General features: G+C 36.7%; 1 protein-coding gene, 1 long non-coding RNA gene and 1 pseudogene across 2 annotated transcripts; 2 read left to right on the forward strand and 1 right to left on the reverse strand.

The window, feature by feature from the left end:
- The first annotated feature begins 5,791 nt into the window (after positions 1 to 5,791).
- On the forward strand, positions 5,792 to 18,804 carry LOC127543511 (uncharacterized). The gene is made up of 3 exons (XR_007949246.1): positions 5,792 to 5,883; positions 17,206 to 17,341; positions 18,411 to 18,804. It is a non-coding gene; the product is annotated as an uncharacterized LOC127543511 (long non-coding RNA).
- Positions 18,805 to 52,149: 33,345 nt separating this feature from the next.
- On the reverse strand, positions 52,150 to 84,814 carry LIPG (lipase G, endothelial type). Its single transcript, XM_051969637.1, has 10 exons — positions 84,481 to 84,814; positions 82,261 to 82,454; positions 77,649 to 77,828; positions 75,024 to 75,135; positions 65,846 to 66,067; positions 64,890 to 65,132; positions 61,394 to 61,514; positions 58,294 to 58,512; positions 56,426 to 56,530; positions 52,150 to 54,338 (listed from the first exon to the last, which is right to left on the reverse strand). Exons 1-10 carry the CDS (start codon positions 84,575 to 84,577, stop codon positions 54,317 to 54,319), a joined length of 1,515 nt encoding a protein of 504 aa, XP_051825597.1. The 5' UTR covers positions 84,578 to 84,814; the 3' UTR covers positions 52,150 to 54,316.
- Positions 67,166 to 68,120, forward strand: LOC127543509 (60S ribosomal protein L17-like; annotated as a pseudogene).
- Positions 84,815 to 144,179: the final 59,365 nt, after the last annotated feature.

A 144,179-nucleotide genomic window follows, 5' to 3' on the forward strand; every position in this document is an offset into this window, starting at 1 on the left:
AATAGTGTTGCTAGACTGTTAGATTGTTAGATAATCAACAATTTCTCATGATGTCACTGTGGACATCATTAGATGCCAATACAGTTAGGAGGATTCGTAACTAGCTATGATGACTTACTTTTCTACACCAGTTTAAGAACATTAAATTCATAACAACAAATTTGTGCAATAGGTTATACAGGAATTGTAATAGTTTATAGATAAGGAAACTAAGACAATGTTGTAAAGAATCCAGGTCTCAAACCCAGGGAAGAACCAGGTTCAAATTGTGGCTCCAGCAAATACTTTTACTATGTTGCCATTGGCAAATCAGTGAAACATCTGAATCTCAGTTTTCCCTTCTGTAAAAAAGGGAAATAATATTTTCACTAAGGACCTCAACGGAGTTTTGAAAAGAAATAACTTTGCAAATGTTAACACTCTATAAATATGTTTTAATTATTAGCGATTGAATCCAATGCAGGAAAATAGCATTTTTCCCAATACACACAGTATCCAGTGGAGTAACTGTCCCCAAAGAGTATCAATTAATGGATCAATGTTAACTTAGAGAGGCTCAAGGGCCATGACATGGGATTCTGTCCTTAGCCCTATCCTTTTGAACATTTTATGATTTGTATAAAATATCAAAGCTGTTCTTATTGAATTTACAGATGAATTGAAATGGGGAAAGTTGAAAATAAGGTAAATGATCAAGAGTTAAAAAGTTAGTCAGCACACGTATACTTAGTTTGTATTTAATTTATACCTTAATATATTTAACATGTATTGGTCATCCTGCCATCTAGGGGAGGGGGTGAGGGGAAGGAGGGGAAAAATTGAAACAAAAGGTTTGGCAATTGTCAATGCTGTAAAATTACCCATGCATATAACTTGTAAATAAATAGCTATTAAATTTTTTTTTAAAGTTAGTCAGCATTATTGAAATGAAATTTAAGAGGGATTAATTTAGTCTCACCCTCCAATAATCAGGTGAACAAGTAGAGTGTGAGAATAGGAAATGCCTATATTAACAACAGTTCCTAGAGGAAAAAACTGCAATTTTTCAGAAAGTTAAACAAGAACCCCAGTGTGGTTTAAAGCTGCTTTGTTAAGAAATGTCCTGATAAAATGAAGTAATAATCCCACTGCATTCAATTATGGGTTCCACATTTTGAGAGGGAGATCTAATTAATTTTATTCAATTCACTTTAATTAAGATCATATTATATGCAAAACATTGTACTACATCCTTAATCATCCCCTCTTTTTAACTTCAGTGTCTCTTTTTCTCTTTCTTTACTGATTCTAAAAGTACCTGTCCTTCATCCTTAATAAAAATCTTTATTAGATCCTTCTTGAAAAAAAGTCAATCCTTGGATTTCTTTTTAGTTTGATTATAAGATTAGACTCCCTTCTTTAGAAAACTCAAGCCTGAAGCTAAACTAGACAAGATAGTCTCTTAAGTCTAGGTTACCTATAGATTTAGTGATTAGATAGATTGAGATAGATACTAAATTCTATCATTTAGTAGGTGATAATCTAGAATAAAATAAATTAATATTAAACAATAGCAATTAACATTAATTAATTGAATAATAACAGAAGAAGAAAATAATCACAAGATTATAAAGTTTTTCAAAAGGCTAAATTTCCCTTTCCAAAAGAAAGGGGTAGGTATTTGATCAGAGTTCAAGTTCCCCTTTCTGGCAGCTGAAGAAAGGTTAGCTATAAAGTAAACTCTTTCCCCCCCCCCCCCCACCCTTTAACTAAAGTCTAAATTGAGTCATGGATTTTGCTATAGGGATGGGGGTGAGATATGACTGCTAACCACTGACTGACCACAAGTTCCTTGTTCCCAGTATAGGTTATTGTTTTTTTTCTGGTTAAAAAAGGTACCACCTGGAGGAAACAATAACTAGTACAGGATCAAAATAGTCTAGGAGAAGCTAACTAGTCAGGTGACCTGCTTTGTCCAATTGAATTATGTTCAAAATAAGTTTCTATAATTTTCCCAATTCCTCTTTTCTTGTTATAAAAAATCATCTCTGTAAATTACTCCTTGTCTCTGACTTCTGAGAAGTCAGACTGAGAAATCAGTCACCAAATACCTGATTTGGTATGCAAATACTAGCTTTGCAAATTAAATCATAGATAACTGGTAACTTCGTCCTTGATTTCTTTTCTATTTTAGATAACTAATTTTAACATTCCATGAAAACTGAATGTAACTCAACACATGATATATTCACTTTTTTTTTCTTTTTCTTCTTTTTTTATTACTCATGGTTTTTCCCTTTTGTTATGATTTTTCTCTCCCAACATGGTTCATAAATGTGTATTTTAAAAAATTAATGTACATGTATACTCAGAAAAAAAATTCTAACATTCCATCCCTCAAATTAATCTCTTCCATCTCTCCTCCATTTCTCACTCCTAAAAAATAGTTGTTTACACTCATAATCTCCACTTCCTCTCCTCTCACTTGCTCCTCAACTCTTTATATTCTGAATTCAAGCCTCCTCACTTCAAAGTTACTAACAATCACTTATTCTTATTCTCATTCTTCTTAATTCCTCCGCTGTATTTGACACTGTCAGCAACTCTTTCTTCCTTGGTAATTCTTTCTCCTCTGTGCTTTTCCTAATAAGTCTCAATTTTGGGCCTCCTTAGTCTCTTTTGCTGAATCATCATCTATACTATTTTCCTAACCATGAGGATACTCTAAGATACTCTCTCTCTCTCTCTCTCTCTCTCTCTCTCTCTCTCTCTCTCTCTCTCTCTCTCTCTTTCTGTCTGTCTTTAAATAGATAGATAGATAGATCAATCCCCACCCACCCAGGGATCTTTTCAACTTTTTTTGGTTCAATTATCTATATGAATGACTCACAGATTTGTATATCCAGCTTAAATCTCTCTACTGAGTTCTGGTCTCACATCAACAATTGCTTGTTGGACATTTCCAACAGGATGTCCTAGAGACATCCTAAATTCAACAAGTCCAAAACAAAATTCATATTTTCTATTCCAAGCTTACCCCTTTACAAAAAGTTCTTATTTTTGGTCCAGGATACCACCATCCTTTCAGTCCTTTAGGTTCATAATCTTAGTGAAATTCTCATCTTCTCACTCTCCTTCACTCCATATATTCAATCAATTGGCAAATTTTGCTGCCATTACCATTACAACATTTCTCATTTAAGCCTTTCCTCTATTCACATAAAGGAATATGTTTCATGTTTCATGTTTCAGGCCCTCATCCCCTCTCATTGAGACCTCTCCTAATTGGTCTTTCAAGTCTCCCTTCATTCCAATCCCTCATCCATGCATCTGGCAAAGTGATTTTCCTTAAATGCAAACTTGACCATGGCTCTGCTCTCCTCTATCCATTCCTTTTGCTCCCTCTTGCTTTTAGGATAAATTCCTTTGTCTTGTATTTAAAGTCCTTCACAAGCTGGACCCAAATTATCTTCCGAGTATCATTATTCATAACTTCCCTCCACACATTCTATGGTCCAGCTAAATTGATTTTCTTTCTGTTCTTCACACATTACACTACAACTGTGCCTTTGCATTGACTGTCCCCTGTGCCTAGAATGCAATCTCTCCCCACTTGCACTTCATAAAATCCCTTACTTACTTCAAGACACAACTTTCACATCTACAGGAAGCCTTTCCTGATCTATCAAATTGTTAGTGCCCTCCCTCCCTCCCTATCTTTTATCTAACTACCTTATTCTGAGTTTGTCTTCATTTTTTTTGCCTCTCCTGATAAAATACAAGTTCCTTAAAAATATGCTTTACATATAGTATGATCTTTGAGCTAAAAGCTTAAAATTTTTCTTTCCTTCTTTGTATCTATATCCCCAGCATCTAGCACAGTACCTAGCACATTTGCTGAATTATTTCAGCCATATTCCATTCTTCATGACATCATTATAGGTTTTCTTGGCAGAGATGCTGGAGTGGTTTGCCATTTCTTTCTCCAGCTCATTTTATAGATGAGGAAACTGAGGCAAATAAAAAAAGTCACTTAATGTGATTTGTCATGGGTCACATGGCTAGTAAGTTTATGAGGCTAGTTTTGAATCCAGGAAGATTAATCATCTTGACTCCAGGCCTAATACTCTATCCATTGCACCATGTAATCTAACATGTCTAACATTTTAAAATGTCTACAAGTTTGATTACTTAACAAACTAAAGTGTATGCAAAGCAAAGAAGGATAATCAATATGGTGAAGAGTTTCAAAATCATGTCATATAAAAATAAATTGAAGGACATAAAAAGGGAAATTTAAAGGAGTCAAGATAGCTAGATTCAAGTCTTTCAACTATTAGTGTTACAAATAGCACAATACAATAAAAAGCTCCCTAGAATGGAAGTCGGAAGATTTAAATTGAAATCCTGGCCCTCATATTTATCCCTGTGTGTCTATGTACAAATCATTTTTTATCTTTCACCCTTAATTCTCTAATCTGTAAAAAGGAATATTAGGTTACATGCCCTCTAAGGCTCAATATAGTTCTAAATCTGTGATACCATGATCTTCTTTAAAAAAAAAAAATGCAATGTACTAAAAAGGTCTAGAAAAAAGCAAATGTGTGATTTTTCATACTGGAAGTGTTATCTTCAAACTATAGATGTGTCAGTTTGATTTTAATCCCTAGCAAAATTCTATAATGCATCATTAAAGGGATGTTTTATGAGCATTTAGATAAGGAAGCTGTGGTCACTAAAAACAAGTATGGATGTATCAAAATAAGTGATTTTAAACAAATCTTATTTCCTTTTTTAAAAATGAATTGCTAAGATGGCCAATATGAAAATGTTTTAAAAGCACATGTATGTGACTGCACATGGGTGGTCTATATCAAATTGCTTGTCCTTAGGAAGAGAGGAGGGAAGAACAGAATTTTGAATTCAAAAAGTTTTTAAATGTCAAAAATTTTGTTTGCATAAAATTGAGAAAAAATAAAATTACAATTAAATTTTTAAAAAGAGAGTAGGAAAGTGTAGACCTAATATATCTGGATTTCGAATTGACAGTATCACATTACTTCTTTGAATAAATGGAGAGTTGTAGAATAGATGTCAACACAGTGAGATCATTTTGAAGTTGTTTGACCTAAAGCGTGGTGATTAATGAGCTCAAGCTACAGGAAATGCTCTAATGATGAGCAAAAGAGTATTGTGACCCATTTTTGTTCAACTTATCAATTATTTTGATGTGTGTATGAATAGAAACAAAGAGATAATTAACCACTTGGATGATAGATCTAATTCCAATCTCAGCAGTCTACAAAAATGATCTAAATCTAATTAATTAAGTTTAATGGAGTAAGGGGGAGGGCAGGTAATTGGAAAAGCACATGATCAACTGAGTTCTCCAGTCCTGTTATTGAAAGTAAAAGCCAATGGCAGCTAAATGGTACAGCGAATAGAGTACCACTCCCTGAAGTCAGGAGGACCTTGAATTTAAATTTGGCCTCAAGCACTTAATACTTACTAGATGTGTAATCCTAGGCAAGTCACCTAACTCCACCTAACACCTAATGCCTAACCTGGCTAAAGAAATAAAAGAAGGTAAAGACCACAGATTTTTGTCACAAGGAGGCATTTCCCACATGTAGCATTTAAAAAACATCCTTTGGGATGACACAGCAACTACTAATTGATCCCTATGTGTCTCTAAGGAGTTGGGTTGAAGATGCCTGGTGACCAAGTGAGGAGGAGCCTCTACTTTGTGATGTCAAAGAAGAGTGAGTGGACACAGCTTTCCCCCAAGCAGAAACACCACACCCAGTGATGAGCCCAGGAGAGGCACCTGCCCAGAATGGAACAAGCCCAGCAGAGGTGCCATGCCCAGGGAGGAGTAGGTGCAAGATCCAGTAGCATCAGGAGGTATGTTTCCTTCTGGGCATATTCCTGTCTGATCCCTATGCATGCTGACTCTCCCCATTCATAATGGAGATGTTGTAGAAAAGTATGACTTATTTTTATAAGGCAGAGGAGAACTGGAAGATTCTAGTTCAAATCTTATTATTATAATTCATTAAATACACATTCTTTTTTTGATATTTTTTGGTATTTATAGAATCTTCAAAAATATTTTATATAGCTACTAAGGAATCTTCAAAAATATTTTATATAGCTACTAAGGAAAATGATTTATATCATATTGTTACATTTAATTTTTTCTGTAGGGTCATCTTGTATGAGTTGACTAGTTATCAATTTGTTCTCTTTGAGGTAAGTAATTGTAAAAGTTTCTTTTAGAAGCAGTTCTTTTGTTTTTTTAATTTATTTGTTTATTATAGCTTTTTATTTACAAGATCTACGTATGGATAATTTTTCAGCATTGACAATTGCAAAACCTTTTGTTCCAATTTTTCCCCTTCTTCCCTCCACCCTCTCTCCTAGATGGTAGGTTGACCAATACATGTTAAATATGTTAAAGTATAAGTTAAATATAATATATGTATATATGTCCAAACAGTTATTTTGCTGTACAAAAAGAATTGGACTTTGAAAAAGTGTACAATTAGCCTGTGAAGGAAATAAAAAATGCAAGTGGACAAAAAATAGAGGGATTGGGAATTCTATGTAGTGGTTCATAGTCATCTCCCAGAGTTCTTTCACTGGGTGTAGCTGGTTCAGTTCATTATTGCTCTATTGGAACTGATTTGGTTCATCTCATTGCTGAAGATGGCCACATCCATCAGAATTGATCATCATATAGTATTGTTGTTGAAGTATATAATGATCTCCTGGTCCTGCTCATTTCACTTAGCATTAGTTCATGTAAGTCTCGCCAGTCCTTTCTGTATTCATCCTGCTGGTCATTTCTTACAGAACAATAATATTCCATAACGTTCATATACCACAATTTACTCAACCATTCTCCAATTGATGGGCATCCATTCACTCTCCAGCTTCTAGCCACTACAAACAGGGCTGCCACAAACACTTTGGCACATATAGGTCCCTTTTCCTTCTTTAGTATCTCTTTGGGGTATAAGCCCATAGAAACACTGCTGGATCAAAGGATATGCACAGTTTGATAACTTTTTGAGCATAGTTCCAAATTGCTCTCCAGAATGGCTGGATGTGTTCACAATTGTACCAACAATGTATCAGTGTTCCACTTTTCCCACATCTCCTCCAACATTCCTCATTATCTTTCCTTGTCATTCTAGCCAATCTGACAGGTGTGTAGTGATGTCTCAGAGTTGTCTTAATTTGCATTTCTCTAATTAATAATGACTTGGAGCATCTTTTCATATGGCTAGAAATAGTTTCAATTTCTTCATCTGAGAATTGTCTGTTCATACCCTTTGACCATTTGTCAATTGGAGAATGGCTTGATTTTTTATAAATTAGAGTCAATTCTCTATATATTTTGGAAATGAGGCCTTTATCAGAACTTTTAACTGTAAAAATGTTTTCCCAGTTTATTGTTTCCCTTCAATCTTGTCTGCATTAGTTTTGTTTGTAGAAAAACTTTTCAATTTGATATAATTAAAATTTCTATTTTGTGATCAATGATGATCTCTAGTTCTTCTTTGGTCATAAATCCCTTCCTCTTCCACAGGTCTGAGAGGTAAACTATCCTATGTTCTTCTTTTATTTATTATCTTATTCTTTATGCCTAGGTCATGAACCCATTTTGACTTTATCTTGGTGTATGGTGTTAAGTGTGAGTCAATGCCTAGTTTCTGCCATACTAATTTCCAATTTTCCCAGCAATTTTTGTTAAATAGTGAGTTCTTATCCCAAAAGCTGGGGTCTTTGGGCTTGTCAAACACTAGATTATTAAAGTTATTGACTATTTTGTCCTTTGAACCTAACCTGTTCCACTGACCAACTAGTCTTATTTCTTAGCCAATACCAAATGGTTTTGGTAACCACTGCTTTATAATATAACTTAAGATCTAGTGCAGCTAGGCCACCTTTATTTGATTTTTTTTTTCATTAATCCCCTTGAAATTCTTGATCTTTTTAAATACACATTCTTTGAACTAACTCGCTCTCTGCCTAACAAGAGAAAATGTAATGGAGACTTACAAGGTATTATGTTAAATAGATGAGAATCCAAAGAGTACTTTGAACTCAGGGTAGGATTCTGAGGAATCCTACATGGGAAAAGTGGGCAGCAGAAATTCCATATTGATAAGGAAAAAATTTTAAGTACTCCCTGGGGTTTAAAATATGACATTTATAATGATGGCATGGAGTTAGACAACAAACAGTTAACATGAATGAGATCTAGAGGTCTGAGTTTTCTGTAAATCACAATAATAAAGTCACAATGTCTTTATATGACAGTTTAAAATATTAGTGGCATTTTAGGCATTTAGGTTCATTTTAAAATAATAATAATAAAACATAACATCTACAATGAGAAGTGATCTTTCCCAGACTATCAGAGTATTTTGTTCAGTTTTGGCAACGACATTGGAAGGGCATTGTCCAGTACAAAAACCTCCAGAGGAAGGAGATAGGGATGAAGAAGAAAATGAAGATTTTGCAATATAGGATTCAGTAGAAGAAACCAGGGACGTTTATCTTAGAGGAAAGGAAGACTTTTTTTTGGATGGCAAAGTTCAAATATTGGAAAGACAGCTATATTGAAAAGAAATTACATTTATACTTTCATGGCCTCAGAGGGAAGAATTAAGGACAATGGGCATAAGTTAAATAAAGATAGATTTAGATTTAATAAAAGGGAAAGCTTCATATAAAAAATCAATTCTGTTCAAAAATAAAAGAGTAGTTCAGAAAGTTGGGACTACTACATCAACAGATGTCTTCTGTCTTTGTTGGGGGTTTTTAGAGGGGGAGAAGAGACAATTAGGGATAAGGGACTTGCCCAGGGTCACACAGATAGTATCTCAAACTGGATTTGAATCCAAGTCCTCCTATCTCCAAGGCTGACATTCTTTCCACTTTGCCACTTAGTTGCCCCTTAAAAGGCCTCCTGAAGAAAAGTAATTACTTCTCAGGGATGTTAGATAGAGGATTACTATTCAAGTAAAAGTTGGATGATATGACTGAGGTTCCCATCATAAGTGAGATTTTGTAATTTGATCCTCAGACTTTCTAGAGTCTGTATACCTTCAGTAAAAATATGGAAGAGACAGACTTTATTTTGGGGGTCCTGCTCCTACCTTGGCACTTACTGTTGCTTCAGCAATCTCTGACTGCTCAGAGCTTCCTCCCTTTGCCCAACCATAAGGTCTGCCTTCTTGGTAATGATTTCTGATCCCAAACATTCTATCAAGGCAACCCTATCCTATTTCTTATTCTTTCTAATTTTGTTAGGTGGCAGTACTAATCTGGCAAGCTAATCCATTTGTTGTTCAATCACTTCAGTCATGTCTGACTCTTTGTGAACCCATTTGTGATTTGCTGCAGATACTGGAGTAGTTTGCCATTTTCTTTTACAGAGGAGAAAACTGAGGCAAGCAGGATTATGTGCCTTGCCTAGGGACACACAATAAGTGTCTAAGGTTAGATCTGAACTCAGGAACATGAGTTTTCCTAACTCCAGGACCAGCATTCTATCCACTGCACCATCTAGTTGCCCATAAGTGCCAGATTCTGTGCTAAATGACAGGGATTCAAAGAAGATGGAGAAAACCATTGTTGCCCTCAAAAAATGCACAATCTATTAAGAGTGATAACATATAATTTCCTAAACTCCTCTATGGATTTATGTGCCAGTCAATGGCATGCTCAGGCATATTCCTTTAATGGATTCTTCCAGACTCCTATTGCTCTCCCAAATCTATTTCATTTTTAGCACTCCTGGTTCCTATTTTACCTCTTCATGTTGTCTGTAATCTCTACTCCTAAACAGACCTACCTTTTGACAAAGGGGGGGAGGGGGAGTAATAATATACAAATGATTATGAATCTATAAAATATATCATATGCAAATCAAAACATCACTGTGATATCAATGATTCTCTTCAAAAATGAAGGACCAACAACAACAACAATAATAGTGTAAATGAAAGGGAATCTCAGAAGGAAGGTACTATCAGTTAGAAATAAAGGAAAGGAATGTGAAGGGGAATGCAAAGGGGGATACCAGAAAAGACTTCCTGGCAAGTAGGTTCAAATCTTACCTTCTGATACTTATGACTTATGGTGGTTCTTCCATTCTCCAGAGATGGGTCTCCTAAACTGTATAACATATTTTTGAGAAATGACACTCCAATTTGTAGCATTTGCTAATATCTCAGGTATAAATATTCTCACTAAAATTTTAAGAATCAACTCTCACTTGTTCAGATGGCCCCTTCACATCTCTGCTTGAGTCTCAGTTTCCTCATTTGTTAAATAAGGGGGTTGACCTTCATATTCTCTGAGGTTTTTTCTCACTCTAGATCTATGGTCCTTTAATGCTAGCTTGAGAAACTCAGAAGCTTTCCCAAATGTATGTTTGATAGAAAGATGATGGAGTTGGATTTACATGTGAATTCTACCAAACACTTAAAGAACAATTAACTCTAATGCTATATAAACTATTTGAAAAAATAGGGATTGAAGGAATCCTACCAAATTCCTTTTATGACACAGACATGGTACTGATACCTAAACCAGGTAAGTTGAAAACAGAGAAAGAAAATTATAACCCAATCTCCCTAATGAATATTGATGCTAAAATCTTAAATAAAATATTAGCAAAAAGATTACAGAAAATCATCCCCAGGATAATACACTATGGCTAATTAGGATTTATACCAGGAATGCAGGGCTGGTTCAATATTAGGAAAACTATTAGCATAATTGACTATATCATTAACCAAATTAACAAAAACCATATGATCATCTCAATAGATGTAGAAAAAGCACTCAATAAAATTCAACATCCATTCCTAATAAAAACACTTGAGAGTATAGGAATAAATGGACTTTTACTTAAAATAGTCAGGAGAATATATTTAAAACCATCAGTAAGCATCATATGCAATGGGGGAAAACTGGAACCTTTCCCAGTAAGATCAGGAGTGAAACAAGGTTGCCCATTATCACCATTATTATTCAATATTGTATTAGAAACCCTAGCCTTGGCAATAAGAGTCGAGAAAGAGATTAGAGGAATTAGAGTAAGTTATGAGGAAACCAAACTATCACTCTTTGCAGATGATATGATGGTATACTTAGAGAATCCCAGAGATTCTACTAAAAAGCTATTAGAAATAATGTATAACTTTAGCAAAGTTGCAGGATACAAAATAAATTTCCATAAATCCTCAGCATTTTTATACATCACCAACAAAATCCAACAGCAAGATATACAAAGAGAAGTTCCATTCAAAATAACTGTTGATAGCATAAAATATTTGAGAATCCATCTATCAAAGGAAAGTCAGGAATTATATGAGTGAAATGACACAACACTTTCTACACAAATAAAGTCAGACTTAAATAATTGGAAAAATATTAAGTGCTCCTGGATAGGCCAAGTGAACATAATAAAGATGACAATACTGCCTAAACTAATCTATTTATTTAGTGCTATACCAATAAGACTCTCAAGAAACTATTTTAATGACCTAGAAAAAATAACAACAAAATTCATATGGAAGAACAAAAGGTCAAGAATTTCAAGGGAATTAATGAAAAAGAAAAATCAAATGATGGTGGCCTAGCTATACCTGATCTAAAACTATATTATAAAGCAGCAGTCACCGAAAACCATTTGGTATTGGCTAAGAAATCAGTGAAATAGGTTAGGCTCACAAGACAAAATAGTCAATAACTATAGCAATCTAGTGTTTGACAAACCCAAAGATCCCAGCTTTTGGGATAAGAATTCATTATTTGACAAAAACTGCTGGGAAAACTAGAAATTAGTATGGCAGAAATTAGGCATGGACCCACACTTAACACCATATACCAAGATAAGATCAAAATGGGTCCATGATTTAGGCATAAAGAACGAGATCATAAATAAATTAGAGAAACATAGGATAGTTTACCTCTCAGACTTGTGGAGGAGGAAGAAATTTGTGACCAAAGAAAAACTAGAGATCATCATTGATCACAAAATAGAAAATTTTGATTTACATCAAATTTAAAAGCCTTTATACAAACAAAACTAATGAAAACAAAATTAGAAGGAAAGCAACAAACTGGGAAAACATTTTCACAGTTAAAGGTTCTGATAAAGGCCTAATTTCCAAAAATATAGAGAGAATTGACTCTAATTTATAAGAAATCAAGCCATTCTCCAATTGAGAAATGGTCAAAGGATATGAACAGACAATTTTCAGATGATGAAATTAAAACTATTTCCACTCATATGAAAGAGTGTTCCAAATCATTATCGATCAGAGAAATGCAAATTAAGACTACTCTGAGATACCACTACACACTTGTCCCATTGCCTAAGATGACAGGAAAAAATAATAATGAATGTTGGAGGGGATGCGGAAAAACTGGGACATAGATGCATTGTTGATGGAGTTGTGAATGAATCCAACCATTCTGTAAAGCAATCTGGAATTATGCCTCAAAAGTTGTCAAACTGTGCATACCCTTTGATCCAGCAATGCTACTACTGGGCTTATACCCCAAAGAGATACTAAAGAAGGGAAAGGGACCTGTATGTGCCAAAATGTTTGTGGCAGCCCTGTTGGTAGTGACTAGAAACTGGAAAATGAATGCCCATCAGTTGGAGAATGGTTGGGTAAATTGTGATATATCAATGTTATGGAATATTATTGTTCTGTAAGAAATGACCAGCAGGATGAATACAGAGAGGCTTGGAAAAACTTACATGAACTGATGCTAAATGGAATGAGCAGAACCTGGAGATGATTATATATTTCAACAACGATACTGTATGAGGATGTATTCTGATGGACGTGGATGTCTTCGACAAAGAGAAGATCTGATTCAGTTCCAGTTGATCAATGATGGACAGAAGCAGCTATACCCAAAGAAAGAACACTGGAAAATGAATGTAAACTGTTTGCATTTTTTATTTTTCTTCCCAGGTTATCTTTACCTTCTGAATCCAATTCTTCCTGTGCAACAAGAGAACTGTTCGGTTCTACACACATATATTGTATATAGGATATACTGTGACGTATTTAACATGTATAGGACTGCTTGCCATCTGGGGGAGGGGGTGGAGGGAGGGAAGGGAAAAGTCAGAACAGAAGTGAATGCAAGGGATAATGTTGTGAAAAAATCACCCAGGCATATGTTCTGTCAATAAAAAGTTACAATTAAAAAAAAAAAAAGAAAAGAAAAGTGATTGAGTGCCCTGACCTAACAAATTGATCGTTTCTTCAAGGGCCACATGCTCCTGATGTCCTAAACCCCTGTTGCGGGGATTGCAACATATTTTGTCCTCTTGGAGACCAGCAGATGAATTATTTTTGAAAGGAGGACATTGTCCCCAGGAGCCCTGGTTGCAAGTTACACTGAGTGCTTTCTGCTCTCCAGTATTTTATTCCAGGCTGATAAAATCAAAGAGAAGGAGGTGACCTAGTGTCAAAGGATATACATTAGAAGTGGGAAATATATATATGAGAAAAGAACCAATCTACCCACTAACTTCCAGAAGGGTTAGGAAGGGGCATTAACTGATTGTACATGTATAACCTGTAGGAGATTGTTTGCTATCTTGGGGAAGGGAGAGGAAAGAGACAGAGGGAGAAAAAAAAATGGAATTCAAAATCTCACAAAAATGAATGTTGAAAACTATTTCTACATGTTAATTGGAAAAACAAAATATTATTTTACTTAAAAGGGGGCATAATAATATGTAAAAAGATGTCCAGAGCTGGCTTTTAAAAAATACCAGAGCAATATACTTTTATTCAGAAAACTGACTTTCTTAATCACTGTCCAGCCACCAGCACCACAAAATTTGGTGGGTACAAATCATAGTAGTCAAGTCAATATTTAGAATTTAGAGATGGAATGCCACAGGTACTATCTGTTCCAAATCCCTCACTTTACAGAACAGAGTACTGTGCCCAGCTCCACTGCCCAAAACAGGTGAGAGTGAACTGCCATTTGGATGCTGCCCCGGTCAGGCACTACCCAATTTCTATTAAACAAGAACTAGTAATGTTCTATTCCAATGGTTCTTCAAAATTTTGTGTTGTGGATTTCTCTGGCAGCCTAGTAAAGTCTATGAACCTCCCCTCAGAATAGAACCTCCTCTCAAATATAAAACAAGAAATATGATGTCTGACAGGAGATGGTGGTCTACATGTGCTCTAATCCCATCTCCCTATGATACTATAATAAGGGAGGAGCTGAAGACTCACCAGTCTCATCTTCTCCTTGATTACATACTAATCAACATACTTTTGTCCTCTTATAGAAGATTGTTTACTCCTGTTTATAAAAAGCAGATTGCAGTTAGAATCAAGTCACCAATATCCAACTACTTACTGCTCTGGTGTGCTAATAAACTCCTTGATCTTCTTTCCTGGTGTTGTCTTATTGACTGAGGAGAGGCCTGGAAAGGAATTTTCTCTTAATACTATAACTTCATATTATCCACCTTCAAATAGTTTTCATTACAATAATTCAGGGCACCTACATGGTGCAATGAATAGAATACTTAATCTGGAATCAGGTCTCAGACACTTACTAACTTTGTGACTCTGGGCAAGTCACTTAACCCTTTTTGTCTCAATTTCTACATCTATAAAATGAGCTGGAGAAGGAAATGGCAAACCACTCCAGTATTTTTTGCCAAGAAAACTCTAAATGAAGTTACAAAGAGTCGGATCTCTTATCTCACTACCTCATAAGCTATTCAAAGCTTCTCTTCTTTACCCATACCTTCCATAATTCCTCCATTACTCTTATTTACTGAGAAAATTGAAGATATTCACCATGGGCTCCCTTTTCTCCCATTTTCCTCATCTCAAAACACCTTGATATCATTTTCAATTTCTCTTTGTTTCTCTACTCCCCCCTTCCCCAGTCTTCTACCATGAGTGAGTTCTTATAACCAAGACCAAGCCTTCTGAGAGGAGAAAATGAGGCTGACAACTTTGCATAGCTCTGCCTCACTTAAATCCTGATGTCACTAGTCCTCTTTGAGAATGAAGGACAAATGACAACAACCCTTCTATATGTGCCTTTGGTTCCATCCTTTCCCATCTTCTCCATCAGATTGCCTCCTCAATCATTTCCTCTCTAAAATTTCAAGTTCTCTTTATCTATTGATTCCTTCCTTATTGCCTTCAAATATACCCAAATCCTAAAAAAATTAAAACAAAACCTTCACTAGACCTTTCCATCTTCTCAAATCCCATACCTTTTCTCTCTTTTCAAATCAAGTACCTAGGGAAAAAACTGAATAAACTCATTGCCTTCCCTTCTCATCTTTTCACTCTCTCCTTAATTCTAGGAAACTTCACTTTCAACCTTTGAGAATCCAATAGTTGAGTGATAAATCAACTGAAACTGTTCTCTCCCCAAATGTCAGTGGTTTCTTCATTGACAGGCCTGATGGGCCTCTCATCCTTCATAATCTCTTTATTATATTTGATACTGTTAACTACTTTCTCTTCCAAGATACTCTGTCTTCTCTAGGTTTTCATATAATTAATCTGGACTCAGGCCCTCATCACTTGTTGCTTAGACCATCACAGTCACTCTGACTCAGATCCTCTTCTCATTCCAGTCCATTCTGCTGCCAAAGCAATTTTTCTTTAAACAGTCTTGATCATATCAACCCATTACTCAATAAATTTCAATGTATCTGTATCCCAAACAGATCATGAAAAAAGGGGTAAAACCCACATGTACAAAAATATTTGTACCAGCCCTTTTTGTTGTGTCAAGGAAATGGAAATTGAGTGAATGCCCATCAGTTGGAGAATGACTGAATAAACTGTGGTATATAAATGTAATGGAATATTATTATGCTATAAGAAATAATAAGCAGACTGATTTCAGAAAAGCCTGGAAAGACTCACATTAACTGATGCTGAGTAAAATGAACAGAACCAAGAGAACATTGTACAGAGCAACAAGAAGATTATGTAATGGTCAACTGTGATGAACTTGGTTCTTCTCAACAGTGAAGTGATTCAAGACAATTCCAATAGACTTGGGATGGAAAATGCATTCCCATCCAGAGAGAAAAAGGTATGAAGGCTAAATGTAGATCGAAGTATAGTATTTTCACCTTTTTTGTTTACTTTCTTGATTTTTCTCTCTCATGGATTTTTTTTTCCTTTTAATTGGATTTTTCTTGCATGACATGGCAAACATGGAAATATGTTTAAAAAGATTGCACATATTTAATCTATATCATATTGCTTGTTGTTTTGGGAAGAGGGGAAGTAAGAGAGGGAAGGAGAAAAATTTGGAACACAAAGTCTTATAAAAATGAATGTTGAATGTTGAAAATTATCTTTTCATGTATTTGGAAAAGTAAAATACTATTGAGGAAAAAAAATAAACTCCAGGGGCTTCCTATTGCCTCTGGCATAAAATTTAAGCTTTTCTGTTTAACTTAAAGTTAAACACACTACTTGGCCCCAATCTATCTTTCTAGTCTCATTGTAAATCCTTCCCTTCTCACACCCTCTATTCCTTATACACAGCGTCTTTGCCTTTCCACTAGTCATTTCCCTTGCCTAGAGTACATCCTCTTGGAATCTCTTTCTTGAAGTTGAAGCTCAAGCAACACTTCTCCATGAAGCTTTTCTTGATCACCCTCCCTAAAATATCGTATGTTTATTTTGTTTATTCTCTATATGTGTTTATGTGTGTACAAATAAATCAGTTTTTTGTATTTATATTTTCAACAACTACTGTCTGGTATTTTATAAATGCCTATTGGAGGATCAATAGACTCATAGGTCAATTGTATGAAACTAAGTCCCAGAGATGTCTTTCTGAGGCTTTTTTTGATTTTTGTTTCAGGGTTTTTTTTTTTAATCTATGGAATATTAGGGTTAAGGTTCAATAAGCCAATGAGTGAGGAAAAGGGAAATTTTCTTGTCTCCACCAAATTCAGAGCTAACAAGTTTGCATTTTCATACTCTACCAGGCATGTGATTTCCCATAGCCAAAGGTAAGGGTTCCTCTAATTCCATCAAAGAAAACTTCTTCACATCACTTAAAGAGGTAACAAAGTGAAAACCTTTCTTTGTATTTCATTTAAGATATTTAAGCCTTGTTACTTTTCTCACCAGCCTGTTTTTTCCTGTGATTATATCAACTCAGGCAATATTAATTAATCCAGAGCATCCTGATCAAATTCTCCTATTCCACAAAATTTACACAAAGACAGCAACTAGAGAAGAAGACAACAAATGGCTGTTGTTCATCCTTCATTCTCAAAGAGAACCAATAACATCTGGTAGGTGATGTCTTGATTTGTAAATCCAAGTAATACAGAGCTGTGAAAATTATTAGATTCACTTTCTCTTCCAGAGTTAGAGAGAGTCCAGCAGTAAGACATGGGTCAGGGCAACTGGAGATGGCTTCAGAAGCAGTTGGAGACTTTGGCCTTTTTAAGCTAAAATCTCTCCCAGGTCTCAGTTTGACCGAGGCAATATCCATTCAGTGATTTAAGTCTAGGTAAGAATTTAGGCAAAAAATGGCCTAATTTGACCTCCCAAAAGAATCAGACTGAGAGGGGGAAGATCCTCAGACTTTCCCCACATATGGCTAAAACATTAATCAATCAACATGCTTAATAAAGCCACTACTATATGCTAGATACTATGCTAGGCACAGGGGTTACAAATCCCAAGTGAGACAGCCCTTGCCCTGGAGAAGTTTGCATTCTACCATTTTAATTATAAAAAGTGCAAAAGCCTAAAAATATCCTAAAATACTGCTACTTCTGTTGTCTTTAGCTTTTGTTGTTCAGTCATGTCTTACTCTTTTCCTTTCTATCCTTCACTATCTCTCAAAGTCTGTTTCTGTTTCAGTGACACTATCCATCTCATCCTCTGCTACTTCCCCCTTTGCCTTCAATCTTTCCCAGCCTCAAGTCTTTTCCAATCAATCACATCTTCTCATTGTATGACCAAAGTATTTAAGTTTCAGCTTCATTATTTAATCTTCCAGTGAATAGCCTGAATTAATTTCTTTAAGTCTTGACCAATTTGATCTCCTTGTGATCCAACACACCCTCGAATATCCTCCAGCACCACAATTTGAAAGCATTAATTGAGCTTTCCTCATAGTTAAACTTTCACAGCAATACTGTGCTATTGGAAAAACTATAACTTAAACTATACAGGCCTTTGCTGGCAAGGTGGTCTCTGCTTTTTAGTATATTGTCCAGATTTCCCATAGCTTTTCTTCTAAGGAGCAAATATCTTTTAACTTCATGGCTGCAATTGCCATCTGTAATGATCTCTGAACCCAAGAATATAAAATATGACACTCTTTGCATTTCTTCCTCCTCTATTTGCCAGGAAGTGACTGGACCAGTTGCCTTTAGACAGACTGCTAATTCTAAAGAGGGAGCCAGCCAGAGGTGCCAGGCCAAAGGCTACACACATAAATCTGACTGCCCTGCTGAATGTATCCCCAGTGAGAGTTGTTTCAGAACGGAAACGGACTTGGAAATTCAGCTAAGTCGATACCTTCATTTTTATAGAGGAGGAAACTGAAGCCTAAAAAGGCTAAGTCTTACAATAAGCAGAAGAGCAAGAATTTTAACTGAGACCCTCTCATTCTAAATCTGGCAGTCTTCTGACTATACCACACAGTCTTTGGTTCTTCCAGTGTGGCGGGCCATGATGGGAAAGCATAGCCATATTCACTTCTCAGCAGTAATGGCAGCTGGGAAGGCTGCCCAGGGGGGTAAAAGATTTATATTGGTAATAAAGTGTGTACCTAATTGGTCTCCCATCTCTAGCAGAATTCAGCCAGCCTCCCCTGTGCTATCTGGAGCACCAGGTAAGCCTGTGGCTGGCTGATTTTTCTCTGGCTGCCTTATCTAGCGATCTCAACCAAGCTTTTGCAATCCCTTGTACAATGCCTCTTTGCTGTTTTCTGAGCCAGAGCAGGATAGCAGAATGGCAGGATTAATCAGTCTCTAGGCACTCAGCCAGGGTCCAGCCACTACTTGCTTTTAAGGCACGAGGATGGCTGGGCACTAAGTCTAAAATGCTACTCATTGCCACTCTCATGTATTTTTTTTGTCCCTGGGGACAGCATGGGCCAGAGCAGTGAAAGGCCACCGTGGACTCCAGCAGCCTTGCATAATCCTGGAGAAAGACTTTGGAGCCAAAGCTAAGTAATTTCAATTCCTGGGTTACTTTCCCTGCTCTTCTTATTAAACCTTGAATGATCCTGCCAGCACATTAACCCTGCCAGGTATTCATATTCTGTCTGTCCTTCAAGACCCAGATTAAATCCTGATTCTTTCACTAAGAATGTTAAAGCCTGAACATTAAATCCCCAGTGAAATCTTCATTCCTAAAATAGTCTAATATATAATATGGGCTTTACAATCTACAAACATCCAGCCACTCACATGTTAATCCAAGAATAATGACTGACACTGAGGGAAGAAAAAAATAGGCTAATTAACTGTCTATTTACTAAGGGGAAAAAACATTTCCACAGGCTGATGGTTATTTATAAAGCTGAACCAAGATCTATCTTTATATTGCCCTTTCTATTTCAAGGGGAATCTTAAGCAACCAAATATGTGATAATCCACTGGCACCAAAAATGCTAGATCCATTCATATGTATATACAGTTCAGAGGAGAAGAATTGGTCATGGTATTTTTGATCCCTTATTTATTAAGGGAAACTCAGGAGAATTACATTCCTTTAAGGACTCCCCATGCTCTTGGACTCTCCAGTATTGGGAAATGAAAGAGGAAGTTCTATACATAATTTTACTCCATAAGAGGTCAGTGAAGAAGCAGAAAGTCGATGTAACCACTCAAGATACTGCCCATCAGAATGCTATTGAAATACCATTAAGTGGAATTTCACTTATGGAAGCTTACAGAGACCCACAGCTAAATAACCAGTTTTGAAAAAACTACATTACCATTCAATCTGACCCATGATTCAAGAAATCAGAACTGGTTTGATGAGGTCATGATCTTGAGCTGAAATTTCCATATGGAGTAGTTAACTATGCTTTGTACCAAGTGAAATGAGCAGAACCAGAAGAAATTTATATTGTAACTACATGTTGTAAAGAAAACAAGTTTGAAAGACCTAAGACATCTGATCAACATAATGCTAACCACTACTCCAGTACAATGATGATAAAGTATGCTTCCTCCTACTAGAGAAAGAAGCAGAAGATTCTGTAGACAGACTGAAATTCTCTTTATGTTTGGACAATGTATGGATTTATTTTGCTTGACTAGGTTTATCTGTTGAAGTGGTGGTGGTGGATGATTTTCTTGTTGTTATTATCACTTGGGGATAATATTTGGGAAGGAAAAGGAATTAGCAATAGTGATGGTTAAAAAAAAAAAGAAAAAATTTTAAGGTTTATTTTAACATATATGTATGTAAATATACATATGTGTGTATATATATTTTAATTGCAGAAAATTATAGAAGAGAAACACACTGAAGGATGTTTAGGAGACACCGACAAGCAGAATAGCTTTGAAACTTACATGTTGAATTCATTCTATGCTTTAAAAAATATATTTAAGATACATAGAATAAATAATACATAAAAGATCTTGTGTTTTCATATACAAGCAATCTTCTTTCTTCTATTTTTCTGTTTTGTAGGAAATGGTCATATTTATTAATGACTGTCAATTACAGAATAACAAAAAAATACAAGTTCAATTTTTTTCAAAAGCATAAACTATTCTCTGTACCAAGACAAAAGGTAGACCCCACTAATCCTGACCTCTCACAAACACCCATCTTTGGCCAGTCAAGCAGCATATCACTGGACAAAATGTAGCCCAGCACAGTGTTAGACTTGTTCAGGAAGACTTGAATTCAAATTCTTCCTCTCACATCTCCTAGTTATGTGGCTCTGCAAAAGCCATTTTCTTCTCTAAGCTTCAATTTTCTCATCAGTAAAATTAGGATAATACGATCTATCTCACAGGATCATTGCAAGATTCCACTTAAATCATGTATGTAGAGCAAACTGAAAATTTCCAACTACTATATAAGTGCACTATATAAAGTTATTATAAAGTATTGGAGGTTTTTTTTTCCATCTCATTCCTCTTAACTTTTTCAGTGGAATGCACATAAAAGTGGTCTTGGAACAAGTTAATAACTTATTATTTATTCTTTTATATTTAAATGACTACTTTTGTAATTGAATTAAAATATTGAAACAATACGCGTGCAACAAAGTAACTCAGTGCATAGAACACCAAGCCTGGAGTCAAGAAGACCTACGTTAAAATCTAGTTTCAGATACTCATTAACTGTGTGATCCTGGGAAAGTCATTTAACCCCGTCTACCTCAGTTTCCTCATCTATAAAATGAACTGAAGAAGGAAATGTCAAAGTACTCCAGTATCTTTGATAAGAAAATCATAAATAGGGTTATGAAGAGTAAAACATGACTGAACAACAAATTGAGACAAAATTTCATCTTCTGAATTTCATCACTGAAAATATATTTGGGACAAATCCTGTATCTGGAGTAATGATGGAGATGATATATATTTTGTACTGTTCTGATGTGATTTTTTTCCCCTTCATCTAGGTCTCTATATTCTCAGAGCTTTTCATTCTGCATAAGTTGCTGATTATGAATATTTGGTATGGTGACACCTATTAAAACCATTGCTCTAAAGTTTTTTAATGAATCAGTGATACATCAGGGTGATTCTGTGTAGCAGTTTTGTTTTTGATATTGATCCAATTCTCATAGTTTATTAGTTAACTACTTCAGAATATTTTGAGGTATGAATTTGTGACATGGGGATTTTTCACCAAGGGATTCATGAACGATAGTGAAGTTCTAATATACAATTCTAGATCATATATTACTACATATTCTAGAGGTGCTAAATTTTTTACAGCCTGCAGGGTGTTTTGTTGGAGTTCTTGTTCTTCTTTAAAATAATATAAGAATGGTTCTCTCTGGGGGAGAGCAGGTTTCTCAGGGAGATTTTCTGGAGGCAGCCTTAGTTTCAGTTGAATGTAATAATCACCCAAAACGCAGCCAGCTGGTAAAAATGCAAACGTTTATTTTCTCCTTCCAAAATAGCCCACTTAGTTGAGAAGCCTATCTCTCTGCTTGGTTCCAAGAGCCCTCTCCAAATGTCTCCAAATCCAAATCCTCCAGCCATCCAAGTGGAAAATGGAATGAATCTCTCTTGCCTCTGAGAGAGGGCTTCTGGCTCTCAATTTTCCAGAGTGCTCCTCTCCGACCCCAGTCAATGTTCCGAAGTAAAACTCCTCACTCAGAGAGGGCTTCTGGATGAATTCACCTGACGCTCCCCTCTCAATCTAAATTCAGTTGAACTCCCCACTCCTAGCTTCTTCACCCTGAAAAACTTCCTTGACTGGCCCATTGACGCTCTATTTATGCTCCTTTGAGAGAGGGATTGTGGGATGAGAGAGAGAGGGATTATAAATTTCTCCCATAGTGCTCTCTGGCCCTAAGAGCTTCAAGGAAGGTGTGAATTCACAAAGTTACACAGTTAACTTTGTGAATCTCCAATACTTGTGAATTCCAATGAGTAAAGGTGTAAACACAAGCATTGTATCAATTACTTCTACTTAGTACCTTGTTTCAGGTTCTGGCCCAAAACATCTCAACTCTAATGACTTAACAATTTGTAAAGATTCCAACAGTGTTTTATAAATTTCTGTGTTTTTTTTAATGTTGTTCATTTTTCTGTCATATCTGGCTCTTTATGGATCCATTTATGATTTTCTTGGCAAAGATACTAGACCAGTTTACCATTTCCTTCTCTTGCTCAATTTACAGATGAGGAAACTGAGGCAAACAAGCTTAAGTTATTTGCCCAGAGTCATATAGCTTATAAGTGTCTGAAGTCAGATTTGAACTCATAATAATGAGTCTTACTGATTCCAAACAACTAGCTGTCTCCAACAGTTTCTGCCAGTTTAATTGCGAGGATCAATAAGTCAAGATCACTTAAGAATAACTCATTTTTAGTGGCAATGAATTAGTTATAAACTTCCATTGGAAATTACTACATTTCAATAGTCAAATATGCATGAATGAATCATGATGCTTCTTTGTCAACATATTGTGTGTTGAGTTTATATGGATATTATAGGGGAAAGTATTCATCCATAAAGAATATAGAAAATTCCAGCTTTTAAAAATTAATCTGTTTTACTATTTTGGTCCACTTATTTGGATTTGCAATGTCAAACTCAAAAAGAGTTTTTCAAAATTTCAATGGAAATATGCTCATTTCTACTTCAAAATCACTTGAGATATCAGTATTTTTGTCACTATTTTGTTATTAGGCATGATTTCTCCAACATCTTTTTTAAATCTAGAGAATTAATAAAACAATTTTTAAAAAGCCTTAATTTGTAGTGTTGCCAATTTCTAAGTATTCATATTGAAAATTAAACAATTAACTCTTTGGAGCTTGTAGGAATTGGCTCCAACAAACCCCTGCATCAATGTGAAGAATGGAAACATATAGGGAGTTTATGACCAGAATCCACAATGGAACAGTCCATGTGTAAGGTACAAGTGTGGCCAGAGCATACATGTAGAGCAACTACCCGAGTGCTGATGCTGCAGAACTCCTCAGATCATCGCCTTGCTCCTACTTCCCTTGTACCATTATAAAGAGACTTCTAGAGTTTATCACATGCCATTCCTCTGGATGTGTTGTCTTCACTAGATCCTCCTTCACTGGATATGGTGATTCTTCCAGGTACCTGATTATGAAATTTCTCTCTGCTTCCAGCTATTTGTCTCAACTAAAGTCTTTTGCTATTGTACTAGCAATATATTCTTCATGAGAGTAGTGAACCCTACCATGCTTTCTTAGCTTTGATCCATGAGGATTTCAGCCCTTCCCCTTCATTTGGTTATATATAGGGTCATCATAACAGAAATGGTGCATCTTATCTAAAAGACTTTTCCAGCCTGAGAAGACTTACATGAAATGATTCTGAGTGAAGTGAGCAGAACCAAAAGAACATCATACCCAATAACAACAAGATTATGTGATGATCAACGAGGATGGACTTGGCTTTTCTCAACAATGAGGTGAGTGGAGGCAATCCCAATAGACTTGGTTTGGAAAAAGAGAAATATGGAGACTGGATGTGGATCAAAGCATACTATTTTCACTGTTTTGTTTACTTATTTGTTTCTCGTGGTTTTTTTCCTTTTTGGTCTGATTTTTCTTGCGCAACATGACAAATAGGGAATTATGTTTAAAAGAATTGCACATATTTAACCTATATCAGATTGCTTACTGACTTAGAGAAGAGGGAAAAAAGGAAAAGAGGAAGAAAAATTTGGAACACAAAATCTTACAAAAATGAATGTTGAAAACTATATGTATACTTAGAAAAGTAAAATATTATTGAAGATTTTAAAAATAACAAAATAAAAGGTTTTTCCTCTCCAGTCAGAGATTCTTTGCCACAGGTACCAAACACTTTAGAGCAGAGACACTTCAACAACTATCTGGTATCCTCACCTCTCTATCCTCAGGGCTTGGACAGAGTCTCTATAAGAGACTTATCTAAATTTAGAGTGGACATTCCATATGCCAACCTAAATTATACCTAATCACTGTAGGTGATACTTTCCTAACAATGTGCCTGAGGATCTCCTGTTTTCAACATTTCTAAACTTTTTCCATTCTCTTTCAGAAGATTCAAAAGAGACAAACCAGCACAGGAGATTCTTATCTTCTCCCCCATTAGCCACATTCTTAGCATTTCATATGTAAATGAGGCTACTGAAACCTTTTATAAAGCCTTTTGCCAACTTTGGACTTCATACCAATGTAATAGGGGTTTGACACCTCTCTAGACCACCTACAATGTCATTATTTACACAGAAAACATTGGGGACCTATTTCTGTGAGACTGGAGGATAAGACCATATGTGGTCATTCTGTGCTAACCTAACATGTGATTAAGAGCAACTTTTTCCATTGAAGTACATAATCTGAAAGGTTAGCAGCTTTCCTCTTCAGATCTAAGGGGGAAAGAGTTCTTCACTCACAGTTAGGACACCATGAAATAAGGAGAAAGGGAAGAAGGCTGCCTCCTCCCCTCCTCCTTTAGAGCATATGGGTCTTGATCTTTCCTTTCATCATTTTTCTTTGCAAGTTCAAGAAGAGGAATATTTATCCCAGGAGTTCAAGCTATGAGGATTCAGGAGTCTCAGAATTCAGATAAGACATTGTAGCTAGCCCAGCAGCTCAAGGAAGCTAACTCAGTGGAATTTTGTACTTGAAATTGGTAGGACTAATGCTATATAGAAAGAGGGTTCTGGCAACCATTGTACATCTTTACTTACTCTGGCCACATATATAACTTATCCATGTACTATTCTACAGTGGGTCCTGGTCATAAATTCCCTACGTGTTTCCATTTTTCCCCAGATGATATATGCATGTACTGAGGGAGTATGTTGAAGAGTGGTAATGCTCCTGAAGTGATGAGGAAAATGTATATTTATTCTTGCTAAATTATTGCATATCCTTGTAAGAGCTATCCCGATGTTAAGTGGCTAAATAGAATCAAGGTGTTAGTCACTAGGCCGCCCCAAAACAAGAGGGAGCACAATTGGTGATTTGAGCCAGTGTCAGAAGACAGAGACAACTCAACCCTCCCTTTCAAGAAAACTGGGTGAGAGGGAGTTTTAAGTGTAATGGGCTTGGCTCTCAGGAAGTAGAACTAGAGAAGCTACCTTACTCTAGTTTCCTTAATCCTGATTTTGTCTGAAGTATCCTATTTTTTTGCTGCAAAATTCAGCTAACTACAAATATTGTTAGAAAAGTTAACCCCCTTTTGTCTTTCCTGAGACTTGGAATCAGAATAGAGAAAACAAATGTTCAGGAAAAAGATATCAATGGGACAACTATACAAAGTTAGGCATCCATAAATAATATTCCCTTGAATCAGACCTTTTGTTCATTCTGCTCTGGACGCTATCTCTGATAGAGTCCTTCAGGGATAGTTCCTCAGAAAGGCTACAGCTTCCTAATGTTCCCAACTGCTTTTAATAATCATTATGGCTCTGGCGTTTGCTAATTCATCTCTATCTATATTGAATATATTTATATTTGCAGACTAGGTCTACCTTTTGGGTTAATGAAATTTACCCACTGCTATATAAAGTAAGACTACCTTCTATTTGCCCTAAATCTTTTTTAAGCTACAAGGAAAGGCCCTTTGTTCTCATATGTGAGAAATATATTAATATCCACACCTCTGTCATGATTGATTAGACTTCAGTCTTACCCCTTTCCTCCATCTTTGTCCATCTTTTCCAAATTGATTTGCACCCACTCTCCATTTCTTACTGTTCTATGGAATATCAAACACATTATCAGGTTCAATTGATTTTTGTCCTAATTCTGCTGTGCTACAGAAAAGCAGCTTCCACTCCTTCAAAAATTCATTTGTAATGAGGTGAGAGAATAAAAAGCAGGTTCCCTAGTCTGCTAAAGTAGATCCCATGGATTGCCCAGACTATGCCCTGTTCTCTTCCAAGAAAACATGTGACTCATCACTCAAGGGCTTTGGATGACACAGTAAATTCAAGTTGATCCCTGATCCCTCACCCTATGATAAAAGAAGGCAAGGAAGAGATAAATCATAAAGGACTGGCCACTAAGTGAGGAAGAGGCTCTTACATTGGACCTCAAAGGAAAGAATCTCAGACCTTTCTCTCCTACCTGCCAATTGTGTCAAGATTCTTCAAACTTTTTCCCAATGAGGAGTGAGGAGAGATTACTCTTCCCCCACCCATCAGCATAGCTGCTATGGACACAAAACAAAAGGTATGTGTCCTTCTTCAATAATCCTGTGCTCAGATCTTCAGCTACCTCTTCTGTTTTGTATCTTTTCTGAGGATAAGTGTCCAAGCTTAATTCTGAAATGAATGTTCCCAGCCTTAGAACCAACCTTGTGAGTTTGAAAGGTTAGAAACTCCTGGGTCTTCAATTGGTATTGGCTATACTTTGGAAATGCAACTACTCCAGTATTTTTTTTTAAATAACCTAGGATAAGAGGAGCAGTCTAACTTTTGGCTTGACTTTCCAGAAGACATGGACCTGGAGGGATCTGTTTGGATAATGCAAAGCAAAGGTGAAGGTGAAGTACTGATCTAATATTGTCACAAAATGCTTTATGTTTTCATGTTTTATTTCCAAGGACGGTATAATATTAGTTGTAAGTTATTCTCATTTAAGTTTTTTGTCAGTTCCTAACCTATTTAACATGTATAGCACTGCTTGCCATCTGGGGGAGGGGATTAAGGGAGGAAAGGGAAAAATCAGAACAGAAGTGAGTGCAAGGGATAATGCTGTAAAAAATTACCCTGGCATGGGTTCTGTCAATAAAAAGTTATTTTAAAAAATAAAAATTAAATAAAAAATAAAAGTTTTTGTCAGTTCACACTTATCTCTTATGTTAAGCATTTCTTTTGTATGGAGGAAATAAATAGCTGCCCTATACCTTACTTCCAGTGTACATTGAGTATCTTTCTATTCTTATTTTAAGAATATTCTATATGAGTCAAACCAAAACGTAACATCATTTTTTCCATGAAGGCTGTGCAGTGAGGAATAAATAGCCAGAGACAACAAAAATAAGGAGTCTAATATCTCTCTTTAGAAACCAGATTCTCTCAAGGCTGAATCTACTCTACATGTTTAGATCTAGAGCTAAGGGAGACTCCTTACTAAAAAGGAGAAGTTAAGTGTCACAGTCACCCTGAGCCCAGCAACAAGTTATATAATTTGTTATACTTTATTGCAAAAGATGGCTCACTGGGTAGATATGGGAGCAGAGAGAGAGAGATATAAGAAATAAAGATAATATTTCAAAATTAATTTTAAAAATGGTTTAAAGAAATAAAGAATAACAATTTTTTAAAGTTTGTGTATATCAGTGCATCATTTGGTCTATCTGTTATTCCTTTCTGTCACTGTGCAATCAATTTACCTCCTCTGCTAATGGTAAATGTTCTAATGTAGTATCTTATAATAATCCTTGCCTATAAGTCTTTACAGGTAAAGGCTTCAGCCTAGTTTCATATGAAATCTATATTTCCATTATATTTTCCCAATGAAATCTTTATTCTTCAGAGATTGTGACATTCCATGATCCACAGTCATGTGGTATAAGCAGGATAATGCTGATGTTCAAAAGATGTACTTTGGCAGTAAGGAGCAAATGCATTGCCCAGAATACTCAGCACTTTCTATTCAATTCTAGGCACAGCAGATTGTCTTTCTGCAAGTCTTTCCAATATGTAAGTAATGATGACTAGTAATTCAATGGGCTGCTCATTCAATGAAAGTCACAACATAAGCAATATGCATTCTAAGTGTTCTTATTGTTTCCTGCATACATTATTGGCCATGACTTACATCAAGGATGTTCTATAGTATTCTGGGATTCAGTGCAATCAACACAATGGCATTCACAAGCATTAGCATCTAGATAACATCATCTATAGGAATTTCCTTTTCATTTGGACTCTGGGAAGGACATCCTCTAGAAGCAGAGAACATCTTTAACAAGCAGACAGTTCTCTGTTTTGTGCCTCACTTACCAAAGATAAGCAGAGGAAGGATGAACAAAGTAATTTCAGTGGTTGCATCAATTAATGAGCTTTCTATGATCTCAAAATGTTCATGAAAAAGTACCTTGTTGAAAAAGAGTTTATAAGGCTGTATTTGCTTTATTGAGTCAAATGTTTTTGTTTTTGTTGGTGAGGGAAGGGCTATATTTGTTTGTCTTTGTGCCAAAGTCAGTTTTTAAATTTGAAAATGTTTATTGTTTAAAAAAAAGGAAAGCCTGTGAAAATATCCCATTTCTATCTCATATTTTCTTTGATGTACATGTAAACTATTCTCATAAAGATTTTATAGTGGTAAGAAAATAGACATAAGAGTCCATAGTTTATGGGGAGAAGGGGAGACACTAAATCTTTTCCATAATCTTTTCTAGTCTTGTGGAATGTTCTCTTTTTTGAGATATCTTAAGTTAACTCTTTGATGCCTTTAAAATGGTTACCTCAAGCATATGTTTCCTTTGTTCTATATTTAGTTAAATCTGACCCTTTTCCTGTCATCATTTTTAGTGCCTTTTCTATTCCAAAAATAAAATATTAGGTGCTGATGTAATAGAATCCAAATTTGGGGCTCCAATCATAATCATAATCATATATATGGCATAGCATTTCAGTGTTTGCAAATCACTTTCCATAATGATACTCACAAAGCAGGAGATAGATGTTATTATTTTCCTCATTTAAAAAAAAATGAGGCTGAGGGGGCTTAATGCCTGCTAGTGGTCACACAACTAGTAAGTGTCTGAATCAGGATTTGAACACACATCTTCTTGATTCCAAGTCCAGTATTCTATCTACTATACCATACTAACATTTAAAACAACAATAGATAACTAGAGAAATGTAGTGTGCTTTCTAGAGCCCCCACACTGGGGTGCCAAAATATACCATCCGGACTAGCTCTCTGGGGGATCTCAGGACCAGCCTGAGTCCTTGGTCTTAGTGAAGGAGTGCAGGAAAGCCATTAGGAGGATGGCAAAGATGGAATCCCTTTATTTCAAGTCCTCTCAGCTCCTAAATACCTTAATACAATCACCACAGCACACTGCCCAGGTGCTAACTATAAGCACCCTGCTATTAATATGTAAATTCCTCTTACTGTAAGTATCCCTTGCTTCAAGTAGAACACAGGTGGTCACACCTTCCCTGACTTCTCAGGAAGGGTGAGAGCACCAAAAGGGGGAGGTCATGCCCTTCCTGACTTCTCAGAAAAAGTGAGAGCACAAAAGGGGGTGGTCACACCCTCCCTGACTTCTCAGGAAAGGTAAAAGCCCTTAGAGGAGATGGGGAGCCAAACCAGACATTGTCAACAGGTTCCTTCCGGGCTGAAGGGTCTTCTACCTCACCCAGAGTTCTCCCACTATCTCTGGGCCTCTACACAGAAATGATAGCAGACCTGTAACAATTCACATCAATTTGCTTTCTTCCTTTAAGTTTCATCTATTGGTTCTCTTGAGATTGTTTAGTTAGACCTCAAATTAACTTTCTACAGATTCATTTTCTCTTCTGTTTGATGAGGAAATATTACTCAGAAGTTTCTGTTATCTTATGCTTTGGAAGCAGAGCATAATGTTTTGTAAATGAATAAAATGAGCAAAACTAGCAGAACTAAAAGAACATTGCATACAGTAGAAATATTTTTTGAAAAATAACTGTGAATAAGTTATTCTGCAAACTATTAATACTCAAATCAACTACAAAAGAACTATATGTGTGTGGATGTGTATTGCCAAACGGTAGCCTTCTCTAGTGTAAAAGGAGGGAAACAATTTGAAATTTAAAATGCAACCAAAGAATTAAATTAAAATTTTAAAAACATGATAGTACAATTCTTGGGGGAAAAGACCCCTAGCACTGAAAGTCAAAGAAATGTGGGGACTCAGAGTTCATATACTACTATAAATGCTTAAAAGAATCAGTAAGAATGTGAGTATTTTGCATAAATTGTGGATACAGTCCTTTGAAGTTTAAAAAATGCCCTTGAAATTATTTTAATATTTTTTTATTTTTCCAACTATATGCAAACATAGTTTTCAACTTTCACCTTTACAAAACCTTGTGTTCCAAATTTTTCTCCCTTCTCTGTTTCTTCCCTTCTCCCCACCTCTCCTAGATAGCAAACAATCCAATATAGGTTAAACATGTACAATTCTTCCATATTCATCATGCTGCACATGAAAAATCAGCTCAAAGGGGGAAAAAAACACAAGGAAGGAAAAAAGACAAGCAAACAACAGACAAACAACAACAAAAACAACAACATGAAAATAGTATGCTTCAATTCACATTCAGTCTCCATAGTTCTTTTTCTCCGTGCAAATGGCTCTTTCCATGATAAATCTATTATAATTGCTTTGAATCACCTCATTATTGAGAAGAGCCAAGTCCATCACAGTTGATCATCACATAATCTTGTTGCTGTATACAACAGTCTCTGGTTCTACTCATTTCACTTAGTATCAGTTCATATAAATCTTTCCAAGCTTTTCTGAAATCAGCAGGCTCATCTTTTCTTATAGAACAATAATATTCTTGAAAGTATTTTTAAAGGGATATTTAGTGAGTATCTCAAGAAGGAAGCAGTGATTGCAAAGAATTATCATGATCTCCTCAAGAACAGATGATGTATATTTTTTAAAGAAAAATTCTGACAATCCCAATTAGAAGGAAGGTTATGTATTTAATAGGAAAATGGGAAAGTAACAGCATGGGGTTGTTTTCAGTGGCTTGTTATGAAAGCCATTCTATGAAAATGTCATCTAGTTTTTCATTATATACCTTTAATAATATAGTACAGAGAATAAATTCCAGAATGAGTGATCAATAACTTGAATGTAGTAAGTGCTTAGTAAATGCTTTCTTACTTAATTTGGATTCAGGAGCATATTGCTTTGAATTGTACATCTGAATCTTAGTTTCTTCATCTGTAAGTTAGAGGATTGGACTTCATAACCTGTAACATTTCTTCCAACTATAAATCTATGACCAGAATTGAAATTATATACTCTTTGTTGCATTGCTGTAATTGTTTTTATTATTTTTTAAATAGAGGTGATTGTTCAAATAAACATTTAGATAATTGTCTCAAAAAAAAAAAAAAACAACCCAGATGATGTCAGACTAGCCTCATTTTATTTTTAATCTAGTAGATTATAGAAATGATAGGTACATACGCTTCATCAATTTTTAGCAAAGCATGCATAAAATCTCTTGTGCTCTTGTGGAAAAGAGAAGGAGAGGTGTAGTTCTGACAATAGAATAATTAGGTGGGTTCAGAACCAGTTGAATGGACCAATACAAAACATTTTCATCGGTACTTTGATACCTACTTAGAAAGTATTCTCTAAGGGATATCCCCAGGAGTCAGTGTCCAAATGAGTTGTTTATTATTTTTATCAGTCCTCTGAATAAAGGAATAGATGAAATAATGATCAATTTGCACATAACCCCACATGAGGAGACTTAATAGTCTGGATGACAAATTCAAGATCTAAAGAGATAGCCAAATATATCAGGCTAGAATATTGAGCCATGTCTAATGAGCTAAAATATATAAGGGAAAAATATAAAGTTTTACATTTAGATTTTCAAAATCCACTTCCCAAGTACAAGATGAGGGGAGATATGTCTAGACAGAATTAATCTGAAAAAGATCTGGGGTTTTTAATGGACTAAATTCTTAGCCAGTAGTGTCACATGCCATACAAAAAAAGCTAATACAATTGTAAACTGCAATAAAAGAGGCAAAGAATTCAGAAAAAAGATGAGTGTCCCCCCCCCATCAGAATATATCTTGATATTTGGTTTGAGTCTGGGGCTTCGTATTTTAGGGAAAAGATTGACAAGAAGGAAAGCAGTCAGAAAAAGGGGATGAGGATGATGAGACCATATGAACATCAGTAGAAGAAACTGTGTATAAACATGTTAGCTGTCTTCTAAATTTGAGGGTTGTCCTGTGCAAGAGACAATAAGTTATAAAATCTATCCCTAGGCCCAGAGTCAACATCTTCATAGAACCTGTTGGAACTTAATCTCCACTAGGACAGCCTTCAAGAGCACAAGGTTATCTTAACATCATCTTCAGTGCCACAATGTGACCTTGAAGTCAGAATTCAATAATGGATTTCTACAGCTTCACAGTAGACTTTTTTAGAGACAATAAAACCTGTCCCCAGATCTTTTTCAAACTAACTACTATCTAGCCATGTTTCCCCTCACTGTATACTTGGGAAGATTTTAAAAATCTAAATGTAAAAGTCTGTTCCCCTATTATGTTTTATCTTGTTAAATTTGATTCAATATTCTTGCCTGATTTATTTGGATGTCTCTTTAGATCTTGATTTTGTCATTCAGTGTGTTATAAAAGAGGAAATCCCTACACATGCAGTTTAAATAATGGACACAAGTTCTTTAAAAGGGTAAAAGAAACATTCTTCCATCTCCTTTTCCTTCCTTCCTTTTGAAACCTATGCCTTAGAGTGAAAGTAGAGTTTTTGGAACAAGGAAGAGAGATGTCTTGCCTCTGTCCCTCAGTTCATAACAAGATGATGTTTGCCTCAAGCAAACTACTTTCAGCTCTTAGAATCTCAATCTCCTCATCTGTAAAACAGAGGTAATAAAACTTGTCCTCCCTACCACATAGGGCTTTTGTAAGAATTAAATTAGATAATGTCTATAAAAGTACTTTACAGACCATAAAGCCCCATGTAATGAGTTGTTATTGCTGTTGTTTTTAACTTATTTACAGATAAGGTTCACTCTGCTAGTACACATGCAATATGCTGGAGTCAAACCACCTACTCATACATAAAAAAGAAAATCAGTCTGATGAATCAGACTTATGTTATGAGGATTTATTTCCATGACTAGCAAACCCCAAACTTTATTTTCTTCTCTCTTTTCTCTTTCTTCTTTTTCTGTTCTACATTTCCATGCCTGGCTTCCAGAATCCACTTCTATTCCTCTCAGTCCCAATAGGAAACAATCAAGAAAAATAAGTCTTACTATTTTTATAAGGGGTGAAATGCAATTATATTGATATGCCCATTTTATAGATGGGAAAATGGAGATGAAATAACCAACTTCTATTCTAGGGTTCTATGTGCTATATTGGATTTCCTTCTCATTCTTACTTTTTTTCTTCATTCACATTGCTATCTTGACCTAGCATGCCTCCTTTTACCCTAAACTATCAGCTAATCCAAATTCTGCTCATTGTTCAAAGCCTAACTCAAGTTACACCTCTTTTATGAAGTCTTCTCCAACCATTCCAGCTTTTACTAGTGTTCATCACTGATGTGTCTGTCTCTCACAATCCCCTCCTGTGGTAAATCATTCAAAAATGGTTGATGTTTCCATTGATGAGGATCAAAGGATTTTAAGCCAAAAGAAAATTTGGCAATTTTATTGAACCCTTTCAAAAGAGAAAACTAAGATCTGGGAAGCTAAATGAATTTCCTAAGATCACATAGATACCACAAAATAGAGTCAAGGTTCCAAGCAAGATACTTTATTTCCAAATTCAGGGTTCTTTCTACAATTGTGAACACCCTAAATGTCACATGCTTTAGAGATGGAGGGGAGGGGACCTTATAGGTCATCTAGAACATCCTCCTCATTCTATTTCATATGCTTCCCTTGTTTCCTCTACCTTCCTAGAAATCAAAAGGGGAGGAGACAAGGGTACCAGATCCTGAAGGGGCTTGAAGTTTCCTACATTGCTGTCACACTGGAATGATACTGACCACTCAGGAAACAAAAGGACATATGTCTCATTCATAAATGCTCATATTATTATTTCATTGATTTGTATATACAATTTGAGCCAATTTAGGAAAAAAAGAAACAATAGCCAAGCTAGTTTCTCTTTTAAAGATTAACATTTGCATAAAATATTCATACCTTTGATCCAGAGATTCTATTGCTAGTCAGAGTACTCTTCTTTTCCTAAAGTTTTTAAAGATAGATTGAAATGAGAAGTTGGACATATGACTATACATCCACAACTACATTGGGTTTGCAAGTGATGATCCATCAATTATAAACATTTCTTGGATGCTTTGTTAAGCAAAGCATGTGCTGGTAAATGTTTAACAACCAGGTCTACATAAAAATGTACCCACTACACACTTTAATATTTAACCTTCATCATTAAAATTTTCTTCATCACTTTCTTAAGTCTAGATAATTAGTAGAGAAGTCGGACATATGACTATACATCCACAACAACATTGGGTTTGCAAGTGATGATCCATCAATTATAAACATTTCTTGGATGCTTTGCTAAGCAAAGCATATGCTGATAAATGTTTAACAACCAGGTCTACATAAAAATGTACCCACAACATACTTTTATATTTAACCTTCATCATTAAAATTTTCTTCATCATTTTCTTAAGTCTAGATAATTAGTAAAGTAAATCAAATACTGATTTGTAACTTTTGGTGATCTCTGAAGTGTAAATGCTCATTCTGAAATTTTGAAAATTAACTCTCAATAGTCAGATGGAGCTAGCACTAGCACACCACTGCATATGCCCCAGGGAGGTCAGGAACAAAAGAAAGATTTTATATACAGTAAAATGTTTATAATATCACCTCTTTTTTGTTGCAATAAAGATTGGGAACAAAGTAGATGCTGATCAATTGCAGAATGGCTAAATAAAATGTAGTATATGAATATTATTTTGCCATAAAAACAAAAAAGTATTAAGAGTGTGTGGAAAAATGGAAAGAATTACATAAACTTACATAAAGTAAGGAGGCAGCTAGTTAGGTGGCTCAGTGGATAGAGTGCAGGACCTGGAAAAATGACCCTAGCTGTGTGATCCTAGACAAGTCACTTAAATTCTGTCTGCTTTAATCCACTAGAGAAGGAACCATGCTATATCTTTGCCTAGAAAATCCTATAGATAGTATGACCCAGGGGTCACAGAGTCCCAGACATGAATGAATAACTAAACAACACCACACAAAGTAAAGTCAGATAATTAGGAAAACAATGTACACAATGATTACAGCATAAATAGACAAAGCAACAACAAATTCATCAAAACTGGATACTGCCAGATTAAAAAGACCAAGCTTATTCCAAGGTTGAAGAACTCTAGAAATAAAACACAGTATACAATTTCAGCCTTTTTTGATTTATTGGAAAATTTTTTGTAATTTAATTTTTGATAATAATCAATGCTTTTCTGGGAGAAAGAGTGGGTAGTGCTATTTTGAGAAATGTGGGTAATACAAAAGATCAATAAAAGTATATTTTTATTTTAAAATATTAACATTTTCATAAAAATTTAGAGGTAGTGTAGACAACATCCTCTCCAGGTTCATCCTAAAGTGAAATATTCAGCCTTGAAGACATGAGACTGTCTTTAAAAAGGCTTCTCTAATCTCAACACATTTTTAAAAGGATGGCATTTATAACAGGGAGGGAGCTTCCTAAGGTTCAGTGAAGTTATATGACTTGATCAACACAACTAGTAAGTATCAGATCTCAATATAAGCTAAAAAGAGAAAAAAATAACTAATGATGGAGTTAATAAAACTACAGTACCCTGTCCAAGTTATATTTGAGTATTCATTTTGGAGAAATTTTTTTTTTAGGAAAGATGAGGATAAGTTAGAGAATCTCCACAAAAGGACAATTAGAAATATTTGTACTTAAAGTTTAGAGAACAGAAACATTAAACTGTAACAGTGCAGGCTCTTCAGTGGTAAATAAAGCATTCCAAAAAATGGAAGAGCTTTGCCCCTTCTGTCTCCTCCATCATTATCTATACAATAGGAATTATATAGGAAATGCAATAAGTTAGTCACCATTAGAAAGTATGAGATTCTTTAGTTATTCTAAACTAGGAATAATTGTCAAATTGAAAGGACTGGACCTCTCCTATCTCCATGATAGAAAATAACAAATCTCAGAATCACAGCCCTAAGGGAACCAACAGTGGGAGGCTTTCACCAGTCCCTAAATTAATAGTCTCTGCTCTTTATTAATGAGAACAGTAATGGTACAAATGAAAAAAGCTTTACATCCAGATGTAACTACGAAATAGCCTGTGACCTTGAGCAGGTCACATAATACTATTTGCCTCAGTTTCTTCATCTGTTTAAAAAAACTCCAGTGTCTTTGTCAAGAAAACCCCAAATTGGGCACAAAGAGAGGGACACAACTGAAACAAGTGAACCAAAAATGCCCAGATAAGCTCGAGCTGGGAGATGAGGAACACTGCAGCTGTACCACCAAATAGTAAACCCAGGGAGGCTAGTGAATTGAACCTCGCCACAGAGAGAGCACGCCTTTGTGAAGACTAAGCCCCATGGCTGATCCCTGCCTATTGGCAGCTCTGCCTGGCATTTGAGCAACCTGTTGGGCCAAATCTAGTAGCAGCCAAGCCCCGTAAAGATCCAAACCAGCAGCTGAGCAATGTGCTTGACTAAGCCCATCAGCGGGACAAGCCATGTAACAGACACCACGCCCCAAGAAGAGCAAACTCAGCTGAAACAATAATTCCTTTCAGGAGCCAAACCTGTTAAACAGTGGAATAACTTGACAGTCATCTACATCATTCCCTGAGAGGAACCTTGTGAGAACTCTCCAAAGATTAAAGAGATACTGAGGTCCTGCCATTCCAGAGTTGTGAGTTGCCTTGGTCACCTGTGTTCCCTACCAATTTTCCTCATTACTATTGTGCTCTACATTTATGCTCACTCCCTCCTCTACCCTGATCATTTTATAATTGTGGTAAAGTGTACCCCAGTTCGGGGTAGGAGGGGCAGAAAAATGCTTTGAAACTGCTATTTTTACTAGTCATTTAAGTAAATGTCTTTTATAAAAAGCTGATTGGGTTTCCTGAATGATTTACTATGAAGTCCATCCACTAGTGTGGGCTCATTTTCAAACCCAATACAAGATTTTCCCACTAGAAGTCAAGACAGCTGTTGCTCTTCTGGGAATACATTCTATCGGTGCAAATGCAAAGTGAAAGAGTGGGTCCAGACTGGGCAGGCTACAATATGGTGAAGAGACTGGAGTTCATACTACATGAAAGTTAGTTGAAGGAATTAAGAAATTTTAGCCTAAGAAAAAGAGACTTATAGGAGCCATGATAACTGTTTTAAAGTATTTCAAGGATTTTCATGTGTCCTATTTTGTCCAAGAGGACAGAAAAAAGGAGCAGTGGTTGGATGTTAGAGAGAAATGCATTTAAGTTTTATACCTGAAATTTTTTCTAATAATTAATATCTAATAATAATATTCTAATAATAATAATTGTATAACATACAATAGAATGTATTCCCAGAAGAGCAACAGCTGTCTTGACTTCTATAAATAGAATAGAATTTCTAATATTCTAATAATAATAATAAATTTCTAATAATTAATAATAATTTCTAATAATAAAAAAGAATAATTTTAATTCTAAAAATAGAAAGTATTCTAATAATTTTGGATACTACTATCCGAAAGTAGATTGAACTACCTCTGGAAATAGCACCTCTTTAGGTCTTCAAACAGGCTTCATGACCATTTGTCAGCAAAAAATTTAAATGTATAAAGATTTATTCAACACTTACTATGTCCCAGGCACTGTGCTAAGCAATGGGAATACAAACAAAGGCAAAAGATAGTCCCACCCTCAAAAACCTTACACTCTAATTATGGAGAAACCATGCACAAAATACTTACCAATAAGGTATGTACAGAATATAGGAAACAATTAACAGAGGGAAAGCACTAGAATTAATTCTGTATGAGTTCCTTCCTAGAGAACAAAGACCATATTATCTTTAATTTTTATATCTCCAGGCCTTGCACAATGTTGTGTACATGATACACTTCTGGTGATTAATAAGTTTGTTTAATTAAATGGTAGGTAATTGAAGTGAATTGATAACTACGGCATGATTTAAGACACCACAAGAAAGCTATCCCCTGCCTAAATTCCTTCAAGAAAGAGTCCTGTTCTCAAAATAGTTCTCTTTCAAAATATAATTGTTTCTGGGAAGAAGAAATATGTTAGTCTTAACACTTTAATATGAATCAATTTAAGGGATAATGCCAGGAAAAGATTGTTAAAAAGGCAGGTCCAGCAGAATGAATATGATAAAGCTAAATCCACATTTCACAACTGAGCAGCAGGTGACCCAATGCTACTCTCCCAGAACACCTCTTCCTGCCATTCCAGTGGCAGAGATCAAAATCAGACAAAGAAGAGTTTCCTTACTGACAAGGACTCTATTTGACATGAAAGTTCAAAAACAAGTAACTTCTTTGGTTTGTCCATCCTAGTCTTAGTTTTAACAGCAGGCTGCTTATCATCAGTGTTCTTGGACCTGTAAGGCAGTGCTTTTACTACCTATTTTAGCAAATATTGATTTTTTTCCCCTGGGTATCTCTTTTTACAGCAATTTGTGGTAGATTGGTAGCAACTTAGAACCAATCAAAAAACGCCAGGCTTTAGCCTCTAACATTTTTTATTATCATCTCCTATTTCCCTTCTATCTCCCCACATATATACATCTACTTTTTTCCAAGGACTAAGCTACTGATTATTTGCTTTTACATGTATGTGTTTTTTTCCCAGAGTAATACAAACCTTCTGTCTGACAAAAGTTTTAATAATGAGCATGTTACAAAACAGCTGGAAATACAAACTAAAAGAAAAAGCTGTACTTTTGATATCTTGTTACTGGGGCTCCACATAATGCAAAGTGGGGGGAATGTTGTCAGGAACAGCCTGAAAATAAGCCACCAATGAAGATTGCTTAAGCCATCATAAACCTCATCTTCACTGACTCCAGTTCTCCTATGAAGAAAGGAAGCCAAACTCCTCCTAAGATTATGCAAAACCGAGCCTGAGCCTATCCAGCTGAGTGGTTAGGAGACCTGGTTCTGGCCAATGGAAGCAAGAATTCCAGATTGCTGGCCCACAAGACATCTGCAGAAACTTGCTTTAGCCAGGTCTGAAGGACTTGATGTTCCATTCCCAGGAGGGACCTCCCCTTCCATTGGCTTATAGAGTGACTTGCACTGTGGAGAAAAGGCAGCTTTGACCCAAAACCTATCTTAGGAAATTTAACAGATCCTGGAGGAGGAGAGAGGCAGAGAAGATAGCCAAAATGTATTCTGTCTGATTGACTGACACAGCTAGTTACCGCCCACAGCTCTTAGATTGTGGCACTACAAGAACTCCTGCCTCTCTTCCTCCCCAGGTGGGTGGTTCTGCTCATATAATATGTACAATTCATCTTCCGGAAGTTTTTGTAATACTGGATTTCCCACAGCAAGCCAGCTCAGCCAGTTTGGAAATCCTAGTGCTCACAAAATCTCTCATTCTAGAACATGCGAGAGATGGCTCGTTTTTAAATTTTCATTTTCTGTATGAAAAATTATTTGGAAAAAGTGCAAAAGAAATAGTTCCTATAAGAAAGCAGCAGGTTATACATGTGACCTTTCAATAAACTCAATATATGGAAAACTCATTTTACAAAGAGTAAGTTGGAGATTCTCCAGTTTACAAAGAATTTATAGACTCATAAAAGGTCAGAGCTAGGAGGAGTTCAGAGATCATCTAATGTAAGAGTTCTTAATCATTTTTTGTCATATATCCCTTTGGCAATTTAGTGTATGGGCCCTTCTCAGAAAGTTTTTTTTAAAGCATACAATAAAATACATAAAGGAAAGATGTTTAAATATTACAAAGGAAAAATGAACTAAATTAAAATAGTTATCAAAAAAAATTTTAAGAGACAGTTTCCAAATTAAGAACCTCTCATCTAGTCTAATGATATTATTCTGCAACAGAGAAGCTGAAGCCCACAGAGATGGAGGACCCCCATCAAGACTATAGCCAGTTAGTACTGGTAGAACTGAGACTAGACTCCCTTATATAGGTCTATTATCAATTCTTATTCGTTGGAAAAGAAAAGAGGGAAGGAAACAGAAGAGAGAGGAGAATGAGAAAGTAAAGATGGAAAAAAGAAAGGAAGAGGACCTCAGAGCCAGGAAAACTTTTGTTGGATTCCCTCTATGATCATAGTAATCCTTTAGTGTTTATAACTTTCAATTTCCTATCAAGTTAAGATAAATATAGATCTCAAGATGAGTGCTACATAAAAATCAACAATCATTTGTTCTTTGAACATCAGCTATTATGGTTTCTTTGAACTCCAGTCAATCTTTATGACATTTTCAGTGAATATAGTATGTCTGAATATCACAAATGTTTTGTTCACCTTGCATGGCCTTTCATTATATAAGTCACAGGTTCTTCTTTTCCTAGAAAAAGCAAAGTATAGGGAGGAAGTACCAAAGAAGAATGAGGTATTTGTTACTATTATTATTATTATTATCACTTTTATTAAAAGTATCATAAATACTAAAATTATCTTTTTCTTCTCTTTTCCCCCTGAAAGTCCCATTTGAAATTTGCAAGATTCTAAGTCAGTACTCTCTAGCCAAGGACAGTGGAATTCTGGGGAGCCTTTTTCCTCCTCTGTCCTACCCTTTTTTCATCTTCCAACAAGCCAAGGAGTTATTGTTTTGTATTAAAATATTAAATGTTTTATTATTAATATTAAAATATTATTAAATGAAGTTTATTATTATAAATATATGCATAGATAATTTTAAACATTTATCCTTGCAAAATCTTGTGTTCCAAATTTTTTCCCTCCCTTCCCCCACCCTTTTCCCTAGATGGCAAGTCTATAAAAATACATATTTCTGAAATTATCATGTTGCACAAGTTAAAACAGATTTTAAAAAGGAGAAAGAAAACAAAATGCAAACAAATAACAACAAAAAGAGTGAAAATGCTATGTTGTGATCCACACTCAGTCCCCATAGTCTTCTCTCTGGATGTAGATCTATTGGAACTAGTCTGAATCATCTCATTGTTGAAAAGAGCCATGTCCATCAGAATCGATCATCACATAATCTTGTTGCCATGTATAATGATCTTCTGGTTCTGCTCATTTCACTCAGCATCAGTTCATGTAAGTCTCTCCAGGCCTTTCTGAAATCATCCTGCTGATCGTTTCTTACAGAACAATAATATTCCATAACATTTATATACCATAAATTATTCAGCCATGCCCCAACTGATGGACACTCAGTTTCCAGTTTCTGACCACTACAAACAGGGCTGCCGCAAACATTTTTGCACATGTGAGTCCCTTTCCCTCCTTTAAGATCTCTTTGGGATATAAGTCCAGTAGAAACACTGCTAGATTAAAAGGTATGCACAGTTTGATAACTTTTTGAGCATAGTTCCAGATTGTTCTCCAGAATGGTTGGATGCATTCACAATTCCATCAACAATGTATCAGTGTCCCAGTTTTCCCCTCCAACATTCATCATTAACTTTTCCTGTCATCTTAGCCTATCTGAGAAGTATGTAGTGGTATCTCACAGTTGTCTTAATTTGCATTTCTCTGACTAATACTGATTTAGAGAACCTTTTCATGTGACTACAAATAGTTTCAATTTCTTCATCTGAAAATTGTCTATTCATATCTTTTGACCATTTATCAATTGGAGAATCAAGGCAAGAGTTTTAATGCTTACATGAGCAGATATTACACTTCCTCCTCAGTCTGTCTAGTAGAATTTAAAGGCTAACACCCAAAGATGGAAAGTGTCTCTAATGAATTAATTAACACTTTCTATGATCTTGAAGCAGCAGCAATAATCAATCTTTTATTTCCTTGGCTTTCCAGTTAAACCACATCTCCTCCCTTGACACAAATAGAGTTTTCTTTCACTTCCTATATTTTTTTAAGGCCTCAAAGACACTGATTGCCAACCTAGGTTTTATACTGATAGTTATCTTAAGGGGTAGGTACTGTGATGTTTGTAAAAATATTTAAAAGTCTCTAAAACCTAACTTTTAAAAATATAGAGTATTTCACTTCTGTGAATGTGAACAAACTACTATTTCCTTTAAAACATTCAAGTACTATGAATTGGTCCAACCATTCTGAAAGCAATTTGAAAATATTCTGAGGAAGTGATTAAAATGCCATAGCATTTGACCTGGAGAGCCCACTACTAGGTATGTATCCCTAGGATATCAAAGAAAGAAAAAAAGTCATACATATTTATATCCAAATTATTTATAGTAGCACTTTTTAATAGTAGTAACATATTGAAAACAAAGGAGATATATATCAATTAGGAAATGTTTAAACCAAATTTGCACACAGATATAAATGAATTATGACATGAAAAAGCATCTTCTCTCTTTGAAGTAGGGGACTACACATACAAAACTCTTCAGATAATATCAGACTTTTCCAATGTATTGACTAGTTCTGCTAAATCGCTTATTTATCCTATTTTTTTGTTCTTTATCCTAAGGAATGGGTTTTTCCACACTTAATTGAATTTTATTTTTTTTCCAATTGCATGGAAAGATAATTTTCAACATTCATTTTTGTAATATTTTTGAGTACCAAATTTTTCTCCTTCTCTCCCTTAATTCCCCTTCCCCAAAGCAACAAGCAATCTAATATAGGTTATAACATACAATCATTTTTAACATTTCCACATTAGTCATATTGTGAAAAAAAATCAGAACAAAAGGAGAAAAACATAAGAAAAAAGCAGAAAATAAACAAGTTAAAAATAGTATGCTTTGATTCACATTCTCTCTCCAAAGTTCTTTCTCTGGATACAGGTGGCATTTTCCATCACAAGTCTATTGAAATTATATTGGATCATTATATTAATGAGAAGAGCTAAGTCTATCACAGTGGATCATCACACAATGTTGCTGGTACTGTGTACAATGTACTCCTGGTTCTGCGCACTTCACTCAGCATCAGTTCATGTAAGTCTTTTTGGGTTTTTTCTGAAATCAGCCTGCTCATCATTTCTTATAGAATAACAGTAAGGAATGGTTTTCTTAGGGAGGTATACCTTGGAAAATTCAGATGATTAAAAACAAAAAATGTCAATAAAAATTTATTTTGAAAAAAATAATTAACCACTCCAGTTGTATTTATAGGATTGCTATCACTTATTGACCTCCAAGTTATTCTCTCTCCTTTTTCAAGGAGTTCATTTCCTGGTTTAAATTCCTCCTTCCTATCCTAACTCCTGTCTTGAAAAGGACACTGGGCTAGGAATTCAAATTTTATCTCACACACTTACTAACTCTGTTACCCTGGATAATTCTAAATCTATGATCTTATGATTCTTCACTGAGCCAAAGCAATCATTTTATTCCTTCCAGATTAATTGAAAAACTCCCAAAAGCAGCTATTTCAAACCTTATAGTCTCCTCTCATACCAACTCACCATCATCCATCTCAGCAGAGGATGAAATCTACTATTTTACTGATAAAACCAAGTCTATCTCCTTGATGCTTCCTCTTCTCCTCTATTCTACACTTTAACCCCATCCTCACCACCCCCATTCTCTCCTTTTGTTCAGGTCTTTGAAGAAGAGGTAATCGTTTTAATTACCTAGGCCAGTGTTCTTGCTTCCATTCCCCATCATTATTTCCAGGAAATTTCCAGGAAAATTCATTGCCCTTATTGCCTCCATTTTCTCTCTCTCTTCTCCTAATCTTAGAATCTGATCTTTGACTCCATGACTTGACTGAAGTTGCTCTCCATAAAGTTATCAACTATTTCTTATTGACTAAATATGACGGCCTTTTCTCAGTCTCTATTCCATTAAACCTCTTCTTCTGTAAATTCTGTCAATTAACCATTCCTTCCTGGGTTTCAAGATCCGGCATTCTCCTTTTTTTCTCCTCTGAGATCTCTGATTAATCTTTTATTTTATTGCTAGACTACTATTTACTTCTTAACCCTAAAGTGGGCATTTTCTTGGGGCCTCTTTTCTTCTTTTTCCTATACTATTTCTTTTGGTGATTTCAGCTGCTCCCAAATATTCAACCATCATGTCTTTGCAAATGAATCACAAGTCTAAATAGCTCTCCTAAATTCCAGTCTCACATCACCAACTACTTGCTAGATATCTTCATTAGCAGATGCTCCATCAACATCTCAAATTCATATCCAAAACAGAACTCTTATCCATTCCCTTTGACACATGAAAAGTTTGATAAACATAATCTCTGAGTAATTAATCATTTTATTAATTAGGATTAGCAAGTGATTAATAAAAAGATGTTCATCTGGCCTTCTCTCTGAACCCAAAGATGTCTTCTGGAAGCCTCTTGACACTCATATACTCTTTTTTTTTTTTTTTTTTTTTTTTCACAAGCTTTTCTTTTTTTTTTTTTTTTAAATTTTTTTATTTAATAATTACATTATATTTACACTCATTTCTGTTCCGATTTTTTTTTCCCCTCCCTCCCTCCACCCCCTCCCCTAGATGGCAAGCAGTCCTTTATATGTTGGATATGTTGCAGTATATCCTAGATACAATATATGTTTGCAGAACCGAACAGTTCTCTTGTTGCGTAGGGAGAATTGGATTCAGAAGGTATAAATAATCCGGGAAGAGAAACAAAAATGCAGATAGTTCACATTCGTTTCCCAGTGTTCTTTCTTTGGGTGTAGCTGCTTTTGTCCGTCATTTATCAATTGAAACTCAGGTCTCTTTGTCAAAGAAATCCATTTCCATCAAAATATGTCCTCATACAATATCGTTGTCGAAGTGTATAATGATCTCCTGGTTCTGCTCATTTCACTTAGCATCAGTTCATGTAGGTCTCTCCAAGCCTCTCTGTATTCATCCTGCTGGTCATTTCTTACAGAACAATAATATTCCATAACATTCATATACCACAATTTACCCAGCCATTCTCCAATTGATGGGCATCCATTCATTTTCCAGTTTCTAGCCACTACAAACAGGGCTGCTACAAACATTTTGGCACATACAGGTCCCTTTCCCTTCTTTAGTATTTCTTTGGGATATAAGCCCAATAGAAACACTGCTGGATCAAAGGATATGCACATTTTGATAATTTTTTGGCATAATTCCAGATTGCTCTCCAGAATGGTTGGATTCGTTCACAACTCCACCAACAATGCATTAGTGTCCCAGTTTTCCCGCATCCCCTCCAACATTCATCATTATTTTTTCCTGTCATCTTAGCCAATCTGACAGGTGTGTAGTGGTATCTCAGAGTTGTCTTAATTTGCATTTCTCTGATCAATAATGATTTGGAACACTCTTTCATATGAGTGGTAATAGTTTCAATCTCATCCTCTGAAAATTGTCTGTTCATATCCTTTGACCATTTATCAATTGGAGAATGGCTTGATTTCTTATAAATTTGAGTCAGTTCTCTATATATTTTGGAAATGAGGCCTTTATCAGAACCTTTAACTGTGAAAATGTTTTCCCAGTTTGTTGCTTCCCTTCTAATCTTGTTTGCATTAGTTTTATTTGTACAAAGGCTTTTTAATTTGATGTAATCGAAATTTTCTATTCTGTGATCAGTAATGGTCTCTAGTTCATCTTTGGTCACAAATTTCTTTCTCCTCCACAAGTCTGAGAGATAAACTATTCTATGTTCCTCTAATTTATTTATAGTCTCGTTCTTTATGCCTAGGTCATAGACCCATTTTGATCTTATCTTGGTATGTGGTGTTAAGTGTGGGTCCATGCCTAATTTCTGCCATACTAATTTCCAATTATCCCAGCAGTTTTTATCAAATAATGAATTCTTTTCCCAGAAGTTAGGGGCTTTGGGTTTGTCAAACACTAGATTGCTATAGTTGACTATTCTGTCTTGTGAGCCTAGCCTTTTCCACTGATCCACTAATCTATTTCTTAGCCAATACCAAATGGTTTTGGTGACTGCTGCTTTATAATATAATTTTAGATCAGGTACAGCTAGGCCACCTTCATTTGATTTTTTTTTCATTAATTCCCTTGAGATTCTCGACTTTTTATTGTTCCATATGAATTTTGTTGTTATTTTTTCTAGATCAATAAAATATTTTCTTGGAAGTCTGATTGGTATAGCACTAAATAAATAGATTAGTTTAGGGAGTATTGTCATCTTTATTATGTTCGCTCGGCCGATCCAAGAGCACTTAATATTTTTCCAATTATTTAAGTCTGACTTTATTTGTGTGGAGACTTTTTTATAATTTTGCTCATATAATTCCTGACTTTCCTTTGGTAGATAGATTCCCAAATATTTTATGGTATCAACAGTTATTCTGAATGGAATTTCTCTTTGTATCTCTTGCTGTTGGGTTTTGTTGGTGATGTATAAAAATGCTGAGGATTTATGGGGATTTATTTTGTAGCCAGCTACTTTGCTAAAATTATGAATTATTTCCAATAGCTTTTTGGTAGAATCTCTGGGGTTCTCTAGGTATACCATCATATCATCTGCAAAGAGACACTCATATACTCTTGAAAGAGTGGGTGTTCTTGACAGGTAGCAATAAACTCTGAATAGTTAATAATTAATGAGAGAATGAATATTATAATGAAAGATGGGCCTTGTCTAATGAGGGACTAGGGATTGTGACTTATGTGATTCATAAACAAAGAGAGATTCATTTCAAACCAGACTAGTCCATACTGAGCAAACTATATAAAAGAATATACCCAAAATGGATAGAGCACCAACCCTGAAGTCAGGAAGACCTAAGTTCAAATCTGGTCTCAGACACTTAACACATCCTAGCTGTGTGACCCTGGGCAAGTCACTTATTGCCTCAGCAAAAAAAAAAAAAATCTAAAACCCCTTACTCTCCATCTTTGCCCCCACCCCCAGTCTGTCTAAATAAAACACAATAGATCAGAATTCATCCAGGTTTTTCTACTTGGGTGAGGTAAGGATTCCATCTAGATAACTTGTCTAGGTGGGGTAAATTTTTGGGGTAAGATCAGTAATATCTTTTAAAGACTGACTGTATAATCTACAGGGGTTTGTGTATGAATGAAGAAATAAAAAGAAAAAATCTTAATTTTAATTAATAATTGGTTGTTATTATATGAGAGAAATAGTCAAATGACTATTTCTCTCATTCCCTAAATCCACATTCTCCAAATTTCACTACTTTTCTCACAAATATCAACATCCTTTCTTCTAGATTTGCTCCAATAAAAAATAAGCTTCTTGAGGGCAGGGACTATTTCATTTTTGTCTTTGTATCCCCAGAACTTCATACAGTCCCTGGCATATATTAGGTATTTAACAAATGCTTGTTGAATTGATTTGAACTTAATGAGTCTTTGACACTTCCTGATCTCTTATCCCTTCATCTAATTACTTACGGAAGCTTTGTTGCTCCTACTGCTACAAAATCCATCCACTTTTTTTCCTTTAACACATCTTGTTCAGGCTTCCATCATCATTCAGCAAGGTTATTTTAACAGACTGATTAACTGATCTTCTGGTTTCCAAGTTCTCCCTCTCCAGTACATTATATAGCAGCCAAAGAACTCTTCCTAAGGTACAGGTTTAATCATGTCCCTCCCTTGTGCCAAAAAATCTTGTGATTCACTCATGCTTCTGGGACAAAATAAAAACTCTTCCATATGGCATTAATGCTTTCTACAATCTCGGTTCAACCTACCTTCTAAAATTATTTCCCATAATTTTCTTTACTCCAGGAAAGTTGGCTTTCTAAGAGTTAGAAAATTGAAAGCTTTAATCTCTACCCAGTGTTTATGCTTTTATACTCACTTCTGCCTTAAATTTAAGATTCAACTCACATGCTACTTTCTAGGTTCTTGATCACCTTAATAATAATTAGTGTTCTTCCCTGTTCAAATTATTTCATATTTAACTAATTGTATACCTATTCTACTCTGCTGGTCTCCACAATAAAGTATAAGTTCCTTGAGAATCAAAACTTTTTTTTTTTTTTAGTATAGATACAGTTGCACTCTCTCACCCCAACTGCTATAAAAGGTCAAAATATTTCAGTTTTATCCCTCAGTGGGCATAATGAAGTTTTAAATGTATGAACAAGATACTTTATACTCCATGAGCTCTTTAGAAGGTAAGAATCTCTTTGATAGGGTAGACCCAAAAAAAGCAATACCTTTGCTGAAAGGATCAGTCAATCATTGGGTCTCTGTAAAAAATAGAAATCAATTCAGCAATAAATTCTGTCAAATGATGAATTTGCCTAGAAGTGGAAGAATTCCCTAAAGAGGAATTTCTCTTGAGGAAAGTGCAAGAAAACCCCTCTCTCCTATATTATCAGAGACCAGGAATAAACAGTACATCTAACTAGATCAGAGAAATTAGAGCAGTAAGTGATAATGCAATTAGTCAGAATCAAAAAGTCACCTATTTGTATCTAATGGTAGCCATTTCTTTTTTTTTTTTATTTAATAATAACTTTGTATTGACAGAATCCATGCCAAGGTAATTTTATACAACATTATCCCTTGCACTCGCTTATGTTTCGTTTTTTCCCCTCCCTCCCTCCACCCCCCCCCCAAGATGGCAAGCAGTCCTATATATGTTAAGTATGTTGCAGTATATCCTAGATATAATACATATTTGCAGAACCGAACAGTTCTCCTGTTGCACAGGGAGAATTGGATTCAGAAGGTAAAAATAACTCGGGAAGAAAAACAAAAATGCAAACAGTTCACATTCGTTTCCCAGTGTTCCTTCTCTGGGTGTAGCTGTCTCTGTCCATCATTTATCAATGGAAACTCAGTTAGGTCTCTTTGTCATAGAAATCCACTTCCATCAGAATACATCCTCATATAATATTGTTGTCGAAGTGTATAATGATCTCCTGGTTCTGCTCATCTCACTTAGCATCAGTCCATGTAGGTCTCTCCAAGCCTCTCTGTATTCATCCTGCTGGTCCTTCCTTACAGAGCAATAATATTCTAATGGTAGCCATTTCTAAGGTGGAGAATAGGAGATAGGGGAAGGAGTGAAGGAATAAAAAAAACTTTACATGATAAATTTATTATATATTTAAAAGGAATAGAAAGTAGTACATAATAGATTTCATTTGCAAACATCTTTATTATACTATGTTATGGAAATACTTGTTTTATTCCATAAATTAAAAATAAAATAATTTCTTTAAAGAGTAGGCACTAGAGGAAAGGTAGCTTCAGGAAGTATATGCCTTCATGGTAGAGAAAAGTATCAATTGAGAACCCTACAAAGCTTGACCCAAAATCTCAACTGAGAGCTATACCGAAGGAGAACTTTATGAGGATTATAAAGGAAGGAAAGGATTTCTTGTAACCAAGAGTTCTGTTACTTCTTCATCACATGCATTCTCTACACTCATTATCTTTATATTTTCTGCTCACTGTCCCCATTGACTCTGTGTATATGTATCAGAATTTTGGGGCAATGATTTTATTCTTCCTGCTCTTACTATATCATATTAGCAAGTATCTTTACCAAAAGGTCAATTATCTAGCTGATTATTAGCAGAAAGGCACACTGTAGGGGCTTATAAATGATAGTACTAGAAATCTAGGGACTGAAGGTCCCTAGAACTCTAAACATAGTAGTCAAGTACCTTCTAAATATTTACTCTCCCAAAGTGAGTGAAAGCTGAGAAGCAGCCCTGGTGAAAGTTTTATATTAGTATTTCTAGAGTCTAGCACACAGTAGGCACTTAATAAATGTTCAACAGAATCTTGACTGTAGTATCTTAGAGGTGGAAGGGACCTTAGGTGCCATCTATTATAATCCACAATTGAACAAGAAAGCTTTATATGACATGCCTGAAATATAGTCATCCAAACTGGTTTTTAAAATTCATTTCTTACTGTCCATTTCACTTTTGGACAGCTCTTAACTATTGGAAGGTTTTTCCTTATATAAGTTGAAATCTGCCTCTTTGCGCTTTCTACCCATTGCCTCTAATTCTGCTCTCTAGGACCAAACAAGCTGCTAGTCACCATTACAGATTTCCAAATGTTTGCTATCTTTTTGCCAGTCTAAACATCTCTAGTTCCTTCTGCTATAGCCTTGCCACCAGTCCCCTCACCATCTTAGTTGACCTCCCCTGTCTGCTCATGAGATTTCCAATGTCATTCCTGAAACTTGACACTCAAAACTAGAAATAGCTCTCTTAATGTGTAGGAGGATTATTATCTCCCTAATTCAAGGCACTATGTTGCCATTAATATAATCAGCACTTGCAACAAAATAGCTGGCATGAGTAGTGGACTGGCTTTTACATCAGGAAGACCCAGGGGTAAGTTCTGCCCTCATTATATTCAGCTAGGTGATTATAGGCAAGTCATTTAATTTCTCAGTATCCCAGCAGCTCCCTAAAATAAGTGGATGTACACCAATGGGAAATCACAACTAGGGATCATTTCTCCCTTCCCCCCTCCTCCACAAAAAAAATAAAAAATAAAAAATAAAAAAAAAGCATCACTCTTTTTGGCTGCCATTTCTCACCACTGAAGCACATTGACCTTGAAGTCCATTGGGGGAAAATCCAGCTCTTTTTCATCTGGATATATTGTCCAGCCACATGTTTCCAATCTTGTACAAGTAATGTTGATATTCTGAGCCCAAGTATTCCCCTAATAAATTTCATTTTATTGGATTCAACCTCTCCTTCTATCCTTTCAAGATCTTTTTTGGATTCCAGTGTGTTCACTGTCCCTTCTAGATTTGTATCAACTAGTTTTAAAATGTTTTAAAAGAGAAAGTAAGTCATAACCCCTTTAAGAAAGAATTTTTTTCAGCAGAAAGCCAAATCACACATCATATAGTTAGATTAAAGAAGGAACTCAAACCAAGCAAAAAATTGAAAAATGTGGTTTCAAAGAATGGGGAAATTTAGCATTATCATGAATAAACTAATTAGATGGCTGATGTGAAAATATGTTTTGCACAACTGTATATTTATAAAATGGATATCTTATTTTTTTTTGTCTCTTGGAATGGAGAGAGGGAGAAATTCTGGAACTAAAAATAAAAAGGAAATTTAAAAGAAAAAAGAAAAGATAGAGCAACTTTCCCCTCTAAATTAGAAAGGACAACTATTCAATACAAATGTATATTAAAGCCCAAATGAAAACAAAGACCCATGCTACATGTTGGGGTGGGAGTGGAAGTGATTCAAAAGGAGCAAGTCACTTAAGGACAGATCTGAGAATAATATCACAGGAGATTTAAGCAGCATGAAGACACTGGGGAGCTTGGGAAGCATATTAAAAACTCTTATTAAGCATATTAAAAACTCTCTAATCTCTTTCTTGCTTCAGTTTCTCCTGCATTACATACTTTTCAATGTCCAAAAACTTTGTCAAGTCCTTCCTTGTATCTAATCTAAGGCTCCCATACTGTCCTTTTGTCCTGTCTTCAGAGGAAGTAAAAGGCAACAAATGATTCATCCATCAATGAATTATAATTCAAATACTTTAAGACAATTTTGAAAAAAGCACCCTTTATTGTAATTCACACTTGAGTGTAGGAACCATGCTCCATTTCAGGTTTTTAAAAAGAGAACTGCCAGACTTTTTAGAATCAAATAATGTTTTATTATTTTCCTGCAGGACTTTGTAAAAAAAAAAAATTACCAAAATATGTTAGTTCCAAAGCAATAACTAATTAACCTAAAACATCTATCTCTTCTTTGTACATTATATACATCTGAGAAATAAATAGAGTTCTAGGCAGCATACAAAACATCATTATATACATATAAGGCTTTAAGCCAACTGCATAAATACATGGCCGGTGAAGATCCATTTTCTGGAAATCAACTCCAAAGACTTCCATCATCCAAGGCCTATCAAGCTTGGAATGCAAGCTTGACTTTGGTTAGAGATAGACACAAAACTTATCAACAGAGAGACATACAAATTGGGAAACCCAGCAGGTATGAAAAGCTAACTGAAGGGGTCTCTTAAAGCGAGTGCACTGAGCAAAAACACACCTTTGGCATTATGCAGGCTAATCCACTATCTTTCAGAAACTAGAGCTAGAGAAAAAATGTCCAGTTCCATCCAATATCTCTCTTTCTGTCTCTGTCAGTCGCTCACTCTCTCTTTCTCTCTCTCTCACTGTGTCTGTTTCTCTGACTTTCTGTCTCTGTCTCTGTTTCTCTGTTTCTCTCTCTGTTTCTCTCTCTCTCTCTCTCACACACACATACACACACACACACACAAAATTATCTTTCTTTTTGAAGATAGAGGTTCAAAATTCAATGGAAAAGCGCTCCTACACATCACATTTGGAACATTTCAGGAGGGAAAGACTCAATAATTCCATCCCAAATCTTAACACTAAGGTGTAGAGACAAAGGTCCTGAATGATGGACCAGTATCTCTGGGTATAGGACTGGTACCACTGTCAAATGATAGGTGACACATACTATCTCTCTGAATCTTAGTTTCTGTATCTATAAAATGGGGGAAATAGTGTCTGCTCTCTCCAACTCATCTAAGAATTAAATAAATCATATATGATGCTGTTCTTTGAAAAATATAAAAATGATGAATTTGGAGGGTTTTTTGGAAGTTCTGCACTGGTGAGGCACAACTGGAAATATAAAATCTTTGAAGTAGGAGTCTTAAGTGCAAAGTAAAATCAAGATTTAAATAAGCCCAATCTGTAGCTCCTGAATCCAAGTTTTCTTGACCTATGCTGACCTTTGCATATATAAATATGCTTAATAGCTGCAGTGTTTTTAATACCCAAAATAGTAAAAATTTTTCTTTGAAATGTAACCAGTTATATTTTCTACAGACAAACCAATAGAATAGCTTTGATGGTGATTAACATGTCAATACATTATTTGGCAAAGGTTGTATAAAGAAAGCATTTATGATCCCCAAGGTATACCTTATACATAATTTGCATCTCCTACAGCCACTGAGTGCCAGAGCTAGACAGGGTTTTATTGATCATCTAGATCTAGCCCACTCATTTTCAAATGAGGAAACCAAGACTCAAAGGCACTGATTTGTTCAATGTCATGCAACCAACGAATGGTAGTCTCAATAAATATATGTTGGGAACAAATGACTGATCCTTTGGACATTGCAAGAGTATGTGAAAAGAGAGATTGTACCTCTCAAATGTGGAAAGCAGGGACAATGCAACCCAAAGCTGCCCAGAACCTTTCAGCATCATCCTCTGAAGTGATTTCTCTTCTTTGTAAAAACACAGAATGTTCCCCATGTGTCTCATCAGATCAGAAAGACTTTTTTTTTTTCTCTGAAATGACCCTGAGAGGAAAGACCACCAGTCAGAGAATCTTTGGGGTGTGTGTGGCCTTTATGGCACCTCATCCATTAAGAGTCTCTTCAGAATGGCTGTTTCCCTTGGCCAAAAATACAGATGGGTATTCTCCAAGGAACTTCAAACCAGCACTGAGAAGCACACAGATATTAAGCTTGTAGACAGAACTGGAACTCAGCCTCCACCTGGGATCCACTGAGCATTTAGTTAGGGTTAGTACTAGCCTAAATAGCTGTGATAAGTTGCAGTAAAGGATGAGTTCCCCTCCTGCCTGCCATTACAGCAGTTGTGGGGAAAGAGGGCCTGAGCCCAGTGGTAAACTGCCCTCCTGATAACAGTCAAGAGGAGATCCTGCCCTCCGGGTAGATCTCAGCAGTAACTTTCTCCATGTAGTTGGATGGCAGTAGGTCTCAGCGGGGTAAATCCTCCAAAAGGACCCTTAGAGCAGATCTGTGGCTGAACTGAAAAGAGAGAGATCAGGAGAATATGAAACAGTAACAAACACCCTGGGACTGTTCATTCTTAATTTAAAATGTACCATATATAGGAATCATGTGAATTCTATTTAGCTCCCAGAAAACACCAAGACTTAGCAATATCCTTCTCTTCTCCCCTTAACCAACAGACAAACATACTTACACATGCATGAACAATAGACTTGCATACACATGTACAAGCAACACATACACACACAAAGTATAACACCCCATCCACCAAGCCCACATAGGGCAGACTATTACATTTACTCATCCATGTGAAGCAGGTATTTATTTTGGAGCAAAAATCTCCTAATTCCCAACTCCTTATTCAGGGTTCTTTCCTCTGCTTCCCAATTCATAGAGAAAAATATTTTCATTAATATTTCCACAGTTTTGTTTTTGAAGGGGAAGGGGGAATAGTCAGCAACTATTATGAAAAAGACTTTGGTTTGTCTTTCAGGGAATCACCCCAAGCTTACAACTGGGTGTTACATTAAAAAATACTAACATTTGCCAGTAACTACACCATAAGAGAATAGAAAGAGCTCTGAAATGGAAGTCATCAGGACAGTGCATTACACCTCCCACTCTGCATGCCATCAAGAAATCTCTCCCGTCCTCAGTTTCTTCTCTTGTAATCTCCAAAGGCTCTTCCAACTTTAACATTTTATGGTTTTCTATTTTGCAAAGGAAGCTTGGAACTTTGGATTAAATGCTGTTTATCTGTAAGGTGTATGGGGTGAGTGAGTGGCGAGGGATCAAGGAATGCAGAACTAATGTCGGTTATAATTACTTATAATTACATTATAATTTCATGAAAAAGAAAACTGATAATCTGGCCAGGTAGTCCCAAGGGCTATGATTTGCTAGTTCAAGGCTGTCATGTATAAAATCTTCACAGTCATAGCTACACATACACACACACACACACACACACACACACTCACTCATTCCACTAAACACACACCTTCATCCCCTCCAAAAAAAAAAAAAAATCTGGGAGGAATCTATAAAAAATATTTTATAAAGTTGTATAAAATTATTTTCCTTTTGAGAAATGAGGTCAGAGGAAAGAACTCTAAGGAAAAGAATCAAGAGACTTTGGTAACAGGCTCCAACTCACCCATTAAGTTAATGTGCCCATTAACATCTCTTGAGTGTGAATCTCCCTAACTATAAAATACAGTTCTTTCACATAGTTTACTTATATTTATTACATTATTATTTATTTTCATGAATTTGTGTACTTTTTTGTTTAGTTATTTTTAGTCATGTCTATCTCTTCATGATCCCATTTAGAGTATTTTTGGCAAAGATAATGAAGTAGTTTGTCATTTCCTTTTCTAGATCATTTTATTTATGAGAAAACTGAGGCAAATAGGATTAAATGACTTTCCCAGGGTCACACAACTAGTAATAATCTGAGGCCAAATTTACATATAGGACTTCCTGACTCTCAACCCTGCAATCTATCCACTGCCCCACCTAATTGTCCCTATTTATGTATATTTATTACATACTTTTATATGAATAAAATATGTTAATGTTTTAATAATTAGTATTATTATTTATATGTAGTTTATTTCAAACTATAAAATAAAGATGGTGCTACCTGCTCTCCCTGTCCCACGGCACAAGCTACTTGAGGGTCAAATAAAACAGTAAGAGTAAAAGTACTTTTAAAATCATAAAATGATGTGAATGGAAAACATTGTCATTATTATAGCAAAAATTATATTTGAAAATAGGCTTAATCTTGCCACTTAATTTTGTTTAGCTAGGCAGTTTTTAAATTTAAAAAAATCCTAAGAGTAGGATCCAATGGAATAAGCACTGCCTCTAGAAACAGAAGCCATGAGCTAAAATGCCAACTCTGACACCAGCTGTGTGACCCAGCACAAGGCTCTCTATATGGGCTTTGTCTGTTTCCTTGTCAATCAGTTGAGAGGGATGGAGTAGATGGCCTGTGAGATTCTTTCCAGACCCTAAGCATAACATCACGTCTCAGAAGCCTTTGAGTAAAAACCCAAGGGACAAGAACTGAGGGACAGTGAGCAGAGCTATCATACCTGGTCTGATTTTTTATTCTCCAGCCATCGCGGCACTTGGTAAACCAGAGGTCTTTGCCAGGAGAGATGCTAGTTTGCTCAGGATCTTCAACACAGAAAGTCAATCTGAACAAAAAAGAGAAGAAAGAATCAGAATGCAGGACCAGAACCCAAGAATGTGGCCCAGTAGCTAAGTAATAAGAAAAACAGCATCAATCAGAGAGGATTACCAGGGTTAGATGGAAGAAGGAGGGAGAGAACAGGGAGAAGGAAAGAGAAAAGGAAACACAGGCATCAATCTAGGAATTAAACATTATCTAACCACGTGACCCTGAACTTCCTCTCTTTGGGCCTCAGTTTCCTCATCTGCAAAACGAGCAGGCTGAATTCAATGATCCCTCAGTTCCCTACTAGCTCTAAGAGTCTAGAAATCTACATTATGCCCCCCCAAAAAGTATTCAATAATTCCCCATTGCATCAAAATTTAAAAAAAAAAAAAAGCCAAGATTTCTCACTGCATCTATCTCCAGTTGTCCTGATTTCAATCTTGCCAGCTAACCCAGAGAGAGAGCTCCTCTCTGGAGGAGATAATGAGGCTGATGACTATGCACAGCCCTCCCTCACTTCAATCCAATTCATTTGCAAATCAAGATATTACCTTCCTGATGTCATTGCTCCTCTTTGAGAGTGAAGGACAAACAACAATTGCATCAAAATCTAGTTTTGAAAACCTTTCATAATGTGGCCCCACTCTCTCAATATAATCTCATATTTCAGTTTTCCCAAAAATGTACCATTCACTCCAATGAGGCAAGGAATCCTCAGTTACATGAATAAATCACATCCATTCCTATCTCTGTACTGTATACAAAATTCTTCCAACATTTCAACATGCCTTCCCATTGCCTCCTTGCCCATTTAAATCCTACACAACTTCCAAGACCAAGCTCATGTTCTGGCTCTTCCAAGAAGCTTTTCCTAATTAGCACAGCATACATAGATTCTTCTCTGCCCTGATTTTCTGGAGCACTTAGAAGCCATGGATACCAATCAGTTGTATGTATACAATAAAGTACTAGACTCTCCCTTAAACAATACAAAAGGTCAAAAGAAGGTAAAAACTGTTTTCAGCTCTCCTAATGTTGCAGGGACCTCTCTAAAGTTTTAGAGAGTCACTACAAAAGAGTTCCAGTCTCACACACATAGACAGCCAGACATTCACACACACACATACAAAACTGGTTTACATTTTTAAATGTGCCACAAAGCATTATGAGATATTATACAAGCTCATGGCTCCTTCCAACCATCCTGAGAGGAGAATGGCATCTGCTCCTGGGGAGGGGCAGCACAGCATCCTCTGGCCAGAAGCCTACAGTGCATTCTCCATCTATCTGACCCTGCTGTTCCAGGTAGAATCTGGCTGTCCTGGAAGTGGGCAACAGCTTGCTGAAGCTAGAGATGGATGTGTCAGAGACCGAAGGAAAACAGCATCCCATCCCAGGACACTAGGGGAAAGAAAGCATGAGGCTTATAAAATGAAAGGTTACTGGGAGGAAGCTATCAGCCTTAGCCCTGTGACATACAACATACACATCGTTAGTGGTGGGCTGAGGCAATAGAGGAATAGATCACCTCCCACATCCTGGGCTTTCAGAATTGTTACAAGAATCCACTTTCCTACAAGTCGCTGAAACCCCTACTCCAGGCTGATGGAGTCACCTTATTTCATAAAGTGAACCCTTCCCCATTAAGGCATTTTTAAATAATTACTATTTTACCCAAATGCTGGAGAAGCTCATAAAAGGTAAGGAAAGCAGGTTTGGAAGGAAAGAGGAACACAAGAGACAAGAATGCTCTGACAGAAGGAAGGTGAGCAGGTGACTTACTTCTGCTGAGTTTCCCCAGATTTGACCCGAATACGCCTAATGTGAAGCTCCCTCACAGGGTTGTGGGGTTTCGACAGATAATTGCGCAGTTCTTTCCACAGGTTGTACCAGGATTGAGATGTGCCCTCCCAGGAGAGCTTGATCTTCAGCAGATCCCCCATGTCTTCCTCCGTGTAGACCAGGAAGGTGTTGGTGGCATTTAAATCTATCCGCTCCACTCTGTGGGGAAAAGCAAAGCTGTCTTTAAGGTTTAAGGTTCTTCCCATAGTGGGGGAACTAGATCTTCTCAGGAGGCAGCAGCTTCTTTTTCTCTAAGGAACAATGATATTGAGCCACAGGTGCTATCAAGTGGAGAGAAAAAGAGAGAAATTCTGGACCTAGGGAATGACTCCAAGATGAGGAGTACAGAAGCAGTCTGATGTCAACATAACATTAAAAATAAAGAAGACCTTTTTCTCAGGGCACATATCCAGGATGTGAGTCTTATCAAACTTGAAAACCTACTCCAGGTGATTATTGATGGGAAGGGTTAGGGTAGGTAGTGGGGAAGAAGGAGAAACAAAGGAATAGAAGAAACACAGGTGGTATGAGAGATTATGAAGTCCAAAGCAAGAAACTGAAGACTTTTAGAGAAGAGGAATTACTATCATTACTGCTGCTAATTGAAAGTAGGGGCTTCAAAAGAATAAAGCTGAACTGGTTAAGAGAGTAGTATGTGAAAACAAAATTTTAATTTGTTAACCACTGTTCAAAACATCCATTTGGAGGAAGGTTTCTAATGCAGAGGCCAGGGTTACTGAAGTCCATGATCCTTCACTGTTTAACATTTTCACCAATGACTTGATAAAAGCCAATGTTGATGTGCTTATCAAATTTACAGAGATATTAATCAGGGAAAGAGAGCTTACATGTTGGGTAAGATTGTTCCACAAGTTTTCTAGAGACCTAAGTCTGAACAAATGGACTGTGTTTAATACACTTGAGAAAAACTGAGGCAAATAAGCAGCACAGTAGATAGAATGCTGAGCCTAAAGTCAGGAAAACTCATCTTCCTGAATTCAAATCTGGCCTCAGACATTTACTAGTTGTCATTCCCTTAACCCTTTCTTCATCTGTTAAAAAATAAGCTGAAAGGTGCAGCTTGGTAGCACAGTGGATAGAGCACCAGCCCTGAAGTCAGGAGGACCTGAGTTCAAATCTGATCTCAGACATTTAACAGTTCCTAGCTATGTGACCTGGGCAAGTCACTTAACCCCGATTGCTTCAAAAAAAAGAAAGTATATGAACTATATGTGTGACATTTATGAGTAATGTTTGCTCTAAACAAACTTTGGAAAATGAGAATACTTATGGGACACTTCCTACCTGTGTGACCCTGGGCAAGTTACTTAACCTCAATTGCCTCAGAAAAAAAAAAAAAAAAAAAAAAGATGAACTTTTAACAAAATGTGAAGGAAAGGAAAGTATCAGTAAAAATACTAAAAAATTAGTATAAAAGTATTAAAGAGACCCCATATCATCCTAGCTGTTTCTTACAAAATCATCACAAAGGTAGTTTTTTAAATGCCCAAATATGGGGGGCAGCTAGATAGTGCAGTGGATAGAGCACCAGCCCTGAAGTCAGGAGCACCTGAGTTCAAATCTGATCTCAGACAGGGAACACTTCCTAGTTGTGTGACCCTGGGCAAGTCACTTAACCCCAATTGCCTCAGCAAAAAAATTTAAAAAAAAAAAAAGGTGGAAAAGGAAATGTGAGGACACTCCATTATCTTTGCCTAGAAAACCCCAAAAGAAGTCATGAAGAATCAAATACAACTAAAAACAACTAAAGAAAAAGAAGAAAAATCAAGAGCATGGGGCATTGAAGCTAGACCTGAGTAGATATGAAAAATACCGTGGTCACATTGAAACAGTGGGATATGGAAGCCAATAAAGCTAGAGCGATATTAGGTGCATTTAGAGTAGCTTGGTGTCAGAAGTGATCACACTGGTTCTGCCCAGATCAGACCAATCTGAAGCACTATTTACATTTTGGGAAGCTACATTTGGATAACTAGGTATTAGATTTAGGAAGATCATACAACATATCCAGAAAAGGATATGGGGTGGACAGAGGAGGAGGAGACTGGAGAGCAGGCTACAGAAGGCTTGATTAAAGGAACTGGGTATATTTTAATCAATGGAAATTATATTAAATATTCTTTGCCTCCATACTTAAAAGCCCATGGACCTTGTAAATGAAACCACCTAGATGTGTTGTCTCTGTCATTCAAATATAAGTTCCTTGAAGGTAGTAGCTTTTTCTACTTTTTAATTTTGTTTCTTATTTATTCTTTACTTATTTTATTTACTTATTTATTTTATTATTCTCTATTTAGCACACTGCTTTGAACATAAGTAATTGCTTAATAAAGGCTTTTTCATTAATTTGTCCCTGTTTAGCTTGCAAAAGAGAAAATTTAAATGGAGAAAGGGGAAGAGAAATAAGGAAATCATAATCCTTAAGTATTTGAAGTATTATCATGGAGAAAAGAGATTCAGTTTATCCTGCTTGGCTCCAAAAGATAGAAATGGGTAAAATTTAGGGAGGCAATTTTAGGCTTGATATAAGGAAAATCTTCCTAAGAGATTTCTCCAAAGAAAAATGGATTGCCTTGAGAAATAACAGAGAACCTTTCATTAAAGGTCATTAAGCAAAGGTTAAATAACAGTGTATCAAGAATTCTGGAGAGAGGAATTTCTACTCAGGTAAAGGGGAGGCTAGAATTCTGAAATGTGATTCTTCTAGAGGTAGCCTAAGGCAGAAAATCTTGAGGCAAAGAACTCGGGTTCAAATCCCATCTACTACCTAGATGATGTTGGATAAATTACTTATTCTCCTTGTGCCTCCAAAGGCCTAAACTAGATGACCTCTAAGGTACTGTCTAGCTCTAGATCTATGTAAGAATTAAGACTGACTTGAATTACCTAGCACCAACTCCTACATGTATATGCATGTATACATTCACCCCACAACCAGCTTCTCTATCCCTTCTCCCCTTCCTCTAAGGTTCCTCACGAGACTTAGTCCAGACTATAAGAAGGACATAATGTGACTTACATTTCTAGAGGAAGAGACTGGGAATCCGTGTTGGTGCCATAAAGTGTAACATAAAATGAGGGCTCTGTTTCTCCCATGGTCTTGTAGCTGAAGACGTGGATTTTCATCTGGTAATGGTAAACTGTGGGTACAAGAAGAACACAGATATTTATAAAGCCTTGCTGATGGTTTCCTGGTCCCACTGGACTGGCACTAAAGGAGTACTTTGGCAAACTGAAATTTGAAGATCAATTAACAAAAGACCAGAATCTCAGATCTAGGTCACGTAGCAAAAGCAATCAGTCCTGACCTATGAAATCTGGCTTTCCCCTTTTCTTCTTTGTCAACATCATATGATTAAGGACTTGTTTTAGGATAAAGAGAAGGTGACTTTAGTTTATGCTAAGGAAAATATATTGTGGAAATCATGATCCTGCGAAACAATATAAGACGAAAATGGAACTAATATGGTACCATGAAGGAATGCTTGGTCTGGAAATCTAAAAATTTGAGTTCAAATCCTCCATCTACTATGTACGGAAAAGTTGTTTCACATTTCTAGATCTGTTTGTTTATTTGTAAAATGGATATAAAACAGACTTAAGCTGAATTATCTAATCTTGGACACTAAACTGAGGTCCCTTTAGCTCCAAATGTATGATCTTATAATCTTATAAGATGGTTCAAAAAGAGTTTGAATAAATTAATGTTTATTGGCCCTATAAAAGGTATTGAAGAAAAATAAGGAAATTCAGAGGGTATTCCTAACTTTTAAAGTTTGACACCATAGATTATGAATATGTTCTTTCACAATAGTTCCTTTAAATCCAAGGCTATAAATAAAAAAGGTGTCCACCCAAGTGAAGTGAGTTCTGGGACACCAGTAAGATGCCCCTTCTCCACCCCTCACTTGATGATGCTAGAATTTCCACTAAGCCAGTTTCATTTCTTTGCCTTTATCAACTTATCAAATGCAAATCCCTGGACAAGAGTAGGCCTTTATCAAATAGCAGCACAGGACTAAACAGCTAGAAAGGAGCTGAGGTCTAACATCCTCAATCAGCACAGGAGAAAATTGAGTCTGAAAAGGAAAAGCTAATTTTCCAAAGTCACACATAAGTAATGAGGAGCAGAGCCAGCAAATGAACCTTGATATTCTATCTCCAGACTCAATGTTTTTTCTCCAAGCTGCCTAATTGTATATTGACATTGATGGATTTGGTTCCTTTGCCAATGGACCAAAGTACAGAAGTATTACAAAATAAACTAAGGCAAAAAACATAAATCAATTAAAGGATGCAACTCTGTGGTAGAACACGACAATTTCATGTGTTTGTGGCCTGATGCTGCTGATTTGTGGGAGGCAACATTGAGGCAAAGGTTTCTGACATATGCTTTTTCTACTGATATAATGTGGTACAGTGGGATAAAAAGATGGGCTTGCATCTGAAAGAAAACTGAGTTCAAATCCTTCCCTTGAGTCTTCCTACCTGCCTCAAGCAGTGCCCTGGGCTATCTACCAAGTCATAAATGGGTTAGGGTATTTCATAGAAAAAAAAAGTTTCCACACCATGATTTTCTCATTCTGATGAAACTACAACTCCTTCAAGTATTCACTGTCCTTCTTACATGATGACAACATGTCCACAAGTACACAGAGCCATCCACATTCTCTCTCACCGCCCTTTGACCAAAAAAGAATATGTTGACATTAAAAATGGCCATTATTATATAACATGGGTATTATCTGTGGTCTTAGGACATAACAAAAAAAACAGGAAAATCCATGAATCAAAGACATGACTTTATATTCATTGGCAATAAAAGCAATATCAAAGAGCTTCTCACAGCCGATAGATTCTATTATTATTATTCCTGTTTTATAGAAAAAGAGACTAAAGTTCATCAAAATTTAGTGACCTGTCCACGCTTATGTGGATAGCATCATGGTAGAGCTAAGATTCAAATTCAGGTCTCCTCTATGCAAACATACTAATCGTTCCACTGTTCTAAACTGTCTCATTAACAGTATTCTCAAACTACTTAATCCACTATCCTCACTACCTGTAATAGAAAAATACCTGCTTTGCCAACCTTAGGAGCATCTGAATCATCCTGTTTCACTAGGTTGAACATGAGTGGAGTCATTTTCATCAAAGAACATGATGCAGTAGATTTGTTTTTCTCCCAAGTCAGTCTTATTAGTGTCATAAGCCCTAACATTATTGTTGTTTTTTTTTTTAATAACATTATTGTTATTTTATTATCACCCTAACATTATTGTTATTTTAAAAAACAACAACAAAAACCTACAGTCATTAACAACCGAAAACAATGGGGCAGCTGTCAGGACATGAAAATTTAGATACCAAATAAGAGCATCATTTATAATCCTGTGAGTAGGCCCAGAGTTAAGTCCATGGTGAAGTCACCAAAAGTAATGCTTTTTTTCCCTCTGAAGTTTCTCTAGAATAAAGGAGAAAGATAGGGAAAAAAGAAAGCTGATTCCCTGATAGGACAATGTCTTTCTGACTGAAAGGGTCCAGGTAGAATTTGTGCCCCCCTTTGAAAAGGAGAACTATCTGTTAACCTATCCATCATCCTCTACTAACTCTAAAACTATCCAGCTATTTACTGATAGAAGAAGAAAGAGGAGGAAGAATCTTTAAGATACTCAATCTAGTGATGAACAAATGTAATGAACTTGGTTCTTTTCAACAATGGGGTGACTCAGACCAATTCCAATAGATGTGTGATGGAAAAAGGCATCTGTATCCAAAGAAAAACTAAGGTGATTGAATGTGGATCACAACATAGTATTTTCATCTCTCTTGTTGTTGGCTTGGTTTTTTCTCTTTCATTTTTTCCCTTTTTCACCTGATTTTTCTTGAGTAGTATGATAATGAGAAAATATGTTTAGAAGAATTACACATGTTTAACCTATTTTGGATTACACCCTATCTAAGGGAGGGAGTGGGGAGGGGAAAAAAACTTGAAACACAAAGTTTTGCAAAGGTGGCTGTTGAAAACTATCTTTGCATGTATTTTGAAAAATAAAAACCTATTATTATTTTAAAACAAAAGTCAGTCCAACCCTATCACTTTACAGATAGCAGAGGAGCCAAGATATTCAACCAAAATCACACAAGTGGTAAGTAGGCCGGTATTTGAACCCAAGTCTCCTGTTCTCTCCACAATAGTCCCTGACATTGTTAAAATGTAGTTCAATTTACAGGAGTTTAACTTAATAGCCAATTTTCCTCAATATTCCAGCTGTACCCATAATAATGTACATTTATCAATGCTTATCACAGTGGCTGGCACATAGAAATATTTATTATTATTTAATATTAATTATAATTACATATAATAATTAATATAATAAATATAATAATTAATATATGATTAATATGATTAATTATAATATTAATATTTATTAATATGGCACTTAAGAAATATTTATTAAACCGAATGATCTAAACTGCATAGTAATGTTAGAAGTGAGAAGAAGGATTACCTTTGAAAGGCATGCCAGCTCGTGTCTTTAAATACATCTTGCTGTTTCTTTTGTGCCGGATTTTCTTGGCATTGTAGCCAATGCTATTGCAGCGGTTTTTCCGGCAGCTCAGGCAGATGCCTTTCTTAAAACGATTGGAATCTGTGCACTGGAAAGCAAAGCTTTGCTTGTCCTGGTTCACCAGGGAGTCCACAAAAAGATGCACAGCCCGCTCATGCTCACATTTCACCACTTCAGTGATTGCTAAGGGAAAGATAAAAGAGAGAAGTGAATGAGGGGAAGTGGGCAGAAGACCTGAGCTCCATTAAGGTCAAGACTTCAAACATCTATGAATGTCCCCTAGGGGGTGTTCTCTCTAATTCTGTGAGCCATGATCCCTCTAACCATATTTGAGTTTCATGAATTGCTAGGGCCAAAACAATAGCAACAATACACAATCAGCCTCAGAGCTAATGGGAGAATTGGAATGAACCTTCTAGATATTTGGTTCAACCTGACAGAGTGACTTAGCCAAAATCAGGCCCTATGGGTCAGTCTTTTCAGCTTAGCAGGTATTAAGCATCTTCAGGAATTTCAAGAGCAAATTCAGCTCACCCCAATCTATCCATGAACCCGTTCTGTCTGCCAAAAGACTAATTAAAACCCTTCTGAGAAATCATTTAAGTTCATTACAGAATAATTAAAGTAGCTAATAAAGTACTGTGAGAACAAAGACTGTGCATACAGAGCAGGCGTGGTGGGGCACCCCAATCATTAACAGGCTTGCAAAATATTAAGCCATTTCAAACAAAGCACAACAGATGTTTGCCAGCATGAAAGATATCGCCAGAGGAGCTAGGAGCAAGCAAGATAGGGCTGAGTGAGAGGTAGTCCTCTCAAGGAAATATGATCACTCAAGTTCAGTCTTTGTATATGGTGAAATGGGATGGAAGGAGGGAGTGGGGAAAGAAACTCACTTCCATAAGCAATTGATCCTAAAACGTCATTCAGCCCACAACCTGGCTGGTAGTCACCCCCATTGGGATAGACATCAATGTGGCCCACGGGCATCTGGATTCCAATACTCAAGCCAAAGGAACGAGTGTACGTGTGGAGAACATCCACAAAATATGCATCATCCGGTGAGAGCCGCTTGTCCACGTCTGTCCCTTCAAACATGGGGCCAGCCGGATCCAAACCTAGATGGAGGGGAAAAGGTAGTGACAATATATACAGGAGAACAGCTTCAGCCTAATCAGCAATGCTTACTAAACATTATATATTTTAAAAACTACATTGGGCTAAGCACTTGGATGGTCATGGAAAAGAGGGGGAGAACACAATCTTTGTCCTTAAGCATCTTACACTCTTGTCAAGGACCTCCATGGTGGCCTTGGCCCCTCAGCTACCTAAATAAATCATAAAGTAACCCAGAGCCGTTGTGACCTGGTGACTGTGGAATTCCATGGGGCTTTCCCCTTGGAAAAAGGAGAAAACCCCTTGGAGTTACTTCTGACTCATGAACACCAGAACTCAGTCAATAATTCTAAAAAATAAGTACCAGTACTGTCAGGAAAAAAGCTGTGCATAAGAGCATAGAGGCAGAGCTAGAATCTAGTCCAAACACCCCATTTTATAGATGAGAAAAACAGGGGGGCAAGAAGGCACATGTTGAGGGAGCACCATGGTACACAGAATGTCAGGCTTAGAGTTAATAATATCTGCATTCAAATCCTACCTTGGATAGTTACTAGCTATGTAACCTGGGTATGTCACAATCTCCATTTGCCTCAGTTTCTTCATCTGTAAAATGGGGATAATAATAGTGCTTCGCTCCCAGGGATGTTGTGAGGATCAAATGAGATAATAATTGTAAAGTGCATATAACGTGAATGGGGTTGTGTGTGTAAAAAAAAATCTCAGAAGTGAGATTTGAACTTCAAGCCTTCTCATTCCAAACCAATGCATATTCCATTGTACCACATTATCCCCTCATCTTACAGAATGTTAGAGCTGGAAAAGACTTCAATAATAATAAAAATAACTGTATGGCACTTACTATGTGGCAGGCACCATGCTGAGCATTTTACAATTATCTCGTTCGGTCCTCACAACAACCCCAGGAGGTAAATGCTATTTTTTTCCTTGTGTTATAGAGGAAACTGAAGCATACAAAAGTTAAGTGATTTTTCCCATGATCATATAGCCAGTAAGTATCTAAAGCTGGATTTGAAGCATGATCTTCCTGACTCCAGATCTGATATTATATTCACTTTACCACCTAGGTGCCCATTGCAAACTACCAATCCAAATTTCACATTTTACAAAGAAGTAAAATTGCATCTCTTACAACACCCATTATGAGTTTATCCAAGTCCTAGTTAATACAAAATTGGTCCAAGGCAATCCCAATAAAACTTTGGATAGAAAAATATCATTTACATCCAGAAAGAAAACTGGCGATTGAATGTAAATCAACACATGCCATGTCCACTTCTTTTTTGTTTGTTTTTTTTTCTCTCCAGAGGTTTTTTTTTCTTTTGTTCTGAGTTTTCTCTCTCAACATGATTCATAAAGAAGTGTGTATTTAAAAAATTAATATAGCTAGATGAGGGAAGCATTGACTTTTGAACCACATCTCCAATCCATTGGATACCACTCCCATTGGCCGATCAGCCCAGCCAAATTGAAGACCTCCATGAAGGGTAATCATTTAAAATGGTGAAGTATTCTCTTGATCCGGAGAATCCCACAAAATCCTACAAGTCAAAGGGCTAAAATCTCCAGGTCCAATTCAAGAACATCCATGAAACAGCCCAAACTATCAAGGGCATGCACATTCAAAAAGATGAGACATTGAAGAAACAATGTTTTCCCTTCCACCAATATAATGATGAAGTTGGCAGGTGTGTTCAGACTAAGCATTGGGCTTGAACATAGGGTCAGTGGCCCAAAAGAGTGCTGAGTTCTCGCTGCATATGCTTAAAAGTACGGAAGAATAGAACTGAAGGATTTGGATATGGATTCTCTTGTCACTTAGCATATTTAGGTTAACAAGGCTCCCAAAATGCAATGGAGTACTTATAGGGCTCAATGATCCAATCAACCTATACATAAGTTTCTCCTTGCCATATTGAGATGATACTTCCTGAAAAGGAACAAATTGTTCCTAAACCAAAAGAGTAGGTTGCTCAAAAGAAAAAGCTATCCCAAAAGGAACTGAACAAGCAAAAGCTTATGGCACGGGAGTAAACATGATAATGCAAATAAAAGTGAAATAAAATATTACACTAAAAAATGTTAATATACATGTATAACCAGAAAAAAAATCAATAAAACAAAAAAAAATACAAAATTGGAAGAAAAAAAGCCTATTTTCTTACACATGCACACCCACATACTATTCAACTTCAAAAATGTCTATTTTTAATCCTACATCTCACTAGTTTTATGACTTCATAAAGCCTTCTGTACTGAGTTGCAGGGAGTATAACTAAAAGCAGTAGCCAAAATTATTAGAAATAGGTACTATAATGACAAAAAGCAAATATTTGATAACAGCACAATCTGACCCATCACTGCTCCCATAAAAAACTACTTTCCAAAGTGCCTGTTGCTTCTGAAATGACTTCTCTCGTTCACTCCAAAGACCTCTAGCTTCTATCCAAGCAAGGTTTACATGCTACCATGTACCATCTTTCCTGACCCTCCTCTTCTCTCTCTCCATCTCCCTCCCAAATTATCAGCATTTTCTCTGTTGGAATTACTTTATATATCTACTTATTTGGGCATAGGATATTCTTCTTCCTCCCAAGTAAAATGTAAACTCCCTGAGGTCAAGGATTCCTTTTTTTTTTTTTCAGCTTTCTATCCCCAGCTTTTATCAGTAGAGTGCCTTACAAATGGTTAATGCTTACTAAATATTTGTTGAATAAATTAGCATCTGAATGGACTCACTGCAGAATCAAAATTAAAAACTAGGTCTCCTATTTCCTAATCTAGGTGTCCTTCACCACTCAGCCACAGCGACATCTTGTTTCTGACATTGTGGTTTAAACTACAGTTTAGCGGAAGCCGGCATCCCCAAAACATAACTGTTTTAAGGCTAATGTATTCTGATGTCTCCCTTGATGAGTGTTGGTTGCAGACTAGAAGGACACAATCGGAGAAGCAGTATCCTGATACTCCACAATCCCTTCCCCACATAATTAGACATCCACTCTGTCTCTCAACTTCTGCATCATCACACAATACTAAGGAGCAAGATTCATCTCTACCTACAATACTGAGCAGCTCAGATTAACATGCCTCAAGAAAGACACAATGTTGCATCAAGAGAAAAATAACTAACCTATTTCTACCTCCAAGAGAGGCAGAATCAGTTGGTGCATTTAAGAACTAGTAAGAATTGTTTCCACCGCTGGTAAATAATTAGCCTGACCAACCTAACTTTTAAGTCAATTAAGGTGTGAAGTCTACTCAAATAAACTTCCAGGACTCAAATCAGAAATAGAGCAAACCATAAACTCTTATCAAGCACTATATGTCAAGAGGGACAGCTAAATGGTAAAGTATAAAGTGGCGGGTGAGACTCACCTGCCTAAAAAGGCAAGAAGTCTTATCTTCCTAAATTCAAATCTGACCTCAGACACTTCTTAGTTGTAAACCTAGGTGACTAAATTGCTTAACCATTCCTGCCTCAGTGTCCTTATCTGTAAAATGAAATGGAGAAGGAACTGGAAAACCATTCCAGTATCTTTGCCAAGAAAATACCAAATGGGAACATAATTGAAAAATGTCTGAACAAGAACAGCATGTGCCAGGATACTATGCTCTGGGGATTCAAAGTAAGCCCAAAAAAAAAAAAAAAAAAAAAATTCTAATAAGAGAGACAAACAAAAACTAGGTACACAAGAAGATATTTATAAAGTAAATGGAAGGTAGATTTACAGAGGGGAAGGCATTAGCCACATTGTCTAGATTCCCCAGGAAATTTCTCTGACATGACCGTATTTCTGCCTCTCTTCCCTGAAGACCTATGGAAAGTACCAGGGAATGGGAGGAGAGCTGGGTATTGTTGTATCTGCATTCTTCTCCCAGCAGGGTTCTTTTGTGCAGGGATTGTGCATGGTATCTTCCCCAGGGATAGGAAACTTTCTTTTTGTAAGGGTCAACTGGGTGATGATAATAGGCCATTCTGATATAGCCAAGACTACATATCTGATAAAGAGACTGTTCTAAAACTGTCTCATCATACTAGGGACATATTTGTGTGACCCAGTACTAAGCTCCTACTTTACACAGAGGATAACACACATTTGAAATTCATCATCTTTAAATGGTGATACACATTAAAAAAGAGAACTAACTTCTGAATTGGTTTAGTCAAATTCATGGAAAATAGATTCATTAAGAGAAACTAGGATGCTTGGGGATACTGCCCTAAATATTATTCCTGAAAAGGAAGATGCCAAACAAGAGTAAGGCAAATTCTGATGCCAAGAATAGTCCGACCCTTTTTGAAATGCACACCTCCTACTATTCCCTTTCAGAGATGGGGGAAAAAAGAGTTCTATAGACTATGGAGTGGGCCCAGAGAAAGAGCCTCCATTGCCTCCTACCATGCCCCTTCCTTCAAAAAGAAAAAGGAGAGAACATTTCTCCTCTGCCACCAACAGAAGAAAAAGGTTCTTTTCTTGGCCTGAACAAACGTACCCACCAAATAGTGAGTGTCATGGAAACTAAGCTGAGAGAGAGGAATGTGAGGGGGATTGATGGGACTTTATAGTCCAGCAGTTAGATTGCTGGGATTTCTGGGAGCAATCTGGTCAGACAGGCTATGTCCCCACACTGTTAATGTAATGACACATTTGTGGGTCTGCAAGGTCATAAATGAATGTTTGAAAAATTAAATCTCAATATATTCCCCTTTCAAAGGAAGTCCATAACTTATCTCTTCTAGTAAAAAGGAAGCCACAACAAAGAGCTTGTCAACTACTGATTCAAAATAAAATTATAATCTTAGAGAAAGCTTTTCCTAGCAGCCAGAGTTAAGACAAATTAAGAAGAACAAAGATCAAAGAATCCAATAAAAGGGGCTTTTAAAAAACCATCTAATTGAACCCTATTTTATTATTGAGGCCAGAGAGAAAAAGTAGTTTATTTATGATCAAACACAGAAAATACTGCCCCAATTTAACACAGATATCATGGGTTTGGATCTAAAATGAATCTTAAAGATTCCCTGGGTCACCACCCCCATTATTTTCCACAGATTATTTTCTACTGGCACCAGGCCACACAGCTAGAAAAGAACACAACTGAGATTTGCAGTCAGGATTTTTAACACCAAAGCCAAGGTTCTTTCTGCTACAACATCCTTCCTCTCCAAATGCCTCCCCACGCTGAAAACTTGTCTACCCTTTATTCACCAACATCAGCTTCAGAAAACAAACATGATAGCATCCTCAGGTCCTCACGCCCATCTTAATCATTTTATATACCAACACAGAGGAAATCATCAGATGGAAAAAGGTGGATAGCAAATAGCTCTACTGGAATTACTGTAGCATTTCCCTTGATATCAGAGGCGACAAGAGCCTCTCTGAAAAAAGGGAAATCTCCCATCCCTGCTGAGCCTGTGCCAAGCATTCTCCCCTTCAGCTGGTAGGAGGGGCCTGTCATCCAGCAAGGGGCAGCTCCTGGCTCTGGGTACAATGTACTCATTAGCATTCTGCCCACTCCACAGGGCAGGACAAAAAGGGAAATGATATGTGTCAGCAGCTGCCACCCAAACAAGCCAAAAAGACAGACTCCCAATGTTGGGGTTTACACCCTTTGGTTTGGGGTTTGGCCTGGGCCAGGAAGAGGGAGAAGCCATGAGCAAAAGGGCCCTATAGTCTCCCCTGATCCTGGACCGCTGCAATGATTTGTTTTCATTTGGTGGGGTTTCCTGCCCCCCACAATAAGCCCAGACTTCTGCACACGGGTAGCACAGTGGGCCTCCTGTGAGCCAACATTTAAAAACGGCTGGCCTGGCCCTCCAACCACATGCAATTCATTCAGCAGGGGAGCCCCTCAGACAATAGGCCCCAGAGTGGCCTAGTAGGGAACCGCTTTGCTCCAGAAACAGGGTTAATTAGCAGATCCTTGTGAGTTTGGACAATAAAGGCAAAGCCCGGAACAAGATCATGTTTCCCATCTCTTGGTGAAACGACAATTCTCCACAAGTTGTGTTGAGCTAAGAGGTGGGGGAGGGAAGGAACGAGATACCCTTTTGCACAGGTGGTGTGATGTAAGCGTTGCCAGGGAGGCCTCATCTCGCCCCACCCCCAGGGTTCGGTTTCTCTGTTATGTCATAGTTGAGATGGGCTTTGGATGCTGAATCAATACCCCAAATGCCTTTCACTCTGAGGCTGCTTTTCCATTTACTCTGCACATGTCTCAACTTTCTTGTAACCTCCTTGAAGGCAGGGACTACTTAGCTTTTCTTCATAAGCCCAAGACTCAGTACTTGGATCACTGATGGTAAGATTCTGAGCTTGAAGGGACCTTACAGGCCGTAGAATCCAACCCCCTCATTTTACACAAGAATAAATTGAAAAATAAGTGGCTTGTCCAGTGTAACACAGGTAGTAAGTGCCTTCCTGAGTCTGAGACTAGTGTCCTATTACTCCTAAAACACACTTAACAGTTGTTTCAAGTCCTGGCTTTTTCCACTAACTGTGTGCTTTTGACCAAGACGGACCAAGGCAGCATGATGCAGTGGAAAGCAGCTGAGGGGAGAATTCAAATGCTGTTTTGCCCACTTCTGAGACATTAGGTAAGTCACTTAAATTCTCCAGACCTGTTTCTGCATTGATCAAGCACTCAACGATCTCAAAGTTCTTTAGGTCTAAACCACTGCTCCTATTTCCTATGAACTTCCAAGTCTCAACCAATAAAACTTTGTGATGCCTGAAATATCAATATTAAGAATCATCCCTTTGGCTTAAGCATGCCTTTCAAACTGCAGCCTACACTTACAAGCTAAAGCCCCCGGGGGGATTAACAAATTAAGTCCTTAACACATCAGTGTGGATTTATCCTATATCTCTTATTCAACATTATTAAGCACCAAGCAACCTGAAGATACAAAATGAAAAGTAATATAAAGTTAGGAAATTAGACTTCTAATTACAAGTCTAGTAGGGGAGATGTGACATATTTCCCATCTAATAAAGGAAATAGGGAAGCTAGAGAGCCACGGGTACCTGATGGGCCCACTGGGGCTGGATAGACTTACAGATAATTGTCAGTATCTTCCAACTTTACCTAGAGTTAACACTGTGTATGTGCCTTAAAAGGATGAAAATAATGGAAGGAAAACTTTACAAATAAGGAAACTAGGAGCGGGGGTGAGAGAGGAAAAAGTGTGAACTGACTTAATTGACAGCTAGATTGAAACCCATAGCCTCCAATGACAAATCCACTACATCATGGGTTAATGATTATTCAATAACCAAATTTAAATTGAGGCACAACTAAACTTTCAAGAATAAAACTCAATCCAGCCTTCCTATTGTACTCATCCAGAATGAGAAAGATCTCATTAATTGTGCCAATCAATTTACATCTTAATGATGCAGGGTCTTCCCACATAAACCAGATTATTTTAATTACAAAAATCATCCACACAATTTAAAGTGACACTTCCTTCTTTTCCTTGCCCTCAAAGGGGACTCCCAAATAAAGCTGCCAAAAGATTAAGCCTTCCATTTTATTCAGGGGTCAGACACTGTTTTGCCTATTTTTGTTCCAAACCACACATCACCCAGGAAACACAGCTCAGAATAACCATTGGCTGTTCCTTGAGCTAAAGAGGGGCCTGAGCTCAGCTGCAATGGAGAATCAAAATCCAAGAAAAAACAGAATCAAAGAGGAAGAATCAAGCTCAACAATTTCTTAAAAATGCATTACATTGACAAAATGTTTTCACTCCTCAAGGCATGTTTTGTCATATGATAGTTTGATGTTGGAAAAAGAACTCTGGATTAAATGTTGGGACTGCTTTGGTGCTGGCTACAATTCTGTCACTTACTCTGTTCCCTTTCATGGATTCTTAAGTTACAGCCAGACTGGCCTATTAGCTGCTCCGCAAACCTGATATGCTATCTTTCATCTCTCTGACTTTGCAAAGGTTGTCCCAAAAGCTGGAGATATACTCTCTCCTTACTTCAGTCATAAACTCAAGCACCACCTCTTACAGGAGGCTTTCCCTGGTTCCAAATTCCAGTCTCATCCATCCAGTTGCTAATGTCTCCTTAGGCTCTTCTATATCTGGTACCTATTATTTACCTATTTGTTTATTTAGCTATTGGTTCCTTAGTTCCTTTGTTCATTTGTTCATTCATTCACTTACATACTGCTTACCCCAATAAAATGTAAGCTCCCCAAGGACAGAATCTGTCTCATTTTTGTTTGCAGTCCAGAAACTAGAAAAGTACCTTATACATAGTGTACATTTAACGTTTATTTAACTGAATTAAATATGTCCTTGAACCAAAAAACTCCTAAACCTCAATTTCCTCAATTACAAAATGAAATGGAAGCATTAAACTATTTCTAAGGACCATTTCAGTTCTAGTCCTCGGGGATCTGTTAAATCTTCTGTTTTATCTGATCTTATTTCTACACAGAAGATGAGGTTTTAATATGTCCTTTCTGTAGACAGGAAAACTAGTGCCAAGGCTATGAAATGTCACCCAGAATTCAGAAATACCCTAGAATTAATCTCTAGAAGCATTTTGGTGGCAAAAGCAAAGATTAATTATAGAATCAAAAATTAGAATTCTTTCCATGAAACAAAAACATGAAAAGCTAATTACACAGAGAATCAGAAGACCTGAGTCCTAATTCTGTCTCTATCATTAATTAGCTAAGTGAACTTGGACAAATCATTTAATCTTTATTGGTCTCAATTTTCTCATCTATAAAGTGATAGGATGGGCAAGATAAACCTTTGAGTTCCTTCCAACTCCCATATTCTGAGAACAAACCAAAGTATTTGAAAATTTTTCACTTCAGAAAAGATCAGAAGGATAAAAAAGAAGATGGAGTTTGGAATGAGGATGGAGAATTGGAGGGTTTACAAGGACTTAAGGAAGCAATACTTACCTGTGATCCTGCCTATTGTCCCCTGCACAAAGTTCCCAGCATATCCAGCAACATGAGCTCCAAGACTATAGCCGATCAAGTGAACATTTTCAAGAGAAAAATGCTCCTTCTCCTGAAGTGACAAAAACATATCATTAGAATCGTGGGTTTCTGTGTCTGAAGAGGTTAATTAAGATCAATGGTCAAGCAAAGTCCCATCTGGTCCTTGACAGAAAGACTACTCTCTCTAGGAACCACAGACATTTGAAATGTTGGCTTCAGATCCTCAAACTCACAGAAATGTGGGATTGTGGGGGAGGTTGGGCCATGTGTCATGACTCCAATTTCTTTTTTTTAATTTTTTAGTAATATTCAATTTTTCCAAATACGTTCAAAGATAGTTTTCAACATTCACCTTTGCAAAACCTTACATTCCAAATTTTTTCTCCCTCTGTCCCCCTGTCCCCTCTAAGACAACAAACAATCTGATATAGGTTAAACATGCACAGTTCTTCTAAACATATTTTTGTATTCATTATACTGTTCAAGGAAAATCAGATCAAAAGAAAAAACTAAGCAAACAACAACAATAAAAGTGAAAATACTCTGCTTTGATTCATATCCAATCTCCAGAGTTCCCTCTCTGGATGCAGATGGCATTTTCCATCACAAGTCCATTGGAATTGCTTTGAAGCATCTCTTTGTTGAAAAGAGCCAAGCCATGACTCCAATTTCAGAGAACTATAAGGAAGGCCTGGCTAGAGGTTACCAGCAGGGACCATTGATCCTCTACCTGCACCTCTTGGTCACTTCAGGTTGGAAAAAGGCATGGCAAAATGGGGCTATATGTGGAGAATAGGAATTGTTTCATTTTTATCTTTCTATCTCCCAGCATCTGATTACATTGCCAAGCACATAGAAAATATTAGTAAATACCTGTTGAATCAAATGAAATGGAAAACGGAATAGAAATACTTGAAACTATTCATCATAGTCTTCTCCAATTGGCTCAAAGACAGGATTTTCCCATCATCTCTGCAACCTCTCCATCCCCAGTTCTCCCTCATCACATTTTTTTCTGATATAAACAGAGTAACCAAACTTGGAGTCAGGAAAACTTGGGTCCGCATCCCAAAATTGACACTGGCTATGTGACCGTGAGCAAACTGTTTAACTTCCCTAAGCCTCAGTTTCCTCCTCTATAAAATAAACAGGTTGAATTCAATGACATCTAAGGGCCTTTCTAACCCTAAGTCTTCTGAATCTCTGGGCTCCCACACCCACTCCAATGTACTACCAAGCTAAGTAAAGAGGAGAGTCACTCATCTCTATAAAAAGCCTAACTTTGAGGAAACAGGTCACTGGGAAGAGGCCATTATTCTCATGTTCCAAGGAACAGATCTCCATAGACTTGAGTAGTAGAAGTTGAAGGCAGTGGTCTTGACTATTCAGAGTCCTCTGCCAATTCACCTGATTCTTGATGCAAAACTAGGGTTTGGGCTTGAATGATCCAGATAATTGCTTCATTTTGCTAGTGCAGATGTTATCTTGTGGATGTCTGGTAAATTGTTAACATGTAAAGAGGGGATTCGAGACCTTCTCCATGCTCAGTGTTCTAAACTACTTATTTAGATGTACTTCCATGAATTTGTTTCAAATTGCTCCCTTGGAAGGTTAGTTAATATCCAGCTATTTAGGATCAGCAGCTACAACTGTACAGCCTCCTGAACACCTTTGAAATTATAAGACATCACTGGCTTCCAGCCACTTCCAATAAAACCATGGAATTTAGAACTCATTTCAAGGGACTTTAGGCATCAATCCAAGTCACTCATTTTTACCAAAGAGGAAGTTGAGGGGTGAATACCTTATCCAAGGTCATACAGGTAATTTCAGACTTAGGACTCAAACCCGGGTCCCAGCTAAATTTCTTCCACTTTGCTTTTTAAACCATGCTGCCTTGAACTAAAACATGAGTTTATAAAATCAGCAAATATTACATAATCAAATCTTAGGACCTTTAAATGCCATCTAATCTGATCCCCCTCATTTTACATATAAGAGACTTGAGTAGAGACTTTTGTTGTTGTTCAAGCATTTTTCAGTCATATCCAATTTTTCCTGGGCTCATTTGGGGTTTTCTTGGCAGAGATACTGGAGTATTTTGTTATTTCCTTTTCCAGCTCATTTTACAGATGAGGAAACTGAGACAAACAGGGTTAAGTGACTTGCCCAGAATGACATAGTTAGTCTGAAGTTAGCACTCTATCCTGCAACACCTAGCTTCCCTGAGTAGTGACTTTTCAAGCCTAAAGAGTTAACAAACAAAAGATCTGGGATTCGTATCCAGATCTGGAATTCTAAATCTTATACCACACTCTTTCCCCTGAGCCAGGACATATTACAAATTAAATATTCTCTTGCCAAATACATTAATCAGGAATACTTTGGTTTAGCACCAATAAAAGGTTTCCTCTGCATTAAGCAAAAAAAAAAAAAAAAAAAAAAAAAGGCTTACTCCAAACAATGATTCTACAATTTCAACTCAATTGAAAAAACTTTGTTGGGTCCTTGGAGTTCACTGTAACAGGAACTGACATAGTTTCCTCTAATTTTAGAATGTACTTCTCCTTCTTCCTCAATTACCTGCAGCCAATCCAGCATCTTGGCAATTTTAAAGCCCACTTCCCTGGTGTTGTTGACGGCATCTGTGTAGAGCTGATGAGCCAATGGCAGCCAGTCTACCACAACTACATTAGCATCCTTCTCTCTCGTCTGGAGGGCTGACACGAGCTTGAACAACCAATTCTCAAACATACCACTCATCTGCACAAGAAAGAAGACAGGGTGTTGTTATTTTCCCTTTAATTCATGAAAACTTCTCTCAAAAACAGAAAGTAAACATTACTCTGAATCCCTCATACTGCTTACCCACAAATTAAACTTGTCACAATCTTGACTGAAATCCATAAGGGCAAGGATGGTAGTTTAACCTAAAAATTTATCTTCCCCTGCACTCGACATACATTAGGCACCTAAAAAGTGTTTTCTGAATAAATCAGAAGTTGGGACAATTCCAAGCAAAACTTTTGTCAGCATATGGAGGAACTCTTTTTCTCCCATCAAAATTTTCCTGTCTCAAACCAAATTTATAAAACTTTGTCAGTCCCCAACTGATAGATGATCAAAGATTATGAACCGTTATCTTTAGAAGAAGAAATCAAAGCTATTAAGTGACATGAAAAAATGTTCTAAATCACTAATAATTAGAGAACTCCAAATTAAAACAATTCTGAGATATCACCTCATGCTCATCAGATTGGCTAAGATGACAGAAAAGAAAAATAACAAATGTTGGAGGGATCCTGGGAAAATAAATACTTTTTGTGTAATTGTGAATTGGTTCAACCATTTTGGAGAACAATTTGAACTATACCCAAAGGGCTATAAAACTGTGCATACCCTTTGACCCAACAATACCACTACTAGATCTATACTCCCAAGAAATCAAACAAAAAGGAGAAGGACCCATATGTACACAAATATGTATAGCAGTTTTTTTTTTTTTGTGGTAGCAAAGGATTAGAAATTGTGGGAATGTCCAACTGGAGAATGGCTAAAGAAGTTATGGCATCCACGTGGTAGAATACTATTATGCAGTAAAAAATAATGGAGGGGGATGGTTTCAGAAAAATCTAGAAAAACTTTTATTTACTGATACAAAGTGAAATAAGTAAAATCAGGAGAATTATCTTTGCTTATAATGGTGATCACAATTACCATTTGTAATGGTAATTACAAATTAGCATTTTGTAATGGATAAAAATAATCAACTGTGAAAGATTTAGTAATTCTGATCAATAAAATGGTCCAAGACAGCTCCAAAAGACTCATGATGAAACATGCTATCCACCTCCAAATTGAGAAATAATAGCCTAAGATTGATGATTAAAGAATATTTTTTCTTGTTTTTAGGAGAAATGGAAGATGGGATGGAGAACTAATCCAAGACAAAAATGTTTTTCATGATCTCAAATATATAATAGGTATCATATTTCTTGTTTTCTCTCTTTTAAAATTTATTAAATAGAATAAGCATTTCCATAACATGGTAGAATTTTTAAAGATATGATTGTAGAGGCAGCTAGGTGGTGCAGTGGATGCTGGCCCTGAAGTCAGGAGGACCTGAGTTCAAATTCAGACTCAGACACTTAACACTTCCTAGCTGTGTGACCCTGGGCAAGTCACTTAACCCAATTGCCTCAGCAAAAAAAATGAGAGAGAGAGAGAGAGAGAGAGAGAAAGATGATTTTACATGGAACTGCAAATCCATTTTATATAACTTACTATTATTTTAAATATATATAATAAAGTTATCATGTCAATTTCTTTTTTTCCCTTTTCAATAGGCAGGGAAGAGGGATAGTAGGAGGGAGAGAATTTTGAACTAAAAAAATTTTTTTTAATTTTTTTAAAATAACTTTCCTTCTCAATGTTTCAATCTCTCAGAACTCAGCTCCAGTGCTAGATTAAATCTCAGAAACTAGACTGGACCTGTGATAGGGGAGCTCCCCAACAGGAAATTCCATTTACCAAAACAGATCTTTTACTTCCTCTGTAATTAATAATCTTAGAGTTGACCGAGACACTAAGAATTTAAGTGTTTTACCCAGGGTCACACAGCTACCACAAAAAAAAAGAATGTGACAGATGTTGGTCTTATACCCAGTTCTTTGTGCCTCCAGATCTGGTTGCTTTTTTAATCCTTACACCACAGATGCCTCTCAATCTCAGAAATTAATCCATAGTAAAATGTCAATGAGAGATAATTTCTTAAGGTTCTTTCTGTCCCAGTCCTCATCTTTTGCAAAGCTCATTCAAAGCAATCTGAGTTCTGGTGTGGAGTTCTCTGAGAGACTGTAGTAATTTGTTCTTTCCCTACATTTACCCATGAAAAGATACCTCTCTACATTTTTTTATCAGAGAAGGAAATTCTTTAAATTATCTACTCTCAGAGAAATATAGAATAGACTATCTACCAGAGCCAGAAAGAAACTGGGAGAGTATTGCCAGAACCAGATCAGGAGAAATAAGGTAATGATGTTCCACAGTCAAATGTAGATTACACTTTTCTCAAAAAAGCAATATTATAAATAAAAGTTAGGCATATTGAAAAATCACTTCCAGTACATTATAGATTAATTAGATCTTTGTGAGCTGGCCTAGGAACATAACTACTAGGTAATGCTTTCTTTCCACTTTTTCTATTCTATATAGCAATTTACAACTTTTAAGGAGACAGCAAACTCTTGTTAAATTAATTTAGCTCATGTGTCCTCCAATGCTGAGGTCTATGAGGGCTGGGACATCTTATCTGACTTGTGTATCTCCTAATAAACAGTAGTTAATTAATAAATCTCTATCTAAATGGTATTGAATTTTAGAAAAGCCTAGTGTGAGAGCTGATGGCAATTATGTATTTGATCCATGAAATCTCTCCCAGCCTCAATTTCCTCAACTGTAAAATAGGAATAATAATAGCACCTAGTTCTATAGGGTTGTTGTAAGGATCAAATGAGATAACACATTTATGAATTTTGCAAAATGTTTGGGAAATCTTAAAGCGCTACATAAATGCTAGCTATTGTTATTTTTAGGCAGGGAGACTCTATATTCCTCAAATCTTACCAGATAGGAAAAATGCCTATATTTCCCCTGCACAAGGCCAGTCAAGAAGTAAGGAGAAACTCTAGCACCTACATCTTACCATTTGGTGACTGATGTCAAAACACCTACACTGTGTGAAATAGATGAATTTCACACTACTGTCATAAACATTTAGAGCTATATGAACATATCAATTTATAAAAGCTTTTCTTCCTCACTTTTCACAATCAGCACTATCAGAAGCTTGCTCAGCTGAGAGAAGAGAGGGATAATTAATAAATGCTAGTAGAATTAGGAAGTAATTCTACTAGCATTTATTAATTATCTCCTAAGGAACAAGCACTGTTGGGGGTGCCAACACAAACAAAACACAATGCTTGACTTCAAGGAACCTAAACACTCACAGACTTTGATCCTTCAATAGAAGACAGCATGAAACAATAATAAAACCCATGGTAAATAGAATGGAGACCACTGGAACTACAGGTTTTGGCAACCACTTTTTAATGTTATTTTGCTTAATTGCTTATGTGATTTGATTGTTGTTTGTGAGGAGGGTCATGTTAGTTCTGTGTAGGAGTGGGCCAGAATTGGACTTGGAATCGGGGAGACTTGATTCAAACCTAGACTCATACACTATCTGTGTGACTTTGGGCAAGTGCTTTTTGTCTCAATTTCCTCTTTTGTGAAATGGGGTTATTAATAGCACCTACCTGTCAGGATTGTTGTAACGACTGAGTGAATTAACATTTATAAAATGTTATGCAAACCTTAAAACACCATATTATTTGTTCAAGACTTCATTTTACTTGAAGAAAATATTTTTGTTGGTTGTTTAAAAAAAAAAAACTACCATCTAAACTTAGAATTTTTAGTGCAGATGGCTGTTTTATGAATGAATAACCTCCCTAGTCACAAAATCATAAAATATTAGAGCTCGAACATGGCTTAGAGATAACCTAACCACTCACTCATCTAAAGTCTCTGAAAATCCATGTTAAAGCCCTTTCTGTTGAAGGCTGTTATGAGTGGGCCTTTCAACATGTGCTGCTCTGATAATATGTCCCTAAGAGCTTCAGCAATTTCAAACCAGCCCATCTCTCTGTGGAAGAGGGAACAGAGCCAGCAGCTTCCATTCCTTCTCTCCCCTCCCCCTCCCCAATCCAGCCAATACTTCTGGCTCCCACTCAGATTCAGAGTCAGTCAAGTGACTCCAGCCAACTCCACATGCAAAGAGGGATGTTGGGAGGCAGTGGTTGACCAATGTAATTAAACACAATTAAAGGGCTTCTTAAGTGGTGGTTGGGCTCCACTGCTGCTGCTTTGAGGAGCTCCACGGGTAAACCTGGTATGTGCCAGGGGTAAAGGCTGCCATCCACCACCCCGGAGCAGAGCTGTAATACAGCCGACTCTCAATTCAGAGCCTGAACTCTTTCTTTACATATGCCTGAAATGCAAACAGCAAGCCAGGACAAGGGAGGGGGGAGAGGGGAGGGGATGACAACAAACCTAGATGTTCACTTTAATTGAACAGCACAAAAGAAACCAGATGCCATGCAAAACGACAGCAATCCCTCCCCCAGAAGCTCACCGTCCATCCGTGGATGATGAAAAAGGTTTTTGCTGTGGTATTGAAATCACAGTCTTTTAAATGTTGGTCATGACCCCTGGAGAGATAGCAGCCTTCATGCTCTGGGTCCTTGGAGATTCTGACATTAAACCGCACTGAGGGCTTGGCAGGAGGGTGCACTGTATTGGACTGGGGATGCTCGGTTAAGCTTCTATCTGTGGACAAAGGAACATAGTTGAATGCAATTAGCATGTCAAGGTTCTAGTCTAGTATATGCTACTAATTAGCTGTGTGACCTTGGATATATTTTATCACTGTGGCCTCATATTTTTCATCTGTCAAAAGATAAAAATAACCAACATGCTTTCTGATTTCAAAGTGTTTATCAAATATTATCTCATTTGATTCTCACAATAATTCTATGAAGCAGGGAAGACAGATCAATGAAAATCTCCATTTTATGGATGTAGAAACTGAGGCAAAAGTTCCCCCCATGGAGGACTTTTCTTCCTATAGAAATAAAGAGCAGAACAAGAAAACAAGTCAGGAGGTTCTGATCTGGAGTACTTTTTTTTTTTTCCTGTTCAATACTCTTCCAAATGGTTGCCTCTGCAACTGACACTAAACTATCCTCTTCACTAGATTGTCCCATAGATAGAATGAACCAATGAAAGCACTTTGGCAATGTTGTGATAAAACCAAAGCAAAGATACTATGGTCTGTTCTCCCTTCTCTCTACTTCTCCTTTTCTCTCCCTTTCTCCCTCCTTCTTTTCTTCCTCAAATACATAACTCTTGGAAGTGAGTCTTCCCTATGGCTCAACCAGTACCAGTAATGTCAGTTTGTTTGTTGTTATTGTTTAATATAGGGGTTGATGCTGTGTCCCACATCCTTCTACAGTCTCTTAACAACAGTAACAACAGCAACTCAGACAGTAGATGGACCTTACTTAGTCATTTCTTGGGATTTGTCAGAAAATCATCTTGATAACAGCCTGGAAAGTTGTCATGGCATAGTAGCTTAGGATGCTGGATTCAAATTTAAGATGAAGAAGCAATAAAGGATTGAGAGTGGTAGGGAGGGAAAGGAAGCCACAAACCAGAAAGAAATAAGAAGGTTCCTAAAGGAATTTTCAGCTCTGTGTACTGTGCTAGGTCCTGTGTGGAGAACACCAGAGAAGACATCATCTTTGTCCTAGAAAAGTTTATAGTTTTGATATCTGTAGAATAAATAAGCCCCAATGGGCAGAATTTTGGACCAGAATTATTAGCAGTTCAACACCTTCACTGCCCTACCCTAAATGAGGAGACTCATTCTCAGAATAGCATTTTTAAATGAATAAAACAAAATATGTAGGATTGCAAACCAGTTATGTTAAAATGCAATTTGTAAAAATGTTTTAAGTTCATGAGCCTCTGGAAAAAGTAAATTTTTAAGAACCTATAGTCATTTCCTGTTAGCTCTCTAAACGAGGGCAGTCTTAAAGTTCAAATTAGTAAGGTGCTGTTTGGGAGTTCCACACCACACCTTCCCAATAGTCTCTCTAAATTGACACAGAAAGTTCAAAGGTATTGGCTGCTATCCTAATACTCATAAATTAGGCAACTTGTCCACAGAAACTCTAGGAGCTATAACTGGAGAGCGTTCGTGGAGAAGGGCAGAGGAGGAGGAACCGGAGGAAAAAAAGGAAAAACCGGAGATGATGCTCGTGCATCAAAAACTGACAAGCCAAGCAATCCCTGTGAACACAGTTGCTCTTCTAAACTCCCAAACCATGAGCTAGTTAAGTCAGAGGATAGTAAATTGGAAAGTGATATTCCTCTCTCCTCCCATCTTTCCAGGAATTTATGCTAGATTAAAATAAAGCAGCAAAGGTAGCTAAACTGCTCTTTCTCTTAATCCTGAAGAACCGAAGATTAGGGGAAAAAATAAACAATAAACAATAACAAGGCGAGTTATTGGCAATTTTGCAGAACAAACACTAGTTAAAATGAAAATGTAATTTTTAGAAGTTTGGGGGACTGAGATGGGAGTGGGGGAAGGTCGAGAATGTAAAACTAGATTGGCCTCGGTGGTCTTTCTATTGCCACGCGAGAGGACGATGTCTAAATCCAGAGAACAAGTGGATACAGAGAGAAGTTAAGAAGGATGAGAAAAAGGCCGCAAGGGAGAAAGCGAAGCTAAGGAGCGCATCTTGGGAGAAATAAACCAGAAAGAAAAAGAAAAATAAATGAGCATTACCTTTCAGTCGCCCCTCTGGACCATCCGGGTCTGTCTTTCCCGCGGTAACAGAACAATAGAGACTGCAGAGGCAAAGCAGAAAAAAGTAGCTTCGCATCGCTTCCCCGGCTGCTGCCCCTCCCGCTAAGGAAGAGGGGGGTAAAGGTAGAGATATTTCTTCAGCAAAGGAAGGAAATCCTTTGCGAGCCTTAGCTGCACGTTGCCTTTTTTTCCTCCGGGAGGTAAGAAAATGAGGGAAAAGTCAAGAAATTTGGGGGGAAAAAAAATAAAAAGGAGAGTATGAACAGTAAGGAGCGTGTGTGTGTGTGTGTGTGTGTGTGTGTGTGTGTAGGGCGACAGTGAAGGAGCTTGAACTATATTCTCCTTACACTTCAGCCGCCAAAGGGATGACTTGCTGTCAAGGAAGGAGGACCGGGTGGAAGAAGTTGTAGTTTTTAAAAGTATGGGAGTCATCTGACCCATCGCCAGATGGTAATTTGCCTAATTTATTCGGAGTCCCGAGCTCTGATTGGTCACACCTTCTCCAACTCGAGGGCAGAAACTCGCCAAAGTTTGAATGAAAGAGCCGCACACCCACCTTATGACACACTCTTGTGGCTGGACCAGGCTGAGTTGGGTGCTCCGCGCGCTTATACACACACACACACACACACACACACACACACACACATACACACACAGAGACGCACACAGATACGTTCACACCCCTCCACCACCTAGGAAGAATATTGCATGTGGATAATCCCGAAGATTATCCCCCTCGGAAGTGAGATTTATTTAACTACTTAGAAACATTGCTTTCCTTCACTTCAGAGGGGGGGAAAGGCCACCAGATAAGCCACCTTCCTCCTTTTTCCAAAGCCTTCCCCCTCTCCTCTTCCGAGTCCTCGATATCTCCGCTGTATCTTGGGGGGCAGTGGAGGGAGCGTTGGGGGAGGGAAAGGGAATACTTACTACTGAGCAGATTTCTTTTCCTCTCCTCTCCTCTCCTCTCCCAATCTCTTGAGCCTCCTTGCAGGTGACAGAGGGATCCATAAGGGACAATAAGAGTGAGCTGAGGTGGACTAGTCGATCTATTTGCCAGGCTCACTGGGGAAGGGGAAGTGGCGATCATTCAAGGTCGACTCTCAACAAGCAGAACCTCTCCCAGACCTCAGCAGTTTGTAGGACGCTTAACATAGTGCTGCTCAAACCAAAAAAGAAAGAAAAAAAAAAAAAAAAAAAAACCCTCGAGGAACCGAACTGGAAAACGAGGCACACTAGGTAATTTAGGGCAACTCCAAAATATTGAAAGTAAAAACTTTCCAGGAGCAAATCTCCCTACCCGCAAGCACGCACGCACGCACCGTTCTCTCTTTCGCTAGATCTCCCTCTCTCCCCCTCTCCTTGTCTTTTTCTCCTCTGCCTTTTCTTCTTTTTTGAGCCCTCCTGACTCCTTCTGTACTATCTTCTCTTTCTTCCCTCCCGGGGATTCCGACCCTGAGAAAACCGCCACTGGCTTCTTCCCCGGGTTTGGGACCCTCAGTTTCCGCCAAGAGGGACCAATTAAGTGCGAAAGATTCAGCAGGTTAAACCCAGTTTAAAAACAAACAAACAAAAACATTCTTTGGGTAGACGGAAGTGAAGAGTTACTTTTTTCTCCCCTGAGCAGATGAGGAGAAGGTAGCCCGAAAAATAAAATGTGGAGAGGATCAGAAAAAAACGACTTTGACCGCGAGTAACCCTTCTCTGGAAAAGCAGGGGGCGGAATCCTGGATCTAGCCTGAGAGCAGAGGTGAATCTAGGAGGGAGAATAGAGGAGAGAAGTAACATACCGAGATCCACTCTGCCTACCTGATGGAATGAGTGCCTTTCCTCCTGTCCACGCCCCCGAGTCCATTTACTCTACCGGCGTGACTGCGGTGTGCTCTGGGCGCTTGTATGGTCAGCTATCCAAAACTTCCTGGGGTCCCTACCCGATTCTGGGTCGCGGCTTTCCCACGAACAAAAGAAGGGAGTAGATGGAAGAATGAAGAAGAGCTCAAGAAGCGGGGAAAAGGCAAAGAAGAAAAAGGAAAGAAAATAGGAGCGAGAAAGGATCTAAAGCAGAGGAAATCGGGGACACACAAACACAAATACACACACACTGTAAGCTATCGGTGACAAATGAATACGTAGCTCCAGGAACCTGAAGACACTTTTACTCAGAGCAACTCATAAACAGTGATCATCTGTTCTCTAATTGATAAATGGTCAAAGGCAGTTTTAGTAGAAGAAATCAAAGTTATCAATAGTCAAATAAAAAATGTTCTAAATCACTAGGGAAATGCTAATTAAAACGATTCTATGGTATCACATCACACATATTAGAGTCAAACTCATAGAAATGGAATATGACAATGCTGGGAGGATTAGTTACACTAATAAACTGCTGGTGGAATTGTAAACTGGTTCAACCATTCTGGAGAACTATTTGGAACTATGCTCAATAAAACTGGGCAAACCCTTTGACCTAGCAATAACTTATAGATCTACACCCCAAAGAAATCAAATTAAAAGGAAGAGGACTATATGTATAAGAATATTAATAGCAGTTCTTTTTTGTGGTGGTAAAGAGTTAGAAATGGAGGGTGTGCACATCAATTAGGGAATGGCTGAAGAAGTTATGGTATACAAATAAGATTTTGTGTTGTAAGAAATGAAGGGAATGGTGTCAGAAAATCTTAGAAGACTTACATAAACTGATGCAAATAGATCTACCCAGTCCACTCCAGCTCACTCTTATTGTCCATTATAGATCTCTCTGTCACCTGCAAGGAGGCTCAAGAGGCTGGGAGGGGAGAAAAGAGGAAAAGAAATTAAAAGAACAAAATACACAGTAACAGCAATATTGTAAGGATGACCAAATGTGAAAGACTTCAGTGTTCTGAGCAATACAAGAATCCAAGAAAATTGCCAAGTACTTATGATGAAAAAATGTTATATACTTCAGAGAAAGAGACTAATGGATTCCAACTATGCAGAAGTGAGGATTCTTTTTCTTTATCTTTTTTTAATTTAATTTTTGCCAAGGGCTATTTGGATATTTATAACATCACTCAGGGCCCACTCAAGCAGTGAGAGGTTTTTGTACCTCCTTTCAGCCCACTATCATCTGCAATTGTTTTGGCAAGGCCAGACCAAATGATTTCTCACCAACCTTATACAACTTGTGGGCAGGACATTCCCTACTCCTGAACTACATTGAAGCAGAATTTTTTTACTTTATATTTCTTGCTTTTTATTGTTGTTGTTTTTGCCTCATGGTTAATGTGGAAATATGTTTTGAATGGCTTTTACATTTCTTACATTCTAAATGAATGGGGGGGCAGGATAGGGAGAGAATTTGGAACTCAAAAATGTTATTAAATGAATGTTTAAAATTAATAGTGGATAAACAAGGAGGTAATCAGAGGAAAACTGTGACAATCAGTTCAATTTTGCACATAGAGATTAAGCCACTGTACATTGTTTTATTGGTTTCAAACAAAGATAAAAATGAATGCCACTAAACTGTATGTAAGCATCCCAATGGGCACATACTGATTTAGGAAACCACACATTAGTATTATTTATGTTTTATTGTATGTTTCTGTTAAATATTTCTCATACATTTTAATCTGGGTTGGGCAACTCTTGGGAGTGTTGTGGTCCACATACATAGATGTTTAATATCTCTGCTCTAAAGAGTACCATTTAGGACTGGATTTCCAGCTCCACTACTACACTCCCTCTTCCATTCCTGGATGTTTTTTCTTCTTTTTTTTTTTCCTACCCTATTTAGACTCATCCTCAAAAATCTAAATCCTCTGAAAAATTTGTCTTTGTTCCATATATTAGCATCAAGGTGTAGATTGCCTTAGTATAATTTATGGGTACAAACACAAGTTTTATACTTCAAAGGGAAATTAAAGATCCTCCAATCCGATGCTCTCATTTTACAGATGAAGAGAGTAAAGTCTAAGGAAAGGGGATAACTTGTTCAAGTTATTGAACAAAATTCAAACCTAGAATCCTTTGACTCCTGATCTTTCCCTACACCATAATGATGAGGTCCTCAGTAACTGGCTGCCGTGGGCACAGAACGACTGGAGCATTGATGGAATTGCTCCCTGGAGCAGGCACCAAAGAGTACTAATAGTTTAGCCTCTGTGGAGGCTTTGTGGAGATCTCCCCCTGTGGCTGGCCCCACCTTGCTGTTTCCATCCAAGAAATCCAAGTTGTCAAATCCCTGAGGTGGAATTTCCCCTAAAAATCTGTCCATAGCTCACACCATCTTTGCTATCCTCACCCAGCTCTGCTTTATTTTTACCATTCCTGGTATCTATTGTATCTCTCCATTTTTGTCTGTAACTTCTTCTCCTAAATAAACTGACCTTTTGCCAAAAAGAATGAGTTATGAATTCTTCACATGACCAAACCCCAGCACTTGGTGCCTATAATCACATGAATAAGGCAGTCATCTTTTCATTAAGTAACAAATTAGAGCTAGGAAACCAACCCTTGTTGGTCCCTATACCCCTTGAATTGTGGTAAACCTTATGGTGCCTTCTAGATGATATGAAAAGAAATAAATTCTAAAGTAACCATATATGTGCACATAAAAATAAAATTAAGAGATTAATTTCTAAAGGATAATATAGTTATTTACCAAATGTTACCCATATTCTGTTGATAAGCACCTTTTAGCCTAGTTTAGAATCCCCTGTGCTAAAGAAATCTTAGTCTAAACCAACATCTCCATTTTACAGATGAAAAAATTTAAGCTCAGACGTCTTAAATGATTTTTTAAAGACTCATACTACTAATTACAGACAGAAGGCATTTAAATTCCTGGCTGAACTGAGCAAATATGGCTGCTGCCACACAAGAGAAGCTGAGAAAAGCTGCAAAGGTCCTTTAGACCATCAGTATATGAAAATTCTTTGATTGCCAATTGATTAGAGCTCCACCTAGTGTCTCTACATTGTAACATCATTTTCAGTTTGCCCAAAGCTACATAGCTACTTTTAATCACAGCATCAATACCATTATTTTTCTGCAGCTGTATCTCTGTCATAAATTGACCTCAATTTGGTCACCTTTGGACTTTTGACTTAATCAATCAACAACATGGAATCCAATTATGCACAAGGTAAGATATTAATTATCAATTTAATGATATGAGCAACTAGTGAATTAAGTGAATTAAGAGCTAGACTAGAGATTGGGGGCAGATAGGTGTGGGATAGGTTTAGGCAAAAACCTGGAATTAAATTCTGCCACAAGTTAAAAAATACATAAAACCTGACCTCAGTTTTTTATTGATCATATTCATGAACTATGCTTAGGATTTGTGTAAGCTAGGTTTGGTTCTGAGGGAACAGTGCCAAGGTAAGGGTGAAATGGCTGGTTAGCAGTCCCATAAAATATTTTGTGTTTAAATATTTTAAATATAGATATCCTAGGAGATTCTAATAGAAATTATAGGTTAAGGAATCATATATTATTTGTTAAAGTGCTGAATCTTTTCAATTTTAAGCATTTATTTTGTTTAGAAGATAAGAGAATAAATAGCTAACCTATACCTAATCTACATTATTCATTTTTTGAAGACCTACACTCTAGCCAAACCTACGTTTTCAATGGTTTTCCCTGTAGATCCAGGACAGGATAAAAAGAGATGGAGAAAAAAAGTGTCCCACTTCTCTCTTTATAAGCCAGAATCAAACCTAGCCCAGGTGAATCCCTCCTGAGGATCTCCTTACTGGAAGAAGGTATCCTACAGACCTCAGGGCTGACAGCGACATTATTGATATTTAAGCACCTACCATATGAAGATCAGTGTGCTGAAAGAGATAAGAGTTAAATATATAATTCCTGTCTTCATGGTACATAATTCATAGTAAATCAGGCATTGTCTGCTTGCTCATCAGAACAATAAGCACTTGTCAAAGGAAACTAGGAATCTCCTCCAGAAAATCAATGACTAACAAAAAAAAAAAAAAAAAAAAAAAAAAAACCATGTCTCCAGGAGCTAGAATGTTACATTTGATTTCTTCAAGACTTTTTTCAAAATGGGAAAACCTAGGGATACATCCACTGAAGCTCATGTCGCCTCTCAATTAAAATCCTACTTTTCCTTGCAATTTAACTTTCAACATCTGGAGGGGGTCAGATCGGTAATCTTTAGCAATTTCCTATATCTCTGGGAGCAATAAAATAAAATTCTCTTTCTAATCTCTTATGATCCACAGACTTAAGTTTCTCAAACTTCATCATCCTCACTAGGAGACATCTAAAGTGAGCCAAGTGATTCATAAAAAATGATTGAGTTGCAATAAATAAAACAGGGATAGCTGGGAGATTTTCAAACAAATACTGGCTTAAGTCACAGAGGGATGAAATCCAAAGAATAGATTTCAAGAAGCAAATTTCAAATTTTTTCCCACAATTTAGGTGGGGGGGAAACCTCTATGGATGAATTTAGTCCAGATTATCAGCTTTTATTTTATATCATAAATAATCATTTATGAGAATTATGCAAAACTTTGGCATTCTGAGATGTGTCATAGTTTCTCCCACTAACATCTGGCTGGATTATTGCCAGTGGATTACTGCTCATTCTACAAAATGGAAGTTTTATTCTGTGACCTATGACTCCCAAATCTGAAACAAGCTTATTGATCACATCTGTCCAAATCTCTTCTTTTAAGAAATGAGAAAATGTATGAGACTGCCTGCCATCTAAGGAAGGAGGTGGAGGGAAGGAAAGGAAAAGTTGGAACAGAAGTATTTGCAAGGGTCAATATTGGAAAATTATTCGTGCATATGTTCTATCAATATAAAGCTATAATAAAAATTTTTTTAAAAAAGAAATGGGGAACCTGAGGACCCAAGGATGAAATGACTTGGTAAATAAGTGAGAAAAAAGGGATCTGAATTTAGCAATTCTGACTCCAACGGCATGCTGATATTTTGAGAGTAAAGAGCAAGTGTAAATAAGATCAAAGTTTGGAGTTTTAAAAAACACAAGAAATATTATAAAATATGATTATTGTGTTAATTGGTTTTGCTTAGCTATTTTTCTAGGTAATAAGGGAAGGTTTACCTTGGGGGAGGTGACAGAGGGAAATAGTAGGAAACTTGGATGTTTAAAAGGCACCAATAAAACTTCAATTAATATCACAAAATGAAAAAAAAAAAAAAAACACATAACCTTATATTACCTAGAGCCTTCAATTGCCCAACTGAAACTACTCTGGGGTAGAAACTAAATATCAGGTATAAGGGTGATTTTCAGAAAAGATAAGATAATTACATAGAAATCAGTGAAATAGAAGAAATTTGTTACGAATTGGAGTAATTGGAGTAATTCATCTTAGCCCTAATCCAAAACATCAGAAAGATTTCCCCAAGGGAAGGCCAGCATCCATCCATCTTTGAAGGTCTCCTGTCTCTGAACAAATAGGATAATTAAAAGTCTAGAAATATGTTCTATGGTCTTGGATAAGTTATTTTCACTCAAACTTGTGTTTAAAATGGAACGCCATATGTTTTCTCCAAATCTTCTCTTCCAAATTTCCCTGTTACTATTGAGGTCACCACCATGCTCTCATTCATCTAGGTTGCAACCCCCCTCACTCTACCTCATCTCAACTATCAAATCAGTTATCAAATCATATCACTTCTACCTTCATTCACATCTCATATACACATATATCTCTTAGTGTACACACACACACACACACACACACACACACATACACACACAGATAGAGATACAAATTTTTATCAGTGTGTTTATCTGTCAAGCCAATTTTCTTTTCTCCAATAGCCACATTTCTAGTTCAGGCTCTGATTTCACACCTAGGCTATTGTAAAAATTTCTTTTTTTTTTTTTTAATAGTATTTTATTTTTTCAAATACATGCAAAGATAGTTTTCGACATTTATCTTTGTAAAACCTTGTGTTCAGAATTTATCTCCCCTTTTCCCCCCTTTGCCTCCCCAAGACAACAAGCAATTCGATATAGGTTAAACATGCATAATTCTTCTTAAATATACTTCTATATTCATCATGCTGTGCAAGAAAAATCAGATCAAAAGGGAAAAAACACAAGAAAAAAAAAAGCAAACAACAGCAACAAAAAGATTAAAATACTATGCTTTGTTCCACTTTCAGTCTCCATAGTTCTTAGATGCAGATGCCACTTTCCATCACAAGTCTATTGGAATTGCCTTGAATCACTGTTGTTGAAAGAGCCAAGTCCATCACAGCTGATCATCACATAACCTTCTTGTTACTGTGCACCTTCTTGGTTCTACTCACTTCACTTAATCTCCCCAGGCTTTTTTGAAATCACTCTGTTCATCATTCCTTATAAAACAACAATATTCCATAATATTTATATACTATAACTTATTCAGCCATTCCCTAACTGATGGGCATCCACTCAGTTTCCAGTTCCTTGCTACTACAAAAAGAATTGCTACATTTTTGCACATGTGTGTCCTTTTCCCTCTTTTATGATCTCTTTAGGATACAAACCCAATAATGACACTGCGGTATCAAAAAATATACACAACTTTATAGCCCTTTGGACATAGTTTCAAATTACTCTCTGGAATGGTTGGATCAATTCACAATTTCAACAACAAAGTTTTAGTATCTAATTGTGATTCTAATGAGTAACCATTTATAGACCACACACTATGAACAAAGAACTTAGCTAGGCTCTGGCAGTAACAGTTTAGTTCAGAAGTTCTCCACTTTTTTAATATCATTCCCTTTTGGCAAACTGGGGAAACCTATAAACCCCTTCTTAAAATGTTTTTAAATACATAAAATAAATTACAAAGAACTATAAGGGAAACAAGTTATTTTGAAATAAGTTAATAAAAAAAATTTTTTTTAAGGTTTGCAGACCCCAAGTAAAGAATCATTGGTCTAGCGAATAGAAAGTCAGCCTTGAAGTAAAGAAATTCAAGTTCCACCTCTGACCCATACTAATCAAATGACCCTGGCCTAATCACAAAATATCTCAGGGCCTCAAGCAACCTTCTAGGTTACAAAACAGTTGCTTATCTCTTTTGATAAAAAAAGAATTTCCTCCTGAAGAATTTTCTGCCTGAGAAATCTGGTTAAAAATATTCCCCCTAAATGACAAGTCACTTTAAGTCACAGCTTAACACAGTGCATGGCACATAGCAGGCATTTAACAAATATTGATTGACTGATTAATCAATTCTTCCATAAAATTGGGGAGATTGGTGTGATTCCAGAAGACCAATAATGAAGTGTGCAACCCACCTCCTGATTGAGCAGTGAGAGATTCAATATGCAGAATGAGACATACAATTTTCAACATGGACAATATGAGAAATTTGTTTATTTATACAATTTCATTTTTCTTTTCATTTTCCAAATGAAAGAGGTAAAAGAAAAAAATATTAATTGAAAACTTAAATTTAATTAATAGCAAAGTAAAAAGGGAATTTAACTAAATGGTCTTTGGGGTCCCTTCCAAATCTAGATCTGCTAACATGATTAATAATGTGGAGGTAATTTGGTTCTTTTCAACAATGAGGTAATTCAAGGCAATTCCAATAGATTTGTAATAGAAAGCACCACCCACATCCAGAGAGAGAACTATGGAGACTGAATATGGATCAGAGCACAGTATTTTCACCTTGTTGTTGTTGTTGTTGTTTGTGGTCCAACCTTCTCTAAGTGGACCTTGAGCTTGACCACGAAGGATGATTACATTTGGGAAGAGGGACATAAGGAAAATCAGGGAGGAGGGATGCCCATAATATCCTAAGGAAATGGTGTTTAGACTAATCTAGTGTGAACTAAGGGTTCCTCTAGGGGGGAAATAGGAGAAAGGGTAAAATGGGAACTGGGCAGATTATGGAGGGCTTTGAATGCTTGCAGAGAAGTTTTGGACTCTATGCTCAGGGTAGTGGGCAACAAAGGCAGGGCTTTGAGTCTGGGATTATGCTGCTCAGGCCCTGTGTGATACAGGAATTCTGAGAAGGCACTACAAATTCCTGTGATTGCAGCTGAGAGGCTACTACTGGTCTGTCTTAAGAAGAGCTCTTCTAGCATCAATCATGGCTTTAGCTACAATCCCCAGAACTCATAAAGCTAGGAGCTCACTTACCCACAAACCCCCTGTGACAATGAACCAACTTCCTAATTTCCTCTTCCTTCCCCTATTTCATCCCTATTTTTCAAGTCTCTAGCATCCCCTAGAGCCAACCTCCTAAAACAACAAACAACTATAACCAAAACAAAAAATTGAAAACAAAAATCTTCCTAGCCGTTCTCTGCTTCCACAGCTTCATCTCGCTCTCACTTGTCAGATCTTTGCAATGGGTCTTCAATCCCACTATTACTTGCTTCCACCAAGTCTCAATGTTAAAATCCACTGACCTTTTTTCAGTGTTCTCTGTTAGGTATTTGGAACAGTTACTTTTATTTATTTGTTTGTTTATTTTTGGCCAGACAATCAGAGTCACACAGCTCACTGTCAAGTGTCACATTTGAACTCCAGCCCTCCTGATTCCAAGACAGGTCTATCTACTTCCCCACCTAGCTGGTCCTTCCCTTACTTTTAGATGTAGAAAGAAGATGAGTAATACCACCCACTGCCTAAGTTTGTAATACTGTTCTATCTTGACTTTCTTCCTTCTTCTCCAACAGGTCTTTCTCCTATTCAGGGATATACCTTCAGGACAGTTTCCTGGGATCTATTCTCTCCTATCTCATTTTACCAGCTCTTACCAGAGCTTATTGTCTGTAGGTAGATGTCTCCCAATCCTTCCCCTCTCAGTCTCTGAGATCTACTCTTGACTTAACAAATGCCTGTTGACCATCTACTGACTATCCCATAGATAGATCAAACTGGAGCTGTCCAAAACAAAATTATTTATTTCCCCTGCCCTCTCCAATGAATTCCTTCCCAAATTTCTTTCTGTGAAAGACACCATGATTCCTCCACTCACTGAAGTTCTCAACCTCAGTCATCTTTGAATCTTCTCTTCCCTTCATCTTTTCATATCCAATTAGTTGCCAAGCTTTGCTAAGTCTGCTTCCTTGTCCACCATCTCTCTATTCATATATATGTCCCTTTTTCTCTATTCCCTTAATCACCACACCAGTTAGTCTTCATTTATCCCCTTTCCTGAGATTATAACCTCAACTTCCTCATTTATCTCATTGCCTTCAGTCCCTCCCTTATCTAATTCTTCCTCCTTACAGTTTCCTAACATATTCCTAAAGTAGAGCTGACAATGTCACTCCACAGGCTCAAGAAATTGTCAAGAAACAATCCCCAGATAGATGGATAAGTGGCTAGAGAACTGGCCCTGGAGTCAAGAAGACCTGAATTCAAATTTAATCTCAGATACTTATTGGCTATGTGTGTGCTTGGGCAAGTCACTTAACTCCAACTGCAATAAGAAGGAGGAAGAAGAAGAAAAGAAGAACAAGAACAAGAAGAGGAAGAAAAACAAGAACAAGAAGAAACACAAAAATAAGAAAACCCCATCTTTTGTACAAGCTCACTCCATTGCCTCTGGAATCAACTACAAACTCATCTCATTAGCACATACCTATATTTCAACCAAATGGATCCATTTACTGTTTCCTTCACAATCTAGTTCTTTCTACAATCTATACCTGGAAGTTTGTCCCTCCTACTGGAATTCTTAGCACCATTCAGTGTAAGTAATTTCCAGGTTTTTTCCCATTTCCCTTGGTCGTTAGTGTTTTTCTCTCCCACTGACTCCCACCTTCACTTCCTTCCTATTTTGTGTTTCTTTATCTGATGATTAACTTTGTTGTTTAGTTTGTATTTACTTATGCTATTTCTCCTCAGTGACTATAAACTCCTTATTTGACTTCTTGTATTTCTAGCTTGGCATATTTTTTGTTTGTTTAATTATTTCAATCCTGTCCTACTCTTCATGACCCTATGGACCTCTGTCATGGAGTTTTTCTTGGCAAACTTACTGGAGAAGTTTGCCTTTTTCCTCTCTGGAAAAGTTTGCTACCTCTCTAGTAGCAAAGAAAGATTTGCTGTCTTCAGGCTGCATTTGAACTCAAGGTCTTCCTAACTCTATGTCCAGTACTCTAGGCATCATGCCATCTGGATGCTCTATTTAACATTTAGGAAGTCTTTAATAAATACTTGTTGAATTTAGTTGATTTGAATCTCCAGCTTCCAAAGAAAATTTATAACCTTTGTAGAAATCCCACTTTGGGGTCAAATTCCTGAATCAAGACTTCTTTGATTTGAATGTAAACAAGTATCCCCTGTTTTAGACAAGCATCTATACATGAAAATCCATAACAAAACAAAAGATAAATCACAGAAGACTAACCACAGGAGAAATGCATTTACTCTGTGATTCCTTTGTGTAGTAAACTTCTTAAGTGCGCCTCAAATGTGACAACTTACAAAAATTCAATTTACAAAAACTTGTTGGTCAAGGACACTCTGCAGCCCACCTAGCATGAGTTAGTGGGGATCTGTCAGCTGCTGGAGGCCCCTTCCTCCAAAGGTTCCTAATCTCACTCCATTTATATCCAGTTATAGAGTCTGGAAAGGTTGAGCTAAAGTGATCATTGTTACCAATGGTCTATGAATAAACTGTCTGAATTAACCCCATGTTTCTGCTGGGAAGAGTCCAGCAGTTAGAGAGGAAGCCTGACCTCCTAGAAAAAGGGGGTGGGAACAGTTTAAGAAGAAGTGGGGGGAAAGAGTCATTTTGACTGTCCAAACAATTGTCTTTGGATTCAGGGCTCAGACCACAACAGCCTTAGGACCTGTTTGGGAATTCATAGGAGAAAGGGATAGCCATGAATATACTCACTTGACTTGAACCAGGGGGTTGGGGCTGCTATGACAGATAGGGGCAGGGCAGGTAGGAGTGTTTTTCTTAGCAAAGTTCCTGGAGTTCCTTCTCTGATGGCAAACAGAAGTTTGCTGTTTTAGAGTTGGACCAAGAATTAGGAAAACCTAACTCAAATCTTGCCAGAGACACTTTATAGCTATGTGGTGCTGAGCAAGTCACTTAACTTTTTTCTGACTCAGTTTCCTTATCTGCAAAATGTGGATAATAATAGTATCTAATTTTGGAGGTTGTTGTGAGAATCAAATGAATGAGATAATGTGTAAAGTATTTCCAGACACTGAAGTACTATACAAATGTCATATCCCAGCTCATCCTTGAACATAGTGGATGTTAAATAGATGGTGAAATGATTGAGAACAGAGAGGTAGAGAGTATAATGGAAAGAATCCTGGAATGTATAGGGAGTGAAGAGGTCTGAATCCTAGTCTTGGTCTCTGACCTTCCAAGGATTTAGGTGAATTATTTCCAGGCCTCATCTATATAACAAGGAGCTTGTAGGGGATGGCTAAGGTCCTGTTAGAGAGCCCTAGAATGCGACATCCCAAGAGGAAGAATGCCTGTGGAAAATGCCTTGGATTGGGGCCAGTAATGAAGTCTAGGAGAAGGTGGAGCAAAGCAGACAATCTAAGTGACCTTTGTTATTCAGGGCCCAGGAAGGCTGTTTAAAGCACTAACCGACATTTAGGGATTGTGCTGAGTCAGGACTTCACCTCTCCTGGGACTCTGGCACCTAGAGATAATTGTTCAGGTGGGCTACCTGGCTGCCTGCTGGTACGTTGCTGGAGAAAACATGGCAGAGTGGAGAGACCTTTGGCTTGGGAACTAGAGCACCTGGGGCTCACAGAGTCTCAGAGGTGGGAGGGAACTCCCAGGCCATCTAGGTCAGCTAGCTTAGCAATGACTGATCAGTACTTCCAGCAAGTAAACCTTCCCCAAGAAGCCCATTTCACTTTTAAGGAACGGTTTGGGAATTTTCCCTTCCCTTGAGTCGAAATCTCCCTCACTGAAACTTCTGCCAGTAGCTTCACATTCTGCTTTCTGGGACCAAGTATAACAAATTTAATCCCTTTTTCACTGTGAGAGTACTTTAAATACTTGAAAATTGTCACTTAAGTCTCTTGTTCAATTATCTTTTCTTTTTTCAAGTTTCATTTCTACTAATTACTACCTGTGGGACTTTGGACAAGTTGTAATCCCCTTCCAACTGTGTTTCTAATTTTTTTAAACTTTGACACCATGCCTCAGTTGCAGTCTTATCCTAGAAATTCCCTCAGCATCTAGGGCTTCTTTTCTCTGGAATACCCATCAACCTTTATAGTCTTATTACCCTGGAACATCCATCTGCTATACTGACCCTTTTCTACCATATCTAAATTCCTCCTGGGGCCTTTTATTTTGGAGAGAGGCCCAGTTTACCCAGTCTTCGTTCCCTTCCCAACTATGCTTCTGGCTTTCTGAACTTCAACACCATGTCTCCCTCTCCTCTCCCCTTCCCAATTATTTATCTGTGTTGCTCTCTCATTAAAATATAAGTTCCTTGAAAGCAGACTGTCTTTCTTTTTTTCCTATATTTGTATTCTCCACACTTAACATAGTGGTTGACACATAGCAAGTGCTTTATAAATAATTGTTGCTTTGCCTTGCCTTAACTGGGATCTCAGTTTCTTTATCTATAACATAGGGAACTTGGACTAAATAACCTCTAAAGTCTTATTTATCTCTAAACTTTCGATAATGAATCAAATATAACTGTGACCCTTGCACATAAATATGCTCCACTGCCTATTTTTTTTGACCATTTTAGCTTTACTTCTTTCAAAATCTTTGATAGATCATTCAAAAACAAATGCAAAAGACAAAAAAGACAAAGACAAAATGGGAAGTAACGATTAGCCTCAATTCAAAATTTATCCCTGTCCAGGAATTCATTAGCAAGCAACAGAGATTAAGAAGGTAATTTAAGATAGAAGCTGTTCAATAGAAGAGATGAAAGTACTCGAGGGAAACTTGGTCAAATTCAAAATTTTGCTGAGGATACATTCTGTTTCTTCAAGTTCTGAGACCTGATTGCATAGTTCAACCATCTTATCTGTAAGGTATATTCCCACAGTCTTTTAGGTTGTATTGACTTTACTTGATTTATAAATTCCCCAAGACCAAGGCCACGCCTTCTCTTTGTTCTGTTTGAACTCTAGAGCCACAAAGTCTAATTCAGCAGCTGCAACCTGATGAGTGATCTGTGAAAGAGAGGAAACAGAAAAGGATTGTGTATGATTTCCCACCTTCTTCTTTGAGTCACTTGATTCAAAAGAAAATAGCGAATGATGGTTGGAGGATAGACTAACACTATCTAACATGATTTTGGTTAGAAGTCCAGTCCAACAATGTTAGTCCTTGAGAAAACAAACATTTATTTAATTCAAACTAGTATGGAGTAACTATTATGTTTCAGATTCTAGATGCTAGAACAAATCTTATTTTATATAAGATTTGTTCTAGCATCTAGAATCTGAAACAATAGTTTGAGTAAGATTTGTTCCTTGGCCTTAAGTGTGATAAGACATACATTTTAGGGACCTTTAAGACTTTCAACTGATTCAGTAATTGTAATATCATTGACGCAAATACTCCCTTTTGATAATGAAATCCTGACCTATTTACATGACATCCAGTAGGATTCTTTGTTCAAGTCCTCCTTCGAATCCCCTGTGCATCCTAGCAATCTCCTTCATGTCTTTCAATGTTCACTAGGTAATGTTGCATGTTTTCTGTTTTCCCTTGCTCATCCTATATAACCAGTCTATCTCCTTTTCTAATTATACATTTTCTGGATGCTACATTTTATGATATTTCTTACACAAAATTTAGTAATTACATTCTACAGAACATGCCTGCCATACATCTCACCATTGCCTTTTGTGTCACTAGAAGTAATGAAAAAGTACATTGTGCTAAACAACTGGAAATGAGACTCTGCCCTTAAGGAGAATAATAATAATAAATAAATAAAGGAGAATAAGCCTCTCAAAAAGGAGAAGACAAAATATTGAAGACTACTATCTAGGGAAACGTTATTTAGTTTTGAAATTAATTGTGATGGTGAGTGGATTCATAAGTTGAGAAATTAAAAGTTATTGGCTTCAAAAGTTCATTTGTATCAGACCAAGAAAAGCTATCTCTCCTCAACACAAGGACTACACAGTCAGGAGAGACAAAACAATGAACAACAACACAAAAAAAGTACAGTGATGTGGTCCCAAAAATATTACTGGTGTTCTTTCTTAGAAGAAGATTTGACATTTTGTAATTTTCCCATTTTACAATGGAGTACATGACTATAACCCTAGATATTCTTTTCCTTCGATTCTTTAAATAATAGTAGGTGTATAATGAATGAATGAAAAATAAAAATTTTATTTTTTGACCATGACAACCCATGATGACATATACAATACAACAATTAGGAAAGGATACAAGATAAAACACAGGTATTGTCAAATTGGTTGGCAAAAACAATACGAACAAGATCAGAAAAAAAGCTCATTTCTCAAATACATAAATAAAGAATTGAGTCAATTTGTGGAAATAAGAGCTGTTCCTCAACTGATAGTCAATGATTATGAACAGGCAGTTGTCAGAACAATCAAAGTTATCTAAAGTCATAAGAAAAAGTTCTCTAACTCACTATTAATTAAAGAAATGCAAATTAAAATAACTTTGAGCTACCACCTCATGCCTATCAGAGTAGATAAAATACCAGAAAAGAAAAATGACAAATTTAAGGGGGTGTGGGAAAATTGGGACACTAATGCACTGTTATATGCAACCATTCTAGAAAGCAATTTGGAATTATGTCTAAAGAATTATAAAAACTCTCTGATCAAGCAATACTACTACTAGGCCTTTATCCCAAAGAGATAAAAACAAAAATGAAAATGACCTATGTGTACAAAAGTATTTATAGTATCTCTCTTAGTGGTTGCAAAGAATTGGAAATTGAGGATATGTCCTTCAGAGGCTGAACAAGTTGATATATATGATTGTGATGTAATACTACTGGTGCTATAAGAAATGATGAGCAGGATGCTCTCAGAAAAATATGGAAATACATTAACTAATTAATGTAAAGTGAAATAAGCAGAAAAAGAAGAGCGTTGATTACAGTAGTAGCAATATTATATGATGCTCAACTGTGAATGACTTAGCTATTCTTAGCAATATTGTATATCCAAGATAATTCTGAAGGACTTACAGTGAAATCCATCTCTGGAAAAGGAACTGATGGAAAATGAATGCACATTGAAGAATACTTTTTATTTTTTTAATTTTTTATCAAAACTTTTTATTTTCAAAATATATGCATAGATAATTTTCAACATTCACCCTTGCAAAACCTTGTGTTCCAGATTTTTCTCCCTTCCTTCCCTCCCCCTTCCCCAGTTGGCAAGTAATCCAATATATGTTAAACATGTGAAGTTCTTTTATACATATTTCCACAGTTATCAGAAGCATACTTTTTTAAACATTATTTTTCTTGGGTTTTTTTATACTGTGCTTTCTTTTACAACATGACATAGAAATAAATTTTACATTGAGAAAATTCAGTTAACTCCCATCATAGGAGTAAAAAGTTTTCACTAATGAGAAGTTTTGCAAAAAAGACAGCTGTTCCGAGATAGAAAACATTATGAATAAAAGAAGATATTTTCCTTTTGCTAATTACAGAGACTTCTCTTAGCTAGTAAAGAAGTCAGGAGAGTATTCACACATGTATGTGTATATATACACATGTATATGTATGTATACATCTATATACATATTTATATAAGGTATATATAAATGTGTACATTACATATTTTATGTGTATGTATACATATATATAAGTATGTATAGACTGATATATACATACTTATAATATACATCAATATTACATTTATATAACTGTATGTGTACATGTATGTACTATATGTATACATACTTGTGTGGTATATGTATGATAAATATGATGTGTATATGTATAAATTTATGTTTTCTATGTATATATTTGTGTGTTTTCTATGTGTATATATGTATGTGTGGGGTGGGGTATGCATATATTTTATCAGGAAGACTTTGTTCTGGAAAAAAAGGAAAAAGGTATTAACTGAGACCCTTCAGAGAGAAAGTTAGGTATAAATTCATAGAAACTCAGAGCTGCATGAGCCCTTATAAAAAGTACTCAGCGCAGGAATCCTCCCTGTAGGTTCCTTGGTGAACATCCAAGTTATACTTGAACACTTTTAGTGCCTAGAAGATATGCCCTTTACAAGGAGGTGTACCTCATCATTGGATAGCTCTAATTATTAGAAATACTGTGTATAATAGGATAATAGATCTAGAACTGCAAGAGACCTCTAGTCCATTTTACAGATGAGGAAACTGAGATATTGAGAAGTTAAATGACATTCCTATAGCCATAAAAGCAGTAGGTTTCAGAGACAAGATTTGAATCCAACAACATTTGATTCACTGAAATTTTCTATAGTCAAGCTGGCACTAATTTTAAGCAAATGAAGGTCCCACGTGAGCCAGCCAAAGTAGAAGCAGAGTCAGAACCTTGGTGAATACTGGGAAAAGCCTCAGACCAAAGAAATCTATCTATTATTCTTAACTTAGTTTCAATAGTTATTACACAGGATAGTTAAATAGATAAGCAGGGAAGACCAATTATTAAAATCAAGGTATTGGGAAAGCCTATAGGAAATATCAATTAGAGAAATCTTTGAAAGAATGCATTTAGTTTTCCTCTCAAGTGACTCCTCTGACTGGAAGAATGATTTTTAAGGAACTCAGTAGGTTGTCTTTCAGGTCACTTTGACTAGAGACAGAAGAATGTGATGAAAAGAACATTGGATTTAAAGCCAGATAACTTGCATTAAAATCCTACTTCTGTCTCTTGCTATTTATATGGATTTAGATTAATGCCTTAAACTTTCTGCCTTAACTCCCTCGTTGATAAAATGTAGAAGAAGTTGGAAGACTGAACTAAATTACAATAAAATCTCTTCCTGTTCTAAATTTATGACTCGATGACTCTATCTTTACTATTTGGCAACTAGATGTCACAATGGATAAAGTGCAGTACTTGAAGTCAGGAAAGTTTGAGCCCAAATTATCTTGCTTCAGATGCTTACTGGCTGAGTGATCCTAAGCAGGTCATCTAAATTCTCGGTGACTGCTATATTTCTTAAGCTGGATATTTCACCAGCACCTCAAGCTCAGCCTCCACCAAAATGAATCCATTTCCCCCTCCCTTAACCTCAAAATCTGACCCTTTAACCAACCTTTTTATTGATGATAGCGTTTTTCTAGTCATCAATACTTGGTTTAGTCTTTTAAATCTTCCCTCACCTTCACTGCCCATATTTAATCATTTGTCAGGTTCTATAGCTTCTATTTCAGCAATATCTGCCAAATATGTTTTCTCTCCACTCTCACAGCCATCCTTTTTCTTTAAGAATTCATTGCTGGAATAAACTGGGAAAAACATTTTTACATCCAAAGGATCTGATAAAGGCCTCATTTCTACAATATATAAAGAATTGATTCAAATTTATAATAGTTCAAGCCATTCTCCAACTGATAAATGGTCAAAGGAGATGAACAGACAGTTGATGATGAAGAAATTAGAACTATTTGTAGCTACATGAAAAGGGTGTTCCAAATCACTATTGATCAGAGAGCAAATTAAGACAACTTTGAGATTCCAGTACCCACCTCTCAGATTGGCTAAGATGACAGGAAAAGATAATGATGAATGTTGGAGGGGAAGTGGGAAAAATGGGGCACTGGTGCATTGTTGGTGGAACTGTGAACTGATCCAAACATTCTGGAGCGTGATTTAGAGCTATGCTCAAAAAGTTATCACACTGTGCATACCTTTTGATCCAGCAGTGTTTCTACTGGGCTTACATCCCAACGAAATCTTAAAGGAGGGAAAGGGATCCACATGTGCAAAAATGTTTGTGGCAGCCCTGTTTGTAATGGCCAGAAATTGGAAACTGAGTGGATGCCCATCAATTGGAGAATGGCTGAATAAATTGTGGTATATGAATATTTTGGAATATTATTGTTCTGTAAGAAATGACCAGCAGGATGATTTTAGAAAGGCCTGGAGAGACTTACATGAACTGATGCTGAGTAAAACAAGCAAAACCAGGAGATTGTTATACAATGCAACAACAATACTATACGATGATCAGTTCTGATGGACATGGCCCTCTTCAAGAATGAAATGATTCAAACCAGTTCCAATTATTTAGTGATGGAGAGAGTCATCTATACCCAGAGAGAGGACTATGGGAACTGAGTGTGGATCACAACATAATATTTTCACTGTCTCTGTTCTTGTTTGCTTGCATTTTGTTTTCTTTCTCAGTTTTTCTTTTTCTTCCTTCTTCATCTGATTTTTCTTGTGCAAACAAGATAACTGTATAAATATGTATACATATATTGGATCTAACTTATATTTCAACATATTTTATATTTGACTATATTTGACTACCTGCCAGCTAGGGGAGGGAGTAGGGAAAATTTGGAACAAAAGGTTATACAAGAGACAATGTTGGGAAAATTACCCATGCATATGCTTTGTAAATAAAAAAGCTTTAATTTAAAAAAAAGAAAAAGAATTTATTGCTGGGGGACAGCTTGGTGGCGCAGTGAATAGAGCACCAGCCCTGAAGTCAGGAAGACCTGAGTTCAAATTTGATCTCAGCTGTGTGACTCTGGGCAAATCACTTAACCCCAATTGCCTCAGGGGGAAAAAAAAGAATTCATTGCTGAAGTGTTTCTACTGAGCTTATATCCCAAAATGGTCTTAAAAGAGGGAAAAGGATCCACATGTGCAAAACTGTTTGTGGCAACCCTTTTTGTAGTGGCCAGAAACTGAAAACTGAGTGCATGTCCCCAATTGGAGAATGGCTGAATAAATTATGGTGTATGAATGATATGGAATATTACTGTTCTGTAAGAAATGATCAGCAGGATGATTTCAGAAAAGCCTGGAAAGACTTATAGGAACTAGTGCTGAGTGAAATGAGCAGAACCAGATCATTATACATAGCAACAACAAGATTAAACGATGATCAATTATGATGGACATGGCTCTCTTCAACGATGAGATGACTCAGACCATTTCCAATGATTTTGTGATGAAGAAAGCCATCCACACCCAGAGAGAGAGGATGGTGGGAACCGAGTATGGTTCAAAACACAGCATTTTCACTCTTTTTGTTGTTGTTTGCTTGCATTTTATTTTCTTTCTCATTTTTTTCCAGTTTCATTTAATTTTTCTTGTGCAGCAAGATAATTGTATAAATATATATGAATATATTGGATTTAACATATTTTTACCATGTTTAACATATATTGGACTATTTGCCATCTACGGGAAGGAATCAGGGGGATTGGAACATAAGTTTTGCAAGGGTTAATGTAGAAAAATTATCCATGCATGTTTTGAAAAATAAAAGGCTTTAATAAAAAAATTTTAATTTAAAAAATTCATTGCTATTTACCTGTGATGAAGTACCAGATTCTGGAAAAATGGTTTGAAAAGTGAAAAACTCACCAAGGCACTAGTGCCACCATGAGATGTCCTTTTATTTTGTTAAAAGGGCAAAAGAGTAAATCAAAGATGATCTAGTTGTTGGCTGTATGTAAAAGGGAATATTTTTAAAAGGCAAAAAAGAAAGGAAGAAAGGGCAGGGTCTAGAGAGTTAGGGAGGAATTAGAGAAGGGTCCTACTCAAGAATGAACTCACATACACATTATGTCTATGTCAGCAATTGCACAGGAAGATGGATGTGTTAATACAGGATAATTAGGGTGCTTTGGTCATAAAGGTTACTTGTTGGGCAAGAATATGTTTAGTCCCCTTATTCAGGAGAAGAAAGGGTCCGTTATCTGCAGAGTCCTTACTGATTCAGTGAAAAACCAGTCCCAGAAATGTGGCCTCTCTTTATGTGGGATAAGGTTGACAATAGAAACAGTGACTTCAGTTAGAATTTATATTATTTCTGTTAATGGTTGCACCACATCAACCTGAATCACCATTCTGATTTTTCCCTATGCCTTCAAACTCTCCCCAGTACTATCCATCCTTTACACAACAGTCTAAATAAATTTTCTAGTTCACATGACTTGCTCACCATGCCATTCTCTAGCTTAGGATCTTTTTGGAGAGCTCATTATTCCCTACAGGATCAAAAGTAAAGTTTTTTAGCTGGCATTTAAGGACCTCCACAGTTTGCCTGCAACATATATTTCCAATCTTGTTTCATGCTTTTCCCTTTTACATGCTCCATAGTCCACTAAATTGAGCTACTTGTTTCCTAATCTCAACCTGTAGTCCCCCTGGTTCCTTGATATTTGAAAATGTTTCCTTCTGACTGCTTGCAGTTTTCTCTTTGACCTGATAATTCTGGAATTTAACTACCATATTCCTTGGGGTTTTAATTTTGGGGGTCTTTTTCAGGAAGAGATTGATGGATTCCTCCAATTACTATTTTAATCTCTGGTTCTAAGATGTCAGGGCAGTATTCCTTAATGATTTCTTGAAAGATTTTGTCCAGACTCATTCTTTTTTGTCATGGCTTTCAGGTAATCCAATAATTCTTAGATTGTCTCTCTTGGATCTATTTTCCAGGTCAGTTGTTTTTCCATTGAGATATTTTAATTTTTTTTTCACTTTTTAAATTTTCTTTGTCATATGGGAAGTTCTATTTTTTATTTTTTTTATTTTGTTTGACTGATTCTTGATGTCTTATTGAGTTATTCACTTCCACTTGTCCAATTCTAATTTTTAGTGAATTATTTTCTTCTGTTATCTTTTTTATCTCATTTTGCTTTTGGACAATTGTACTTTTAAAGGAGTTGTCTTTTTCAATGGATTTCTTTTCCCATTTTACCAATTCTATTTTTTTGCTGAGTCAATTGGAGTTAAGTGACTTGCCCAGGGTCACACAGCTAGGAAGTGTTAAGTGTCTAAGTCCAGATTTAAACTCAAGTCCTCTTGACTTCAGGGCTGTTGCTCTATTCACTGCACCACCTAGCTACACCTTACCAATTCTTTTTTTTAAGGAGTTGTTTTCTTTTTCCATTTTGCCAAATTTATTTTTTAAAGAATTCTTTTCTTTAGTATATTTTTTTCCCCATTTAACCAAATATATATTTTAAGGGATAGTTTTCTACAGTCAGTTCCTATGCTTCTTTTTCCCAACTTCTTGGCTTTTTCCCAAAAAATTTTCATCATTCTCCTGCATAGCTCTCATTTCTTTCCCCCATTTTTCTTCTGTCTCTCTTTTAAGATCCTTTTTGAACTCTTCCAAAAGAACTTTTTGAGTTTGAGACCAGTTTATACCCCTTTTGAGGCTCTATTTGTAGGCATTTTGGCCTTATGGAGTTTCATGATTCTTAAATTATCTCTCTTTTATCCATATTCTGTAGATATTGAGAATCCACTGATTATTTTTAATAAGGGAAGCCTATCAGGCTTATCTTCCTGTTATGTCTGCCTAGGACCAGGCACATAATAATACTCACTTACTTTACTAAGAAATGAAAAATTCAGACCACACAAGACCATTTATTTTATCTCCAAAATGCCAACCAATGACACAACTAATTGTTGTACTCAACAATTCAGTCAAAATGGTTGCTTGTAGAGAAACACCAGATTTTTCTTTTTCTTTTTCCTTCTGGAATCAGTGTTTAGTGCATTCCCCTATCACTAAAACACAGAGACACCCACATGGGAGACACCATGGACTATTTCTGGAAAGCAATCAGATAGATAATACTGTGAATATTCTGCTTTAATCAATTATTTATTTATAATAAAAACTTCCAGGTTTGAGGTGATCCTGATTCCAACCTGAACAACTTCTTTCCAGAAAAATGTAGCACTTCTTTGCAGTAGAAACTCTATGTATGACTCTATTCCTGAGACTTTTCCTTTTGAAGTTTTTTCCATGAGAAGATTGATAGATTTTTTCTGTCTTCATTTTGCCTTTTTGTTTTAAGAGTTCTTGGCAATTTTTTTGTTCATGATTTCTTCAAATATAATGTCTGAGCATTTTAATCATAGTTTTCATGAAGTTTCATGATTTTTAAATTATCTCTCTTTTATCCATTTCTTCCCTTTTTTGTCACCAATAGTTTATTTAAATCCTTCATATGACAGTTGTTTTGATTGAACACTATATCTTGTTGTTTTTATTTTTTTCTCTTAACTTAGTGTTTCTAGCATTGCTATCTTCATACAAGAATACATATAGATAGCAGATATGGAAATGATTCTCAGAGCAGTAGCCAGTCAATACTATTTACTTCTTCTCTTCCTACTACTACTACTATTATTACTGTCCCTGTAACTATTACTACTACCACTACTACTACTACTGCTACCACTAGTTCTACAACTATTACTATTATATTGCTACTATTACTAGTAATGATAATAATAATAATAATGCTTTAGAATAAAATATTTTAAAATTTACAAAGTGCTAAGACATAAGATCATTCAGAAAGTAAGCAGCAGCCAAGTACCAGATTTTTTGACTCCTGCTTCAGTGCCCCATCTATTGTAAAAGAAGAGGAAAAGGAAGAAGAGTACAAAAGGCAATGGTAAATAGAAGCACAAAGGTATGTTTAGGAAATGATGAATAGATGCCTGGCTGAAGCAGAGTGTTTATAAAATCATAAAATTGAGCACTGGAAATCACCTTAGAGATTATCTCATTCATGTCCTTCTTTTGGTAATTTAACGATTAAATCAGTGAAGGGAAGTAGCTTTATGTAAGGGTGTGGTGAGAGATTAGATTGAAGAATCAGATAAATTCCAGATTTTGGAGGACCTTTAATACCAGACTAATGAAGTTTGGATATTATTCTGTAGATAGTGAGAATCCACTGGTGATTTTTAACAAGGGAATGACAGATCAAAATTATATTTAGGAATATCAAAGAAGTAACACTGAATAGGTTTAGAATCCCACTTTTGCTATTTTATTATCTGCATGAGCTTGGGCAAGTTGTTTTGCCTCTCTGGACTTCAGTTTCCTTATCTGCAAAATAATGAGAAAAGATAAAATGATCTCTAAAGTTTCCTTTAGGTTTATATATCACAATTCTTTTTTCTAATTGATTGTGCTTTAATTGCAGAGAACACAACTCAAATGGATTAGCCAAGTATTTCAAATGCCCAATACAGGCTTACCCAAAAGACTATTTTATGGAGAATAAAATTAAATTGTCTCTCTTTTATCTTTTTTTGTCACCAATAGCTTATTGATCTAGGTCTAAAAAATGTACATATCTTATTTTAAAATATTTTATTGCTAAAAAATGCTAACCATTATCTAAGCCTTCATTGAAAAAAGTAATCTTTTTGCTGTTAGAGGCTATTGCCTCAGTGTTAATGACTGACTGTGGTGATTTCTTTTTTTTCTTTTTTTCTTTTCTTTTTTTCTTTCTTTTCTTTTTTTTTTTTTTTTTTTTTTTTTTTTGCTGAGGCAATTGGGATTAAGTGACTTGCCCAGGATCAGACAGCTAGGAAGTGTTAAGTGTCTGAGGACACATTTGAATTCAGGTCCTCCTGGCTTCAGGGTTGTTGCTCTATCCATGCAGTGATTTCTTAAAATAAGACAACAATGACTCCCATTCTACCTTTCACTTGAACACTTAGAAGTCATTGTAGGATTATTAATTGGTCTATTTTAATATTGCTATATCTCAGGAAATAGGGAAATGTGAGAAAAAGGAGAGGGAAAGAGAGACAGGGGATTGGCCAGTAGTTTTTTTAAAAAAGGGTTTTATTAATATAATATATATATACCTTGCTTTATTGCATTTCATTTTATTACACTTTGAAAATAATGCATTTTTTTTTTTTTTTTACAAATTGGAGGTTTTGATAACTGCATCAAGTGAGTCTATCAGTACCATTTTTCCAATAGCATGTGTTCACATTATGTGTCACATTTTGGTAACTTTTCAAACTTTCTCATTATTTTTATATATGTTATAATGATCTGTAATCAGTGATCCTTGATGTTATTATTGTAACAGTTTTGAGACACCACAAACCATGCTCATCTAAGACAATATTGTATGTGCTCTAAGTGCTCCACCAACTGGTCATTCCCCTCCTTTTTTTTGGACATAATACTACTGCACACTTAATAAACTATAATATAGTGTAAATATAACTTTTACATTCACTGGTAAAACAAAAAATTCATGTGACTCACTTTATTAAGATATTCCCTTTCTTGACCTGTATGTGCCAAAATGTTTGTGGCAGCCCTGTTTGTAGTGGCTAGAAACTGGAAATTGAATGGATGCCCATCAATTGGAGAATGGCTGAGTAAATTGTGGTATATGAATGTTATGGAATATTATTGTTCTGTAAGAAATGACCAGCAGGATGAATACAGAGAGGCTTGGAGAAACTTACATGAACTGATGCTGAGTGAAATGAGCACAACCAGGAGATCATTATATACCTCAACAACGATATTGTATGAGAATGTATTCTGATGAAAGTGGATTTCTTCGACAAAGAGACTTAACTCAGTTTCAATTGATCAATGATGGACAGAAGCAGCTACACCCAAAGAAAGAACACTGGGAAATGAATATAAACTGTTTGCATTTTTGTTTTTCTGTCCGGGTTATTTCTACCTTCTGTATCTAGAATATACTATGGCATATTTAACATGTAAAGGACTGCTTGCCATCTGGGGGAGGGGGTGGAGGGAGGGAGGGGAAAAATCAGAATAGAAGCGAGTGCAAGGGATGATGTTGTAAAAAAAAAATTACCCTGGCATGGATTCTGTCAATAAAAAGTTATTTAAAAAAAAAAAAAAAGATATTCCCTTTCTTTATTTTGATGGTTTGGAATGAAACTTGAAATATCTCTGAGATATGCCTGTACAATAAGAACAGTTGCTATAAAATACCTATAAGTGCATAGAAAGTCTAGGACAAAGGAGCTTGAAGTTAGAAAGCATATGTGGCAAAGAGCTGCTCTTGCTTGCTAAAAGTCTCTCTCCTTTTCATTGGGTGCTCAGAAAGTTCCCCTTAAATTTGGTGAATTTGTGTTTTTAGCTCCTGGTGTATCTGCCATCAATTGATTCAAGAATATGGTATTAGGATACTGAAGGGAAGGTGGAAGATCCCACATCTTTACCCTTGGAAACTTTCAAGATACTCCTCTGCTCAAAGAGAATGGGAATAGGGGTAAAGGAAACCTAGCTGATGATGAAACTAAATCCTTTCCTTCCCTCTAGGTAGTTTCTCCTCAGGAATGTACTGAAACCTATTGTTTCAATTTCTGAAATTTAATCTGTTCTAAATGCAATTGATAGTTTGGTTGATAATTTAAGTTTAATAAATTTAATGGCATATTTATATATATGACATACTAAATATAATGGTTTATGTTATATTTAATGATTGTATAATGGATCATTTGACTCCTGGCATCAGATTTTCTTAGCCTATTCCCCAAAACACAAATTCTAGTTCAAAGTACTTTTAGCACTTAATCTAAGGCCTAATTGTGACTGATTGATTTATTAAGATATGTTCTCAGTTATCAAGGTTAAAATGGAATAGAGTGGTTTTGACCAAAACTTAAAGCTCACCAATCCCTATACTCCATCTTAAATAATCTCACAAGTATAACTATATTCAATACTTAATCAAAACATAGAAAACTTTCTCTTTAATCACTTGGTCTGTATTAGTGTGTACTGGGTAAAATCTCTACTCTCATTTGGTTAACTTTCCCTTTCTCCATTCCAAAGTACTGTTTTTTGACATGACAATTAAAGGTCATGTACTTTAATAACATAAAAATACAAATAAGCACTAAATAAAATATAGTAAGTACAATATTATATACCAAGTAACATTAATATAGTGCTTACTATGTGCCAGACACTGTACTAAGCATTTCACAATTACAACATTTGAATTTTACAATGACCCAGAAATCAGAGGTTATTATTATTCCCATATCAGCATCAGTTCCAGTTTCCTTCTTATCCACCTCACAGAAATCAGGTAGAAATTACAATTATTATAATATCTATTTTGTAAATGAGATTAAATAGCTTGCCTGTATATCTAGTAATATATCTAGTAAGCCTGAAATTGGGACTTGAACACCCATTCCCAGACAAATGTCCATCCACTGTGCTAAACTGCTTGAATTTGGCCTGGCTCCATGTTGTATTATAGTATCCAGAAACAGCAAAGAAAATAAGGGTAATTTAATTTTTTTAAAAGAAAAAATTTCATTCCACAGCCAAACTGTTCTAGGATTAGAAAAAGTTGTCCACCTTTCAGTTGTGCAAGTTGGATTTTCAGGACCACAAGGATTGTGTGCCAGGAGTGGGAGGCAATTTGGTGAGAGGTGTTCTCCTTCATCTCATTAGTCTGTGGTCTCCAAAAGGTCAGGAGCTCCACATCAGATGACATTCTCAAATACAGGACACAGAGTTCTCATAGCTAATGCAGCACCAACAGGGAATAAAAGGGCAAGTCATTCCCAGAAAGGTTGACTAGTGGCTTCAAGCAACTGCCTCTGACTCTCTCAGCCTCCTTATCTGCAAAGCTCATAAAGCTTCAAACCAACTTGCTTAGAAATTTTCAGAAGAAATTTCCACTTGGGACTAGTTGTCTGTGATCTTTGCCTTTGTTACTGGGATGCATTGGTCTGTGGGTGAGAGGACAAAAGGTCAGTGGGCCTTCTGGAGGGACTTGTGACATTCAGATATGATCCTGGGGATGATTGTAAGTCTCCTTTTAGACATTATTAAAGGTGTTGCTATCCAAAACATCAGCTCCTTTTCCTATAAATTGGCCCTAGGTCTGAAATCTTTCCATGTTTTCAAGTGAAGACATAATCTCCAGAAAGTTCCTGTTAAAAATACTGTGTGTTACCTTGGGAGGGCAGGGGAGATTATCATAATCTCATTTGTCATCTTAACCAGCTGTCAATTTTGGAAAATAATACAAGGTCATGAGAGATTGGGAAAAAGGAAAGTTTTGATGAAGAAAAGATAAGAGGATGAAAAGAACAAAAATATCATGTGGGAAGACATGTGGGCAGTAAACCAAAGAATTGACAGAGGGATGAAGGAGGGGAAAGTAAATATTGAAGGCATTTGAGGTTGGTTGGGTGTCAAAAGTAGAGGGATACTAAAGAACCATAAGTTGGGGCTTCATTACATTTCTACATGGCACAGTATTCCAAGAAGGCAAAAACTATTCTGGGATCTACACTTTCTTCAAAACAATCAGAGGACTTAAGGATTTAGAGAGCAGGAACTCTGGAAGTTCTGGAGTGCAATCATGCTTACCCACCCACAATTAAGACTACTGGAATCTTTACTAAATGGTCTTTTTCTTTACCCTGTGTCTATTTTTCCCCCCACAACCCTCTGTCCTTGAAGAAACAATCCATGTCTTAGGTTATTTTTGTATCTCTTGCCCCCCATCCTCTCCCCTACCCCCCCCAAATTTAGAACAGTTCTTGCATATAACAAATGAACTCCTCACTAATTTGTTATCTTAGTTAACTTAAGCATGGGTGCATTTTTGCCTTCTCTGTGGCTTGTCTGGATGCCACCATCCTGCACCACTTAATCAAAAAGTGAAACTCCACTCAAGCAAGTGTGTGGTGGTGGTGAATTGATTAGGATGGTGAAGTTTGTTTTCTGGTTCTGCTGATTTGATTGGGGGAATCAAATGTGAAACACATAAGTCTAGTAACTCTATCATCATCAGCTCCTTCTTCTAGCATTGTCCCAAGGTCAAGAGCTCTAAATAAGATCTCCTCAGTTAAATGTGTGCATATAGATGTATATAGAACTTCCTTTGGTCTCAATCATGGTCTCAATCAACTACTATCTACTGGACTTCATCTATCAAGACTCCAGAGCTAGCTATTGCTCTATTATTCTCTATACTATGTCACCACAATCATACTACTGACAGAAGAAGAAAAAAAAAAGTTAACCAGAATGCTCCAGGTTAAAATTAAATCTATACTTTACTCCAGAAGTATCAAACATAAGTCATTGCTAGCACCTAAAATAATGGAGAGGAAAGAATAAGTTTCTCCTCTTATTTCCTCCTTAAGAGCCAATGCTTGAGACTTAGTTATTCAGAACCCTGAATAATAGCATCTACTTTTTGCTTATCCATTTATATTCTTTCTAATTCTATCAGATAAAATGTTCACACATCATAAAGGGATTGAAGTTTATATTTATCTCTATGTTAATTAAATATCTCATTACTATATTAGGCTGAAAGTCAAAGATCAAATCTCTTCAATAGGAACTGAACCTGGCATGAAGTAGTGATTAGAAGCCTTCACTTATCCAGATCTAATTAGAACTCTGTCTACCAAAAGCAAGATAATCTCTTGGCCTGGCTTAATGTTAGGCTGGAGCTATAGAAGAATTTTATTCTTCAAAGAAATGAAATAATTAATTAGGGGAATATTTAATCTAGACCTAATTCTTACCAATAAAGAACTGACTTCTGAGGTAGAAATGATGGGGAATTGTGAGGTGAAGGGAGACAGAATTTTTTCACCAAAAAAATTGTAGTGGAAGTGAGAAAATCCAAGTATAGTTGGACATGTACATCCTCCTTTCAGGCTACTGCCTTTTATCCATCATCAGAGATCATGATGGACCCTAAAGAAACTTCCTAATTAGTGATTGCTTTTTCCATTCCATTATTTGAGAAAACCTCCAAGTATGTTTCACTTTATTCTTTTGTTTCCCACCATTTCCTGAGTCTACTCACCAAAAACTTTGCTCCCTGCTTGTGTACACTTTCTTTTTTCTCTTTTCACCCTGTCCAGAATGAAACTACCAGCTGTGATTAAATCAGCACTACTATTGTTCCTACATGAGGTCTGTGAATCTATTCCTCTATAGCCCCACTCACCATCCCTATAATGTACCTGCCCAAAGTACCCCACCTTGACTACCAATTTCCCCTGTTTTGCTTTCTCCATTAGATTGGTAGCTACCACTCTTGGTAGCTTGAGACCATGTACTTTGGTTCCCATTATTTGAACTTGTTCATCAATCAATCAATCAATGAATAAACTTTAATAAGTACCTATATGTGCTCTCAAGCAGCTCACAGTCTAGTAAGGGATCCAACAAGCAAAAAACTATGGACAAACAAGCTGTATATAGGATAAATTGGAAATACAGTGCTACCTTGGCCCTTGTCTGCTTTGAAACTTGTTGAATTCAGTATTGGATGCATTTTGATAACCAAAAAAACTGCTTCAGCACTTGACACTTGCTCTGCACTTGTTGCACTTGATTATTGTCTTGGCCGAGCAGAAGGGATGTGAGGTTGGCCAGGCGTACTGCCCAGCCGCATTGATGCTGCTATTGCCACTTGGCCATGGGCAGCTCCTCTCCGTCAAAGGCAGCAATGTGCACAACTGTCAGGTTGGAGTCCATGATGCTTAGTTAGATAGTGCAGGATGATGTAGCTTCAGAGATGTAATCTCCAGGTTCCCAAAATAGTAGTACTGGAAGAGGCACAGACCTTCCCCTGTTTCTTCAGCTGGAGAAGCAGGAGCAGCAGGAGCAGGTGGTGGCAGATGCAGCCCAGAACTCAGGTGAAGTCATCCGCAGAGGCAGTGGGGCAGAGCACCAAAGACTCCTGGTAGCCCTGAGCCCCAGCTGGTGTCTAGAATCTCAGAGGCTAGGACCATGAGATGGGAGAGAGAGTGTAAAAGTCATGGTTCCTTTCAGAAAGTGAGCTGGGTCAAAAAGGGATTATCCTGTCTGGGCTGGACTGGACTGTCTTGTTTCTCAGCAACTAAAAACCCTACTTGTTCCTTTGGGGTATTAGAAGGGGAGGGATAGTTAGGCTGCAGACTGGAGGTATATTCCTTATGGGAAAAATTTATTTGGTACTTGTCATTTTCACCACTCATTGTGCCTTCTGGAAACAATTAACTACCAAGGTACAACTGTAATTATAGAGGAAAGGAACTAGAATTAAAAGAGATCAGGACAGATTTCCTTTTGAAGGGGAAATTTTAACTGTGACTTGAAGGAGGCCAGGGAAGTAAAGAGGTGGAGAAGGGAAAGCACTGCATTACAGATATGGGGGGAAAAAACAGTGAAAATGTCCAAAGCCAGGAGATGGACTGACTTACATGAAGAACAGCAAGGAGGCCACGAAATAAGAGTATTGGGGGGAGTGGACTGGAAGTCGGCTGAGGGGGAGATGGTGCTTGAAGACTAGAAAAAGTATGTGCAAGTATGCGAGAAGTATGTGCAAGAGTTATTATGAAGGCAACTGGATATGAAAGTGTGAGAGAATATCAAAGATGAAAACAAGGTGGTGAGCTTAGGTGGCTGGGATGAGGATGTTGCTTTTGACAGTATAGGGAAGTTTGAAAAGGAGGAGGTTGGGGGGATAAAGATGATTGTACTTTTCTTGGTGGGTTTTCTGGAGCTCTTTGGGGCAGACTTCTTTTCAGTTGATTAATCACCACAAGAATAGCCAGGTGTTAAAGTCCAAAATTCTTTATTGTCTCCTCCTATTGCTCTGATTGCTTTCTCTGGCCCTGAGACTGAGTCCAAGGGCTGTTGCTTCAGGCTCCAGCCACCATAAAGGTGGACAATAGAATGAATCTGTCTCCCCTCCTTTGGCTGAGTTTGTCTCAGAGTATATGCTCTACACTGAGTATAAACTAATCATTATATCACTAGGAAACCACTATTTGTTGTAAGATTAAATCAATCGTACTGAACCATGCTAAACTAGATAACCATTGTCTCATCAATTCCACTGACTTAACATCTTGTAAGAATCTTTGTTTCAGAGTTCTGGACTATAACAGATGATGAGTTCAGTTTTGGATGTGTTGAGTTTAAAATGTCTACAAGCCAACCAGATCAACATGTCCAATAGGCAACTGAAGATAGAAGTTTAGAGGTCAGCAGAGAAGTTGAGGCAGATTTGAGAATCATTATCTTAGATTTAAACAGTAATTAAATCCATGGAAAGTGATAAAATCACCAAGTGAAGTAGTATAGAAGAGGGTCCAGGACAAAAATTTGGGGAACAAATCTGAGAATCCAGCAAAGGAACCTGAGAAGGAGCTGTCAGAAAGGTAGGAGAACCAAGAGGCATTAGATTCAGGAAGACCTGGAAATAAGAGAATATAGAGGAGAAAAGGATGACTCATAGCATTAAAGATTGCAGAGAGATCAAGAAGGATGAAGACTGAGAAAAGGCAATTGAATTTGGCAATTCAACAATCCTTAGTTTCTTTGGTTGCTGTTATTTACCCTTTGTTTCAAAGAGGATCATGACCATGATCACGACATGCAAGTGAGTAATTCTGTTTCAGTGAAGTTAGAAGAAGAATGGAGAGAGTTATGAAAGTGGGAGGAGGGCAAGTAGAGGCACTACAGTCCCTAAACAATGAGATCAATGGAAAAAAAGCAGGACTGAATGTAAAGGGAAAATTTGACAATGAAAACTTGGAACATGTCCCTGGATTATTGGAGCTGTGTATAAAACACAGAGCAATCTCCACATATCAAAAGGCTGAATCTGTACATCCAAAAATCTAATGTCTTTGCCCTCAGGCTTCCACCCACCTAGAGTGCTATACAGACACTGAGACCTACATAATACTTGACATTCACAGCCCAGCTCCTTAAAATTAATTGGGTAGTCATTTCTATCTTAAAGAGTACATGATGTAAGAGTATCTAGGTGGTGCAGTGGATAAAACATCATCCCTGAAGTCAGAAAGACCTGAGTTCAAATCTGGTCTCAGACACTTAACACTTCCTAGCTGTCTGATCCTGGGCAAGTCACTTAACCCCAATTGCCTCAGGGGAAATTTTTTTTTTTTTAAATTACATGATGTCTTCAATAATTTTGTCAACAGGCCCTGGTAGAATATACCACAGAAGTCATCTTGAATGAATTTGACATATACATGCACATAAACACATGTGATTGTATGTATGTATGTGGGAATAGATGGATATATACTATACAGTCTGAAAGACTTCGTCTAATGCTTCTAGCCATTGGTGAAGACTGCTGTAAATATTTAGTGTTCATAAGTGATCGGCCTTCCTATCAGGATAGTTTCTGAAGTGTACTGTTACATTTTCTTTTTTTTATGTTGCTATCTTAAATGCTTAATAAATACTGGATTAAAGTGATATGACTAGAGTCTTGTGAATAATTGAGATCATCTGAGGTAAGGTAGTATGAAATAACTGTAACAACTGCTGGGTCTTATACTGGGAGATTTTTTTTTATTAAAATTTCTAATTAAAGGGAAGCAATAAATTGGGAAAATATTTTTACATTCAAAGTTTCTGATAAAGGTCTCCTTTCTAAAATATATAGAGAATTGACTCAAATTTATAAGAATTGAATAAACTCTCCAATTGATAAATGTAAAAGGATATGAATAGACAATTTTCAGATGAAGAAATGGAAACTATTTCTAGTCATATAAAAAGGTGCTCCAAATCACTATTGATCAGAGAAATGCAAATTAAGACAACTTTGAGATACCAGTTGGAGAATGGCTGAATAAGTTATGGTATATGAAATACAGTATATGAATGATATGGAATATCATTGTTCTGTAAGAAATGACCAGCAGGATGAATACAGAGAGGCCTGGAGAAACTCACATGAACTGATGATGAGTGAAATAATCAGAACCAGGAGATCATTATACACTTCAACAACGATACTGTATGAGGATGTATTCTGATGGAAGTGGCTCTCTTCAAGAATAAGATGATTCAGACCAGTTCCAATTGTTCAGTGAAGAAGAGAGTCTTCTACACCCAGAGAGAGAACTGTGGGAACTGAGTGTGGTTCGCAATATAGCATTTCCACTCTTTTTGTTGTTGTTTGCTTGCATTTTATTTTGCTTCTCTTTTTTTCTTGTGCAGCATGATAATTGTACAAATATGTATGCATATATTGGATTTAACATATATTTCTACCATGTTTAACATATATTGGACTACTTGCCATGTAGGAAAGGGTGTGGGGGAAAGTGGGAGGAATTGGAACACAGAGTTTTGCAAGGGCTAATGTTGAAGAAATGACCATGCATATGATTTGAAAAATAAAAAGCTTTAATAAAAATAAAATAAAATAAAATTTCTAATTAACAGAAATCTTTTTTCCTGTTCACATTTCTGCCTCCCCCAAAGAAAAAAGAAGAAAGCCCTTGTAACAAATATACAGTCAAGCAAAACAAATTCCACACTAATGATGTCTCATTTTGTATTCTATCTTCATTGGCGTATATATGTAACATACTCTTTCAGTTTAACCAAAATTGTTGTATTTTGCCTTTCTTTGAATCCCCAGTACTTAGCATAGTACCTTGTACATAATAGGTGCTTAATAAATATGTATTGACTAACCATAATCGCCATCCCTGCAAGCAGGAGTCAGCTTTGCTAGGTTGCCTGATGTACCTATTTCCAAGCAAGCTCTACTCTGCCCATGATTCTAAAAAGCTGAATATCATATTTTGTTCATTATCAGTCATTCTATAGTGTTCTCTTTTAGGAGAGATGGCAGTCACCAGGCCACAAATTCAATTATTGGATTCTCCTCACCACCACAGGAAAATAATTTCACAAATCCTGTAGCACCAAGGGCTTTCAGCCTCCGTACTTCTCTTTTTCTTCCCATGTCACACATATATGCACACTGATGGTGAACATTGTTTCTCTTTATCCACAGGATATCCAGACCAGCTTCCAACTATTTCCAATTCAACAGCCTTCCATCAATTTTCTAGTGCCCTTAATTACTTTCTGCACAAGGTCCTTTAAAATCAAGCTTACAACAATATTAAGAAGTGAGGAGGAAATTTTCCTACAAAAATAATCTGTCTTGCTTTTCATTTTCCCTATCCTCTGTCCTCTGTCAGTCCCATCATTTGCCAATGTCCTAACAGTCTGAGTAAGGCAGAAATGTCTCAAATGGTTGATAAATATTGCTGAGTATAGCTTTTCTTATTCTGATAAGTTTGTTGGTATTACGTACAACATTTATTTTGGAAATGGTTCCTTCTATTTCTATGGTGTCATAGTAATCTCACAAGTATGGTCTCGACTTGGTCCATGCATTACTAATTTTAATTTTGTTTCAATAAAGAGGTTGTATAATAAATTTCAATAAGCAGCATGGTGTAGTAAAAAGAATCTGAATTCTGGCTCTCTTATTTACCATGTAATCTTGGGCAAATCACTCTACCTATGTAGAATTGAAGTTCCTCATCTGTAAAATGTGAGATTTGTACAAAATAATCTCCAAATTCCCTTCTAGCTCCTAAATCTTCATTCTATGAATTCAATGAATTCTATACCTCACAGTAATTGAAGCCAGAGGTATTTGAGAACAAGCCGCTTTCCCTATCTGGCCCCCATTCTCATGTAGAGAGAACCAACCTTCTCCAGCTCCAATCTTCAGGAATTACTATGGGCTTAACTTTTTCCTCCCACCACCCAGGCTCTGCTCCCAGTGGGCCTGGGATTGGGAAAAAAAAAAAGTGTGATTTAAATTATAGAGAGAAGATAAAAGGGGGAAATTTGCCTGAGACCATTGCCTTAGAATAGCTTTTTGCATGCTTGTTGTTAACCAAGTCCTTTCTCACCAGAACATGGAGAACTCTTCTGTATATAAGGGAATTCACAGTAGTTTAATATTTTTTTTTGTATTTATGGAGTTTACATAATACGAATAGTAAAAATCTTTTTGGCTCACTTCAAGCCATAAACTGATAATCCTGGCAATCAGAAATAGTAACTCCTCCTCTCTTATATAAATGAGCGAATTAGATGGATTTAATCTTCCCGAAGACACATATACACATGAACACTGAACAATTTCATAGAAAAAACAGGATTTTTTTGAGGGCAGCCAGTCAACAAATATTTATTTAACACTTATTATGTTTCAGGAATATACATAAAGGCAAAAAATACAGTCTCCACTATCAGAGAGCTCAACTTCAAATGGGGGAGACAATACTCTGAGTCACTTTGAAGGAGATGAACTGCAATACTCCATTCTATATTTGTTGTTCTGCCTAGTTTCAGCTTCATGGAAAATGTCCCTCCCGGGTTAAGCTCATCACCTCCAACTTCATCACCATACTTCTAACTCAAGCTTTGACTGAAACCCCATTTTTCATCACTTCTCCCCTCTGATTAACCTCTTTCACTCTCTGTTGCCTTATCATTAAATGAAGATTTAAAATAGCATCTACCTCACAAGGTTATTGTAGGAATCTGTCACTCAGTGAGTGAGTCAGTAAACATTTGTTAAATGCCTATTATGTGCCCAGCATTGAGCTAAAAACTGAGGACACAAGGAAAATCAATAAACAGTTCTTGCCCTCAAAGAACTTATAGTCTAAAAGAGAAGACAACATGCAAAAAACTATATACAAGGAAGCTCTATACAGGACATATTGGCAATAATCAAGAGAAGGAAGATAATAGAATTATGGGGGATAAGGAAAGGCTTATATGGAAAATTGGATTTTAACAGGGATTCAAGGGAAACCAGGAAATGGAGAGGGTTCCCGAGGTGGCCAGTGAAAGTGCTGGAGTTAGGAGATGCTTGTTTAAAGAATAGCAAGGAGGCCACTAACACTGGGTTGGAGAGCGTGTGAGGGATGGGGAATAAGAAGAATGTAAGGTATAAAAAGACTGAAATATATAACAAGCCAGGAATAAGTGAGGGGGCTGATATAGCACTAAATGTTATTTAGGTACCAGATGAGGTGCTTTAGGAGAAGCACCAAATGAACTGAGGAATAAAATCTAAACTCAGTACAAGAACTAGAAGAGGTAAAGGAAGAGTGTCCCACTGTCATTTTTGGCATATAGGGTCAGCTAGTCTCTTCTCAGTGCCTATGACCTGAACAGAACAGTAGGACTAGTATCACCCTTCAGCATTGCCGAATATATTTTTCAACTCTCCACTGGAAGGGTGGGACCTAAAATCTAGAAAGGATTATTTCATCTGTCATGCTACTGAGTCTTAGAGATCTGCGTGGGCAAGATGCCAGAAGTCTCTGCCCCTTAAGAAACATTGTTTCCAGAGATCCAGTTATAGTACACATAAGTTTATCTCAAAATAAATCATCTAAGAAACTCCCAAAATTGTTATATTGAAACAACTAATTTAGCACTGTTCTCAAAACAGCAATGTCTTCCAAGGGCTGCTGATTCTTACATAAAGTTTATGTATTCATTTTGATAACAAAGAAACCCATTTATCCAAGTCAATAACAAAATTGAAATCAGAGAAAATATTCATAAGATAATAAATAAATACCAGACAATAGGATGAAGCAGTTTTCCTACTGGGAATGAAGTAACTCAGCTCAAACAAGAGAGAGTTCCAAATCTCACTCAAGGGGAAATTCTCTGAAGTCTCTAATGTAGTAAACTGGGAATAGGAACATGATGCAGCCTCCCAGCTCCTCTCATGTAGTTTCTCCCCAGAGTCTTATTTTACCTTCGGCAAATTGAAGTGAGGTTGTTATCATCCATTTTCTTTCTCAAAGCTGGAAGACAGAAATTCTAGAAGGGGACTGTAACAAGCTGGGACCCCATATCTTCTTCCTTTGATCATCTATGCAGACTGTACATGAACTTACAGAAATGGTAGAAGCAAGAAGCTCCAGTGAATATAACAGGAGCCCTAACATACCTGGCATGAAGTCAGAAAGAATTAAATTTAAATACAACCTCAGATACTCACTAGCTGTGACCCTGGACAAGTCACTTTTCCCTGTTTGCCTCAGTTTCCTCATCTATAAAATGAGCTGGAGATGGAAATAGCAAACCACTCTGATATCTTTGCCAAGAAAATTCCAAATGGAGTCATGAAGAGTCAGAAATGACTGAAAGAAATGAATAACAACTCACAAGAATAGAAGGATAGATTGAACTAGAACTCAATAAGAGAATAGAAATAGCATGAATGAGATGGGGGAGGGAGGAAATTGGCTCACCAGTTCCTAACCATTCAAAAAAAGATTGTGTGAAGTTTAAATCTCTGCACAATGACTAGTAGAGGCTGGTGAGAAATAGCTTCATTAATCCATTGAGTTCACTAAAGATCTGTCTCATAGGAACAGTGAGAAATCTTACTCTGGCACAGGTTTAGGTACCCCAGATGGTGAGGATCAGAGTATGTTTTGTTCAGGTCTCTGGGGTGTATTTACTTCAAGACAGAAGGAAAGTTTCTCACCATGTAAACCTCAGTTAGTTAACTGACTCTTTGATAATATACCCAAAGCAGTCTCTTTGGGTTCATTTTGGCTTCCAGATGGAGAGTGTAATCGCTTTCTTCCCAGAGTGCTTTTCCTTGTGCATGTTAGTAGTTTGGAGTCTTAAAGGAGATTTCACAAAAGAAACACACTGGCTGGTCAAGGATTAACACTCACATACCCAGGGACTGGAAGTGGGAAGAAGAAGGGCAAAAAAGACAGAACCAGGGCAAAAAGTGACACCATCAGCTTGCTCAATGCTAGTCTGCTTCACGGTTTTATAGGCCAGAGGTTTTATAGGCCAGAGGTTTTATAGAGCTGGAGCAAGTTCTTCCTCAAACACAACTGATTAGTTTCCCATCTGCTGTCACAGAGAGTAAAGAAATGAGAATTGACTGTCAATGTCACAAGCACGGATCACAGCAGTTTGCAGGTATATGATCCCAGAAAAGAGTCAGAAAGTTGGATTAGAAGGCTGTCCAGACTAAAAATAGCCTTGCCACAAAAGAGGCTATCTCCTATGTAGCACTATCAGTCCTTGAGAATAAAGTTATATCATCTGTGGAAGAATAATTTAGTTTTATAAGACTTTATTTTTCCTATACTATATTCCAGTGAGAGCAGGAAAGTGAACAATGGGATTTCAACATGATTCCCCTCTATTGTGAAATACTTATAGCTTATATTCAGATAGCACTTTACAAGGCACATTGCACATAACAACCTTTGGATATGTTGTGCAAGATTATCCTCATTTCACCTATGAAGAAATTACAACTCTAGAACATGAAGGGATCTGACTAAATTTATACAGCTGATAAGTAGAAGACCCCAGTGGTTAGACTGAAATCTTTCATCTCCAAGTCCAATGTTCTTTCCATTGTGTTTTACTATAAAACTTCCCTGACTTGATCATCATCTAAAATCACTGTAGGTTATGACTCCAGGAACATTAAAAGATTGTAAAACCTAACATTCCAAGAGCATATTTCCCTAATATTGCAGCATGGAGATATACATTCATCAGAAAATGGCAAAAGTTTAAAGAATGGACTGAAAGAAATTCACATTTATAAGATACCCCTGGAATAAGCTACATGGTCAATTGCTTCCTCCATATGTATCTAAGAAGGACCATAGCCTTGCATAACCCTTTTTTTATGCAAGGTAATCAGAGTGGCCTTTGACATGGGTATGATTATAGTATGGTACTTCCTACCCTTATCCCCACCTACCTCCTATTTCTCTAGCAGTGTTCAATTGCCAGGAGCAAAAATGCAGAACTCATTTAAAATCATCTTTCAAATATTTTTTATTTAAATTTCACTAGGGCAAAAAATATTCCCCTTATGGCTGAGAAGTGGAGTGTGAAAATATTTACATAATATTCAATGTATATTTGTGGATTAAATCAACCAATCAATGGGTATGATTACTCTGAAAAAGTTGTATTTTGAGAATGAGAGAGGAAAGAGACTGCTGTGTATCTTCTACAACACCAAGTTCAAAAATAGGGGAGAGGCCAATTTGTTAAAAAAAAAAAAAAAATCAGTTTAATTTATATTAACCAGAAATTGACACATACCTATATGTGTCATAATGAGAGGATGACTGAATAAAATGATGATCTTTGTGCCCCTCCAAAGCATCTGTCCTTTACCACCCTCTCTCCTCCATTAAATCCCTGTTCATATGCTCTGGGGAGTTAAGGTGGTTTGTAGAAGCTTTCTGGTCAGCCTACACTACTTGGCAAGCACATTTTGTTTCTGGGGACTAATTCAGTCACAACCATGAACTTTCAAATTAGATTCTGATCAGTTTGTTCATATCTAATTCTGTCTTTCTTCTGCCCCCCATTAACCCTCTTTTGTCTAACTACCCATTGCAGCTGTCCAAACCTGGTACCCAGCCACAGGGGAAGGCAGCCAGGATCCTTTCCCAGCCAAGTGTTGAACTGCCAAAAAAGGACCCTAAAAAAAATTAGAGCAGCCACCTCCCAGAGCTACCAGACAGGGCTTATGTTTACACAACACCAATGGGGTGTGTAATGAATTCTCTCCACCCCAGAAACCTCTTTATGGGAGATCTCTTCAGTGTGATTATGCACTGCCTTCTGTGTATCTATGCTAAATGACTGTAGAATATGATAAAAGACTACAGCTAATTGGTGACAGTTGTAAGGGGAAAAAAACAGAAATGGTTCCATCTGAAAGGGAGACAAATTTGATCTGGAGGTCAGGAAACAATAGATCAAAGCAGAACCCAAACTGGACTGCAGAAGGCAGAGGTCAATTAGAGAAAGGATATGTTCAATGGGAATTGGGGACCAAAAGACATCAGTTTCCTGGGCTTCCTCAAGAAAACTCAGTGAGAATTTGGTAAGAAACTCAGCCTATCTTTATAGGTAGAATTAAACACAAAGGAAAACTAAACTCTTTAAAATATTAATTCCTCCTCTTATTTGGCTGAGTGCTGGCCCTGTACTAGGTAGGCACTCAGCGGGGATAAATATGTACAAAAGATGGTTATCTGACCTTAAAGAAAAAGAGAAGTCTAGAGGAGAAGACTTTCTTACTAATGTTATTCAAATTATTCCAACAAATATTTACTCTGCTAGACAAAAAGAGGGAAGGTGTAGCTATTCTGGGTGCCCTGTGAATAAGAGGGAGTGTCCCAAGTTTTACATTAATAAACCAGAATAGGTTTTAGTTAAACTGTAAGTTTCTCACAAGAATCCTGAAATGGTCATGGCTCATTCTACAGAATTTGAAACTAAGATTGAGAGTAGCAAAGCAATTTATTCAAGGTTACATGGTCCATTGAATGAAAGAGGCAAACCTAGAATCTAAGTCTCCAGACTCTTAGAACTGTGTTCCTTCCACTTCAAATTATTTCTCTACTATAAATAAAACAAAGGCTTTATTCTCATGAAGTTTACAATTTAGTAAAGATGAAGACTATGGTCTTAAATTGTAACCCAAGCCCCAAAGCCCAATGGTATGAGACTCTTCACTGATGGAAATCAGTGTTCTGAGCCCAAATGAGAAGTAGGGCAGAGTTGTCCAGAGCAAGAGAAAGGAGGCATCTCATTTCTTCAATCTCTGTGGGCTCTCCAGTCTCTTTGCACTCTTGAGTCTGTTCTTGGCTCTTTTGGCTTCCACCACATAAACAGAAAATGTGTGAGATTCTAATCTGTCTTCAGGAAAAAAATTCTGGGAAGAAACCAACATATACATCATTGATCATATCCTTATGATACAGTTCTGCATGATGGGTGATTTGGGCAGAAAGAAATTGAAGAATTGATTTTTTAAAAATTATTCCCTGAAGCAAGCAGGAAAAAGGCTCTAATAATGAAGATCAGATTAATTCCATGGTCGGTTCCACCCTCTGCAGTTAATCCAATCAGAAATTCAAGTTATTTAAAAAAAAAAAAAAAAAGAAGAAGGAAAAAAAGAAAAAGAAAGAAATTCAAGTTATGTCAAGTCCTTGGAGCTAAATTTTCCCTATAAAATAACTTATAGGCCATGGTTTCTGTACTCCTTTGATCAGTCTGCCACAGGCACTCTGCCTTGTGGTGTCTTTTCTCTTCCCCCAAGCCATGTAATGTCACTTTCCTTACCCCACTTCTCCTCCTTATAGTTAACTAACTCTTTTAGGGTGCTAAGTCCCTTTCTGGATTTACCCTGCCAGCTAAGGACATGCCCCAATCTCATGGAGTGCTCCCTTTCTACTGGGTAATTGTAAATTCCACTGAGGAACTTGTCTCTCATATGCTTTCCCACTCTACTTCATATTTACCATTCCTGGTGTCTGTTGCATCCCTTCATTTTGTCTGTAACCTATTTCCCTAAATAAATCTATCTTTTGCCAAAATGGCCATTGTGAATTCTTCACATGACCGAATCCCAACTTTTGGTGCTTCTCCTAAAGCACCTCATCTGGTACCTAAATAACATTTAGTGCTACATCAACCCCCTCATTTATTCCCAGCTTTATTCCCAGCTTGTTATACATTTCAGTCTTCTTATACTTTACATTCTTCCTATCCCCCCACTCCCCAAATACTCTCCAACCCAATGTCAACGGCCTTCTTTCTATTCTTTAAACAAGCACCCCCCAACTCCATCACTTTCACTGGCCATCTCTGGAGCCTGGAATGTTTTCCTTCCTCATCTCCATCTCCTGGCTTCCCTCAAGTCCCTGTTAAAATCCTATTTTCCACATAAGCCTTACCCTATTACCCCATACTTCTACTATCTGCCTTCTGTTGATTATTCCCAATATATCCTGTACAGAGCTTGTTTGTACATAGTTTTTTGGGTTGTTTTTTTTTTTTTTTTTGCATGTTATCTCCTCTATTAGACTATAAGTTCTGTGAGGGGCAGGGACTTTCTATTGCTTTTCCTTGTGTCCTCAGTTTTTAGCTCAATGCTGGAACATAGTAGGCATTTAATAAATGTTTACTGACTCACTCACTGAGTGACAGATTCCTACAATAACCTTGTGAGGTAGATGCTATTTTAAATCTCCATTTAATGATAAGGCAACAGAGAGTGAAAGAGGTAATTGGTTTGTGCAAGGTCACATGACCAGCAAATGCATAAAATTCAGGTATTCTTGGCTCTATCCTGTACTTTTATTTGCTATAACACCTAGCTACCTTAGATTTATGATCTGTTGAATTTGTAGACCTACTAAGAAATATGGCTTTCTTTTTAAAATGTTTAAAAAATAGTTTTAAAAAATAAGTTGCTTTGGTACCTTTGGTTTTTACATCAACTATTTCTGAATATACCTCCTTTCTTCCTCCCCATCAGCTCCAACAACATGACTCCAGCAATGCTCAGTTACTAGAGTAAGAGTAGAGAACTCACGGAAAAACACCTTTCAAATATGTTTTCTTAAAAGTTCACAAGGGAAAAAATGTCCTCCATAGGGCTAAGAGATGGAATACAAAAATGGTCATCTTTGCAAAATTATTTTATGGAGCATATGAAACCTCCATTGTCACCACTACAATGTATACTTTGTATGCAAAGTACATACTTAGATTAAACCAAATTTCACTTTTAAGTCATTAATATGGAATGAAAAAGACCTATTGAGATTCTATTTTCACACTAACATAGAGAACATAGGATAATAGCCACAGAGTCACATTCTACACTCATTACTACACTAAGTAATTTATACTACAAACACTAAATAATACATTAAGTGCCACCTACTGGCTCCCAAAGTCATATCCACTATTCCACCTCTAATTTGTACAGGATTTCAGCTAGAAGACAGCTTAAGGATCATCAAGTCCAAGTATCTTGGCCAATTCACACAGGTAGTAAATGAAAGAAATATAACTCAAGTCCTTATCTTTTGATTCCAAATGTACACCAATGTAACAGCTTTACTTCCATTTTTTTTCCAGACGAACATTTCAAAACAGTATTGGGAACTTGTGCAGTATTAAGGCTAAGGATAAGGAAGATTAAGAGAAGAAGAAAAAGAAGGAAAAGGAGGAGGAGGGAAAAGAAGGAGGAGGAAGAGGAAAAGGAAGAGAAGAAGAAGCAGAAGGAGGAGGAGGAAGAGAAGGAAAAGAAGAAGAAGAAAATTGTATTTTAATAAATTTATGAGATTTTTTTCTTGTTCTATAAATGTTACCTTGAATCATTTGGTCTAGAGAGATGTCCAAGGACAATGAATTGAACATCTCTCTCTAAGATAAAATGACATAGAATTAGGAGGGAAAAAAGTTTGAGTTTTAGGGAGGTTGTGACTTGCCCAGTTTTTTCAGTCATGTCTGATTTTTTGTGCCCTCATAAGGGATTTTCTTAACAAAGATACTGAAGTGATTTACTATTTCCTTCTCCAGCTGATTTTACAGATGAGGAAACAGAGGCAAACAAGTTTAAATTACCTGCCCAGGATCACACAGATCAGATTTAAATTCATGAAAATGAGTCTTCCTGTTTCCAAATCCAGTGCTCTATCCATTGTACCACTTATCTGCCCCTGTGACTTGTCCAAGGTCATACAGGTAGTACACCTCAGATGATTTGTATATATGTCTTTTGACTCCAGAGCCAGTATTTTCCATGATGTACCGTACTACCTCCATTCTTTTGGGCTCCCAACTCCAAATAAATCAAATTTAAGCAACTTCTTCTAAAGTTTTGCAAACTACCAAGTTCACACAATTCACACCAGTAAAACTCCCTTAAGATAAGTTATCCCAATAGGGCACCCCAAAACTTCTCATTAGAAAGCTTAAATCTCTGTCTCTCTTCTCTCTCTTTCTCTCTGTGTCTGTGTTTCTCTGTCTCTCGCATACACACATACAGTCACAAATCACAAGTGCTAGAGCTCACACACTTATCTACTTCCTCTTGGCTTCCACACACTTTCAGTTTTCCAGTACACTCCACACCAAAAACCAGAGAATAACTTCAAATATGCTTGCTCCTCCAAGTAAAATCATTAGAAGAATGTCTGGAGTAATCAATATATTACCATATAGCTTTAAGCCTTTTTGCCTCAGTTACCTTCAAGTTGAATCTCCCCAGAGACTTAATAGAATATTGTTTCCATCTATTTATGGACATATAAAAATCATATCATATGAAATTAGCTGAATGACGTGGCTTTTTTGAGCAAATGAAGTTGTCTGGGACAGCGATTCTTACCCAGATTAAAATCAGAGACTCTCAAGGTAAAAGGCAAAAAAGGATTTATGACAATCTCACAAGAAAGGGCAACTCTCAACAGACAAGATATCAATAGAGGAATGCAAAGTGTAAACTGCAAAACACAAGATCCTAACCAGAATGTCCCACCCACTCCCCCTTCTGACTTCTTTTCCCATTGGCTGGGGAGTTCTAATTTACCCAAAGTCCAGAAACAAAGAAAACTAGGCAATAATTCACTCTTTACTATATTAAGTACCTAAATGCTAATGAAAAGTTGGAGGGAGAGGAAACAGGAGGGAAATGTTTATCTGAGATAATCAAAACCTGCAGCTTTTAGCTATAACTCAACTTGTTATTGCAAAGTCTCAAGTCACAATTAGGGCTTAGGTCAAGGTTCCATTCTTAGGAGAGGTCTTCATTCAATTTACCCCATTCAATCCTCCACTTATTTATTAATCTTTGAAGACCTCCCACACCATTTTTGATACATTTTCTCAACTAGATTGTTTGGTCTCTAATCCCTCTGAACCTAATTTTTTTTCTCTACTGGGGTGCATCCTCAACTTTTTAATATTCCAAGTTTAACTGGGCTTCCCTCCCTCACACTTCTCCCCCCCCCCCCCAAGCCCCTACAATGCAGCCCAGATTGTTCAATCTCTACCATCCTGACAAGTAATATCTGTACTACCCTTGTAATAAGCTGCATCACACAGGGAAGGCAGACAGGGAGTAGTAATATGACTTCACTTAAAGCAATCAGCAGGAACCAAAGAATCTGTTTCCATTAGCTGCCTCCAGAGCAGGACCACCAAGAGGTATTAAATGGGGAGGACCAGGTGTGGAATGGGACATGGGCCAATTTTCTGATGTCTTTGACAATTTTCTTCACTATCGGCCCATTCTCATCAATTTTCACACAGCAAGTGGATCCACCTTCTTCAGCCAACAAGTAGTCTAATACCAATCTATGCTGGAGTACTGCTTCTCTAGTCTGAATGATCTGGTCTGCTAACAAATCCAGTGTCTTTGTCATCTGGTTAGTAATTATTTCTACCATGGCCTGGAGTCTAATGAGTTTATTCAGCATAGAAATTGAGGTTCTGTACCCCCCAACTCCCATCCAGGGGCCATCTATCATCCCAACCATTTGTGTCCCCAGTAATTAGAGTAGATAACTCTTCACAAATAAAGAAACCTATCAGGAAAGTCAGCAACAACAGAAATGCTAAAAGAATATGCATCTAGCAACAAATACATACTTGTCTACTTATTTAGGAAATAATGACCACATATTTTCAGATAGGAAACTACAGGATCTTACATACATGAATTGTGCTCATAGAAGCTATGAGCTTCTACTGAATACTTGCCCTGATTATAGAAATTTGCTATAAGAGAAAAAAAGCAAGAGCGCCATTATAATCAAAAACTGGTCCTTTAGACCTCAGCCTGAGAGCACATACATGACAGGATAAAGCATCCTTAGCTAATTGTATGAAATAACAATTCCACCTTCAGATTCAGGAATAACCAGGTGGGTTCTTGTTCAAAGGAACACTACTGAGAAACTGAGTCAGAAGGATCCCACCTTAAGCAGACGCCAAGATTGTCCTCCCAACTTTTGCCCAAATATTAACCTCCACCAGAATCACATTCCTTTGAGTTGTTTCCAGCATATTCCTTTCAGATGATGAATTATTGGCTTGATGATCCATAAGACAATCATATATGAATGCAAAACTTCAAATAATAAAATAATATCAGATACAGTCTCAAGACATTTTATCTCAAATAGCAAGTCTCATTAATCAAAGCTTCAGGGAAATTTAACTCTCAAGGATTACATATTCTAAATAAGTATTGACTATAATCTTATGTAGATAACAGTAAGAGATGCATCCTAGAAAGTTCACAACTTATCTTCATATTTAAGTAGATAGATTTTAAATTCAACATTACACAAATTGTTTAACTTTAGATGCCCAATAACCAATATCTATCAAAACATATTCAGGTATTAACCATTTCTAAGGGACAAAGACATAGAGCACCATTCTCATAATCTCCCTATACAGGAACAACTTTAACATGACTCACTACAACCAATGAAAACTCACATAGAATATAGAATATACTGTCCTAATTTCACATTAATGAACTCTATTAGAATTAATATTAATAATTTCTTCATCCTAAAAAATGTTAATTCAACTTCCTCCAATCAAAGACACTTTTCTGGAAATATAAATAACAGGTACAACACTAATATTGTTAAAAAATTCCTCTAAGTACAATTAATCTCCTCTCCCAACAAAACATTCCTAATACTCCTGCTGCAAAGTCAATTTTAGAGGTTATAAATTGTCTTTAACTGTCTATTCTTAAGGTTCCTCCATAGGTCCCTTAACCTTGGTGTTCTCAGCCTCCAGAGTGCAGTCTCAGTCATCTGTAACATCTGGTAAGGTCCTTCCCACTCTACTTCTTCCAGGACTTAATAAGCACTCACTCTCTTGGAACTGCAAACTCCAAAGGTGTTTTCTGAGCCAGCAATCCTTGCTTCCTAAGGGCTAAAAGGGATGAGGATACTGCCAGTGTCCTTTGTTTCAATAGAGGGTCTTTCCCTTTCTCCTCCTAAATAAAATAAACCAATCTCATATGGAAAAAATCCCATATCTATCTGAGTTTAGTTTTAATTCTTTAACAAAGCAATAGACAAATATTTGGTCCAAGGCAATTTTAGTCTCTAACCTCAATTTAGTAATTCATTTATTAAGAATATGATTCATTTTTTCCACTTTTCTTGATGAGGGCAGATGCCCAAGTATATGGAATTACCACTCAATTTGCAATCCCTCTACATTATTTTTTATAAAATCTTAGAAGTAAAAAATATTCCATTATCAGAATCATTAGTTTCTACCAATTCATACTTAGATATAATTTGTTCCAATATTATTCTACTAACCCTTAAAGCAGTAGAGCTCAAGGGAAAGTTTCCACCCATCCTATCAAATGGTCCACTATAATTAATAAGTCTAAGCTTGGCTAATATAGGCTAATTATTTCATTGTTACAGGAAATGAGAACATTTCAGAGAAATTAAAATGTCAAAATCAGAGCTCTAGGTTTAATATTTGTAAAAAGCTGTGCCTTATATTGGACATTGTATTAGAGCTGATTGATTATCACATTGGATTTAAATCTATAAATCACATATAGAATACATCCTCTTTCCTTTTGGCTTTTGGTTATACTAAGTCATTTATCAGACTAAGAGCCTACTGTATAGCCATACTTTTACACTTACCTGCAATGAATTATGTTTTTGCATTTAATCATTAATCATCTAAGACCTAATCAGTAACATTTCATTGAATCTAAGAGAAAAGCACTCCATTATTATTCCGATTTATAATGAAAGCAGATGGCATCATTTCTATCCTCAGGGAGCTTACCTATTAATGGAAGAAACAAATGGAAAACATATGAGCAGACAAACAAAATCACAGTTTTCCCATTTCAGCAAAATCTAACTTAAATATTCTGGAGCCAGGCTCCCTCCCTCCAGAGGGACATCTTCGCAATGCTTTCTTATTTATCTTTAGACATAGTACATACCTTTCAGATACAATTTGTTTTGCAATTCCACATATCCCTATATGCCAAATTTTCTTGCTTTTACTTCTTTGTTAAAGGGGGAAAGCAAGACAAACCTTAGGATTCATAATATAGGTAACATTTAACTAACTTTGGACCAAATTTCACAAAATTTATACCATATATCCAGCAGGGCTAACAAAATGTTAAACACAAGGAGTAGCTAGGTGGCACAGTGAATAGAGCAATAACCCTGAAGTCAGGAGGACTGGAGTTCAAATTTGATCTCAGACACTTAACACTTCCTATCTGTGTGACCCTGGGCAAGTCATTTAACCCCCATTGCCGCAGGGAAAGAAAAAAAATTAAGCACAGTTCATACAATTTTTACAAATTACCCAATGTACAATTTAGAATGCAACATGGTCTAATAGGAGTTACAAACATGTGACTTTTTGTTTTAATACCCCCATTTTTTTTTAACTTAAAATCAAATCAAATACAGATTTAAACTTCTAGTAACAATACTTCAATATTAACACACACATATTTATTTCTAAAATCTTATACCAGAAAAACCAAGTTCACAATTTTAACACGTACTAGTTAATAGTAATCATCTCATACAATTTCAGAATCAGAATCCCAGTTTAAATACACACAGCCCCAAAATTTAAGGTGGCAGAAAATTGACCTTTCAAGTGTGTCTATAGGGCTTTAAGAAATTGGCAAACTTTAGGACTCTGGGGGAGAGGGTCAGAGAAATTTGGACCCAGTTGTCCAGCTACAGGTCTGTGGCCCAGTGACTAACCCACCCTTTGTTTCAGAAATTTCAGGGGAGGTCAAAGATGTTGGGGCACCAGCACAAACCCCAGAAAAATCCAGGACAGTAAGGGATGCCAGCCCAGCCAGGACAGATTCCACAAGCCTCTCTAAAGGACAGAATCTTGGAAAATCCCAGAGAGGGCAATTTTTTGCCTTTTGCAGTTTTCCTGTAAGCCTCAGGTTCAGGTCTGAAGATGACTTTTATTTATGTAAATTAGACATACTTAAAAATACAATACACTAACTCATTACCTGTTAAAGAGATGGTGCCAAACACTTAATAATTAATCTCAAAAACTCTAAAATCTGCTCAAATGTTTTAGCAGTTCTGTAACTTTAACCATTTCTGCACACCCAAATTGGCCAGTTCTAAGTCACAGAAATGTCAGGATTTTTTTTCTCCTTTTTGATGTGGCAGTTAAAAACTTCCCCTATCTCAGAACTAGTCCTTCCTCTCTAGTTAAAAGCTTTTTGCATAAGTCTAATTATGTACAGAACAAGTACTCTTAAATCCCAAATAGCCAGCTCTTCTTTGTAACTCAGCTGAATGAGAGAAACAAGGGAAGACAAAACACAGGGTTATATATGCACAAAGGAAAACTGCCTTTTTTAAAATCAATCTAACCCTGGTTCTCAGCTCCACCTTGGGGTAGAAGTGAAGAGGGGAGTTCTGGAGCTAAAGATGTAAGAGCCCTGAATGGGTATAGAAGGCCCCTTTGATTTTACACCCAGCCCTCAGGGGATGGACAATTCCTCCCACCAGGAGCCTGCCCAAATAAAAAAACAGTATTTAATCCCTCTACTTTTTGATACTTCATTCCAGTTCTTCCTAAAGAGCTATCTTTCTGAGACACAAGATAAGTTTTTAAAGCCTTCCATTGTTTCTTGGTCCACAGTATCTTATCCTCTTTAGTGGAGGACTCTAACAGCTTAGAGTTTCCCAGTTTCAAAGAGAAATAAGAGCCTTTTACTGACTCTAACTACTTAAAAGTCTTCCAACCCCAGGCCCATTCACCAAAGCTGTGACTGTTCTTGTCAAAGGCAAAGTTGTGTTACAGACTCTTAATTAGTTAGCGTCTCCATTCCCTCACCATTTCTTGCCCTACCTGGGTTGTGCACAACTTCCCTGACTGATTTCAAACTTTTCTCATTGTTTTTCTCCTGAGCTAAATTAATTCTCTACAACTCTTTGTCCCTTTCAGAAATTCTTTTTCTTGTTTTTTCTATATTATCTTAATTTTTCATTTTTTTTTGATTTCTCCTTTTCTTGTATCATCACTATCCATCAACTTGTCCCCCCTCCCCAGAAATTCCTCTATAATGAAGAGCCATTAAAAAAAATCAATATGAAAGAAAAAAAAAATCATGTAGACATGATTAGCTTTTAGCAAAGGCCAAGGTAGCAGAGAGAAAAACAATAGCAGAAAAAAGCATTTCTGAGAATATTTCTGATGCGGGTCTAGTGGTAGAGAATTGAGGTGTGAGAATCCCCTCTGCTCAGCACAGATCCAAAGTAAAAGAATTCCTGAACCTAAAAAGTCTGAATGGCAAAAGGGATTTTTACTGGCACTGAGAAGCCAGCTTTGCTAGGAAGACAGACTCCTCAGTGGCAAGGTCCTGTCAGAGAAATAATAAAGGTATCACTGAGAAGAGAATGTCTTCACAGCGGGCAAGAGTCCTGGCAGGCAGCTGTGCCAAGAGAAGAACTCCTTTGGCAAAGCATAAGAGATCCGGAGTTCAGAATTGTCTTTTATTAGCAGTCTGAGGCTAGAGCTTCCATTCAAAATTGAATGAGAATGCCTCAATGTTGTCAATGTTCCCAGGCTTAGATTGCCAATTGAAAAGAGTATTTATCTTGGAGTTTCAAGTCACTCAAGTTTGAATGGGAGTTGGAGTACTGGGAGTGGTCCTGGGCTAATCTTTAACTCAATAGAGGGTGTGACCTCATCTCTGGCCAGATGTCCAACTGAATGAGACCACTTAACTGCCCTGAAGGGTGGTTCTCTGTCAGAGGAGAGTTTCAGAGATCACCTCAACATTTGGAGAGTTTCAGGGTTCATCCCCCCATCACTTCTTTCTGCACTTCTTTACCAAGAAGTAAGAGGTACATTAAAAAGGAAAAGAAATATGCTAATATCAACACTCTTCATGATAGTTTGCCATCCATCATTTTCAGCTTCTGCAGAACTCTCCCAGACATAAAATAAATATATCATCACACTAGTTTCATCTGTTCTCTTACTTCCTCCTACATAAGACTGTCCCTCAGAATGAGCTGAAAACACTGACAATATTTTTTCAATAACTCCCTATTTTGGAGTTCAAAAATGTCTCCTCTGAGGGCAGCAATAGGCTGACTCAGTACAGAACGTGCTTTGCCCATCGATGTCTTACCTGTCACTATACACATCTAATATTGGTACGACCCACAGCATATCTCACGGTGTAGAAAACTAGAGTTCTGGGGCTAGCTGTGCTGATTCAAGTTTATTTGAGAAATATGTGACAAAAATTTCTTTATTCACTTTTTTCTACATAGACTTATATATCCTATACTAAATACCTCAAGCTTTGGAACTATTCTCCATGACTTGCTCTAACATTCATAAGTTGGATCTTCAGAAATTGGCTGCTACCTTGAGGTTCTAGGATATCTTATGGGTGATTACTCCTAAATCTATAGTTAGTGAGAAATCATTGGAGTTCTTGCCATTAAAAATCAGTCAGAAAAAAAAAAGGAAAAAAATCATGTAGACATGATTAGCTTTTAGCAAAGGCCAAGGTAGCAGAGAAAAAAACAATAGCAGAAAAAATATTCCTGGGGAACAGAAATTTCTGGGGCACACTATCTTACATTGTCCATGGAAAGAGTGAGCACAAGGTACAATGATAATGAAACACTCATATAGCAACGTAAATGGACAAAGAAACTCACAACTTCAGTACTTCAGGGCACTGAAGACCTTTCTTTCTTCACAGAATCCAGACAAACCCTGGGTGAATTGTTTAGCTGGGCAGCTTGAGCCCCACTTCTCTCCATGACATGACACCCTATTATCTAGCCTAGATCTCTCTTCATCCACAGCAAGCTTCTTTTTTTTGTGGTCAAACATCTTGCTTCTGGAAGTTGCATCCTCCCTTAACCTACTTTTTCTCTGTATTTGTCTTTTCTACATTGCATGTCTCTGCTCCTGACTGGTTGAAGTAAGTGTTTCCTACTGGTCAAGTAGTTCTCCTTCAATGCTATTTGGTTCATGTAAAGGACTGATTGCCATCTGGGGGAGGGAGTGGAGGGAGGAAGGGGAAAAATCGGAACAGGAGTGAGTTCAAGGGATAATGTTGTAAAAAATTACCCAGGCATGGGTTCTGTCAATAAAAAGTTATTTAAAAAAAATTTGTCACACAGATAAAAAAAAAAAAATGCTATATGGCCCTTTTTGGTGAAAAGGGATAAAGAATCCACCTCCCTTCCCTAAGACTTGTTTTTAGAGGCTGGCATCTCTTTCCACTGCTGACTAGAACTTGCCAAAATGAAAAATTCATTCAAGCTTTAGTTAGTTAAAGCCATGCAAAAGGATACCCAATTTTGAGGCAGCTAAATGGTGCAGTAGATAGAACATCACTCCTGAAGTCAGGAGGACCTGAGTTCAAAGCTGATCTCAGACACTTAACACTTCCTGGCCGTGTGGCCCTGGGCAAATCATTTAACCCTCTGCAGTTTCATACACATTTCCTCTAGAAATTTTTTTTACATAATCATTACTTTCCACCTTTGGTTACTAAATGTATTATCTGGAGAATATATCTATCTTTTATCTATCCTTTTAATTTAGTCACAGATTCATGTATACTGGGTTTATTTTGTTGGTATATAAAAAAAAAGAAATGAAGGGAAAGAGATTTATAAAAACAGAAGGGCACCTAATTTTTAAATCATACTTATTGAGAACCCAAGATCAGATGTTTGTTAAATACTTTAGAAGAATGAGCTCCTGGATTTTATAGTCATTTAAAAATACACCGAACCATCATAGTGCAGCAATGATATTAACAAGTCTTAAGACAAAAATAAAGGTGTCATAGGAATTTGAGAAAGAAAAAAATTACTATAGGTGGAATAGATCTTAGAAAGCTTCAGGTGGGTAATTATAAATCATATTGCTAGGAAGATTTGTGTTGGCAGAGGCAAAGGGTCTTGAGCATCTTGGGGATAGAGTAAGCAAAAGAAAAACATAAAATTAAGCACAATAAAAAGAAAGAAAATGACATATTAGGGAGTCAGTGAATTGGTTGACCTGGAATGAGCAGAGAGTACATATTAAAATATAGTGGAAAATCAGTTTGGCCCATGAAAAAGGTCCCAAGGTGATTTTTATTATATCTTATTTGTTCAAATGTATTGTTCAAATGATGATGAATGTATTTGAATGAATGAGGACGGGTGCTACAAGATCTTGCCTTTTACATCACATCTTACACTGGACAAACTAAGGTTTGCCATTCAAATGTCTTTTATGTTTGGAGGAGGAATTCACAATTAATATTGTAGGTAAAGGAAGCCTTTGAAACATGATGAAGGTAGCATTTGAAGAACTGCTGATAGGATTACACAGAGATTTGGCTTTTACATGTTGTTTCAGATATTCTAAACAATGTTCTGATTTTATGGCATACAAAGTGGGTTGATGAAAAAAGAGAAATTTGAGATTAGTAGCCCAGGGAAGAAGTTGAAGTGATAAGGACTTCAGCTGAAAAGAAAGGCTCTCTGACCACCCCGTCCATAATGGATTCCTTTTCTCTCTGAACTTCTAAAGCATTTATTGACCACTTATTTTGGTTCCTATCGCCATAAATAGCTGCCTTACAGAGTTGTTTTTTAAAAAATTATAGAAATCTTATCCTTCTAATTATATTAAGCTTCTGGAGTTTAGAAACTGAGTTTTAAATTTCTTTTATATTTCCTTTACAACCTAGTAGAATGTCTTGCACCTAGTAACATACTCTTGAATGAATGAATGCAATAATGAATCAACCAATCTTTCAAGGGTTGCTGTGATGGATCATATTGATATTAAATTAATTTCATTGTGGCCCTGGATTTGGAGAACTGATCTCGTTTCCAGGGATAGGTGTTATGCCACAGTTCTCTTTAATTGTCCTGACTCAGTTTCCCTGTAAAAGTTTCCCTTGTCTCAGTTTCCTTAACTGTTCTGTCTCAATCTCTTATAAATTAGCAAGATAAGAGAGTAGATTCCTACTGTTTGTGTCCTCAAGGATTTACAATATTCCTTTAGAATATTCCAAGATAACCCACGATATCTTTACTTCTTTGTCTCCGGATTTTTTAGGGTTTTATGGCTTCCCCTCCCTGATAAAAACTTTCCCTCCCTTTCTCTTTGTCTCCAAAAAGGTATTTAAGAAGTTGGGGTTCCTCCATTCATGGCTGGAGAATGGCGTCTGGCAGCTGTATGCTGGACGCTGGATTCTTTGGATCCTCCAGCCCTGGGACCAATATGGATTCCTTGGTCCCAGTATACTTAATCTCTGTCTGACTGGATAATCTGAGACGAGAGTCCTGTCCAGTCAATCTTACTCTCCCATTAATAAAAATATTAAAACTCTCTAATCTCCTGCCTCAGTTTCTCCGGCATTACATAGGGAAACAGACATCATTTGCTCATATGTTATGAGCATGATATGTTTTAAAACATATCAAACATCTGATATGTTTGGAACTCTGAATAGAGCCCATGAAAAGAAAGAAAGAGATCCTGTCCCAAAGACCAGTTTAAAAGTTCACTGCTCAATTTCAACTCTAATATGATTTGGTCACATTTTTCCCCTTGTTCCCCACCCAAGATCAGGTTAAAAATAAGCAAAAGTAAGTATTCTTAAGCATCATATTTCAGTTTTTCAACTTGGAAAAAGTTGAGACTTGCAAATTTGTCACGTACAAATTTTTATTACAGCTTATAACTGGAGTTACTGCCACATGATTGTTCCATTTGGGCAGGGAGTGCCTCGATACAGCTAAAGCCTATGTTATACATGGAGAATTAAATAGCTTACCGTTACCATGATAGGATGACCAATATCTTTCATGCTCTGGTTCATATTCTCTAAACCTGGTTTCAGTTTCATGGCTATAAAATTGCCTCTGATCCTGAATTTTCCATAAGAGTTATTCCCAGGAGTCTCCCAAACATGTCTAATAGTGAAGGAATTGCTTTCTCTAAGCACTAGCTAACATCTTGAATCTATCCTTCTTAGTCCATTACTACCTCTGTGACCCTTAACTTCTCTTAGCCTCAGATTCCTCATCTGTAAAATGGGGATAATTATAGCCAAATAATAAATAAGATAAGCTTTGCAAACCAGAAATCACATATAATTGTGATATGTTGAATATCATAGTAGTAACATACTACTATGAATATTGTTGATGTTGTTATTCTGTCTTTGTATACAGAGATTCTAAGCCTAGTTTAGAAATGAGACACAAAGGAATAATGAATATGAAACATGGGAAGACTTAATTGGAGTAATACAAAGTGAAGTAGGGTCAGGAAAACAATGTGTACAATGACTATTACAATGTAAACAGAAAGAGTGAAAACAGATGTTAGAGTGCTCTGTAGTTATATAAAACTTAGTTTTATGACCAAGTTTTATCCCAGAGAAGAGCTGGAAAATTTAACTTCCTTCTCCTTTTTGCAGAGGTGGGCACTTATGGGTGTGAAATATTGCCCATACACCATTGATGTCTTGATTGGTTTTGTTAAACAGTCTTGGGGGAGAGTGGTTATAGATGCAAAATAAAATAAAAGGGCAGCTAGATGGATCAACAGATAGCGTGCTGGACCTGGAATCAGTAAAACTCATTCTTCCTGAGTTCAAACCTGGCCTCAGACACTTACTAGTTGTGGGACCCTGGGCAAGTCCCTTCACTCTGTTTCTTCATCTGCAAAATGAGCTGGAGAAGAAAATGGCAAGCCACTTTATTTGCCAGGAAAACCCCAAAGAGGGTTATAAAGAGTCAGACACAGCTGAACAATTCCTAAACGACTCCAGCAAGTGTGGAAAACATTGATAACACATAATAGTCAAAAAACTAGAAATTAAAATAAGTAAACAAATTATAGTCTAGAAAGGTAATGAAATATTTTTGTTCCAATTTCAGAAGAAAATAGGAAGATTTAGATAGATTGATGCAGAGCACTGTGGACAGAATTAAGAGAACAATTTATACATTCATAACAACAGTACAGAAAAAAACCCCAATAACTTTGAGAGACTTTGGAACTCTGATCAATTCAGTAAGTCACAAATCCAAAAGAATGAAGATGAAACATGTTTCCTAACTCCTAATAAAGAGATAAGGAACTTAAAAAACAGAAAGGGACACATTCTCAGACATGTCTAATGTGGGAGTTTGCTTTGAAGATTATGAAACTATGTACTGAGGGCTTTTCCTTTTTTAATTTGCTCAATATGGAGGGGGTGGAATAGTTAATATTTAATAATTTTTAAATGCCTATTAATTGAAAAATATTTTTTAAACTTTTTAAAAATTAAACTGCCCTTTTTCTTTTTTTTTATTGTTACATATTATGAAATAAATATGATGAAAAACAAAATATAAAAAGACTTTTTAAAAAAAACTAATAAAGATAAAGGCCTAAAGTTAACAAAATATCAGATTTCTACTGCCAGGAAGTCATTCAGATATTAGTAACTCTAAACAAAGAACCATAGGAAAGGTCTTCTATTCATAAGGATTTCTATTCATATTCAGATACTTTGTCCAGCCTAAACTATCCCCTTATATCTCGAACACTAGCATCATGTTCTCCCAGGGCAAACTGTACCCTGGCTTTTCACTTCTTTGGATTATTTAAGAAACTAATATGTTCTTATAGGGTCACATACTGACAACCTACAAAGTCTAGGGATTGGGTCACTGACCAGCAGAGACAATGAGGACCACAACCTAAGAAATATTCAGATCTCTACTAAGAAAAAGGGGGCCATCCAGATAACCAACCACTCGTTAGCAAAAGAGACAGCTATCTCTGTCTCTCGGTGTATTCCAATGAACCAGGGTTATAGAAAGGAATGGTGGCAATATTTCTAGAGGAACACCCGTGATCTCAAGGATGTGTGCCCATCTTTCCCAGTCATCAATAGTTATTATTTCTAACATTAAGTATGTACACTGGGTCCTCAGCATGGGTGGAAGAGTCTTCTCAATAAAATTTAAAAGATGGTGATAAGGTTTTGGCTTTCCTGAGAGTGCTTCAGTTAAAAGGTTTGAGATTCATTTTTCTGAACCTTCACTGTAGGCAAATAAGAAGTTAAGGATCAGTCTGTACTTCTGTCTCACTAGGTTGATCCTGCTTACTTTTCAACAGTCCATCTGAGCCTGAGAAATGCAGTTTTCAGAAAGCAGAGTATGGAATGTTTCTATGATATTATGAGAGGAAAAGAATACTTGAGATTCACTTAGAATAACAAACTATTCCCAAGAAATTATTTGTGTTATGTTGATTAAATTCGACAATCATTTAATAAGCATCTACTATATATGTTACCATGGTAAGTGCTTAGAGTGTAAAGACAAAAAGGAAAGATTGTCTGTCAAAGAATTTACATTCTACCAAAGTGGAAGATGGGAGTTAGGGGGAGAAAATCACTATGGTTTCTTATTTGAAAAGAAAAAACTTAAGACCACCGAAAGCCAAAAAGTAATAAATTGGAAGACTAGTAACTGTTATTCACATCTGATTTTTGTGAAAATTTTCCAAGTTTCCAATGTCACTAACTAGATCAGGTTCTGCTCTTCAGTATGTTTCAAAAGCACTTTTTCTGATCTTGAATCAGTGCCCTATATAGAACAACAGGGATCAGGGCTTTACCCTGGAGTAGTAATACTTAAAGAGTACAAAAATTCTAAGTAATAATTTTAAGAAATTGTTCCTCTTTTGCATGGAAATGACTATTAATGAGAGTAATTAAACTAGAATGGCACAAGACATATACTTCATTTCCTTCCCCCACTAGTCCAAGCATTGGTCTACCCAGCAGCAGCCTCCTGGGGTTTCTTCCCTACTGCATGTGTGTACACTTACACACCCATATACTCACTGACACACACACATGTGGCAATGTCATAGGGAATTCTGCTACACAAGTGAATTAATCTTTTTTTATTACTTTCACATTATAAATTATTACTTTCCAACATACTACTTTGGGCCACATACTGTTGCCAAA

The sequence above is a fragment of the Antechinus flavipes genome, chromosome 1 (genome assembly GCF_016432865.1).
Source record: "Antechinus flavipes isolate AdamAnt ecotype Samford, QLD, Australia chromosome 1, AdamAnt_v2, whole genome shotgun sequence".
Taxonomy (NCBI): Eukaryota; Metazoa; Chordata; class Mammalia; order Dasyuromorphia; family Dasyuridae; genus Antechinus; species Antechinus flavipes.

Coding starts and splice junctions, on each gene's coding strand:
- LIPG (XM_051969637.1), bottom strand. CDS start 84,577: ATGCGAAGCTACTTTTTTCTGCTTTGCCTCTGCAGTCTCTATTGTTCT. Junction 82,455..84,480: donor TCCAGAGGGGCGACTGAAAG/GTAATGCTCATT, acceptor CTTTGTCCACAG/ATAGAAGCTTAACCGAGCAT. Junction 54,339..56,425: donor AGAATAAAAAATCAGACCAG/GTATGATAGCTC, acceptor CTCTCTTTTCAG/TTCAGCCACAGATCTGCTCT.